General features: G+C 44.3%; 2 protein-coding genes and 1 long non-coding RNA gene across 16 annotated transcripts; 1 reads left to right on the forward strand and 2 right to left on the reverse strand.

Annotated features, from left to right (window-relative positions):
* Window positions 1–3166: 3166 nt before the first annotated feature.
* ASPRV1 (aspartic peptidase retroviral like 1) lies at window positions 3167–6046 on the reverse strand. The gene has a single exon (XM_030310772.1). The coding sequence runs from the start codon at window positions 5018–5020 to the stop codon at window positions 3863–3865; it is 1158 nt and encodes a 385-aa protein (XP_030166632.1). The 5' UTR covers window positions 5021–6046; the 3' UTR covers window positions 3167–3862.
* Window positions 6047–8892: 2846 nt separating this feature from the next.
* On the reverse strand, window positions 8893–112647 carry LOC115510684. 14 transcript variants are annotated; one of them, XR_003967797.2, is made up of 8 exons: window positions 112033–112647; window positions 111124–111212; window positions 108439–108589; window positions 93613–93830; window positions 83618–83755; window positions 80129–80324; window positions 15534–15689; window positions 8893–9597 (listed from the first exon to the last, which is right to left on the reverse strand). It is a non-coding gene; the product is annotated as an uncharacterized LOC115510684 (long non-coding RNA). The 14 variants fall into 14 exon arrangements; XR_003967802.1 differs by lacking the exons at window positions 8893–9597; window positions 15534–15689 and adding exons at window positions 54931–54966; window positions 70927–71037; XR_003967813.1 differs by lacking the exons at window positions 8893–9597; window positions 15534–15689; window positions 80129–80324 and adding exons at window positions 81746–81908; window positions 96944–96994; window positions 97990–98110 and having other exon boundaries at window positions 93613–93795; window positions 112033–112644.
* A 589-nt stretch (window positions 112648–113236) lies between these two features.
* On the forward strand, window positions 113237–114837 carry PCBP1 (poly(rC) binding protein 1). Its single transcript, XM_030310773.1, has one exon. It carries the CDS (start codon window positions 113380–113382, stop codon window positions 114448–114450), a length of 1071 nt encoding a protein of 356 aa, XP_030166633.1. The 5' UTR covers window positions 113237–113379; the 3' UTR covers window positions 114451–114837.
* The last annotated feature ends 7059 nt before the right edge of the window (window positions 114838–121896 follow it).

Raw genomic sequence — 121896 nt, forward strand, 5'->3', positions numbered from 1 at the left:
ATTTGTATAGTCTCACAGGATCAACCCAGAAAACATTAATTATACACAACAAAATAGTCTACAGTGGATAAACCTGGGCACTTTGACCAATGGATTTAAGTCATCACCAGTAATGAACCAACAGGCACCTCGAGGCTCCCGATGTGCACTGGGAAGGACACATCATCACTTTTCTGGGCATTCCCACCAAAAATGCATGACCCGAATCTAAGCCCAAGAAAGCATCAGTCCGCCAAAGGTAGATTCATGTTCTACAAAATAACTGACCTGGCCTCTTCATAAATGTCAAGGGCATGAAAGACAGACTGAGGACTCATTCAGGTTAAGGAGGCCAAAGAGGCATGGCAACAAATGCAGTGTGTGGCTGGACTGAGTCCTGGACCAGGAAACAGTGGTTTTCTTTTGCTAAAAAGGTCACTATTGGGATAATTGGAAAAATGTAATAAGGTCTGCAGATCAGGTAAAAACAGTGGTATACCAACGTTAGTTTCCTGATTTTGATCACTGTATTGTGGTTATGTAAGAGAATCCCTTGTTTTTTAGGAAATAGACACTAAAATCTTTAGAAGTAAATGCAGATCATATTTGCAATCTTCAAACAGTTTATACACATCGATACAGACACGGAGAGAATGAGAAGATAAGATTAATTGGTAAAATGTTACTATTTGGCGAAACTAGGTGAAATGGATGGAAATTTTTTGTACTGCTTTTGCAGCTTTTCTGAAAGTCTGAAATTATTTCAAAACCAAAGTTTAAAAGTAGAATAAATGTTTGCTGGATAAGGCATGAGGAATTATGTAGCATAGTGTGGGGAATTAGTAGCCATTTAGGATGTGGTGGTCATTATTTGAGAAGTGGGTACCTTGCAGGAGCCATGAGTTGCCCCTTAACTAGATTGTTCTTGGCCAGAGCTTTTCAAACATTCCTGTGCATGAGAATCACCTGGCAAGCTTGTTCAGTGGAGGCTCAGGTGCAGGTCTGGGGGGATGGGTAGAGATCCTGCATTTCTAACATGGTCCGGGGGCCACTGATGCTGCTTTTCTGCTGGCCCGGGTGTCACCCTTTGGGTCACAAGGGGGCATAGACAGGTGGGATGTAGACCACAAATTCTGCGGCCTGGCTGCCCGGTAGGACCCTGAAGAACCAGCTTTAACTGATCCTCCCAGGTGATCCTAATGTGCAGCCAGTATTAAACCTTTACAACCTTCCCTGTCTCCTTCCCATCATCTCAAATTCAGACCCTAAGTCTGAATAGTACCCTAGCTTCCAGAGCTACACTCGCCGCTGCTGCTGTACTCCCATCACACACTCAGAAGCTGGAAGGGTCTTTCTGATCCTCCACGGTTTAAATGTTTGTGTGCAGGTTACGCACAAACTCCTCACAGGCACAAAGCCCTCTGCGATGTGCCCACAACCTACTTTTCCTAGCTGCTCTCCAGGGCTCCCCCCTTGATGCTCTTCTCCCAGAGGCTCAAGTCACCGTCTTGCAGCTCAGGCTCCACCTTCACGTATTTGCATTTGTAACCACACACACAGCATTTGTCTCAGGTCTCTGGCCCCCAATCCCCGTCCCAGGTTAAGAGCCACCGCTTAGTTCCTTCCTCCATGGGAGCCTGTGCTTCAGAAGTCACCAATTTCCCCTCTGGCTGGACCTACCTTGGGGCTCATTTTTCTCCATGGGAGAGAGCTGGTGGCTCAGACCGGCTCCCCTCACTCAGAACAGGGGAGCAAGCATCTCTGCAGCTGAGATACAGGTTACCCTGTTCCTGTTCACATAGGACAGGGCTCAGCAGCTGCTATACCTGGGGAAGGGCAGAGCAGGGACAACCGGGGTGTTGGCCGGGAGTTCCAACCTGGCACCCAGCTCCCCATCCCCTGTCCACCTCCCTACCCTCCCACGGCTCACCCTCCCTCCAGCCCCGCATGTGCCTCGGATCTGAAGGACCTGAAGGAAAATAGGTCACAGGGAGGTGCCACCTGGGTTGTCCCCTGAGGGGAGGGCTTGGCCTAGGAGAGAAGCCACATTTGTTAGGAGCTGAAAACCAAACTTGAGAAAGGGACCTGGGAGGCACAAGGAGACCATCCCCTTCCCCAGTCCTCCTACCTCCTTCTGGAGTTCTCCCACCTCCACAGCCAGGCCTCTCACAGGGCACCCCCCCCTCCAGGCCTCACTTCACCGGAAAAAGACTTCCTTCTGATCCAGCACCGCCCACCGCCTCACGTGCCCTGAGCCTGGAGCCAATTCCTTTTAATACGCTTGGCTGCGCAGGGATGGGCTGCAGTAATCGTGAGGATTAGGGCTGCACCTGGGCCTCAGTTTCCAGGAGAATCACAGCTGGACTCTGAGAAGGAAGCAAGCACCCCTGGCTCAGAGCAGCTTCAGGAGGGCCAGGGTCAAGTCCCCAGGGGCTTCTGAGAAAAAAGACTCATCCCTGCCTCTGGCTCCTGCTTAGCTATTTGTCTCTCCCCTGGGGACGGATGTCTGGGTGGAAACTTCCAGGAGAGGCTCATCCCACCCTCATGAAGGGAAGATGGCCTTCATCTTCAACAGCTCTTGACGCTTTGCACCCTTGGTCTCCCTGCAGATCTTTTCGCCTGGGTGTTTCCAAATTTCCAACCCTACTGAGTTCCAAAGAGAGAGGCAGAAACCTGGGAGCAGATATGAGGTAGAGCCCTAAAAGAGATGAACACCCCATTCCCAGATCTAGGAATGTCCTCCCCACTTCATCCCATCTCTCTCGTTTCGGGCCCCAAGTCCCTCCAGGAAGGAGCTGTCCTCCTGATGCCAGAGCCCCCACTGCTACCTGCTTCTCTGTCCTCCAGACTCCCTTGGGCTGCCCCGTGCAGGTCAACACTTGTCCCCTCACCTTTCTGCCTCCAAGGCCGCCTCTGTTTCCCCGGTGGCTGTAAGAACTATTTGCCAGGCAGGTACTTGCCCACTTGTTTACAATAACCATAATCTTCCTATCTCCAATCAGCACCTCACAAATAACTTTAGGGTCACTCTTGGGGATAACAGGCAATTTGGATGCAAACATATTGGAGTTTGAAATAATTAGAGGAATTATGGAAGAAATAAGTAAAAATATTTGAAACTGAGGCTATCTTAGAAAATCCAAAACATATATACAGTCACGGTGTATATATTCTCTTACATCTCCAGGCTAGTCACTCACTGACTAGATCTTCCTTCTCTTTGACATTTTCTCCCTGTTGTACCCAGCCTCTCACATCCATTCCATTCATCCCCAGTCAACACATTATGTGGTTTTTCCATGAGTCAATTTTTATTGGTTTTTGAAGTAATGAATTATTGGCATAAGGCTCGATGGGTTTCAAAGCAATGACAGAAGGAAACTACATCATACAGGTAGGTGGGAAGACCCAACAGAGAAGAATCCCAGAGCAGCTGTGACCCTCATCCGCAAGCACTGGGTCTTGCCTGTGAGGATCTTGCAGCCAGGACCCAGCCCAGCTGAAATAAACTGCATGCACCTCAAGGTGACTGAGCCATAACTCAGGGGATCGATCTGACGGGGTGCCCCAGTTCTCTCTCCAAGACAATCACTTCTAGCCTTCTTGGAACCTTCTTCCAGCCTTAAATCTTTGGCAGCAATAACCGCTTGACCACCACGAGGACTCTCCCTCCCACTGAGATGGACAGCCTGTTCTCCCTCACCTGTGCCTTTTCAGATAGAAGCCTCCCCCACCAGCGGCAGCTTAAGGCCCCTGCAAAGAGGAGGAGGCAAAACCCAGAGGGCTGGCAAAACCCAGTGACCCCAGTGAGGATATCTGCCCCTCCCCTCCATTGTGGTGGGTCTTCCAACCAATGTTTGAGGGGTAAAGAAAAGGGGGCTTCTCAGTAGGAGAGCTGCTGTCCCCCCTCCCCTGAGGAGGGCTCCTCCTCTATGAGCTCCAGGTCGAACTCATCTTCCAGGGACCCTCCAACAGGCAGGAGCCGGAACTTCTTCCCCTTCAGGGTGCACGTGCGATGCTCGAAGTCCAGGACGGCATTGTGGTCCTGGAGCACATCGGTACCAATGATGGCTTCTTCAGCACTTGCATTGGCCACTAGGAACTCTGCCTTCAGCTTCAGCTTGCCCAGGGACACCACTGTATCCCAAATGCCCAGGATCTTCATTTCAGCCCCATTGGCCACTTTTACCACATTCTCAAAGGGCCGCAGAGTGTCCAAGTCACCATCTGTGACCTCCTCCCACAAGTTGGGGTGGACCACAGAGACCTGGGCCCCCGAGTCCACCAGGAACCTCACGGGCACTTTGCCAATTTTCCCCTTGAGGTAGTAGCCCTTACCCATGCTGTTGGCAAAGACGATCTCCTTGGGCAGCTGGCTGTGGGTGGCCTCGGGCCCCCCGAAGGCCTTCAGGAGGGTCTCTTTCACAGCCCCATAGTCTTCCTGGTCCTTGGGGCTGAGTCCACTGTAGACCTCCAGGGCATCTCCCCTGAGGGACTCTTTCAGGAACCTTAGTTTGGTGACATGGTCCCAATGGTTGAGGTCATTGATGGCCTCGAAGCGGTGCAGCCAGAGGTGTGGGGCTACGTTGGCTCCATCAAAGGGCTCCGGGATGAAGGCATGCTCCCGACGGCCCTCCCGGCTCCTGGCTCCACTCTCAGCCATCCCTCTGCCCTCCTCTGGAACTGCAGCAGCAACCCACACCAAGTAGAGAAAACCACAGAGCAGTGTCGGCGCAATCACGCTGGAGAACAAGGCCTTTCTAAGCAGAGTGTTGTTTGGTGCCCGTCTGGGGCAGGCAGAAGGGACCGGCGCAAGCTGGCTGACTGACTGCTGGACACAGAGGCAGGCAGCTGCGATAGCCTGCTCACTCTGCAGAGCCTTTTTGATGCCTAGCCTGGGCCCCCAGGGCTCCCCATTCTCCTTTGTTCTGGAAGCCCCGCCCTTGCTCATCCCCGCCCTCCTGCCAGCATCCTGCCCAACGAGCAGGATCAGTGCCTCACCCTTCTGCATCCATCCTGGGACTGGTACAGGGCAGCCCATGGTGCAAGAAAGTCCATCCTCAGTCAGAGGGGACCTACTCAGGTACCCTCCCCAGCCTGTGTCCCAGAATATACAGATGAGGACACGGAGTATGTTATGACATCCAGGTATCTGTCCTCAGCTGGAAAGGGAAGAAGGAGGGGAGGCAGGGACCAAAGGCCCATCAGCTTCTAGGCTGGGGAAGCCCCTTTTCCCTCAACCCCAAGTGACCACTTTGAATGGCTAAAGAAAAGGCACATGCATTCACTAGGCTCCTACTTTGTGCACAGCACGGGGTGGGTAGGTGTTTTTCCTACATTCTAAACCAAGCTTGCAATCCCATAAAATTCTCCAGAGAGGCAGAGAGAGGACAGTCCCAGAATCAACAATGCACAGAGATTGTTTTTTAAATGAGGGGACACACACACAAGCATTTGCCATGAACTCAATTGCTACAGTCATTTTCCCTCATTCATCACATCCGATCCAGAGTCAGCACTTTGTGGGGGACCAGACCTCAGCCGGAGCAACCTTGTTAAGGCCCTAAAGTGGGTTGGTGCCAACCCTGAACTTCTGGGAGGGTACACTGGGATCCAGATGGGCTCCAGCTCTGGGCAGACCCCATCCTCTATGCCACTAGTATTGTCTCTTCCCCTCCTGTTCCCTCTCACCTTCCAGGAACTTTCTAAGAGAGCCCCTTCCCCAAGTGCTACAGCCCTCCTTCTCCCCCCTCACCTGCTCACTCATGGAAAGAGCAGCCAGAGAATCTCACTCCCTTATGTTCTGAGAAGGGGAAATGTCCACCATGTTGGCAAAGCCAGTGGTGAGGTTCTGGAAGGCTTTGGATGGAGGAAGTTGGCTGTGTGATCTCTTGCTGAGGAGGACAGGCTGCCTTGGGCCACCCCAGGGATTCCCAGAAGGCAGATCTGTGAGTCCTAGGGTTGGGGCCAGTCTGTGCAGAGAGACTGGGGCTATGGAAGTGGGGGGGGGGACCCACTTTCATGACCCCACTCAAATGGTCAAGGGGTCAAATGACCCCTCCATGGAGTCTTCTACTCTGTCTCTCACATGTGTGCCCACTCCCGGCCAAGCATGTGTTGCCGTGCGGTGTGCTGGGTCATTCGTAACTCTGTCTCCTGCAATGACGTGGAGTGTGACGTTCACAGAAACCAGACACATGTGACCATCTCCATCCCCCATAGAAATTTACTCTCAGGTCAGCAGGTGTTCCCTGCTGGTCTCCAGGCCTGGCTGAGTGCTGTCACCAAACAGGAGGGATTAAGACAGGAAAGGAGCAGGAACAGCAGAACACCTGTAGCTCTGGGCTGTTTTTCCTGGCCCAGAGCCTGTTTCTCATCGGCTCCCTGTACCATTCATCACCCAGTGTCTGGCTGACTCCCAGAGGACCCTGGCCCCAGTCCTGCCTCTGGACAGTCCCAGGGTCCCTGGCCATACAGAAAGATATGGCCCTGCTGCTCTCTCAGCCCCTTCCACCTGACACAGTGAGCTAGCAGAGAGGCAGCTGGGTCAACACCTCTCATCACAGCTGCCTGGCTAAGTAAGGTGGGGCCCTTGTACCATTCCAGAAGCCCAGAGGAGGGAGAGATGGAGTCACTGGGAAGGAGTCAAGTACAGGTGGGTCTCTGAGAAGATTGCACAATGAAAAACCTGCACCCAGAGAAATGGCCTGGCCACAATACCAGGAAGCCCCTTCTACAAGTGGACTTTTGTGGATAGATTCCCAACCCCTGGGATGGGTGTTGTGTTGTTCTGTGGTTCAGGGAACTGACCTAGTGGCTTCCTGGTTACCTGGTGTTCATCACCCTGCACACCTGGTCTCCTGGAAGTGGGAGTGTGTGAGGCAGCTGCATGTGACTGAGGGAGGGGAGAGGCAGGGTGGCTTGTCAGATGGCAAACTACTAGATGCTCCAAACTAGGGCTTGTCAAACCATATTGTGGTTGGCATGGAGTCAGACTTCCCCACTGCTCCAGATTAGAAATAGGTAGTCCCTGGGCATTGGGCTGTGGCACTTCACTTGACTAGGTTTGCTGTTCACTTTGGCAAAGTCATTTCACATCCATCACCTCAGCAGCATCATGGTAAGCCGCAAGGCTGACCAGCCAGCCTTCCCCCAGGACTGAAGCACAAGGAGCATGAAGGGCTAAATGGCCTGTCTCAAGCCTGGGCTCATGCACTGTCCAGTGCGTACATAACATTTTGCAATACAGCCAGGGAAGTGGGAGTCTAGGCTCAGAGAGGCATGCGGATGGGTCCTGGGGGCTTGTGTTGTTGACGGCCTCTGGTGGGGACAGTGAGCTAATGGGAAGTGAGTGAGAGCTGGCTGTTCAATATTCAAGAATTCTATAAGTCAGTTGTTAAACCAGTGGCAGCTTGAAATTGGACTTGGTGGGAGTATTTACACCACAGACATTGGAAGATTCTTAACAAGGACTTTTTTTTTTTCCCTGGAAAGCCAGCTGGTCATCACACCCCTGCATGGGGGCCTTTGTCACTCCCTCTCTCTGGGGCAGGTCAAACCCCACGGCCAGTGATTAACAACTTTATCGAAATCTCTACTCCTGCTCAATCTCTTGGACCGGAATCCCCTTTCTTGCCTACCTTGCCCTGTACACTTGCCCAAACAACCTTTACACTCCTGGGTCCTTTGGCTTAAGGCCATTGGCCTTCCTCAGGGAGGCCCTCCAGGCATTCTGTTTACACAGTCCCATCTGGAATCCCCAGGACAGAAGACCACAGGAGTCTCATGGTTACTAGGGGAGCTGGAAGGGCTTGAGTTTAGGGACCGGTCTCTGGCTAGGATCAGGAACATGGTGAAGTAACTTCTCAAATTTCCTTAACCCTTGGGAGAAACCATACCTGGAAACCCCCAGGTATGAGTGGAATACCCCACTCAGGGACCTTGGAATTGCTATGCTAATGCTACAATGATGAGTTAAACCAGCTGGGGCAGGCTGGGTGCCATTGCCTCCTCCCAGAACCTAGGAAATCATCGCTAATTATTGACAAGTATAGGTATTGGGGCGGGAACACCCTCTTTATTATCCATTAGCATCTCCTGAGTGTGCTCTGAAGCAGGCACACCATACTTAACTGGAGAGGAGGTAAATCAGGGCAATAAACAGGAAGGACTTAAGGAGTCCCCACCCTCCACACCCCCTCACTGAGAATTCGGGGCTGTGAGCTCTGCTGCCCCAGCACTGCCCCAGCAGAAGCTGATCCCCTTTGCCATCTCTTCCCCACAGGTAGTTGTGCTATGTGGCACAAGATCAGTAGAGGGCCCATCAGGGCTCCCAGGAACTGAAGCCGTTGGTGGGCAGTGGGGGGTCTTGGAGGGGGCGTGTACATCCCCAGGAGACTATTTTTAGCGAGAAGCAGAGAGACACCTGATGGTACCCGTAATGAGGTCCAGACTGAAATGTAAGGAGGATCAGGAGATGCGCAGGCCACCTGCTATAGCTCCTCTCTGGGCTGCCTCTGGCTAGCACCACACACTCCCCAAATCACCCCAGGAACTAGATGGGGAAAGAGCAAAGGGATTCAAGGACTTACCAAAGTAGTAAAGGAAGGCTGAGGGGAGAAAGGAGGTGCACACTCTCCAGCCAGGGATCGTGGGCGTTCAACCTATAAAGTCACATGGGGCTCTGCGCTCAGAAAGGCCAAGCTCGGTTTGACGTGCTGCTGCAGCTGTCTTGAAATTCCCAGTAATTTTGAACAAGGGGCCCTATGCTTTCATTCTGCACCAGATCTTGTAAACTATGTAGCTGGTTTTTTCTCCAACTGATCTGACGGAGACTTCTTTTACATACACACACACTCACACACACACACACACACACACACACACGACACAAACATATACATACACACACATACCCCTTACCTCACACCACACATATATAGGCTATCCACAAAAAAACACTCCCTGCACCCTGTACACACATTCTGTAATCCAAAACCTATACCATCCATACACAGTCACACTACAGTTCTTATTTCAAAACAGCTAAGAAATTGTGCAACTTGCATATAGAATTCAGCTCCCACCTTTCATTTCACAGATGTATTTGCACACACATTTGCACTGAGTATTAAAATCATATTTATTAGAGGCATCTGCTGTTTATTAGCCTCTGGGCACACTTGTTAGCTCAGAGAACTAGACAGGTCCCCATCACCATGGCTTACAAGCTAATGAAAACAGGATACAGATGTTTAATAGCCCCTTTTGAAGAGTTTAAGACTGACATGTATATGCAGACTGACCATGTGAAGCAGTCCCAGTCACAGCCACGCCACTCTGAAAGTGGGTCATCCTGCCCTCTGCCTCCCCCTGACTGTGTAAGGCCAAGGACATGATGTCCTCCCTTCTTCCTCTCGCTGGGTACTCACCACCATGAGCTGGGCCCCGACTGCCTGCCCCACTCCTGCACAACCCCCCCAGCCTAGGCTGAGGCCTGGGCCCTGGGGTTGGTGTGGGTGTGTGCATGTGTAGGGTGGGTGGCACAGCTCCTAGGAGCAGGGGCCACAGCTGCTGCTGGCATTCTGCTTCAGTGGGGCATGGCATCAGGTCTTCAAGCTGAAAAGAAGGGCAAAGATGTGAATTCTGCACAAAAATCTAATTAGGGATTCAGATCAGAGACCAAGAGGGTCTGGTGGGCTCTGACCAAAGCAGGGCATATGGGGAAACCCAAGACACCAGCAGGTTCCTATTTCCAAACCACAAACCCTCAGACTACAAACACCACTGTTCGGAGCAGAAACTACCCAGCACTCACACCAGTCATGGCCAAAGGTACTTAGGAAAGATAGTTTTTCCTTGACTGGTCCCCCTTCTTGGTCCCACTGCCCTGACTAAACGGTACTTCTGCCTGTAGGGCCCTTCCCCAGTTCTCCACTGTTCCAGAACTTCTTTTTTTCCCATTTGAATTGCCCTCCACCCTCCTTTGCCATCCAGTTCAGAAGCCCTCTAAGAGGAAGTCACCCAGCTTAGCCCACCAGTTGAACCCACTCTGTCAACAGGCAGCAAGATGTCTGGTGCCAATCGTGGAGGGTCCCGAAGAGTTGTGGAGGTGTTTAGGGAACAGCCATCTCAGGCCCCAATGCTACTGCCAGTCCTCCAGGCCCAGGGTTGGGGCCAGGCCAACCAAGAGTTAGAACAAATTGCTGGCTAACTCCCTAGAAGTCCAACGTGCCAAAAGCGGTTCTTTCCCTGTTTTTATCTTTCAATCAAATATGAGTATCACTTAAGATGTTCTCAAGGCCTCCCTGTTCCCCTCCTCACAGCCTGGCCCTCCCAGTTGGGTTCCCACCTTCTTCCCAAGTCCTGATGTCCCCACCCTAAACCAAGCCCTCATCTCTTCCTGTTCTGATTTCTGCCACCCTCACTCTAGGCCTAGGGGTTCCACCTGGCCAGAGGGCCTGGCTCTAAGGAAAGACCCTCTGCAGACCCCTACCTCTTCTCCCATCTCCATGGTCCCCTTCACTTAATTGAGCGAGAGAGTAGGACTTGTAAGACAGTCTAAACAGCTCTGGGGGCATTGGCCCACTTGTGACAATCGCCCCTGAAATTTATGAAATGTTCGGGCAATCAAAATATACAGATTGGGTATTCTCCAAATACAAGTGGGCTTCTAATGACACCAGGAAACTTGGTTTAGAGCTAGATACATAGAGGACTTTGGTCCAACTTAAAATACCTCAAAGACAGCTTTGAACTGATCCTGAAATAGTTTTAATTACTGCTAATGATAATTGGTATTGTGAACAATGCAAAGCCTCAGAGCAAGGAACTGCTTCTTGTGAGGCCACTGCCAACTTAGATCTGCTCCCAACTTACAGAAGACAGGGGGACAAACAGGGGGCACCTTCCCTCTGGCATGTTGAAATGGTATCTTTTCTTTACCGTCTGGAAGAAGTAGGGGGATGCAGGAAAGGGAAGGAGGGAAAAACGGCAGAGCCCTAACATGTATAGAAATCCCCAGGTTATTGGTAGTGGCAGTAACATACATTTATTGGGCACCTATTGTATTCTAGACACCATGCTGGTGGGTGTAAATTAATAAAAGGCAAGAGTCTGCAGCATAGATGGGACTGGGCAATGCCAAATAAATGGGCTGATTCAGTTCCATACATATTTCTTGAGGCCAGCTGTGCCTTACGTTGAGATGAATCAGCGGAGCCCTACCCTCAGAGAGTGCTCAAGTGAGTTGGGGAGAGAGGCTCGGACACAGATGTCCCAAATCCAGAGATGAGTGTGGGAGGCAGGCAAGATGGTGGTTCAAGGAGCACTGGACAACTCATCCCACAGAAATCAACCAATATTACCCAAGAAAAACAAAAATGAGAGGAATGTTAAGAGGAAACCTGAATTAGCACTGAAACCAAGGAATGAGGGCACCCACAAACCACAAACTTGGATCAGTTGTTGCTCTCTGCAGTCTCTGTGGAGGGCTTCAGGGGTGAGGGTCCTGGGACTGAGCCAGTTCATATGGACACACCAATCAGGAAGGTTTTGAGGAATGGGGTTATTTTCTGGGTAAAAGAAGTCCAATTAAAAATATGTACATAAGGGGCACCTGGGTGGCTCAGTCAGTTAGGCATCTGACTTCAGCTGAGGTCATGATTTCGTGGCTTGTGAGTTCGAGCCCCACATTGGGCTCTGTGCTGACAGCTCGGAGCAGGGAGTCTGCTTCAGATTCTGTGTCTCCCTCTCCCTCTGCCCCTCACCAATTCACACACACTCTCTCTCTCAAAAATAAATAAATGTAAAAAAAAAAAACAGTTATCTTTTAAAAATATATGTACATAAAATCACAGAAAAAAAAAGACTGGAAGGAAATACACCAGAAGAGTGATAGTACTTACTTTGGGGTGGTAGGGTCATGAATGATCTTAATTTTCCTCTATATACATCCTGAGAATATATTCTCTAATAAGAAAAACATTATTTAAAAATAAAGAAACTTGTCCTTGCAATTTCTGTAAGCTTAAAATTATTTCCAAATAAAGTTTTCAACCAGGGATATATGGGAAATCTCTCTGTACCTTCTGCTCAATTTTGCTGTGAACCTAAAACTTCTCTAAAAAATCTATTAAACAATTTTTTTAAAGTTTTTAAAAAAGTACTTACAGAAGGGGGGGGTAATACAATAATACTGACAACCATTATAATCACTGAAGTCTAATGATAAGAGGGTTCGTTTGAGTTTCCCACAACTTTTGGGCGTGTTTGAAAATTTTCCACAGTAAAAGGTAAATTAAGTAAACTAAAGCTCTGTGCCAAGACCCTCTCCAGCCTGGTCTGCCCAGTTCTCGGCCCAGAGCCTGCATTCTAGATGTCACCCGGTCCTGGGCACCAGAACCACTGGTCCCCCGGGACTGGCAGTCTCAGCTGTGAGTGTCTCAGGATCCCTGCTCAGCTGCAGAGATTCTCAGCTGACTCTTGCCAGCAGGAGTGGCCTGCACACTGGGCCCCAGGCTGTGGGCTCAGCACACAGCCCTGTTCCTCCTCAGTCCCTTCCCTTTCCCCATGGCAACAACACCAGCCTTGCCCCTAGCACACCAGAGGCATGCCCCTTCCTGCCTGTCTGCCCACCTGCCCACCCAGCCTATTGCAGGTCTCTCTGTCTTGTCACGGGTTCCCCTCTCTCATCCAAGTCAACGTGCACCCGTGTCTCACATCCTAAAAAAATAAACCCCTCACGTGGTCTTGGTCTATGACCAAGCACTCTCCTTGGTCAATGACTCCTTCTCTCCTTCTTTCCTATTTCTGGAAAGGCTGGCCTACACTCAGGGCATTGGCATGTTGATGGTGGGGCACACAGGGCTGAAGCCCAGCCCGCATCCTCTGGCCAGGCCCACATGCTGGGATGAGGGGGTTAATCTCCCTGGAGGCAGGGGACCCCTTTCTGATTTGCACAAAGGTGCAGCCCTGCTTCCTCCCTGCCTCACTGTGTTACCCCACTCTCTCCCAAAGCCTCTGGCTCCTGCCCCACCACCCACCTCTGCACCCTTGCAGAGGATGCATCACTGGCCTCCCAAATGGCCACATCCCATGGTTCCTTCAGGGAATTTGGTTTTCTGAAGCATTTGCATGACTGGTTTTCCCCCTAAGTCTTTTCTGCCCCATTGGCTCCTGGGACCCAAGTTTCTGGATCTCGTGCCTCAAAGACCACTCCCCTCAGTCTCTCATGAGCTCCTTTCTCCCTGAGGCCCCCTTGATAGTGCTTTCTCCTCACTCTGCACTCTCCCCAGGCTGTATCCCTGGCCTAATCTCTCTGCTCTATTCCAGCTGTCCATTGTCATGCCCACCTATAGGTGCCATTTTCTTTTCTTTTCTTTTCTTTTCTTTTCTTTTCTTTTCTTTTCTTTTCTTTAGTAATCTCTACACCCAACATGGGGCTTGAACTCATGACCCTGAGATCAAGAGTCCCACACCCTACTGACTGAGCCAGTCAGGTGCCCCTTTCAACAGTGAACATGTTATCTTGTCCCTCGGACCCTCTCGGCCCCCTGTGTTCTTTTTCTGGGCAAAAGGTACCATCACCCAGCCAGTTTCCTGAGTCAGCCACAGTGGGGGTCACCCTTGCCTCCTCCCTTCTCTCAGTGCCCAATCCAATCACGGACGGGTGGCCAAGTTCTGCTGGCTCCTCCTGAGTCTCCCCCTGCACCCCCACTGCCTTCCTTCAGGCCCAACTATTGCAGTAATGGTCCTGCAGGTCTCCTCTCCATTAATCTACTCTCCTCAGGCTGCCAGAGTCCTGAGATGTAGGAACACTCATGTCATCCTTCTGCTCAAAATTCTCCCATGGCTCCTCATCCCAAAATAAAATCTCAACTTACAACACAGCACATGAAGTCCTCCTCCCTAATTCATGCTCCACCTATACCAAGTGGCTCATGGTTCCCCAAACATGATGGGCTTTCTTGTGCCTCTTTATAAGATCCTCACTTGACCAGGCTTTTTCCACATGCCTGTTGTTCTGGCAAACCCCAGCTCTCCTCATCTAAGGCACTGCCACCTCTGGGAAGTCTCCCTGATTTCCCCGGCAGACTTATGGGCTCTGTCCCCTAAGCTCCTATCACAGGTACTACAACTCTTATGCTATCTGCAAGTCCCCAGTGGCATGACCCAGGCCCTCTTGGAGTTGGACACACAATCTAGGCATGAAAGTCATGGTCTTTCTGACTTTGCTAATATTGTTCCCTCTGCTCATCCATAACCTGGACGTCCTCCAAACCCAGCTCACCTTTGCTCGTTTCCCAGGAAGCATTGCCTGCTCTTCCTCAGCAATCACTCTCCCCCTTACACTTGGAACACCAGGCCTGGCAATGTCAGCTTTATCTGCAGACCAGTGGCACTCAAACATTTTTATTTACCGTGATCATAGAAAGACAGACATTTTCCATCATACGCTAGTACAAACATGCATTATAATATATGAAATATATAACTAAATGAAACAAAAATGTATTTACTACATGTAATATAATCTGATATCTTCTATTTCACTTGACTTCTTTTTCTTTTTTTTTAACGCTGGTAATGACACATGTAATTAAGTTCCACAAACCAGTCCCCACCTACCATCTGAAACCTCTGCTGCAGCCAGCAGGGATCACTCAGGGTTTCTAGCAGAGGAGCAATGTGATTAGAAGGATGGGTTAGAACAGTGCTTCTCAAGTGTTCTAAGGGGAAGGACTGATTTTCTAAGTTCCCAGTCTGCATGTACTTTATGTTTTAAAAGTACAATAAGAATGAGTTATTAGAAAACAAAGTAATGAAGAAACTTACAAAATGCAAGCCAATTCATTATCATTAGCTTTCAGTAGACACTGTGGAGTGGTGGCAAGAATGTGCTGGCTGGCAAACACCAGACGGGCCACAGGCTGAGGAGGCTTCGCCAGTACTTTTGATGCCCTGAAACCCTTGCCAAGTGGCTGGCCACACCTACCCTGCCGATCTCTGTCCTGAAGAGATTCCTATTTGCATAGTCTAAGGGGCTTTGCCAAGGAGAGATGTGCCACTGTGCAAGCTCCTGCCTTGTCAACAGAGCCTAGCTGCCTCAGTTTGCATCCTGACTCAGCCGCTAACTGGCTCTGGGCCTTGGATAAAGGACTTAACCTCTCCCAGCGTTGATTTCCTCCAGGATTGTCCTGGGAGATAAAATAGCAATCCTCACTGCAGGGCTTGGCCTATGGCCAAAATCTAGGTCACTCCCCCACCTTGTAACCCACATGGTTACAGTTCTGCCACTATGGTCATCCCCTGGCTTCCTGAGTCAGCCTCATCCTCCCAGGTCCCTTCTCTGTGTCCCTCACTGATCACTTGGGCCAAACCTTCTCCGTTCCTCACTTGTCTGCCTCTCACTCTCAGGACACAGCTTGCATCCTACTTGGCAGAGGAAATAGTGAAGCCCAGCTGCCTCCCACCCCAGATTCTCCTCACCCCTGCATCCTTTCTCAGAACTCTCTACGCCTCCAGCCTAATTCCTGTACCTAAGCCTCACTTACCCATCTCTCCTCTCTCCATTGATGGAAGCGTCTTTCCATCGATGAGTCCCTCCCTCTTCTGGGAATCTTTCCAGAGTCCAATCTGGTCTCTGGTCTCTCCTCAGCCTAAGGCAATTTGCCCAGTGGTGTGCTGGTAAATATATAACAACAGGCCCTCTGGAGGAAAAAATGTAGGCACATATGAGTTTATTGTAAATTTTACTGACATAAAATATGTTTAGCAATTTACAAGTAGTAGTAAAATATACAGTAGTCTATACTGTAAATCACATATAGTAAATTGAATCTTACAGAATACTTTCATTGATTTTTACCAACCTGCTAAGTCCATAACTAACCTATAATTGTAATTGACAAATGAATATAGTTCTAACATGAATATTGGTTGATATTTTTGCTTGTGCCAACTTACTGGTTGAAACAATGAAAGTGAAACAATGAAAATACATGTTGCAACTTCACTCCTTTGTCAATGGTATAAGCAACTTCTTTACTGAATCAGGTAATATTTTTTGAATACTGGAAGAACATCTGCTCAATTTCTCTGTTCCATTCACAATGTAATAGCTACAGGCACAATATGTATATAAGTTCAATGTGCATATTAACATTTTCTCCATAATTTTAAGTCTAGACAGTCAACAAAACAATAAATCAAACCCTGATGTTTGGTGTTTATCAATTTCCATGGTGCAAATATTCCTACCATGGCTGATTTCAAACTACCAATGTGATGCTTCTGAATGCAGAGTTAGGAAGAAAAACACAGTAACACAACATCATATAGTATATTCATAGATATAACAGATGTAAATCATCTTAAAAGCATAAACAAAATACTCTGAAATCCTTAGAAGTGATGAGTTTCTGTTTTTAATATAATTTACTTAATTGTAATTTTATATAACTTAATTTTTTAAAAATAGCCAAATTTAACAATTGTCTCACAAAATTCCTGAATATTTAACTTCAGCTCTTAGGATCATCTGAGCACACTTGGATCTGACCCCATCCCTCCAGCTCTGCCTTGAACTCACAAAGCTCTCCAAACCTGATGGTCCCTTCCAATGTACATTTTTCATGTCTTTTTTTTCAATATATGAAATTTATTGTCAAATTGGTTTCCATACAACACCCAGTGCTCATCCCACAAGGTGCCCTCCTCAATACCCATCACCCACCCTCCCCTCCCTCCCACCCCCATCAACCCTCAGTTTGTTCTCAGTTTTTAAGAGTCACATTTTTCATGTCTTATAAGCAAAACTGAACTCATTCTCCTGCTCTCAAATCCGCTCCTCTCCAGGCTGCCATTTTGGTGAGGGGCTTCACCACCCACACAGGAACTCAAGCCAGAAACCATGGAATCACCATCCCACAGCCCTCAAACCTCCTCTGACTGCAGGTCATGGCCATCTAAGCCCCAATGGAGTCTGCCCCTGATCTTTGTCCCTTGGCCTGCTGCTCTGCTCACACCCCCATCACCTTCTTCCCAGTCCCCCACAGCGTGGCACTGCCCGCTCCTGTCCATCTTCCTCATGGCATCAAAAGCACTCACTATGTCCTGCTCTGTTCTGTACTCAGCAAAGTCAGGCTTCCCAGAGCCCAACAGTCATTGCCCCTTGTCCCATCTCTCCATATCCACCTCTGGCATATCCTGCATACTCAACTTCTGCCCTAGCTGCAGAACTAGCTGCAGTTGCCTTAATGCATACCACTCTCCCAAACCTCCATGCCTGGCACATACCATTCCCTGTCCCTGAAATTAAAATTCCTGCTTCACAAATTCTTAAGTCATTCTTTTGGACTCACCTCAAATATTATCTCCCTAGTGAGCACCCCTACTCCAAGAAGAATTCATTCATTTGTTCACTAATGCATTCCTTCATTACTAATTTTTATTTATCACTAACTATGCGCCAGATTCTACGCTAGGTACTAAGGATGCAGAAATGAGCCAGGCTCTTGGAAAACTCTAATAGGAGAAATACAACTAAGGCAATCAGCCCCCTGATAGAGCTCTGTGGAGGGTTCTGGGGAAGAGCAGAAGGGGGACACCTTTACAAAGTCTCCTGGGAGCTGTAGCCCTTGATCTGAGCTTTGTAGGCAGGAGTTAGCTAGGGGAGGAATGTGAGAGAGTGCTCCAGGAAGATGGTGCAAAGGCCCTGAGGCATGAGAACGCAGGCCACTATATGTGATTCAGTTTAGCTAGCCTTCAAGGGTCAAGAGAAGACCATGAAGGAAGGCAAGACCAGATCTAGAAGAGTTTTAACTGGCACATGGAGAAAGCTTGATAAATAGTGATTCTGACAGTGATAAAGGCAATGGGGAGCAATGGAAGTCTTCCCAGTCTAGAATTACAGGCCTTTCAGAAGGATCGATTTGAGAAATATAAGGGAGAGATACAGGGTAAGAATCAAGACGCTGGGTGATAGAATTGGCCACTGGGTTCTCAGAGCAGCTGTGGTGGCAGTTTTCCTTGGAAGCCAAGATGACTGGACTGAGATGTGAGGAAGAAAAGGGGTGTTCTAGGTGAACAGGGGGGATGGTGAAGTGGGATCATGAGTGAGGCACACAAAGAGATCCCACTTACCCATCAAGAGCCCAACCTGCAAACTTGCCTTTCCTTTCTTGTCACACTACCTTCCCTCAGTTTTTTTTAAATGTTTATTTATTTTGAGAGAGAGAGAGAGAGAGAGAGAGAGAGAGAGAGAGAGAGAGAGAGAAAGTGCACATGCATGAACGGGGAAGAGATAGAGAGAGAGATTCCAAGCAGGCTCCATGTTGTCAGAGCACAGCCCTGAAGTGTAGCTCAATCTCACAAACTGTGAGATCTTGACCTGAGCCTAGATCAAGAGTCCAGGGGCGCCTGGGTGGCGCAGTCGGTTAAGCGTCCGACTTCAGCCAGGTCACGATCTCGCGGTCCGTGAGTTCGAGCCCCGTGTCGGGCTCTGGGCTGACGGCTCAGAGCCTGGAGCCTGTTTCCGATTCTGTGTCTCCCTCTCTCTCTGCCCCTCCCCCGTTCATGCTCTGTCTCTCTCTGTCCCAAAAATAAATAAACGTTGAAAAAAAAAATTTAAAAAAAAAAAAAAAAAAAAAAAAAAGAGTCTGACACTTAACTGACTGAACCACCCGGTAGCCCCTTCCTTTAGGTTTTTAAAGGGGCCTTGCTCCCTTTAACAGAGGGCCTTTGACCATGCTGTTCCTCTCCCTGAAGAGCTTCCCAGCCTCCTCCCCCATTCTTTAGGAAATTGGTAAGTTTGGAAAGCACCCAGAATTACTTGAGGAAAAGGATCTGTTTGCAGCAGATACATTTGAATTTGCCAAGAGACTTTACTACCAGTTTCACTCACTTAGAGACAGAAGCCAAGTCATGGTTTTCTCCCTGTGGCCCATGTCTTCATAAATAAAATTTGGGCCTTGTCCTTCACTGTGCATCACACAAAGCAAATGCCCAAAAATTATTTGCTGAATGAACAGTCAGATGAATGTAAGAGCCCGGCCAAGGCTGCATATATAATGTACCCCTAACCTTTTCCCCATGGTCAGCGAACTTGTTTTTGATTAGAATTTCCAGATGTTCTTAGGGCCACAGGCATATATGTTGGAGACTGCACACCTCAGGACACAAAGGGTTATACCTGTTTTTGCTCAGAAAGTAGAGGAAGTTGCTAAATGGACCAAAAGAAGAACAGCATGCTTGCTGCTCTCCATCTCTCCTTTGGTCCCCAGCTGTTGCCTCATGGAGGGTCAAAACAGGCCAGATAAAACCTGTCCGACTCACAGCTCCAAAATAACAGGAGTTAGAAATGTGACCCAACCGAGGTTCTGTCCCACCCAGCCCTGTTTCTCCCCACTCTGCGGCCCAGGGAGGCTCTGACCCAGGACCGGCCACCTCAGGCCTGCCCCATTCCTGCACCAAGTTCCCCAGATTTCTGTTTTGAGACTCTATTCTGATCTCTCATGAGATCCAAATCTGTGTTCACTTTTGGGTAGTGGGTTTTCATCTTCTCTGACAAAAAGTCAGGTGTAAGTCAGGGAGGGATGGAAACCCATGATCCTCCCACCCCTGCTTCTCCACCCCCTAGCTTCTCAGAGGAGCTACAGTAGCAGCTGTCCTTAAAAGCCAGACTCAGCCCCACAGTACCTCCCTCTCTCCAATCTGATCTTGGTGATGTAGCAGTGTAGATGAGCAGTCTTCACCCTCATCCCAACCCCAGAAGGCAGAACCAGTCAGGACTCAACCCCAGAGCCAATGAGGTGGAGTTGGGAGCCCTCATGCAGGCCATGGGACCTGAAGGAGACTGATTCTCTCCCACAGAGCAGAGACCAAACAAGACCTATCCCTGGATATAGAACACATCCTTCCTGGAACCTGATACAGGGCCTTTGCCCAGAGGTGATTTTAGACCATTATGTATTGAATGTTCTCCAGAATTATTTGAGTGAATGAATGACTGATATTGACACTGAGTCAGGAAGCCATCAAAACCTGTATACTTCTGGGTTAAGAAAGGGGCAGTCATGCAGACCCCCTTCTCCCTCCAGGTTCAGAATGTCACAGTCAGTAAGATGGCATGACATCTCCTTCCCACATGGGCACAAGTTACCTCTTCCCCATACTTCATTCCCACTTTCCTCTTTGTCACTGTGCCCTGTGCAAAGCATACATGGAGAGCCCTAACCCAGATCAACCTATGTGAAACTGTCTGAGGACAGGAAGTCTAGAATACCTCCCATAAAACACACACACACACTCTCTCTCTCTCTCTCTCTCTCTCTGAGAAAGCACAAACTGGGCAAAAATCTGGGAATTCAATTTCAACAAATCATTTTTTTAAGTTATGGGATTTCCCAGTCTCTCAAAAGAAACTTACACCCCCAGACAAACATATATAAGTAAAAAACTTAAAGACACTGGCAGCAAGCCAGTGGGTGGGAAATCACCAGCAAGGGGATCTCTGTTCCCCTTAGAGTTCTATAATTGTTCCAAAGCCATTGTTCCTGCTCCTGCAACCAACCATACTGTAAGTTGTGTAAGACGCTGTCGAAAGAGCACAGGGCTGAAAGGCAGGAACCTCAAGTTCCAAACCCACAACTGCCCCAAGTAGCTGTGTGACCTTAAATGAGCTCCTTAGCATCTCTGGGTTGTCCTATTTCTATCTATAAAATTACGGATGTCCTTTAAATCTTCTGTCTTGGATTTCAACTATATTCACAGTTCCTGGCCCAGCGCCACCCAGGAAGCGATTAACAAGTACAAATGAGGAGAAATGGTCCAACACGATTTTTGCATCAATATAACCCCAATATGAATTAAGATACCATTTCCCAACAAGTTCATCAGGGAAGTTGCACAGAAGGCATCTTTGGAAGGTCACAATGTCTTGGGATTTTCTCCTTTTCCATAGCCAATTTTTAGCCCATGGCATGAAAAAGAGAGAAGTAGGAGTAACTCTGTGGGGACAGTGAAGGGATTAACTTTATAGAACCACTAAGGCAGAGGCTTACTTGTGTCAGTCTGAGCTGCACCACTCCAGGCCCTCTTGGACCTGTCTCTAGGTAATGAGCCCTAAATGTGGGTCCCTGCCGTTGAGTGGCGATGACAGTGTCATGTGTCTGCCCAGGGAGTGGATGTAAACCCAAACATCATCAACCCCACCCCAGCCCAGGCTAGGGTACTCTCAGACCACTTTTGCATGAACACAACTAGTGCCTGTCCCCAGTCACTGGAGAAAGGAAGACAGCCCTTTGCAGGGTTGGCATGCAGCCAGGGTCCTGGGCCTTAGTCCAGGTAGTGACCCCAAACTCAGAATATTTCCTCAGAATGCTTGCTCTCATCTCCAGAGAACCCTAGGGAGAGAGTCCTTGTGTTCCGCCCAACATTCTCTCTATCTCTTCAGCATCCAGGGAGACACAAGCACCTGGGAGTTGTTTGTTTCAGGGTGGGTTTTCCTAGGTTAGTTCTGAGGATGGTCACACAGTGTTCCCAGAACATTTGCCTTCTTGTCCCCTCTGCATCCCTGAGGGGACATAAGCCAGTGGGCTAGAAAGCTCGGCTTCAGAAGGACAGCTCTGCCCCTCACCTACCATGTGGCTGTGGGAAAGCTACTTGACCTCTGTTTCCTCTTTCATGAAATGAAAGTTATCTGGACTGAATGAGCACTCAGGCCAAGCCCAGAGCTAGCTCATATTTACTGTGATGATTACACAGAGCCACAAGAGAAACCCTCATAGATTAGACCAACAACAGGCCTCAGGGAAAATCCGTTAGCAATGCTGCTAAAGGGGTCCTGGTCAGGTCACACGATAGGGACTGGGAAAGGTCAAAAATGTCAAAATCAAAGAAAACCTTGCCCCCTCCCAGGAAGACTCTGGGATGGTGAGTGTCCAGGGCTGCTTTAGAGCTTATGGAACCCATCCCCTCACTGCACAGCTGAGGAAATAGCCTCAGAGACAATGTATGGCATGCCTGAGGACCCACCACAGGTTTGTGACAGTATTTGGACAAGAGGACATATCTTCCAATTTCTTCTCAGTGTGGCAGATTATTTTTTCAGACATTAATTTGTGTTTAGATGACTGCATTTTTTTCTTTTCCTTCTCATTGCAAGAAAGTCTTAGATCTGTCCTCTTTTGAGTTTCAGAACTAGACAGAAATCACCCTGGGCCCTTTTCTCCTTTGCATCTATTTTCCTGAGCCTGAGTTTCTTGCAGACTCAGAGGAGTGTCTTGAAGGCCACCCTGGGAGGGAGAAAATGAAAGTAGAGAGGGAAGTGGGACCCTGAGGAGTAGGAAGAGAATTCAGACCAGTGCCCTGCACCTTCAAGAAGTAGTGGGCCTCAGAGGTGGGGAGGTAGCGCTCAGGGCACAAAGCCTCAGGCATGGCCTGAGGGCAGAGTCTGAGCCTCCCAGGCTACCTGGGCCCGTGAGACAGAGCACAGCCTACAGAAGTACCTCTTTCCTGGGCACCATGAGCCTCCTAGATTCTGGGGTGACCCTTATCAGTAAGGGGCTTATAATGATAGCAATAGAATTTCCTCCCCCATCAATACAATTGGAGCTCAGGGTTAGAACTGAGTCAATCCCAAGAGCATTTCTTGTCCTTCTGGGATGGTGAATTGAGATTCATACTATCCACATAAGGCACTGCTCAGTCCCCTTCATGACATCATTCCCTATAACCGTATCACCCACCCGTACAGTGCTTTACAAAGTGCTTCACAACAGTCCATTCAGTCCCTGAGATCCTCACCATTAACCAGATGAAAAAGAGAGAGCCCAGAAAATGGACCAGATTTGCTCAAGTTCACATAGGTGGTAAAAGAACCAGGACAAAATCCCCATTCTCCTGACTACTGGACAGAGCTCTTTATGTCACTGCCTATCCAGTACTGCTCTTTGTACACAGCTGGCCTCGGGTTACTAGCAGAGCTTGCTCTCTCAGAGAACACACCTCACTGTCACCCAGGTTCCATAGCTCAGGGCAGGCCTCTTCAGGAGAAACAATGCCTGCAGGGAACATCCGGCAGTCCAACCCTTCCTGGGTGACACTGCCTTGGTGACTTTGCAGGATGCAGTGATGACTTTCTAGATGCTTACCTGACATTGGCTGTATGTCAGCTTGAATTGAAGCTAAAAGCTTAGACACTGACAAAACCCCCTATCAATGATTGGGAAATCAAAAACAAAAAGTATAAGTGATTACCAGACAGATGAAAAGAGTCTATAAACCCACTAGCCATTAAAAAATGCTCAACTTGGATGCCTGGGTGCCTCAGTCAGTTAAGCATCCAACTCTTGATTTTGGCTCAGGTCATGATCCCAGGGTTGTGGGATTGATCCCTATGTCAGTCTCTGTGATGAGCATGGAGCCTACTTGGGATTCATTCTCTCTCTCTCCCTCTCTCTCTCTCCCCCCACCTTGGCCCCTCTCTCTGGCTCACACTCTCTAAAAAAAATTTTTTTTTTAATTATTAAAAACAATGCTCACTGGATGCCTGGGTGGCTCATTTGGTTATGCATCCAACTTTGGCTCAGGTCATGATCTCATGGTTTGTGAGATCGAGCCTCACATCAAGCTCTGTGCAAAGAGCACAGAGCCTGCTTTGGATCCTCTGTCTCCCTCTCCCTCTGCCCCTACCCTGCTCACACATGCTCACTCCCTCTCTCTCTCAAAAATAAACATTTAAAAAATGCTACCTTAAAAAATGGGCAGAAGACATGAAAAGACACTTTGCCAAATAAGACATCCAGATGGCCAACAGACACATGAAAAGATGCTCGGTATCACTCAGCATCAGGGAAATACAAATCAAAACCACAGTGAGATATCACCTCACACTTGTCAGAACGGCTAAAATGAAAAACACAAAAAATAACAAGTGTTGGTGAGGATGTAAAGAAAAAGGAACTCTCATGCACTGTTGGTAGAATGCAAACTGGTACAGCCACTGTGGAGAACAGCATGGAGGTTCCTCAAAAAGTTAAAAATAGAACTGCCCTATGATCCACTAATTACACTACTGGGTATTTACCTGAAAAACACTAATTCAAAGGGATACATGCTGTTTATAAGCAGCATTATTTACAACAGCCAAATTATGGAAGTGGCCCAAGTGTCCATGGACAGATGAATGGATAAAGAAGATGAATGGATAAAGAATGGATAAAGAAGTGTAATATTATTCATCCATAAAAAAGAATGATATCTTGCCATTTTCCATAATGTGGATAAATCTAGAGGGTATAATTCTAAGTGAAATAAATCAGTCAGAGAAAAATAAATACCACAAGATTTCACTCATACGTGGAATTTAAGAAACAAATGAACAGGGGCACCTGCGTGGCTCAGCTGCTTGAGTGTCAACTCTTCATTTCAGCTCAGGTCATGATCTCGCAGTTAGGAGAGCAAACCTGCGTCCATCTGTGCTGGGCATGAAGCCTGCTTGAGATTCTCTATGTTTCCCTCTGCTCTTCCCTCTGCTCCTCCCCCACATGTGTGCTCTCTTTCTCTCTCTCTCTCTCAACAAACAAAGAAACAAATGACCAAAGAAAAAAAGACAAACCAAAAACCAGACTCTTAACTCTAGAGAACAAGCTAATGGTTACCAGAGGAGAGGCGTGGGAGGGGATGGGTGAAATAGGTAAAGGGGATTAAGAGTACAATTATCTTGATGAGCACTGACTAACATATGAAATTGTTGAATCACTGTATTGTACACCTGCAACTAATATAACACTGTATGTTAACTATACTGAAATTAAAATTAAAAAAATTTTTTTTCATTTTTTTTTAATGTTTATTTTTGAGAGAGAGAGACAGATCACGAGCAAGGGAGGGCAGAGAGAGAGGGAGACACAGAATCCAAAGCAGGCTTCAGGCTCTGAGTTGTCAGCACATAGCCTGATGCGGGGCTGGAACTCATGAACTGTGAGATCATGACCCGAGCTGAAGTTGCACACTTAACCGAATGAGCCACCTAAGCGCCCTGAAAAAAAATTTTAATTAAAAAAAGAAAGAAAAAATCCAGAAAGAACAATATTTAAAATTTTTAAAAAATGTTTATTCATTTTTTGAGAGAGAGAGTGTGCGCACAAGTGGCGGGGGCAGAGAGAGAGGGAGGGGCAGAGAGAGGGAGACACAGTATCTGAAGCAGGCAGCACAGAGCCTGACGCAGGGCTCAAACCCATAAATGGGGAGATCATGACCTGAGCTAAAGTCAGATGCTTAACCAACTGAGCCACCCAGGTGTCCCAGAAAAAAACAGTACTTGAAAAGTGACAGGGGCACCTGGCTGGCTCAGTGGGTAGAGCATGTGACTCTTGAACTCAAGAAAATAAATCTTTAAAAATGAATAAATTCATTAAAAATTAAAAAAATAAAATAAAAAGAGTGACAAAACATTGTTTCCAAAACTGTATGCTTATTTCTAGAGCTGGCATCATAGCATTTACATTACATTTATCATTTATGAAGTTTTTTAACTTCCTGCATATATGATCCAATAAAATATTCATATACTTCAAAAAAGAAAAAAGAAATGCCCACTAAATTCACACTATTATTGCTGCTGTAATACCTATTAGCTTGGCAAAGTCCTTCCCCTATACTACTGGTGGGAATATAAATTGACACAACCTTCCTACACAAACATCAAAAGCCTTGAAAGTATTCACATGATCAAATACAACATGGTATCCCAGACTGGATCCTGGAATGGATAAAGGACATCAGTAAGAAAACTAATAAAAGTCAAACTCAGGGGGCACCTGGGTGGCTCAGTCGGTTAAGCATCTGATTCTGGGTTTCGGCTCATGTCATGATCTCATGGTTTGTGAGGTCAGGCTCTGCACTGACAGCAAGGAGCCTGCTTGGGATTCTCTCTCTCCCTTCTCTCTGCCCCTCCCCCACTGAAGCTTAGTTAATAGTAATGTACCAATGTTAACTTACTAGTTTTGATGAATATACTCTGTCCGGTTAGATAAGATATTAACAGTAGAGGAAGCTGTGTGAAGGGTATGTAGGAACTCTGTACTATCTTTGCAACTTTTCCATAAATCTAAAATTATTTCAAAACAAAACGTTTATTTCTAAAATGTTTATAGATTCTTTTACCCGGAAATTGCAATTTCTAGGATTTTATCTCAAATCTTATGACAGATGTATGGAGCACCTGGCTGGCTCAGTCAGTAAAGCATGCAACTCTTGATCTTGAGGTCTAGGTTGGGGGCATAGAGCTTACCTAAAAAACAAACAAACAAACAAACAAACAAAACCCTTAAAAAAACCCCAACACCTAGCACATTAAAAAAAAAAACCTATTAAAAAAAACCCACAAAACTTATCAGAGATGTAGATGGACATTTACATACAAAGATACTGCACCACCTGTGATAATGGCAAAAATGTGGAAATTATCCACATGTCCAAGAATAGCAGGTTAATTAAATAAATTGTGATGCATCTAATGATGACAGAATGTGGTCAGAAACAATATTACAGTATTTGTTGACATGAAAAACGCTTACAATAGAAAGTAAAGTGAAAGAATTAAGACACAAAACTGTATCTATTTTAAGCTTAATACAATTTTTTAAATGATGTACATAAGCAAGATATGAAGAAATACACAATATATTAAAGGTAGTTATTAATGGGTTATATAGAGAATCTTATTTTCTTCTGAGTACATTTTTATCCCTTGTAAATGTTCTACAATGAACATATATGGGGTTTTTGTTTGGTTTTTTGTTTCTTTTTATTTTTAGAGAGAGAGAAAGTGCAAGTGGGGGAGATGGGCAGAGAGAGAGAGAGTCTTAAGCAGGCTCCACGCTCAGCACAGGGCTTGATTCCACAACCCTGGGATCATGACCTGAGCCGAAATCAAGAGTTGGACGCTCAACTGACTGAGCCACCCAGGTGCCCCATGAACATATGTTTATAATCCAGGAAAAAAAGGTATCAAAAATCCCTAACCCACAGCACTTCCTCAAAAATTTAAGCACAGAATTATCATATGACCCAGCAATTCCACTACAAGTATATATTCAAGAAAACTGAGAACATACATCCACAATAACACTTGTGCATAAATGTCCATAGCGATATTATTTATAATAGCCAAAAAGTAGAAACAATCTACACATCCATCAGGGTAAATAAAAGTGGTATATCCATACAATGAAAAATAATATTATTCAGCACTAACCAGAAATGAAGTATTGACACATGCTGCAACATGGATAAACCTTGAAAACATTATGTTAAGTGAAAGACACTAGACACAAAAGGCCATTTATTACAGGATTCCATTTATATGAAATGTTCAGAATAAGCAGATCCACAGAAACAGAAAGTAGACTAGTGGTTGCCAGGAGCTAGGGGATAGTCTGTAACTACTAAAGGGTCCAAGGTTTCTTTTTTGGGTCATGAAAATGTCCTGCAATTAGCGATGATGGTCACACAACCTTGAGAATATACTAAAAAACATTAAATTGTATACTTTAATGGGTGAATTTTGTGGTTTGTGATTATCTCTCAAAAAAGGAAGGAAGGAAGGAAGGAAGGAAGGAAGGAAGGAAGGAAGGAAGGAAGGAAGGAAGGAAGGAAGGAAGGAAGGAAGGAAGGAAGAAGGAAGGAAATTTCCCTATCCAAATGCTACATTTCACTGCTTCTCATAATTTTCTTTCAAAAAACTGTTTTCTTACCTTTAAATAATGCTCAGGCTGGTGGAGTCCAACTGGCCCACCCCCCAGGCCAGGCCTGTGTACGCAGAGCAGACAGCCATCCATTTATGTGGTGGATAGAATCCTCAGAAAGTGATTGTAATTGTGAATCTCCCCCCATCAGTTCCTTCCTTCCTCACTAGTTCATTCACCTGTCTGTCCATCCTTCCCTCCCTCCTTCCCTTAAGCACTACAGCTATACTACCCAGGGGGCCCCCACAAGGAGGAGCTAATCCTTATAGTTACCCTCTGAAACCGACACTCTGTCCTTTTATATCTCCCCTATAAAATACAAGTTTTCTGGGATTTTAAATTTACCACAACTGTGGAAATTAACTGATCTAACATACAGCAGTCTGAAAAGACAAGAGATACAGAAGAGAGAAGCTTTAACAGGGGAAACAGGAAGGGGAAGTCTTGCAGCAGGCAATACTGGAATACTTGGAACGGACAAGCCTTGGTGAGGTATGAGGGCACCGGCGCTAGGAATCTTCCAGGAGAGAGGGGAAGACAGGGCACAAAGGCAAATAACTAATCAATCCTGAGAAGATAGGCCTGCTTCTTTCCCTTATTGGGCCTGAGACTGTTTGCCATGAAATCTTACACCTCTGAAGTGTGTCCCTCACACCTAGAGGCCTTTTAGATACCCCGAGTAGATGGCATTGTTGTGGAAGAATACTGGGAGCAGAAAAGGGGAGAGGAGGAAAGCAGAAAATACTGGCAAAGCTAGGGTGTCAGTCCCTCCCTGGGGCCCTGTGGAGGGCTCAGTACTTAAGGACACTTGGCAATTCTCAGTATTTGTCTCTATTTGTCTCAGTTGAGCCTTCTCATCCTACTGGAAACCCAAGATCTCCCAGCAGCCTTCCTAAGAACACATTTCTTGCAGGTCTGGGACAAGAATAAAGTAAAAAGAAAAATCAACATTGAAAAAGTAAAAGTAGGAAAAAACAAATGAAAATTTCAAAACCGACCGGGGGCTCTTTTCTGTAGGGTGTATAGAACTTTGTAAACAGCAGGTGAGGATTTGGGTCTGGAACTCCTGAGAAGGATTGGGGAGGAGGCTGGAGCCTCCGGAGCAGGGCAGCCCTTTGGGTAAAGATGCCACCCTCCTGCTCAGGGTGGGGCTGGGCTGGGCCAGCAGACAGTGGGTTGAAATTAAAAATTGATGGAGGAGGGGCGCCTGGGTGGCGCAGTCGGTTAAGCGTCCGACTTCAGCCAGGTCACGATCTCGAGGTCCGTGAGTTCGAGCCCCGCGTCGGGCTCTGGGCTGATGGCTCGGAGCCTGGAGCCTGTTTCCGATTCTGTGTCTCCCTCTCTCTCTGACCCTCCCCCGTTCATGCTCTGTCTCTCTCTGTCCCAAAAAAAAAAAAAAAAAAAAAAAAAAAAACCGTGGAAAAATAAATAAATAAAAATTGATGGAGGAATTTGAACAAAGTCGGTGGGGGAAGCAGTAGTTTGGCACATGAGGGCTCACCTAGCAGGCCTACATACATAGACCACCAGGGTAGGGGTGGGTGCTGAGGATGCAAGGGGAGTCTCATGTATGATACTCAAAAGTTCTGCCTGTCTAGCAGTCTCCCCTCCTTTCTTCTGGATACAGCACCTCACTTTTTTCTTTTTTTTTAATGTTTATTTTTGAGAGAGCATGAATGGGGGAGGGACAGAAGGAGGGAGACAGGATCTGAAGCAGGCTCCACATTGACAGCAGAGCCCAATGTGGGGCTTGAACCCACGAGCCATGAAATCATGACCTGAGCCGAAGTCGGATGCTCAACCGACTGAGCCACCCAGGCACCCCAGCACCTCACTTTTCAGAAAGAGAACTCCATCTCCCTCAATCCCCCACGAGACTGTTAGCACAGGATCCAGACCTGCCAATGAGACTGTCTCAATCACACAAAGAGGCTGGCATTGCCTCTACCCAAATGCAGCCTTCCTTTTCCTGAAAATCCAGGCCCAAGTTTCCTGGCCTTCCTGAAGCCTCAGAGTCGACCCTTTCTTCAAGGCTATGAGCTAGGATTCTTCAAATAAATGATCTTTTTTGGCTTATGTTAGCTGGACCCTCACTGACACATGATACTATGATACACCCTAAGATACATGATGCTATGGTACTAATAACTCTCATTATTTACTGAGTGTCTACCATGTGCCAAGAATGGCATGGGGCCTATCACATGTATTAACCTAACTCTCATTCCACAGATGCAGAAACTAGGACTCAGAGAGATTAATACCATGTCTGGTAGTTCTAGATTTAAAGGAGATGAAAAGGCGATTCAGGTCCACTTTGATCTAGCTTCCAAGCCTAGGTCCGTCCTTCCTTCCTTCCTTCCTTCCTTCCTTCCTTCCTTCCTTTTTTCCTCCTTCTTTTAAATTTGGATATTGGGGGCAGAGAGCTTAGTTAACCAAATTCCTCAGTTCCTGGCCCTTGAGCACCAATGATCCTCTCCCTGTTTCACTACCTAAGTTTTTCCCACCTCACCACGCTACCTTTCGAATGCCCAGCATCACAGCTCACACGTGATAGGGTCTGACCCCTCCCTAGTAGGCACTCCAGATATTGGAATTTGGTATTTTTTTTCTCCTTGAGGATCAAAATCTAGTTGGACCTGAGAAACTTTTCCAGGTGACTCTCCAGCACTCCCACCCAATAGCCAACCTATTAGCCTTATTATTGGTTCAGCTCTGGGCTAGACTGAAATGTGGGATTGATAAGAAAGAGAAAGACTCAGTCTCTACCCTCAAGAAGTTTAAAATTCACACATTGGTCCACTCCACAAAAACATATGGAGACCTGACCTCATGTGCCAGGTCCAAAGATAGAAGGATGAATGCAACAGTCGCTGCCCTCTGAGAGCTAAGAGTCTACTAGGTGAGAAGACAATTAATTAGACTTTTGTCACAAGGCTATGGTAGGGGAGATGCAGCAAAGCGGGACAGACAGAATCCAGACCTGGGCATGGCTCAGATAGTAACATTAATCCAAGAAATCATTACGAAATATAAATCCGTAAGTACATTTATTTCTGCTCATTTGCCTCCGCATCTTGCAACAATGGTGGATAGAATTTTCATCACTTGGGGTGCCTGGGTGGCTCGGTAGGTTGAGCGTCTGACTTCAGCTCAGGTCATGATCTGGCGGTCCGTGCGTTCGAGCCCCGCGTCGGGCTCTGTGCTGACTGCTCAGAGCCTGGAGCCTGTTTCAGATTATGTGTCTCCCTCTCTCTCTGCCCCTCCCCTGTTCATGGTCTGTCTCTCTCTGTCTCAAAAATAAATAAACGTTAAAAAAAATTAAAAAAAAGAATTTTCATCACTTGGCGGGAAAGTGTGGGACGGCTAGAACTAAACTAAAGACAACATGGCATGCAGTAAATTAAGTGTGAGGAGTTCAGGGAGACACCTCAGAGAAGGAAGCAGTCATCCTAGACTAGACCTGTGAAGACTGGGACAAGGGAGTCCTGCCTATCGAATGGGACACAGATGTCCCCATACATAGATACCTTCACTGGAGAAAACAAACAGGGTATCTAATATAAATCCCAATCAAAAGGCACAGCATAGGGGCACCTGAGTATCTCAGTCAGTTGAACGTCCGACTTTAGCTCAGGTCATGATCTCACAGTTAATGAATTCAAGCCCTGTATCAGGCTCTGTGCTGACAGCTCACAGCCTGGACCCTGATTCAGATTCTGTGGTCTCCCTCTCTTCTCTGCCCCTCCCCCACTCTCATTCTGTCTCTCTCAAAGATAAACATTAAAAAAAAAAAAAGGCACAGCAGATGGGAGTCATGGTCGGGTTGCTGCCCACATGGGTAACTTTTTACACGGCCCAGGATAGGTGGCAGTGGGGGCAGATTAGCTAACAGTGGTGAATGGTCCTCCTACACAGCCCAGCTGCCCAGCAGGTAAGAAAGCAGCACTGAGAACTCCCACCACCACCTCCCCCATCAGGTTAGGCACAAGCATGCCCAGGACAGAGTCTGTTCACCAAAGGCTGCCCCCTGGGGAGTAGGTCAAGGCCACCCAGATCAGCAAGTGCATGTGGGGACTCTAAAAGGTTCTTTAACTTGGGCCGTGGTATCCCCAGCCCAGCTGTGTTGAACAGCAAAAATCCCACACTTGTTAGTGGGATGACAGTTTCCCAGACCTCAACCAAGCAGACCTCAGGAGGTGGTTCTGACATCAGTCCCCAGCCCCTCCTCACTCAGGGCCTGGGGACCACTTGACCCAGATGATGAGGGACATGAGGGCCATGAGAAGCCCCTCCGGGAGCCTCACAGCTGGCCTCATGCTGACTTGAACACACTGATTGGGGCCCTTGCCATGTGTGTCTCTCACTGGGAGCCAGGAAAGTAGGAGGGGATTGTGAGGTCACTCAGTGGGGAAGACTTTTGTCCTGTGCCAAACTGGAACTGAAGAGGGTTCCCATAGGTGCAGTGTCACAATACATGCCAGGAACACCATTCTTCCCACCCCTGCTGGTCACAGACAGTGCAGGGCTGGGCTTGGCAGGGATGGGAAGTCAGAAAGGTAGGGAAAGCCTCATAGTGAATATGGGCCTTCCTTTGGGCCTTGAGGGATGAGCCACCCTGGGTTAGGAAGAAAGAGAAAGGAGCAGGAATGATGTTCCAGGGAGGGCGAACAGCCTGGACAAAGATCTAGAGGTGGTCCAGTCTGAGTAAGAAGAAGAAACCAGGAAAAGGATTCCTGGTAAGACTCTCTTCCCCACTCCCAGCCCTCTGGCAAAAGACGCCAACGTTTCCCCAAGTGCCATATCCTCTAGGCATCTCCTGTTACTTCTATCTCCAACCTCAGGTCCAAACAGCCAAGCTCCAGGATCCATAGAAAACTAGGGTAGGTTTTCCACAGTCTGTCACTGCCTCCCTTCCTTCTGTTCCTCTAGACCTCCTGACTCTGATCTTTGCCCTGGATGTACTTTTCCTTTCATGTAAAAATAAATAATTTCTCTCAACCTGTCTCTCTCTCTCTCTCTCTCTCTCTCTCTCTCTCTCTCTCTCTCTCTCTCACACACACACACACACACACACACACACACACACCCCGCTATACCTGCTTAAACTCCGGTGGCTTCTCACTGCCCTTAGGATAAAATCCCAAATTCTTACTCTAGGCCTGTCCCACCTTGTTCCTGGGCCCTCCCTGAGCTGGCTCAGCCACACTCGCCTCCCCTTCTCAGCTGCCTCTTGTTCCAGGGTCTTCTGGGAGCCCATAGCCTTTGCTCATGCTGCCACCTCTGTGGAGAAGGCTCTTCACTTGCAGGTGGCAACTTAACCATTATTCCCTCACAGAAGCCTTCCCTCCTAGTCTAAACCAGGGTACCTTTCTCATAGGACTCTGTTATTTTCCATCACACTGCTCATGTCACTTTCTATAACCATTTGTCTCTGTGTGACTCTTACTTCATACCAGCTCCCCACACTGGGGTGATGGCTTCTCAGGTTTCATTCACCCTAATTCCCCAGAGCCTAGTACACATCCTGACAAGTATTTGTCTTCTAAATGTTCAAAAGACACCCCTCTGGCTGTAGGGTGAAAACCTAAGCTCTTGACACAAAGACCTTTTCATATCTGAGCTTTGCTTGCTCTTCTGCTCCATGCCCCTCAAACTGCCACCCCCACACACACCTCTGACCTCCTTAGGGACCCTGGACTCTGGCCAGACCAGGTTACTTGCCATTTTTTGAACATAATCTGCCCTTTCTCATCTCCATCCTTTCCCATAAGCTTTTCTTTTAGTGGAGAATAGCAAATTCCTATTCACCCTCCAAGGCTCATTCTGGCTCCTTCCTGGACTCCCCTGGGCAGCATTCCCATCCCTCCATTCCCACATCAGTCTATCCCTTTCTTCTTCACCTATCTTCTCCATTAACTCCTGTAGGCACCCTCTATTCCTCTTCATCTCAAGTGCCTATTACAGGTTCTAGCACACAGTGGGACCTCAAAGGAAAGATCTGTCAGCTGAATGGTCTCCACTCAATAAAGGAGGAATATTCCAATGTTTCAGCAAACCCCCAAGCAGCATAAGTTTACTTGTGAGGCAATAAACTCCCCACCACAAGGAATTCTTTAAGCAGAGGCTGCATACCCTATCCAACAGTCTTTTTCAAATTCCTTGTGATCCATTACAAACATACATAAATATCACATTAAAAACAAAGTTTCACAAAACGATATTTACTCTTTCTTCCATGTGGTATACCCTGATATTTTTTTTCTATTTCATTTTTCATAAATGCTGGTTTTAACCACTAAAAATGGGGTTTCAGGAGCCACAAATAAGTTGAGACCCACAGTCTGAAAGACTCCCATGCTGGCCAGCATGTTAGATTCACTGATCTCCAGTGAACCATTTCCTCTTTGACACCAGTGGGCATATTTAGGTAACTTACCTCATCAAAAGGGTGATCCTCCTAGAGCTGAGAAGGGACTAGAAGGAAGTCTGTGTTGACTGCTTAATAGGTAGGAGGGCTCCTGGTACAGCTGCCCAGAGACCAAGGCCTCCCACTCATTCAACTCAACAAATATTTTTAAGTCCCTACTACATGCTAGGCACTGTCCTAGTCTCTGGAGATACAGCCATAAACAAGATATTAAAAACTCCTGGGGCACCTGGGTAGATCAGTCAGTTAAGTGTCCAACTCTTGATTTCAGCTCAGGTCATGATCTCACAGTTCATGAGTTTGAGCCCCACGTTGGGCTCCATGCTAATAGTGCAGAGTCTGCTTCGGATTCTGTCTCCTTCTCTCTCTGCCCTTCCCCTGCTCATGTGCTCTCTCTCTCTCTCTCTCTCTCAAAATAAACAAACTTTTTTTAATGTTTGTTTTTTAATGTTTATTCATTTTTGAGAGAGAGAGAGCATGAGCAAGGGGGCAGGCGGGGGTGGGGAGGAACAGAGGATCCGAAGCAGGCTCTGACCTGATAGCAGCGAGCCTGACGCGGGGCTCGAATTCACGAAACATGAGATCATGACCCGAGCTGAAGTCAGACGCTCAACTGACTGAGCCACCTAGGTTCCCCAATAAATAAACTTAAAAGGGATTAAAAACTCCTGCCATGATGGCAAGGCCGTAGAGAAATTGGAACCCTTGTGCATTGCTAATAGGTATATAAAATGGTGCATCTTCATGGACAATGGTAAGATGGTTCTTCAAAAAGTTAAACATAGGATTATCATATGATCCAGCAATTCCACTTCTGGGTATATGCACAAAAGAATTAAAAGCAGACATCAGAACACATATTTGTACACCGATGATCAGAGCAGCGTTATTAACAACAGCCAAAAAATGGAAGCAACTCAAATGTCCATCAACAGATGAATGGATAAATAAATGTGGTATATACATACAATGGAATATTATTCAACCTTAAAAAGGAAGGAAATTCTGACACATACTACCATATGGATAAATCCTGAAGACATTATACTGTTTGATTCCACTTATGAGGTACCTAAAATAGGCAAATTCATAGAGACAGAGTAGAATGGTGGTTGCTAGGATCTGGAGGGAGAGAAGATAGGGCATTATTGTTTAAAGGGGTACAGAGTTTCAGTTTGGGATGATGAAAAAGGTCTGGAGATGAATGGCGGTAATGGTTGTAAAACAATATGAATATACATAATGCCACTAAACTGTACAGTCAAAAATGGTTAAAATGGTAAATTTTATGTTATGTGTATTTTACCTTTTTTTTTTAACCTGGCACTTGGAACTTAGGTTCTAGAGGCACACACTGGGAAAACAGCTCATTAATAGAGTAGCATTATTTCTCCCCACCTCAGAGCAGGAGCCATAAACTACATCTGGGTTTTGGAGAGTCTGCGTGCGGTAGTAGGACGGGGTCAGGAAATGGGAGGCATGCACAGGTTTCCCCACAATCTCTTGGCACAGAATACTTCTCTTTGTATCTGTTTTCGATTTTAAGCATATTAAGATGAAATTTTGTTTGGATAAAAGGGCCACAACACAGATTCATCAATTCTAACAAATGTATCAATCTGGTGGGGGGTGTTGATGACAGGGACAGCTATGCATGTTTGAGGGGCAGAGGGTATATGGGAAATCTTTGTACCATCCTCATAATTTGCTGTAAACCTAAAACTGTTCCCCCAAAAATAGTTTTTACAGGTGGGAAAGACCACTGCTGCCTAAAAACATGTTTCTAGACTACAACCTTCCTTTTCTAAAATGACCACTGGTTGAGAGATGTTTTCATGAAGAGTGGGCAAGGACCACTCTGCAGGAGGGGTCCCCTAAGCATTTCACAGGCAGGTGTTGGCTCTGTGGGGCGGGGGGAGGAGTGGGTCCCATGAATGGACAGTGATCTGAGGAGAAGACTGACCTGGAAGCGTAGGCCTCACAGAACCATTCTAGCCTTTCCCCTGGGCTGAGGTGGTCAGTTATTGGACCTCTGGCTCCATCTCCTCCCAAAGGCAGGTTTCTCAACTGAGTCACTTCCGGTCTTGCCCAGGGTGGGGTATGGAAACAGCACCCAATTTTGGCCTTGAAAACTTTGGCTCCAAGTCCTGGCTCTCCCCTTTATAAGACACTTAACATCCCAGCCTGTTTACTTAGTTATAAAATGGGGATGACCTGATACCAACCATCTCCCAGGATATGATGTGTCATGACACCACTGGAGAACGCCCAGCACAATGCTAGGCACAGAAGAGACACACACAGGAAGCTTTAGTGTTTGGGCCCTGAAGCTCAGGAATGGTGTTGTAGGCCCCATCTGTGGGGCGGGGCCCCACACCCTTAGACCTGCCAGGCCAGCCTGGCCAGTCCTAGCACTTGCTCTGGGTGCACCTTGTGCACAGCCACCCCCACAACAAATAGCCAGGGAGAGCACTGGACTGACAAAGACAGCAGACCTCATGCCTTCAGAGCCAAGTCATGGTTTCAGGAGCTGGTTTCCAAGGAAGGAAGCCTCTGCCTGCCGCCCCGACCCACCCCTTTCCTGAGGGACCACACCCTGCACTGCCGTGAACTCATCTCTACATATGACAGTTTCTATACTGGGCTGTGACTTCTTGAAGACAGGTGAACTTTGCCCCAGGCAGGGGTTAAGAATATTCCACTAACATCTCCTCTACTATTGGGTACTTCATTTCACTCCATACGATCTCTGTTGTTACTCCCCCCCACACACCCCACCCCCCACCATTCGACGACTATTTTCAAGGACAACAAAGTTTGAAACAAATGGAAATAGGGCACTTTTTCTTTCTCTCTTACATTAACACTCTGTGTCTCTCCCTGACAGAGGGCTTGTTTTTGCCTCTTTGCCTGTTCATCCTCTTGCTCATAACAGACTTCAATAAGGAAACAGACAAGCAACCTCTGTGCTAGACGGGCTTCCTTTACAATCACTGCTAATTCTGGACTTCGGTCCTTCTGGACATTCTGACATGGGTGTATCACACACAAGGAATCACATACATGTGAAAAATCAGTAGGAAAATCTAAGCTCATCTGTCTTTTGCTGCTGCTGCCCACCCTTCTCCCTGTTGAAATCATTTTAATTTCATCATAAGAATCTAATTTCCACTAGTTAGAATTGGGTGATTTTTCTCTACCCCTCACATTATATTCCTCCTGAAAAAAAAATAATTTTATTATGCAGTTTCTTAGAACCACCACTTGCCCAAACCCTACTCCACTTCTGGCCTTGGGGACACATCAATGAATGGCTCTGCAAACCTCTGAAATCTTTTCAAAGACTTTTGATATTGTTATTTTAGTTTACTATTATTATTATTCTCCCCCATTAGGAGAAATGTTTCATCATTTTGTAATCAAACAGCATTTGCAAATATCAACAAGAGAATGTGTAATGTATTACGCACACACACTATATAACCATCTATTGTTAAGACAGAAACCTCCTGGTGGTAGAACACATCTCTAACCCCACTAGCTTCTACTTAATGTTCGCTTTCTCAGATGGCGTGGAATAAATAAATAATCTTTGTCTCAGAAATACTTGGCTTTTCTCTGAGGTCCCCTCACTGATTGGAGCACCCTTGCAGTCATTCGGGGTAACTCACAGCAGCAGATCTGGGGACTGGGTGGCCAGGGAGCCTTGAGTGGACAGGCTACAGAAGAAACAGATACCTGGCCCTGCCTCAGCGAGTAGTCCATCTTCAGGCAAAGCAGTGAACAGGGTGGAATTGGTCTTCCAAGTCCATCCCCTGCTACTCTGTAAAAACTCATTCCAGACCAAATCCCAGTGGCTTTGTCCTGTCCTCTGGTCATTTAGGCCACTCCACCCAGGCCTGCCATCCCCAGGGAGTATCCATCTCAGAGTGTCCTCTCTATACCTATCTTCAGGGCATCAGGGAGCCACTATCAGCGAGCTTTCAGATGGGAAAGTATTTATGCACGATTTCACTCTGATGAACAAAGGAATCCAACAGTAACGGAGAGATTTTAGGGTGTGAAGCAGACTTAGAGCTGAGTGGGGAGGACGTGCTCTGTGAACCTGAGATCAAACCCATGAGGAGTATGGCTAGCCCTAATCAGGATCAGCTCGACAGCATTGAATTTATCCAGAATCACTTAGGTTCCAATAAAATACTTTTCCTAAAAAGTGAAGCTTCAATTGCCAAAACAGTATTTTAATCACTTGGAAGGGAAATGTTGCTAAAATATGGCTCACAGTCCCCCGGTGCCTTAAAAACTATCCTTTTCCCACTGAAGTTGTCATCATTACAAGCAGTCACTGTGAAACTAGACAATAACATGATTTTTGTTTCCTCACTCTTCCTCTGTCCTTTCCCATGGCTTTCACTTTCCTGTCATCTACATGTCTGTAGATGTACATGTACATCTACCACCACCACCCTTCCAGGCTGTTTCTTTTCTTTTGCAGGAGTCAGGAAATCAGATAGCCACTCTTGTCAGAATAGTGTGCTAAGTGTCAACAGACTTGAGGCCCTCAGAAGGTTAAAATACACCTGGTTTAGATGCAAGGATTTTGATGCAGTTATTTCTGCAGGTCCTATTTTCAATAACTTCCAGATCAGGGTGCGAGTCCAAAGAGAAATGAGGCTTCAAGACTTAATTCCACCCGGAATGTTCCTGCCATATATTTGCCATCCATCCTCTGGCTAGTAACATGTTTCTATGGTTGTGGCCTTGCATACAGAGCTCCACGTTTTGCTCTTACTCTAGTTGTTATTTCATAGCCCTACTAGGTGAGCACCACTGATGAGCCCCACTAGGCCTGGAAGCTTTGCCTCCCTGAGGAGCTTCACCAAGAGGAATGAGATGTACAGCCCTGTGATACCTGACACTGAGCTGGCATCTTTCTTCCAGGTTTCTGGAGCGCTTTACAGACTTCAGCCTCCTGCCACAGCACTGAGACAGCATCTATGACCATGGCCACTTTATGGTATGACCAACTGGGACCCTGGTCCACCACCAGGTAGACCACCACCACGGGCATGTGACTGCCAGTGCCATCATGTGTTGGCTCTTTAAGGAACCCAGTGGGTGATGTCTAGACAGGGTCACTTGGCCTGTGTTTGGAACAATGATCTCACTCTGCATTTTTTACCCTGTGGGTTGTGACCCACCACTGGGTTATGAAATCAGTTTAGTGGGTCACAACCAGCAATTTTCTTTAAAAAATAAATAGAACAGAAAATATCCAAGTGCATCACACACAGTGAGGGTGTTATTTTTAGAAAACTTATGCTTCGGTTTTATAGATCTGTATGTAGGTGTGTATGGTAGCTGGGACATGAAATATATTTCTCACAGGGAGTGGTGGTCAAGGAAGTTTGAAATGCAGTGATCTAACACACATCCATCCTGTACCTACATCTTCCTGACACCCACCCCTGCTACTTGCACCCCTAACGAAAAGCCAAAAAGAATCTGTTCAGGGTCCTAAAAATGGCCTCATCTGGAAGGCACCGGAGTCAGGAAAGCCTTCTTGGAGGAAGTGGGGCTTGCTGTGTCATGAGCAGGAATAGGGAGGGGGCAGCATGGCAGAAGGAAAGGCATGGGCAGTGTACTGTGGTAAGAAGGAATGAGGTGAACAAGGACCGGGGAAGGCCTACAGGGGATAGCTATAGATACCTGCCTTCTGAGGGAGGCAAAATGAGGGGCTGAAGCTAGAGGAGTGGAAGAAAGAAAGCTGATTTGATTCCAAATATCCATTTTCAAAGTTACCTTTGGGGGACATGTGATAGTGGGGAGTGAAGTGGCGTGTCAGGCCTAGTGCCCCTATCTCTCATTGATCCAGTGATAGTGCCTGCTTTCTTTTATCTTTGTAAATTTAACTTTTAATCAATTAAAATGAAAAACCTTCAGTTCCTCAGTCACAATAGCCACATTTCAAACACTCAATAGCCACATATGACTAGTGGCCATATTCTATAACACAGAACATTTCCATCAATGCAGAAAGGTCTACTGGACAGGGATGTTCTAGAATGAGCAAATGATTAATTCATTCCAGGACTTCCTTCCCTCAGGAATCCAACAACTTCCATTATTTCTATTACACCCATACTTCTAAATGCAAATATCTCTGAGAGAGGTACTGGGATGGCTTGAAAGAGTAACTGGTTGATATTAACAGCCTGAGGAAAGCCAGAGTCTAAGAAGCCATCCACCATAGGCTGAGTATATGTGACAGACAGAATACGGGATGAAGGGATGTCAGAAGATAAGACACTGCCGTAGCCAAATGTGCTGTCTGAGGATACTGAAGAGTAAGGATAAGCTCCTATATCAGGGGATGTGGAAAACTTAGAGAACTGTGAGGAAGTGACCCGCAGTTATTACTCATCTTCAAGTAAGAGTTTATGCCCCAATAGTCCTTGGCAAGGGGGTTATTGTATGGGAAACAAGCACTTCTCTACTTCTAAGGAAGGAGTAAGAAAAAGTGCATGCAGGCCTTCCCAGAGGTGGATGCCTATGAACTTGGCCCTCTTCTGCCCTCTGCATGTGCTCTGTGACCACGTCCATGGTTCTATCTCCTTTATACCAAGGACTCTCTGAAAAATATCACAGGCCCAGGCCTAGAGACCCAAATACTAACTTGTTATTTCTACCAGGAGCCTCCATTAGCAATCCCAATGTGAATTTTAACAATCTCTAGCCCACTGCCTTCCCTACCCCGCTTCCTGTATTCTGGCTTCTGGCTCACCCTCCACCTGCTCACTCCATCATCCAGGTCAGCACCCTATGAGTCACCCCAGACTCCTCCCCCTTTTTCTTTGCTCCCCACCCAAGGTCACATCTTGGCCACTTCTCCACTCTGCTGTGAATCTGCCCAGCTCTGATCCTCTCCAGCCCTCACTATCACAGGGACCACCCGCTGGTCTTCCTGCTTCCAGTCACAGCCACCTCTAGCCTAGTGTTTCTTAACCACAGATAAGCAACAGAATAACTTGGAGGCAGTTAAAATACAGATTCTGACTCAGTCTATCTGGCCAGGTTGAGCATGTGTATTTTGTGAAAGTGCTCCAGGTGATTCTGATGTGCACCCTTCATTAAGAACCACTGCCTCCTCCTCCTCGTTACTAATAACAACAAAAACAACAATTAACATTTTTTGTGTACTCACATGCACTGCCTCATGTAATCTTCATGACAACCTTGTGAGGTAGGAGCTATCGTCTACTCCCATTTTACAGTTGTTGAAACTGAGGCACAAAAGTGTCATAGTTAGAGGCAGGACCAGAACATGACCCACCACTTCTAACCATTCTGCTCTCTACACCACTGTATAGACATGACTTGATGTGTAGCTCCCTCCTTAGCTTGGGGACACACTCATGATACCCTTCTCCATCCAACCTCCCACAACAGCTCCTTCATGCAACAAGAAAAATCTTGGGGGGTGGCGGGGAGAGGGGAAAACGGGTGATGGGTATTGAGGAGGGCACTTGTTGGGAGGAGCACTGGGTGTTGTATGTAAGGGATGAACCACGGGAATCTACCCCAAAAAACAAGAGCACACTTTACACACTATGTTAGCCAATTTGACAATAAATTGTATTTTAAAAAAAAGAAATATCTTGATCATGGTGGTGGTTATAGAGTGTACACATTATAAAAATTCACTGAGATGTGTGCTTAGGATTTGTGAATTTACAGTACATTCACTACTCCTCAACAAAAAAGATCCTGAGGGGCGCCTGCAGTTAAGCATCTGACTCTTGATTTCGGTTCAGGTATAAGATGGAGCCCTACGTTCGGCTCCATGCTGATAGCATGGAGCTTGCTTGGGATTCTCTTTCTCCCTCCCTCTCTCTCAAAATATATTTTTAAAAATCCTGGAAAAGTCACTTAAGAAAGGACTACAAAAATAAAGGAATAAAATAAAGGGGCACTTGGGTGGCTCAGTTGGTTAAGCGTCCGATGCTTGATTTCAGCTCAGGTCATGATCTCATGGTTGGTAAGATTGAGCCCTGCATGGGGCTCCATGCTCAAAACGGAGCCTGCTTGAGAGTCTCTCTCTCCCTCTCTCAAAATAAATAAACATTAAAAAAAAAAAAAAAAGAAATAAAAAGAAAGACCCAAGCAAATGTGAAATCGGTAAAAACAGGCATGCACAGAAGAAACTAGGAAAAAGCCATCACAGTGCTGGTGATTATGAAGAATTCTTTCTGGAACAACACATTTAAGAACAGATTAAGAAAAGATTCCCAGAGCTAACCCACAAGAAATCCTTAGAGGAGACCAGGGTTGAAGACAGCACTACCTGGAGGCAGGATCCCTTGCAAGATGGACAGGAAAACCCCAGTATAGGATGGCTTGGCTACAGTGGGGAGCATGTGGCTAGCCACAGCAGCAGAGACACAGGAGCTCTGAAGGTCCACAGGACTGTCTTTGGGTCAGAGACTGGGGAATACCCCCAAGTAGAAGTCAATGGCAGTGAGGGGCTTCTTCCTTAAAGGACCATGTGATTTCTGCATCAAGAAGTCCAGCCCCATCAAATCCAGCTCCTGTTATGGTTGGATAAGGACTCCACTGGGATCACTCATGTTTCTAGCTCCCCTGTGCAGTCCAAGGGAGAAGGACTTGGCACATTGATTTTGAAGTCTATCCTAAAAGAACAAAGAAAAATCTGAGAAAAGAAGTGTGATGAAGTATACCTCACACTAGCACCTATTAAGATATATTTAAAGAAAATGTGATCAAAACAGACGGTAGGAACAGACAATTCATTGGAACAGACCAGAGAATCCCAGGTATACATGGAAATGTAAGATGCAGTCAGCATTTCAGACCAGGAGGCTAAGAATAGGTATTTTAATTATTAGTGACCAGGAAAAAGAAGTTAAATCCTTAACTCTCACAATTCACCAAAATATGACAAATTCCATCTAGACTAAGAATTAAATGTAAATTAAAAAAAAAAAGAAACCATTTAAGTATTGAGAATTTATGTGAATATATAACTCTGTAGCAGATAAAGCCTTTCTAAGCCTAACACAAAGACAGAAACACACACGAGGCCTAGAGATCCAAATACCAAATTCTCTCCACCAGGAGCTTCCATCAACAATCCCAAGGAGAATTATAATAATCTCTGCCCCTGTCCCCCACCCCTACTTTTTCATGCATTCCCAATTCTGGCTCATCCTCCACCTGCTCACTCTGCCATCCAGGTTAGCACCCTGTGAATCACCTTACACTCCTCCTGCTCCTTCCTCATTCTCCCCCTTCCCAAGGTTACCACTTCTTGGCCACCTCTCCATTCTGTCTTGAATCTGTCCAGCTTGATCTTCTCCAGACTGACCCCCACTGAGGGCCTCATCCTGCCACCCCTGTTACCAGCTCAAGGATTGCCCATGGGCCTCTCTGCTTCCAGTCACAGCTGCCACCTCCAGCCCAATGGTATGGAAAGCCTATAAAGACTACCTTGATTACATGGACATTTTAGATTTATGAATTCTTAAATAGTGAACAAAACTAAAGGGCAAATGACAATCTAGGATAAAGTATTTGTTATATAAGAAAGAAGAAGAGTTAATAGCCTGAATATGTATCAAGTTCTCTCATAAATCAAAAAGACAAAAAAATAACATACACTAAATAATAAAATACTGCACAAATGAAATGAAAAAAAGAAAATAATATACCAGTAGAAAACTGCACATAATCAATTCTTCAAAGAGAATTACCAATGACTAATTGGCCTGTAAAAAGAGTCCAAGTAATAAAATAATTTTTTAAAAAGAAAGCAAAATAAAGAAGCAACAATGAAATACTATTTTTGCTTATCAAATTTGCAATTTAAAAAAATAATAATGCCTAATATTGGAGAGGATGTAGTCAAAAAGATGCTCTCATAGGACTGGGGTAAGAGCCTAAGCTGATACATCTGGAAGGCAACTGGGTAATATGTATCAAAATCTTTGAAAATGTGCATATTCTTTGATCTAGCAATTCTACTTCAAGACTATATCCTAAGGATAAAAATAAAGATGTACACAAAGTCAGTATTATGTATAAGCCACAGCTGTTAGGAACTTAAGGGGCAATAATAAGGGATTAGTTAAATGTTGGTAGGTACACAATGAAATACTACAGATCTATAAGAAGTTTATTGCCAAGGAAAACCATTTACAATGTATTGTTAAGTATAAAAAGCAAGTCATAGAACAGTATGTACAATATGAACCCATTTACGTAATGAAATGTGTAAGGGTATATACATCCATATATATGCACACAAAAGAGATCTACAGGCATGTAACTAAAACAGTAATAATAATACAAACCTTTGTCTAGTATTTTACTATGATTTCTTATTTCCATCTTTGTTCTTTGTATTTCCCACTTTTATTTTTTTTTAATTGTATTTTTTTTTAATTTTTTTTCTAACTTTTTTTATTTTTGAGACAGAGAGAGACAGAGCATGAATGGGGGAGGGTTAGAAAGAGAGGGAGACACAGAATCTGAAATAGGCTCCAGGCTCTGAGCTGTCAGCACAGAGCCCAATGCGAGGCTCGAACTCACGGACTGCAAGATCATAACCTGAGCCGAAGTCGGACGCTCAACCGACTGAGCCACCCAGGTGCCCGTATTTCCCACTTTTAAAAGAAACCCGGTGGTATGATATAGACCTCCTTCTCTACCATCCACCTGGTATGGGGAATTCCTATCCAGCATTCCCACTTGACTCTGAGCATCTACATCCCTTACATGTGACATATATGGTATTTCTTGTGTTCCTGTTTAACTTTTCAAACTTTATCTTGTCTCTTCAATTCTCTAGACCATGGGTAAGAGACACCATGGGTGTCTTACAGTGCCTATACACAGCAAGCTCTTGGCAAATGGCCCAAGAAAGACACGTCACCTCTGTGCCCATGCCCCTGTGGACTGCCAGAGCATGGACTGGTTGGCTCCACAGGTGTGACATTCAAGCTCAGCTCCAGGCCAGGCTTGAGGCTGCATGTTGTGGGACACCTGTCAATCTGGTCCTGTTGAAGTTGCTTATTGTTGCTGCTAATTATTGTGGAGTGATGGGACTGTTTGTTTAAAGCATAGGCTGCTGCCCCCACACCCAGAGGCAAAGCCAATCCTATGGGCATCCTATAATTAATGAGCCAGTAAGTATTTCCTCTGGTGTGAAATTGGCTTTGATCCAACAGATCCCTTCCCACTTCTTCCGCCACCTTCACCCCATTTACAACTTCCCATCTTGGCTGCTAGAGGCCTTCATTGGAGAAGCACCCCCTTCATCAAAACTATGGGCCTAGTCAGAACAGTCCAGTGTCCCTGGTGTCCCAAGCTTGATTCACCAGCTCCTCCTTGTCCTCCTAGGTGACCAAGTTTGCTCTCATATCTAAGGAAATCTGTTACCCAAGCAGCCCAGCCTGTAGGCCAAGAAACCAAAAAAGCCCTGGGAGACTGCTGTAGGAAAGACACAGGATTTTTTCATGCATATTCAATAAGTCAACTTTCACAGTTGTCCACAATTTCTGTGATCAGTACTCACTTTGATCAAACTCTCTGGAGAAAAAAAATACAAAAGCCATCAGACATGGAAGAGTCAGGATCTGGGAGAAAAGGCCATCAACTGCTTTTTTTTTTTTCTCTCTCCCTGTATAGATCTAAACAATCTCTGGTGCTCCCAAGGCTCTAGAAGGAGCAAAAAGAGAGGTCCTGGATGGAGTGCTTGCCATGAACATGTGTAAGAGGCATATGGAGACCAAGCCTAGACTGCCACCATGGAAACCTTGGGCTAGGTATTTTACAGCTCCATGCTTCAGTTTCCTCATCTGCAAAATGGGATGATAATAGTGGAACCTGCCTCACAGACTTGTTGTGAAGATTAAATGAGTTAATGGATATAAAGCACTTAGAACAGTGGCAAGCTACAAGTGAACAAGACGTAAGTGTTTGCCACTGTTAACAGAAGCAGGAGGAGTCATACAGTGACAGCCATATGCTCGGCACTGTCTGCCCTTCTGTACCTGATGGTTTCTCAGCCTCAACGCTATTAACATTTTGGGCTGGATAAGTCTTTGTTGTGAACAGCTGTCCTGTGCACTGTAGGATGTTTAGCAATATCTCTAGCCTCTCTCTACCCAATATTCCAGTAGTATCTCCCAGCTCTCCAAATGAGGTGAAATTGCCCCATTTCAGAACCAGTGGTCTAGTCCTATAAAAGCCACTGTCATGCAGGCACCCAGCTGGCTCAGTCAGTGGAAAGTGTGACTCCTGATCTCAGGGTCATGAGTTCAAGCCCCACACTAGGCAAAGAATTTACTTAAAAAAAAAAAAAAAAAAAAAAAGCCACTGCCATGGAGAAACTATGTCTCACACTCTGAGCAGGTCTGGTGTGGATCCAGGCCTAGAGGTCCCACAATGGAGCCCCTTGTGGTTTGATGCAGGAGCTGCAGGTGGGGAAGTAGAGAGCAGTCAGTTCCGGATCTCTAGGTGGCTGCCATTTTCTCTCCTTGCAGATGGAATGGGAAACTGGGGCCTAGGCAGCATTCTATTTGGGAGGTACCTCACCCATGAGAGACTAAGAGGGTGCAGAGAGAAAAAGAGTCGAGGAGCTGACTTCTTTGGCAGGCTGTGTCTATAGCCTTAATTAGAGGGAGCCCTGCTGAGTCCAGAGGGGAGAAGGCCAGATAGGATTCAGAGCTAAAGCCTTGGCCATGGCAGAAAAAATTCCCCTAACCTAGTAAGGCCTCTGGGCATAGGAGCCTCTGCAGCCCCTCTCTTCTCAGGAAACAAGTGGGCTCTGCACTTGGTTATGAAAAGAAATACGCTGTTCCTTTGATAAAATAACCTCCTGACCATTTAGCACTATTAAAGCTTAACGTGCATTTATTTTGACCTAGGAGTTGCTACAAATGTATTCTATGGTTACATTAGCACAGATGCACAGCATCTCTGCAGGGACCTCACTGCCCGGTTCAAATCCCAGGGTTCAAATCCCAGATCTACCACCTAGCAGATACGTGACTATGGGAAAGTTATTGATCTCTTTGTGACTTAATTCCATCATTTCTGAAGCAGGGGCAATAACAGGACCTATGTCACTGGACTGTTACAAGGGTTATATGAGCTACTATACGCAAAGAACAATGTGGTCAACAAATGCTAGTTATTATTGTGTTCACTGTGTCCTTAGCTGGTAATAGCTAAAAATTTGGAAATTTATGCCAGTCAACTGGTTAAATGCATGTGGCACATCTATTCTATGAAATACTAAGCACCATTAAAAGAAATGAAGTTGAGGGCACCTGGGTGGCTCAGTCGGTTAAGCATCCAACTTCGGCTCAGGTCATGATCTCATGGTTTGTGAGTTCAAGCCCCGCATCGGGCTCTATGCTGTCAGCTCAGGGCCTGGAGCCTGCTTCGGATTCTGTGTCTCCTTTTCTCTCTGCCCCTCCCCCACTTGTGCCCTGTCTCTCTCTGTCTCTCAAAAATAAATAAATGTAAAAAAAAATTTTTTTAAAGAAATGAAGTTGAACTGTATCTAGTTACATAATAGAATTCATTTAATAAGATCAAATTGCTAAATAAAGAATTGAACATGTTACAGATAAGTATATACAGTTTGGGATTATTTGTATATAAAAAGAGCTATACAGAAATACATGTATGTCATTTTATCTACATAGAAAATTTCTAGAAGCACCATCAAGCTGTTAGCAATATTATATCTCGGGATTGGGAATGGAGGACTGGAGAACTTTTGCTTTCTCCTTTGGTACTGTTAAAATTTCCAACTATGATGGGGCAGGCACCTGAATGGCTCAGTCGGTGGAGCGTCTGACTTCGGCTCAGGTCATGATCTCAGGGCTCGTGGGTTCGAGGCCCATGTCAGGCTCTGTGCTGACCACTTGTTCAGAGCCTGGAGGCTGCTTCAGATTCTGTGTCTCCTTCTTTCTCTGCCCCTCCCCTGCTCACGCTGTCTCACTCTGTCTCTTAAAAATAAATAAATGTAAAAAACAGATTAAAAAAAATTTCCAGCTACAAGCATGTATTTTGTTTAAATAATATTGTTTAATTTTTTAATGTTTATTTATTTTGAGATAAAGAAAAAGGGAGAGAACAAGTGCGTACATGAGGAAGGGGTAGAGAGGGAGAGCGAGAATCCCAAGCAGGCTCCACGCTGTCAGTGCAGAGCCTAACCCAGGGCTCAATCTCACAAATGTGAGATCAAAACCTGAGCCGAAAACAAAAGTCAGATGCTTAACTGACTGAGCCACCAGGCAACCCGAAAATAATAATGTTTTTTAAAAGGAACAAGATAGGGGTGCCTGGGTGTGTCAGTTGAGTGTCCAACCCTTGATATTTGCTCAGGTCATGGTCCCAGGGTCATGGGGTCAAGGCTTAAGATTCTTTCTCTCTCTCCCTCTGCCCCTCTCTGCTATTTGCAGGTGATCTCTCTCTGATAGATAGATAGATAGATAGATAGATAGATAGATAGATAGATATCTACTGATGTGGAAACATTTTTAAGATACTGCAATTTTTTTTCAAAAGTAGAATATGAATAGCACAAGCCACAGGAATGAATCTCATTAATAAATTCAAGTATGCGGGAAACCAAACTTTAGTTTCTATAACTCAACTCAATGTTTATGGTAAGTTTCCATCGTGCCAACAGGAAAGTTAATTCTAGGTGTGTCTGAGTTTTCCAGAACACTGAGAAGTGCCAGTCATGGGACAGAGGAGGTGGCTGTGAGGCTGGCTGAGGCCAGATATAATAGCCTCCGCTACTCTGTGCCACCCATGGGCAGCCAGGAATCTTGCACTTGGCCCCACCATATGGGGCTCTCTGAGCTCCTACTCCTGCCTGCCCAGGTGATCTGCTAGAAGGCAAGGTGGGACTCTGGACACCACAAGATCTTTCTCTCCTGTCTCTCCTGCCCCCACCCCCCAGCCAGTCTGGGGAGGGGAAGTCTACAAAGAGTTAGGGGTCTTTCCACTCCAGGTGAAATCCTTCCTCCATCTTGTCTCTTGCCAAGGTATTGAGTCTGTGTAAGAGAATCCTGTTTCTTTCTTTCTTTCTTTCTTTCTTTCTTTCTTTCTTTCTTTCTATTTATTCTTGAAAGAGAGAGACAGAGAATGAGTGGGGAGGGTCAGAGAGAGAGGGAGACACAGAATCTGAAGCAGGCTCCAGGCTCTGAGCTGTCAGCACAGAGCCTGATGTGGGGCTTGAACCCACAAGCTGTGAGATCAGGACCTGAGCCAAAGTCGGATGCCCAACCAACTGAGCCACCCAGGTGCCCCAAGAGAATCCTGTTTCTTCACTGAGCTATTCAGCAAACCCTAAAGTTTTCCTCAGTGTGTAAACTTTTGGCATACAAGTGCCAGAGATACCTGAAACTTGATTCCATTTTCTAATCTGGGGAGCTAGCTCAGGAGGAAATGAGCTCCAAGAATGTGACAGTGGGAAAGGGGAAAATCCAAAGGGAGGAAAGAGATTTATTTCTCAAATATTATGCCAGCCACACATATGTGTAAATGCAGAGCAAAAAGTCTGAATATTCCCGTCAAAGAATTAATAGTGTCTACCAGTAGAGTAAGTTTCAAGACAGGGGAAGGGCTAGAAGGAGAGCTTTACCTTTTTATTTTATGTATTTCTAAACTGCTTTTTATGCTTTAAAGATGAAGTTCTACTGAGTATTGCTTATATAATCTACTATTTTAAATGTATAAATACGCATATATCTTTTGCCTCCAGGCTCACACCTATCTGGCCCACTGATGGGCAGAACCTTGGGGGGTGTATTTGCATGAAGAGTTGAGAGACTAATGTTAGGAAAAAACTCTTTCTAAGGGAAGAAGGCAACAAGCACAATAAGCTGACCCAAAGCCAAAACTTTGCTCAGTGGAAAGGAGGAAATAATTCTGAGCTAAAGTGATAGTTGTGATGTGCACGTATCAGTGGAACCAAACCTCAAGGCTCTCTCTGTAAGGCAATGGGGGTGCCAGCAGCCTCACAGCCCTGCTCCTACAGTAGAGCCAGCTGACCTCATGCCAAGAGGAGTGTCAGTGGCTCCCAGCAGGCGTCGAGTGTCTGATGGGTGTGGCAATGTCCAGCAGAACTGATAGCTCCATAGGGTGTGGCAGGGGCAAAGGGAGGTTGCAGAGCTGGAGGAGGGGAAAAGATAGCTGGGAGTGGGAGGGTGTAGCTGTCTAACCTTATCCACCAGCACATGGGAGACATACACCCTGGGGACGCCCAGAATGCTCTCAGGGTGAGGTGTGGGAAGTAGGCAAGACCTGGAATTCTACACTGGCAGGGAGGTAGGGGTAAGAGTCAGAGATACACGTGGACTAGCTATAATGATGTAATGAGTGCACAGGTGTTCAGGTGCGTGCACAGGCGGGGAGCACAGAAGAGGGAGCCACAAAGTCTACATGGCGGGGGGGGGGGGTCAGGGAAGGTCTCCTAAGTCAACTGACGTTGGTAATTCAGAGTGGGTGGAAAGGGTGGAGGGCATGAGGAACTGTGTGTGCAAAGGCCTGGAATACAAGGGAGCTAGCCAGAGTTTGGGGGAACTAACTGAAAGCAGCTCAGACTAAATACAGGGGAGTGGTCAATGAGGCCACAGATTATGTTCCTTGGTAAGGAATTTGGACTTTATCCTGCTGGCAACAGTGAAACTCAGAAGAGGGCTTTATGCAGGGAAATTAGATGAACAAATTAGCAAGAAAGCTTTTCACCGCTACGCTCCCACCACTCCTAGCTAACTCCCCCTGGTCTCAGAGGGCTGCTTCCTCCAGTTAAGTGTTCCCTGACCACCTCTTGGACTCAGGCAGCCCTCAGCTCAGGCTTCTAGAGGTTCCCAAGCACCTCCTCTTTCCCTTTCCATCACACTGTGTCTTGATTACCTATGCCCTGTACGTTTTTCTTTCCCCTCATACACTGTGAGGGCTGGAAACAAAGAACTATGTCTATTGAGTTCTACATTGTATCCCCAGCACCCCACACAGTGCTTGGCATAAGTATTCCATATGTATTTACTTAATAGGGAAAAAGAAAAAAAAAAAAGCCTATGAGAAAATAATCCTGTGGTTTCCAGCCAGGGCTGCAGATTACAGGTTGGAAAGGGGAGACAAGGGGACCAGGGAGAAGGTTTTTGCAGTAGTTTAGTTAAGGAGTGATGAAGGCCTGACCTCAGGCGGTGGTGGTAGAACTGGAGAGCAGAGAGAGATTGAGAAAATATTTAGGAGGCGGCACTGGTAGGCTTGAGTGACTACATGAGGGAAGTGAGGGGATCAGATAAGGAGAGGAGGGCTCCTGGGCTTCTGATTTAAGCACTGGGTAGATGCCAGATTAACCAACAGTGGCTATTCTGGAAGAAGAGGCAATGTGTTGAGGAAGATGATGAAATCACAGTTTAGACATGTTGACTTTGACATGCCTGTAGGGCACACAGGTGGAGGGGTCCCAGGGGCAGCTGGAATCATAGCACTGGAGCCCAGGATAGACATCAGGACTAAAGACAGAGATTTGGGAGCTGTCAGCCTACAGCTGATTAAAGATCAAGGAGGGGACAAGATACCCCAGGGAGCAACAGAGAAGGGAAACAACAAGGAGGATCCCCACCTATAAGAGGTAGGTTCAGGGGGAGCTATGGAGGGAAAAGGAGACATGAGAGAGGGAGGGAGAAAAGAAAGCAGTATCACAGGGGAGAAGTGACTTTAAGGACTAGTAAACAGGGTCCAACAGTGTGTAGAAACTTAGAGCCAGCCCCAGCTCTGGTCTCCCTTAACAGTTGAGAAAACTGAGGTCCAGGGACACTGAGGTGTTCAAAGCCACAAGCTATTATTGCCCATAGTCACATACATCAGTGGCTCTCAATTATGATCCCTGGAGTCCGGGGAGGGGGGGGGGGGTCCCAAAGACCCTTTCAGTGTGGTCCAAGAGGTAAAGAACATTTTTATAAGAATACCAATACTTTTTTTTGCAGTATTCAGTTTGTTGACATTTGAACTGATAATGCAAAAGCAAAAGTGGGTAAAACTGCTGGGGACCTAACACAAACCAGTGAAGTTATATTCTTCACCGCAGGACTCTGGTTTAACAAAAAGGCTAGCTTCACATAAGAATGCCCATGATAGAATAATAATTACTGATTTTTTAAAAACATGACCCTTGGGACACCTGGCTGGCTCAGTCAGTGGAGACTGTGACTCTTGATTTCAGGGTTGTGAGTTCAAGCCCCACGTTGGGTGTAGAGATTACTTAAAAAAAATCTTAAAAAAAGAAAAAAAACCATGACTCCTGAGTACATCTTGTTAATGGTCTATGCATAAAGCACTTCTGTTACATATCAGGACATACCAAAGTACTACATACATGTATTTGATTGTTTGCATTGAGAAGTGAACCACCTTTTTTCATGAAACATCATTTTATTAGAAAAGCGACAAAAAGAAAAAAGGAAAGAGCGCTGACAAACTGTGATTACTCAGACTTGGGTATCTGCAGCCATTTTCTCAAAAATGAATGAAGTGAGTTTATCATGTCAAGGAAAACTGATAGTATTTTTTTGCCAATGATAAAATTTGAGCTGACAAGTGAAAATCAGAATTATAGAAAACTTGTCCCCACACCATGAGCTTCACAGCTTCCTGGTACTTAAAGACTTTGCTGAGGAAATAAGTGGTAATATTAATGAATGTAATACTATGGATTGAAATGTGTCTACATTTGGAAGATCTGCATAAATCACTGATCCATTATTTTCCAAATGACTAATGCATGATGTCACAAAGAATGAACAAAAGACCCATTCAAACTACAAGACAGATCAATGGAGTTGAATACAGCTGAGGATGAGAAGTTCATTGATATACTTTCAGATCTCACATGGTGATTAACCTTTCAGAAACTGCCATTAGTCCTATTTTGGTGAAATATCAAAGAAGATATCCACAATTATCTGAAAAGTCTATAAAAAATACCAACTACAGGGGTGCCTGGGTGGCTCAGTTGGTTAGGCGTCCAACTTTGGCTCAGGTCATGACCTCATGGTTCATGAGTTTGAGCCTCGTGTTGGAGCCTGGAGCCTGCCTCGGGTTCCCTGTGTGTGTGTGTGTGTGTGTGTGTGTGTGTGTGTGTGTCTTTCTGCCCCTCCCCTGCTCATGGTCTGTCTCTCTCTCCCTCAAAAAAAATAAACATTAAAAAATTTAAAAAAAAATACCAACTACAAATCTGTATGAAGCAGGTTTTTAGCAATGTATCATAAAAGACTGGTAAAGAAGCAGATATGAGAATCCAACTGTCTTCTTTTAAGCCAGTCATTAAAGAAATTTCCAAAACTGTAAAATAATGACTCACTGAGTTTAAAGTTTTTTTTTTTTAAGTTTTATTTATTTAAGTAATCTCTACACCCAAAGTGGGGCTCAAACTCATGACCTCGAGATCAAGAGTTGCATGCTCCTCAGACTGAGCCAGCCAGGTGCCACTGAATTTTTTTATTTTAGACGATATATTTTTATAAAAGGTATGTTGGGGCACCTGGATGGCTCAGTTGGTTAAGCATCTGACTTCAGCTCAGGTCATGATCTCTGGCTTGTGGGTTCAAGCCCTGATCTCATGACTTGTGGGTTTGAGCCCTGTGTTGGGCTCTGTGCTGACAGCTCAGAGCCTGGAGTCTGCTTTGGATTCTGTGTCTCCCTCTCTCTATCTACCCCTCCCCACTCATGCTTTCTCTCTCTCTCAAAAATAAATAAACATTAAAAAACATACATATATATATATATATGTGTGTGTGTGTGTGTGTTTTAATATATAAAGGATTTATTACTGTTATTTTTATATAATTAATAAGTACTTCTAAAGCCTGTTTCTAATGTATGTTTCCATATTTGTATTATGGTAAATATCTATAGCTACAGAACACATAAATAAAGGCATCTGAAGTCTTCATTAATTTTTAAGAGTGTAAAAGGGTCCCGAGACCAAAACATTTGAGAATGCTGATACAGACCACCCTTTCCTGCCTCCCAGTTCTTGGATCTTATTTCTAGTACACCCACCCCTCCCATCCATTTCTCCACAAAATACAGAATTATAAAAACTAAAAAAAAAACAAACCAAAAACGAAACTTAGCTGAGGAACTAAACTGTGAACTAAACAGACAATAAGACCCTTTCCTTCCCTTCAAAATAATGTTCCTTTAAGGGCCAGGTCCTGTTAAATAGCCCTGCCAGGCTAGGCTGGGTTCCTCCAAAAACCCTTCCTACTGCCACCTGTGGGAGAAGAAAGACTGGGGGCGGAGGGCTCAATGGGAGTTCAGGTGTCATCTCTTTCATGTTCAGTATCTGAACATGATGCCTCTCTTCCCCACTCAAGCCTAGAGGTCCATCAATCATTAAAGATGCATTATTTTACTTGCAACTAAGGTCTTCTCTTTAGTTTATAAGCCACATAGGTTTCTTTTTTATCCTCTGTTCATTCTTATGGGTAACTGGTCTTTTTATAATAATTTGTAAGAAAAAGTGACTCTATTACTTTTCAATTGCAAAATTAGTTTTAAAATGATTAAAAGTTGGGGCACCTAGGTGGCTCAGTCAGTTAAGCATCTGACTTCAGCTCAGGTCATGATCTCACCGTTTGTGCATTCGAGCCCCACGTCAGGCCCTGTGCTGACAGCTCAAAGCCTGGAGCCTGCTTCAGATTCTGTGTCTCCCTCTCTCTTGGCTCCTCCCCTGCTCACACTCTGTCTCTATCAAAAATAAATACACATTAACAAATTTTTAAAAATAAAATTTAAAGAATGATTAATAAAAAGTAAAATTAATGAAATAGAAGACAAAGAAACAATAGACATAATGCAAAAGTCGGTTCTTACAAAATAGACCTCTAACAAAATTATCATGAAAAAAGCATGAAGCATTAAATATGCAATATTAGGAATGAAAAAGAGAAGATAGAGTACAATATAGGAAAACAAGACTAGGAAAACTTTATGCTAATAATTTTTTTTTAAGAAAAATTTTAAATTACCAAATGACTAGAGGAGGAAGTAATAGCTTTACTAAGATTTATATAGTAGTAGTAGTAGCAGTAATATCCTGGGGTCTCCTCTTAAATGCAAACCCCTCAGGGAAGTAAGTGCTAGTGAGTTCCTTCTTAGGTTGCCTTTTGTGACACAAAAGATGGGTCTTTGGAACCTAGGCCTATCTGGATGGAAGGAAAGAGGGTGCTGAGAATACAGAGAAGGTGCTGGCACTTACTCTTGTTTGACATCCCTGGTTGGCCTGAAGTCAGATTACCAGGTTATACCACACTGCCAAGACATCCCCTGCTTGCTTCCACAAGACTCAGCACCTCAAACATGAGATTTTGCCTGCCCTGTCAGCCTACAATCCCCTCTTCCTTACCTGCTTCCTCCTTCCCTCCCCTCCTCACTCCTTCCTTTCTCCTTCTCTTCTTCTTCCGTCTCCCAACCTCCTCTCCCCCATCTTCTGTTGGAAGACAGAGTAGCTTCAGGTGTGGTTGGAGTCCTGTCAGGTTCTGTACCACCTCTCCCCACATCCAGTCCTCTACCTATGCCCATCGCCTGGTACTTCTGGCCACAGGAGTTGCAGCAAATATGTGGAGGCCTGAAGCCTAACCCTCAGCCTGTCTTCGCCCATTCCCCAAACTCATTTCTGAGTCTGATGTCAGAATGGGATAGAGAAGGTATCCAAGGAGTGTGATGGTATGTGCAGTAAAGAGAAGTAGTTGTCTAGCTCTGAGCCCTGGTATTGAAGTTAATGCAAGAGATCTATCATTTATATCTTATACTGTCTGTAGCTCAAATGAATGTCTGAAACATATAAGCACTACTGTGTCTCTAATTTGTCAGCTGGATGAATAAAAGTTAAATCTATTTAAATGTGTTTCTCTGTCAGGGCACCTGGGTTGATCAGTTGGTTAAGCGTCCAACTCTGAGTTCAGGTCATAATCTCACAATTTGTGGGATCAAGCTTCGTGTTGGGCTCTGCACTGTCAGCATGGAGCCTGCTTGGGATTCTCTCTCTCCCTCTCTCTTTGCCCCTCCTCCACACACACTATCTCTAAATAAATGAACATTAAAAAAATAAAATAAAAATGTGTTACTCTGTCTATACCAGCTTGTGACCACTAGCACTATCTTAAGCAACAGACTCTAGAAGCACCACCACTACTGTGTGTGTGTGTATGTGTGCGCGCACACGCGCATGTGCATGAGCACATGCATGCCCTCACATTGGCAGTGGAAATCCATTAAATATTTTAATGATAGAAAAGATGACCTCCTTCAGAATGGGGATGACCAATATATACAACATTGCTGTGGTCAAGTTGTGAGGTCATGGCGAGTAGGAGTGGGAAGGAGGCCACAACAGAGAATTTAGGTTAGCTAGAAAAGGTTCCTTGGTGAACTTTGCAGTGATTTAGTGTTGGATTGACCCTAGCCCCTAGCAGCCCCTAGGGCAGGTACTTCAATGGACTCTTAAACATTGCTCAAAGCCTCAGGGGTGGGATAGGATGTGGAGGACAGATACTCACTGAGACCTACAACTTCTGCTGACTACCTGGGTCTTGAGTAGCCAGCCGGTCCAGATAACAGAAAACTGATGCTGTAGTGACACTGACCACACCCAAGGGCAAGACACTTGACCTCGCATGTTCAAGTGCATTAACAGACACAGTGAGTTGGAACAATTTAAAATCTGGACCATACCAGATGTTCAGTGGTCCTTACCAAAGTCAGCCTCTGGTGAGACTGTAGATAGGAACCCAACAACAGAGAACTAAAAACCTACAGGAATAAGGAAAATAAGTGCCACAACATGAGCACTTCCTAGTCCAGATTGGTATTATGATTTGAAAGGCCCTAAGGAAGGTCCCCAAACCCTCCACCTATTTAGTAAAATGATGCCTAAAATCCCCAAATTAGAGTGCTCTTCCTTTCACTGCACTTCCACTACTTGGGGCAGTGCTGGGTGAAGCTGGGACCAGTGTTACTCTGAGCTGTTGGCACTCTTCCACCCCAGATCAGATGAAGATTCTGAGAAAGAAGTGTGATGGAAGTAACAATCAGGACACAACTTTCTAACATTGCCTGCAACTGATTCTATTGCCAATCTAGACTTTCAGGTCTCTCTCCCTAATTCCACCAAACCTATCTGAGTTCAATATTCACCAACATCAAGGTGCTTCTTCAAAGTACCCAGCACTCCCTGCCACCTGAGACCTACTAAGTAGAGTGCTCTCAGCATGGGCTCTATGTGGGTCCAAGGGCTAGAAGTGAGTAACTCCAGACCTCCCTCTGCAGCTGCCTCTCTATCCAGTATGAGGTAGGGACTTTGGAGGTGACACAGTAGGAAGCCTGGTATATTTTGGTGTGATCTGTCAGGTCCTTAGAATAAGTCCCCCTTCCAAAAATATCCCTCCTTCTCCAGACCCACCTGGCACCTAATATTTCACCATTAGAGGGCCCTTAAAGTTACTCAATAAGTCTCCAGAGAAACACAGAGATCTCTTAACTTGGAGTGGGGGTGGAAGATTAGTGAGAAGTCACATAAAAACAAATCAATGATAGCCCTGGAATTCCTAGATGAGGGGTTTAGAGGTGGCAATCCAGTGGGAAGAGGAGTGAGGGTGGGGAAGTCAGAGGGTCGGGAGTATCTATAATAAAAGCATGTTTTCATAACAAATACAGTTTTTAATTACATCAAAACCAGTCACTTCCCCCCTGGATCATTTTGCCTGTCAGAGGCAGGCAGACACTCACGGCTGAGCTGAGGAATATTATAATTCTCTGCAAAGTCTCCTCCCTGGAGGAGGTTGAGGAAGGGAGTGCAGCCCCTTGGGCCAAGAATGGCAGGAAAAGAGCAAAATTGTAGGCTGGACTGCCTAGTCACATGATGAGATCTCACTGCTTCTTGTCACGTAATCTCTTTTTCCCTCCTCCTCTGGTCTCTCCCTCTCCTCCTTTCCCCTCCCTCTGCTCTGTTTTGATTTGGTTAAAATAGATGCAAACGCTGGTCTTTTCTATTTTTAATACCTAGCCATTACATAATCCACAACGTAATTGCTGACTTGAAAAACTACTGGCAAGAGTAGAAAATCCCCAGAGTTTTAAAACAGGAAAAGGATTATTACAGCACAAAAGCCTCTGGCAGTTTTACTGACTGGTAAACTGTCTGTAATCGTCACTGCCAGTGGAAGTCACATGGGCCCTGGGAAACACTCTTCCCACCCCAGGAAAAGCAGGCTGGGGGAAGGGATGAGCCACAACCTTAGCTAGAGGGAGGCTGCTTTTTTTTTTGGGGGGGGGGGGGGGCGCGGAGGGGGGGTGGATCCTGGAGCTCCTACCAGCCCAGACACCAGGGCTGATGGAGTGAGCTTTAGGTTATCTGCCCTCCCCAGGACTCCATTTAACTGCTTTTGTTTCTTCCTAGAGAGTGAAGTCTCCAGCAGTGGACATACCTCATTAACTTCCTGGGCCTTCTACAGCCTCCAACATCCAGCCCCTGAGTGAGGGTGGACTATCCCAGTTAAATATATCAGTTTTTAAAGACAGAGGAGCAAGGAAGACTGCTTGTTAACCACTGAGACCTGACCCATTCCTCTGCTTTCCACACATTAGGCCAACCCCTATACTATTTAATTATTCAATTAAATGAACCAATAAAAGTATAATAACTAGAGACTTGGTAAAGGGTTGGAAGGGAAGAAGATTTTGCCGCCCCAAAATATGTCTCTGGCATAAGGATTTTTCTGAGCTAAAAGTAATCAAAATGTGGGGCACCTGGGTGGCTTGGTCAGTTAAGCCTCCAACTTTGGCTCCGGTCATGATCTCATGGTTCTGAATTCGAACCCCATATAGGGTTCTCCACTGTCAGCCATATCAAAATTATCTCATTAAGACAAAACTGTCTAGGGGCACCTGGGTGGCTCAGTCGGTTAAGTGTCTGACTCTTGGTTTCTGCTAAGATCATATCTCACAGTTCGTGGGTTTGAGCCCCACATCAGGCTCTGTGCTGTCAGCTTGGGGCCTGCTTGGGATTTCTCTCCTCCCTCTCTCTCTGCCCCTCCCCCACTCACACTCTCATACTCTCTCTCAAAATAAATAAACTTAAAAAAAAAAAAGATAAAATTGTCTATGTGTGTTAGGGGTATGGCTATTGCAAAAGATACAAAGGGGACACGGATAGCTTTCCCTGATTTTGGCAATTCTGCCACAATCCCAACCCCAATAATCAAGGTCAGTCCAATTTAGGTACTTACAAGTGACAATTCCTTCAAAAAATGTTTGCTGAATGCCACACACTTGGACTAGTTGCTGTGGACATAACAGTGAGCAAAATCACTGCCCTCATAGAACTGCCAATTCAGGGGCACCTGCGTGGCTCAGTTGGTTAAGAGTCTGACCCTTGATTTCAGCTCAGGTCATGATCTCAGGGTCATGAGTTTGAGCCCTGTGTCGGGCTCTGCACTGACATGAAGCCAGCTTGGGATTCTCTCTCTCCTTCTTTCTCTGCCCCCCCCCCCCCCCCACCCCCGGACGCACATGTGCTCTTTCTCTCTCTAAAAATAAACTTAAAAAAAAAAAAAAACCTGCCAGTTCAGTGAGAGAGATAGGCATTAATCAAAATATTACATAAACATATCATTACAAACCATGATAAAGGCTTATGAGGCTAAAGTATAGAGTACTAGGGGCATTTAGAACAGGGGGGCCTGATAGGGCTTGAGGGTTCCTAAAAGATTACCTTAGGGACCTCAGGGTCCTTTTAATTCAGCACCTGATCTTCCTTCCCTTCCCCCTCCACTCCCTCCTTCCTTGCTTCCTGTAGTCAGTATTTACTGGTTTTTTTTTCCTATGTACAAAAGATAATGCTAAGTTATTTATTTTTCAAAATGTTTATTATTTTGAGAGAGCGTGCACATGCGCACAAGTGGGGGAGGGGCAGAGAGAGAGAGAGAGGGAGAGAGAGACTCCCAAGCAGGCTCCATGTTCAGTGTGGAGCCCAATGTGGAGCTCAATCTCATGATCACTTTGCTAAGTGATCTAATGCTAAGTTCTTCTTCATATGCATGGTCTCATTTGATTCCTACAACGAACTTACAAGTTAGCACTTTTTAAAAAAAATTTTTTTTACATTGATTTATTTGTGAGAGACAGAGAGAGACAGCATGAGCAGGGGAGGGGCAGAGAGAGAGGGAAGAGACAGAATCAGAAGCAGGGTCCAGGCTCCAAGCTCCAAGCTGTCAGCACAGAGCCTGATGTGGGGCTCGAACCCACGAACCGCGAGATCGTGACCTGAGCCGAAGTCGGACGCTTAACCGACTGAGCCACCCAGGCGCCCCATAAGTTAGCACTTTAAAAGGGTCTGATGAGAAAGGCCAAATCATACTTTGTAATGACAGCTATATACAATTCATAATATGAATTAAGACTCTACTGGCTGCAGGTGACAAAAATCCAAATCACACTTTCAAAAATAAAAAAGGAGAGCCTGGATCCATATAAATGAAATGTCCAGAGTGAGACTAACATAGAGTACGGTTAGATCCTGGTACTCAAAAGAAGGCTTTCAGGCTCCATCTCCATCTCATAACTCAGCTCTCATCTGTGTTGGCTTCAGCATTCCCCTTGGGGTGGCAAGATGACCACTTAGGAACCTCAGAGTTATTCACATTCTACAGGCTTGGCAACCCAGTTGGAAAAAAAAAAAAAGAGACAGAATTCACTTAATGGTTCCAACAAAAGTCCAGAATCGTAACTGGCCTGAATTTGAGATCATGCCCATACCAGCTGCTGTTCTCTGATTGGCATAGTCATGTGTCCTCCCTCTGGAACCAAGGGATGGACTCGACTCCACCAAAACCCAGTCTGAGAATGGAAAAGGACATGGTCCCCCAAAGGAAAATCAGTATGTTCTAACCTAAGAAGGGAGAAATCATGCTGAGCAGTCAAAGTCCACTAAGCACTATTGTCCTCAAAGTTTGGAATAAGAGTGGATTTTAAAACTATACTGTGAGTTCTTCCATCAACTGGGTCTTCCTCCCTAAGACATGAACATGAGTCCTCATTTAGTGTGACAGTGGCTGGATTTGCCATGGTCCTACTCCAGCTGTTCAGAGAACTTGGCTTCTTGCTCTAAGGCACTTACTGGAGTCTTAATAGATGCTTAAATACTTACTCAGAGCAGTCTCTAAGTCCCAATACTTTGTGGAAGACTTTTCTGCCTCCCTTCAATTCCCAAATGAAGTGCCCTACTCAGTGCCGCTGTGGCCAGCGAAGCTGCAGCTCTCTAGCCCTTTGACCAGCATCGCAGGGTCTATGTAAATTATGAGGAAGAAAGGGAATAACAAGTCCTTTGTTGGGAAGTTCTCCTCCCCTTTTGGAGTCTGAACTGAAAATGGCTTCCATTGAGCAGAAAGAGGAATATCAGCGTAGTTCCTGAACTATCTAACAAATAGATCTCCATAAGAAGGATCTTGGGGGAGGATTAAGACTAAACATTCTGTGAGTTGTACAGCAAGTACTACAGCAGCAATCAGATGTCAGCTGCAACCACTTTGTGAGCATGTTTTATTTTTTTTTAATATTTACTTATTTTGAGAGAGAGAGCACACAAGCGTGGGAGGGGCAGAAAAAGGGAGAGAGAGAATCCCAAGCAGGCTCCACACCATCACCACAGAGCCCGACGTGGGTCTTAATCTCATGAACCGTGAGATTGTGACCTGAGCCGAAATCAAGAGTCAGATCCTTAACCAACTAAGCCACCAGCATCCCCAGGCATGTTTTAAAATCAGCCTGGATCCCCCCATCCAGTGACCCTCCCACAATTTCTGTGAATTCCCAGCAGCTAATGCTTTTGGCTATGATTCCAGCTCCTGTTGGAGTCCTTTTTGGCTATGACTCCAGCTCCTGCTGGATTTTTTATCTCACTCACATCACACTTCCTGAGGCTGATCTCTTTCTTCTGCTCTGAGCTGTCCCCCCAGAGGTGGGACTCAGCTCCCTTCTTCCATACTTTATTGAAAAGAAAAAAATATGCATACACAGACTTAAAACACTGTGTGTTCATCAGACTTTCCTAAATTTATGAAGAGACAGAGGTGTTTATTGTTATCATGCTTCTTGGCTCCTTTACCCTCTCCAAACATTGCCTATATTTAGGGGGGGGGGGGTCTTCCCTTCCCTCAGGAACTAAATTCCCCTTATATTATTCAAAGAGACTTAGCTCTCTATCCCCCTTCCTCTGACATCCAATGACCCACACCTGGAGTCAGCCCCACTGGGAACCATCCACTCCAGGTTCCACTCCTGACCAGCACTGAGGAACAAAAAGAAAATTTGAACTTCACTTTCTCACCACCACCATTCTGTACGGGTGAAGAGAATGGAATGACTTTTTTCCCCTATGAATATGAATTGGCCCACCTTCAGAACAGAACTGGCTGGAGTCAGTTTTGGTTTTAAATAGGTTTCTATTAAACGACTCTATGTAAACTCTCCAGCTCACAGAAAAACCTATGTTACATGTCAGAAACAATTCCCATACACCCATACTGGGGTCTACTGACACTGGTAATGTTATTATGGAAGGCAGTGTTTCTGTCCCAAAATGTTGCCTGTCTTTGAAAGACAAAGAGGGGTTTTTGTTTTTGTTTTTGGCCTTGTGCCACCCTCTGATGGCATTCCTGATGCTTCCAAGCTAGAGTTCTAGAGCCTCAAATTCCAGGGAAATAGGTAAAACTATGGTGTCCACTTCAAGGTCTCCTTTCACCTAGGTTGGCAGGAGCCTGAGACAAAGATTAAAACTGGCTGAGAGGCTTCCCCAAAGGAGAGGCAAGGACAAATGCAAAGAGCAGGTTTTCTCCCAAAATTCAGGCTGGCTCTAACTAAGTCTTGCCTACCTGGGCCAAAAAAGGTAATTTTCTGTTTTCTTCCAAGGTAATGAGCAAGCAAAGCCTCTCAAGCAGAGGAGGCCCCAGCCCTTTCCACTGCATCAGAGGCAACAGGCAGAGAGATTCTACAAGGCCATGAATACTAAAATGTAGCCAATCCTGGGAAAAAAAAGAATTCTGAGCTTTGAATTCCTTTGTTCCTCACACCAAGAGGTACAACTGCAGACACCATGGCCCAGTAGCCTCATTTTAGTTTCTGGGAAGGGAAAGGTAGTGAGGAGTCTCTAAATTCTTCTCAGAGGCTAAGATTTATAATACTAGATCAATCTTTTACATAAGAGGAAGACAAAAGTGGACATTTCATTCATTAATGTTGTAATTAGCAAAATATAGCCTTGGAGTGCCTGGGTGGCTCGGTCAGTTAAGTTCCCAACTCGTGATTTTGGCTCAGGTCATGATCTCATGGTTCATGAGATGGAGCCCCACATTGGGATCTGCTCTGCACTGACAGCGAGGAGCCTGCTTGGGATTCTTTCTCTCCCTCTGTCTCTCTGCCCCTACCACTCCTCCATGCACTCATGAGCTCTCTCTCAAAATAAATAAATAAACATTTAAAAAAATTAAAAAAAAAATACATCCTTAAATATTTTTTAATTCCAAGGAATCTTTTAATAAAATTTAAAATAGCATAAATACATTCCAAATCAAATAGGAATGTTTTTTAAAAATAAATGGGAACACTGTATTCATATTGCTCTGCACCTGCTCCTTTTGCTGATAAAGTTACTTCAAAGTTTGCACAGCCACACAGTATTACATAGCACCATATTAATGGATATTTACCAACACAGTGAACATTCCTATCCAGAGGATTCTGTGCTCGTTTCTTAAATGAAATTCCAGTTTCATCTGGAATAGATGAAATAGATAAGCTTTTTTGGATGAAATTACAGTTTGCCCTGCTGTGTCTCACCTATTGTATTCTTCACCCATTTTCTATTGGGTTTGTTTTTTTCCTTACTGATTTATAGAAACCTTTTATAGATTGTAGACATTAATCCATCATCTATTACATATGTTGCAAAAATTTTCTCCCACTCTGTTGGTTGTCTTCTAACTTTGTTTATAATGACTTTTTTTGCCAGACAGAAGTTTCTCATTTTTGTGTGGCAAAACCAGTTAAAAACAATTTAGAAAGTACTGCCATGGGAACAGTGCACCCTGAGCTCTGAGCCACACAGCCTCTTCTGCTGGGGGCCACACAATCTTGTTTGGGTTCCTGTGCTGAAATGGTGGATTGGGCAATCATTTTCTGAGCTGTTCACTTCTGGCCAGGGTGGTGGTGTAAATGAATCAAGTCAAGAAGGAGCAAAAAGAATTGCTAAGATTTGGTTTGTTTCCAGCTATTTGGAGGCCCTTTCTTAAATGTTTGGAATCATATACTAACAATGTCAAAAGAATCCTGAAACATCAAAAACCCAAAAACATCTTTATAAACAATAATCTGAGTGTTTCCAGACTCTTTTCAAACTGTGTGGGCTTTAGGGCATTGTTTGCTGTCACTGTGCAGGGAAAAATAAATTCCAGACCCCACAGGAACAAAAAGGCTCAAGAGTCTACTGACCTAGAGTTTTAAGCAAGAAACCATTAGTTTCCTTTCAGCCTCTCATAGATAGCACTGACTCAATCTGATCCTGAACAGTTCAAAAACCCCTCGTGGCCAAATAGGATTTTCCCTGCAAGCTTTCTTAGTCTGCAAACTCTGCCTAAAGGCCCAGTACTTTGTGGAGATTGTCCCACTTGGCCAGAATCTCTCTCCTCCCACAATTCCACGGTATTGAGGCACATAGTGCAGGCCTAATAGATGGTTCTGGCCTCCTTCCCCTATCTGGGACCTGGCATTCCTTGAGGAACTTGGTTCCAGGCAGTGAAGGTTCTGCCATAAAATCATTTTTCAGTACCCAGTAGTACCAAGAGGAGAAACAGATGGTCTGTCTCAATGTGGCTTCAAAGCCATTACACCTACAACCTTACCAAAAAAAATCCTTTCTTTGCCAAAGTCTGTACCAAACAACCACACTCTTCCTCACTGCTGTCAGCTCCTGACCTCTTGGTCATCAAGACCTTTGGCTCCTTGATCACAGTCTGCCTTTACACTCCAAGTCAGACCTTTTGCCTGGTAATGATCTCCTATATCTTTCTACATTTCTACCTCTCCTTGTCTTTACTTCTACAGCTTCATTCTTCAACTTCATTGAGATTTCCAGCCCCTTGACACCCAACCCCATCATTTAGTTGCCTATCAGTCCTTCCCTAAATTCAGTCCGTTCTCTAACCAACTGGACAACAACCACTTTATTACCAATATCCTAGACCCCCATTATTCCAAGTCTTCCACTTGCCCCACAAAACACAGCTCCCAGTTGAATACAAATGTCCTCTGCTTTAACCCTGCTGAATACGGCTAAAACCACAATTAAGTCATGAAGGCTGCTTCCTCTAAGAAGTCATTGTCTGCAACATTACCTAGTCCTTCAGTGCTACTCAGCTATCCACCTACATGTCTTCAGATCACTGTCATTGGCTCAACAGCTTTTAAAAACTAAGTCATTGTCCCCACTATACCACCTGCTCCTATCAGATGACTTTAATTTCTTCTGTCCAGAGAAAACAAAGCCAAACAGAAGGAAACTCCAACTTTCTGTCTCTCCCAAATCTCAACAAATCCCTCTGCCCCATCACATCCTTTGCCCCTATTAAATGAGGCTAGAAAATGCTCAACGGAGTGCTAGCAAAAGGTAAGAAAGTTATAAATGGTGGTGATGGTGGTGATGGAGTTAAATTCAGTGGTAGCCTTTGTCCTTTCTTCAGTTCAAGTTTAATCTCTCCACCAGTGTTCAGGATATAGTAGACCCTTTACCCCAGGGGCCTTGCTCAATTTTTTTTTTCTCTTTTCTACCTTCAACTTCTCCCTCTCAACTGGCTCTTTCCCCGACAGCACAGGGACATGCTTGGATCTCAAAAAATAAATAACCCTCCATAGACCCTGTATTCCCCCTTCACTTTTCTCATTTCATAAACAAGCTTCATGTAAGACTGGCCTCCCTGACTGGGTCCATACCCTTGCCTCCATTTGCTAGCTGCAGAGGTACAGTCTAGTAAAAGAAAATGGACTGCTCTTATTTGCCAAAGGTCTGCTCTTTGGGAAACTGCTTTAGAGATTAGCAAAGAAGTACAGAAAATACATTATGTTGCTATTAATTCAAAGTTTTAATAATATGAATAAAAATAAATTTTAATAATATAAATGAGAATAGACTTACCTTTGTATCAATACTACCTCCAACCAGAGTATAAGCTAGATTATTTAAAATGTTCTTTAAAACAAAGAAATCCAGGGGCGCCTGGGTGGCGCAGTCGGTTAAGCGTCCGACTTCAGCCAGGTCACGATCTCACGGTCCGTGAGTTCGAGCCCCGCGTCAGGCTCTGGGCTGATGGCTCGGAGCCTGGAGCCTGTTTCCGATTCTGGGTCTCCCTCTCTCTCTGCCCCTCCCCCGTTCATGCTCTGTCTCTCTCTGTCCCAGAAATAAATAAAAACGTTGAAAAAAAAAAAATTAAAACAAAGAAATCCTGGGATGCCTAGCTGACTCAGTCAATAGAGCATGCAACTCTTGATCTCAGGGTACTGAGTTCAATCCCCACATTGGGCATGGAGTCTACTTAAAAACAGGATAGGATAGGATAGGATAGGATAGGATAGGATAGGATAGGATAGAATAGAATAGAATAGAATAGAATGGAAAAAAATAAAATAAAATAAAATAACCTGTTTTCACAAAAGCACACTGATTCTCTAAATCTAAAAACTAGAAACAATCTCTCCTCTGAGTTCCCACAGCACTGTCTGTAGCTGTAATACACTACCACTTCATCTTCAGTTATTATAGAACTCTCTGCCGTTAATACATATTTGATAAATTAATATATTTTACAAGTACCTATTATAGATCAGATAATTCTAATCAAATAAATTCAGGTCAATCTAATCAAATCAATCTAATATTGCCTAATTAAATCAGCCCCCCTGAAGAATCTCTATTGACATTTTGCTAACTTAATATAAGGCTTTTTTTTTTTTTTTAACACATTGAATTTAATAAAGTTGCATTCAATCACTCACATCCTTCAATTTTTCACTTACTTAAATGTGCCTTGCAAAGTCTCAAATACTGAGGTCATTATCACTTTGGGTCCAGTCTGAGAGGACAAAGGTAAAAGTTAGTGAGGTAGGAATTACCCAATCCAAAGGCTGTGAGTGGGGCATTCAGGGGGAAGGAATGCATTTTTCCTCTCCCTTACCTAAAAAATACCCAAGAAATGCTCCTCCTGGAGGGACTGAGACTTCCTTTCACACAATGTCTACTCCCTTCTGCTTCAATTACTTTCACATAATCTGAATGTCAGCTCAACAAAGACACAGCTTTGCCCTGCTGGACCTCCCAAAGTTTGCTCATATCTGAAATAAGGAAGTTTGCCTAGAAAATCTACAAAGTTTTTTATGTAAATAACTGCACATTACTTACAGTGTGAAAATCAAATTTTATTTTGAAAAGCAAGTTCAATTCTTAAAGAAACCCAGTTGTAAATTCTTTTGTGATACGGAAGAATCTTCACATCCACAACCACCCCCAACATAACTGTTAGATTATCTACATGAGACCAATAATTCTCCTAAAGCAGGACACTGAGATGGGTATTAGGAGCTTCTTCCAAAGCACTGACATTCCCGCCCACACAGTCCCTCTGTAGAAGCCAGTCCTTAATCCTTACCAAGGCAGAATTATGGGCTTAAAAGACTGTGCTAAGGGTAAAAAAGGTAGCCAGGAATACATGCCAGGAAGCACAGGGCAGGGCCAGGTGACAGGCTCCAGTCCCTATGGAGCCAGAGCCAGAACCTCCCAGTTTGCTTTACCCTTGCAGAGGGTGTAATTTCCAGCAGGGCTAAAAATCGCCAATGGCATACAGCCAGAGGGCAGGGCCAGGCTGGGTAAGCAAAAGTCAGCGATGAGCCAGAGAGACTCCAGATTTAGAATGTAAGCATTAAAGAAGGGTAGTAGAGAGCCTCCTACAGAGGACTTATAAAGTAGCTGCCCTCTTTGGGTAAGATCCAGGTTGCCAATAGGAAATCTCCTACCTCTATGGGCCTCATCACTTGCTCCACAGACTTTCTCAGCAGCCTCATGTTTTTTAGAAAGAGATCAGCCTACTGATTTTAGAAACATCCCTCCCCTGTGGAGTCAACAGCTCAAGAGCAGAAACTTCCCATGGTACCTCTGTTTCCTCCCTCCCCAATACAAAATCCATGTGATAAGATTAGTCCCAAAACCACCCAAGCCAACCTATAGTATCAAGCTGTCGGAAGATTGTTTTACACAGTTCAACATGCCTCAGGGATAAAGATTCCTTCAGTCCTTGACTTGCTCACTCACTCATTCAGCCAGAGTTGTCTGACTGCCCACTATGCTCCAAGCACAGGGCTGCAAAGACACCTTACAGGATTCTTAGCAGATACCAGTCTAGCAATTACCCAAGAACCTCTCTAAAGTGGACCCTGTTGGTTCAGAATTTCTGACAGGAGATAACTTCTTTTTGTGTTTGTGCTATCAGGAAGGGGTTAGCAAAAATATTTAATTGCATAAATACGATTATCAGTTGGAAAACTGAAGTAACTTAAGAGAATTCTGATTTTCTACTCATTAAAGCACGTCGTCTTAGGATCTCTACTAGTTAGTACATATATACATAAGTGAATTAACATGTGACTCCAAAAGTAAACAAACTTAATGCCTTCACAAAAAAAATTTTTTTTCCACATAATTAAAGCAGACAAGACCTTCCCTCATAGGTCTAATTCAATATGCTTCTACTATATTTCTTTCAAAAGAATGAAGCCAGAATTCAATAAACTACTAAGTCACCACACCAACTTGGCTGTAACCAAATTGGCCAACCTTACATCCAAAACACCTCCAGCTATTTGAAAAGATCAGGACTTCTTTTTCCCCCTTAAGTTCAATAGAACACCCGACATTCTCTGGTTTAGAGGAATGTCAGGACCTACAAGGGCCAAGAGGATAGGACAATGACCATGAGTAGCATGGTATCTTCCCTGGCTGTCTTCTTCCTCCCAACTCTTCACTGTGGCTATCCCTAGCTCTAGGCTGCCACTTTTGCTCCAGTCTTTCCCTCCTTGGAAAATTCATCTCTAAAATGGAAAGTGGAGAATGAGAAACGGAATCTGAGGCCTCAATACCTGAGTTTGAGTCCTAATTCTACTCTCTGAGATTCAGTGTCCACATAAAGGAAGAAAAAAAATAATGCATAGCATACAAGACTGTGTTAGCCAAGTCACTATACAATGGCCTTTGTAAATTGCAGAGTGATCTCTAAACAATGTTGTGGCTGCTGTTTTACTATGGTGATTACTGCTCACTCCTACCTCCTCTCAAGCTCTACTCTCAGGTTCCAGTTGACACCAGTACCACACACTCCTCTCCAGAGTCTGTTAAGACTACCAACAAGAAAGGGAGAACCAACACAATACCACCCTCACCCAAACATCTCAAAAGGTCAAATCTAGAGTCCCACTCATACTTTTTACCTCTGCTTTAGAAGTACCTTTTTCTCTAAATGGGAATTCTTGGCCTACAGAATACTTCCTATTGGCCCTTGAAATTCAACTCCAAGAAACAAATTTGTCTCCCCCTTCTAGAAGAGTGGTTCGCCTTTCCAGCTACCCCCTTTCTGTCATGTCGAGTAATTTTCCAACTTCGAAGGGTAGACACACACTTTGACATAATATAACTAACTGTCTGGTTTCAACCAACCCACCACCTCAAGTCAGAATCTGTTTCCTTTTTCTTTTTTAAAATTTTATTTTATTATTTTAAATTTCTTAAAAATGTTTATTTTTGAGAGAAAGAGTGCAAACAGGGGAGGGGCAGAGAGGGGGGAGACACAGAATCTGAAGCGGGCTCCAGGCTCTGAGCTGTCAGCACAGAGCCCGACGTGGGGCTCAAACTCACAGAGTGTGAGATCATGACCTGAGCTGAAGTTGGACACTCAACCAACTGAGCCACCCAGGCGCCCCTAAGATTTTATTTTTTAAGTAATCTCTACACTCAATGTGGGGTTTGAATTTACAACCCTGAGATCAAGAGTCACATGCTCTACCAACTGAAAAAGCAGGCACCCCTATTTTTTAAGTGCCTTTTTTTTTCTGAATCAGAAAATTTCTGTTAATAATGTGTTGTATGATTTTTTAAATATATACACATAGGTACAGCTGTATTTATTTCAATCAAAACAGGTTCATTTGCTACATATTTTTTCCTGTATATACTGTAGGCACCTTTCTATGTCAATAATTATAGATTGGGGAGCCTCAGTAGCTCAGTTGGTTGAGCATCCAACTCGTGATTTTGGTTCAGGCGATGATCTCTGGGTTGTGCTGAGCGTGGAGCCTGCTTGGGATTCTGGATTCTGTCTCTCTCCTTCTGCCCGTCTCTCCTGCTCATGTTCTCTCTCAGAAAAAAAAAAAAAAAAAAAAAAAATATATATATATACACACACAACTTATATATATTATATATTAATATATATTTATTATAAATATATTATAATATATATTTTATATATTATATAATATATATTATATATAACATAAAAAATACATATTATATATATGTATATGTATGTATTTACTTAATTTATCATTGTATGGACTTACCACAGTTTATTTGGCCAATCTTCTGACGGCCATTTTGACTGCTTTATAAATTCTGTAGTGACAAATATCCTCATAAACATATCTCTGTACACTTGCCATGGGGATAAATACCTAGAAGTCAAATTGCTAGTTTAAGAGTGTGTATTTCGGGGTGCCTGGGTGGCGCAGTCGGTTAAAGCGTCCGACTTCAGCCAGGTCACGATCTCGCGGTCCGTGAGTTCGAGCCCCGCTTCGGGCTCTGGGCTGATGGCTCGGAGCCTGGAGCCTGTTTCCGATTCTGTGTCTCCCTCTCTCTCTGCCCCTCCCCTGTTCATGCTCTGTCTCTCTCTGTCCCAAAAATAAATAAAAAAAACGTTGAAAAAAAAAATTAAAAAAAAAAAAGAGTGTGTATTTCAAATTCGATACATACTGCCAAACTGAACTTCAGAGACTACATGAGTTCCAAACTGTAGTCAGTAATAAGTATTTTTTTTCTTTTTAATATGTGTCAATCTAACAGCTGGAAAGTGAAGTCTCATTTCTATTTGTATTTTCTATATTGTAAGTGAAACAGCCTTTTTCTATAAGGTTTTACAAGTCATTTATTCATCTATGACTTTGGCCCATTTCCTTTTTGTTTTTACTTTTTTCCTATTGATTTATAAGAGCTTTGTGCACACAGATATGTTGAAAACTCTTTTTAACCAGTTTGTCAACTACTTTTTATTTTGCTTATGGTGTTTGTTTTAATTTTTTTTTTAAGCTAATACCCCACACTTTTTCCTTTATCATTTCTGCCTTGGGTGCCACACTAAAATAACTCTTTTCAAGGGGCGCCTGGGTGGCTCAGTTGGTTGAGCATCTGACTTCAGCTCAGGTCATGATCTCACAGTCTGTTGAGTTTGAGCCCTGCGTCGGGCTCTGTGCTGACAGCGTGGAGCCTGGAGCCTGCTTCAGATTCTGTGTCTCCGTCTCTCTCTGCCCCTCCCCAGCTCACGCCCTGTCTCTGTCTCAAAAATAAATAGAAACATTAAAAATAAATTAAAAATAAAATAAAATAACTCTTTTCTGCTATACTTGTTACTTTAGTTTTTGTTAAGAACCTTTAACTGGGGTGCCTGGGTGGCTCAGTCGGTTAAGCGTCCGATTTCAGCTCAGGTCATGATCTCGGAGATTCACAGTTCGAGTCCCATGTCAGGGTCTGTGCTGACAGCTCAGAGCCTGGAGTCTGCTTCAGATTCTGTTTCCCCCTCTCTCTGCCCCTCCCCCCACTCACACTCTGTCTTTCTCTCTCTCAAAAATAAACAAACATTTTAAAAATTAAAAAAAAAAACACCTTTAATCTATCTAGAATTTATTTTGCTAGAAAGTGACAGGGTTTTTTTTTTCCCCACCCAATGGTTAGACATTTATCCTAAACACTATCTTTTCCCACTAAAACCTAGATCTGGACTTTCTAATCTACTTTGAGCTCTGCTCACCAAGAAAAATTCTTGTCTCCAGTTGGAATACTTTTGTCATCGCCCACAACAGGTTTTACGTAGGCTGCTGCCTATACACACATTATTGCCCTTGCCTGGAACATCCTCTTACCCTCCCTACACAGTTCCTTCAAAACAAAACCATTTCTGAGATAAGAAGTAAATGCTGGGGTGCCTAGGTGGCTCAGTCAGTAGAGCATGTGACTCCTAATCTCAGGGTCCTGAGTTCAAGCCCCAAATTGGGCATAGAGCTAGAAGAAGAAGAAAGGAGGAGGAGGAGGAGGAGGAGGAGGAGGAGGAGGAGGAGGAGGAGGAGGAGAAAAAGAAGTAGTAGTAGTAGTAAATGCTATTTAAAACAAGAAATGCTTTCAAAGGAGAGATATAATGTAAAAGAACACATCAGATACTTTGTGTGGCTAAAGAAGTAGATGAACTTTTTACTCAGCTGAGCCATTCAGTGGGCTTTGGACATACAGATGTGAGTTTGGGAGAAAGAGTAGAATTCATTTATTTTGCATAATAGAGTAAGAAATATCTGGAATGTTTAGTGGCAACAGAAAAAGAGAAGATTTTAAGGGATCAAAACCATATACATGGGTGATATGAATAGTAGTGAATCCCTAATGGAGAGGTAGACAAAAAAAGGACTTTAAGGGACAGGGACAGCCAATATTAGAATTCAAGTTGCTTGCTTTGCTGCAACATAAAGTCTGCTACACACATAAAGGCTTTAGCTGGGAGATATTTGAGTTCTACATCTGGGTCAATATGGATGGAAACAGGTACAGCATGCTTGAGATGGTAAGACCATCTATAATCTGAACTAATTTGGTGGAAGAAAGAGCTCAAAATTAAAATGACCATCATACATGAGCTCCCAGGAATTTGAGGAATCTGGGTAAAGGAATCAGACCCTACATCTAGACTCCAGATGTAGAATGGCACTTTCAGCCAAATTTTTAAAGGAAAAGATAGCTCCTGCTAACTAATGGGTTACATAAGGATACTCAATCCTTAGAAGCTTTTAAAAAGAACCGAGTGAGGTTCAGTGCTGATTTGCAGAAGAAATCAGTGGGGGAGGAGCCAATTACTCTGCTTGCACAAGTAGTAAACTAAGGATTATACCCCATCCCTTCCTCACTCCACATGTTCCCATAGGGGTATTTTGGTCCCTACACCACTTAGGGTGTCCTTGGTCAACTCTCCCCTCTTCCATGAAAGTTTCTCCTAAGGTTTTAGCTCTCAGATGATTCCTTTCCAAAATGTCCATTTACTTAGAATCTGAACCTCAGTGTAACCTTTGTGGGTTTTTTTTTCTATTTGTTAACTTCTCTGTTGAATTCAGCTATAGATGCCTTGTAGACAAGAACTCCAACAAGAAAGAAAGAAAGAAAGAAAGAAAGAAAGAAAGAAAGAAGAAAGAAAGAAGAAGAGAAGGAGAGAAAGGGAGGGAGAGAATGAGAGGGAAAGACAGAGGGAAGGATGGACATCTAAACATCTTCCATTATACTCAGAGCTTCCTTAATTCCTGGTGGAGAAATAGTGGAAGATAGTGATGTAGAAGTAAGTTTACTAATGACCATGGATGGTGATGCTCTAAGTCAAGAACAAAGGAGGAATAGGAATAGGAAGAAATAGGGGAATGGGGAAAGAGGATGGCATAATGAAAATATAATTTGGCTTGGGACATGCTAAGTTTAAAGTACCTAAGGGAAGTCTGAGTGGCTCAGTTGGTTATGCATCCAACTCTTGATTTCAGCTCAGGTCATGATCTAAAGGTCATGAGATTGAGCCCTTGTCAGGCTCATGCTGGGTGTGGAGCCTGCTTAAGATTCTCTCTCTCCTTCTCCCCTTCCCTTGCACATGCTCTCTCTCTCAAAAAACAAAAACAAAAAAACAAAACGATAATAAAATACCTTAAGAACCAGGTTATGATGGCAACTGTGTTTGGTCATCACGAGTCAGGAACTCAGAAGAGAGATTTAAGAGTTTTTAACATATCAGTGGTAGCTAAAACCATAAGCACAGGTGACATCACCCAGGGATAGTATATAAAGGGAGAGGAAAGGGGGTTAAGGATAGATTCTTAGGAAATGTCTTCATGTAGGAAGCCTGTAGGAGAAAATAAGCCTTTGCAGTTATAGGAAGTTATGGTTATCATGTCTGTAAACAGTCATGTGCTAATACTTATAAATACCTACAGATGGACCAAATAACTGGCTCTACAGAACACCTCTAAAGGCCCATTTCAAGCCTTCTTTCAACCTTGCTGTGAGCCCACTCCCTGATCTTCACAGTTAAAACCAGAGTATTTCAGAGGAAGTGGCAGAATGGACAAGGGCCATGGACGAAGGCCTCCAGAGTGGGGCTTGTGGGTGGAAGATGCTATGTTGGATGTTCAAAGAACATCATACCTAAGGGCAGGATCAAAGCTAAGCCTTTGTGTACAGTTTGTTTCATGATTAGCTCATCTAACCGAGTTAAGATTGGTCACAGATCTCACTCATGACAGTAAAGACACATACATCAGGGTCTCAAAGAAATTTTTTTAATCAGGAGTCTTAGTTGGAGATTTCTGTTTCAAGCGGTCTTTTCCTGGTTGTCCTGATTGACAATAGCATACAGAGGAAGTGGCTAGCTTCCTCTTTGGTTACCAGCTCTGCAGGCTGGAGCTCCTGGCACTTGGTCACCTACCTGCCAGATTTAAATGCTCTCCACCTGAAAGACTGCCCTGCCCACAGTGCATGGGTTTATCTCCACTGGGGAGATAAGGATTGGGGGAAAAAAAATAGTCTGGCATGCCGATGAGCTATAGAGGGATTTCACAGGAAAAGCAGAAAATTTACAATGTCATAATCATTCTATCCCACTTGGCACTGATCCTATATGTGAAGTCAAAGTCCTGAACTAGCAGTGAGACTTGAGACTGACGCTAAGATGAATATTGCCAGAGAGGGAGCGAAGGGGTGTTCAGGAGTGCTAGAAAAATCCTTGAAGACCTCAAACCTGCGGAAAAAAGCCTTAGAGAAGCCTCCTTCCTTGGATCTAGAAGCTGATGATGGTATCACCCCATTCACTACTTCCTGTATCTGAAGGAAAAAGGAAGAAGATCCGAACATCCAAACTTGTTCTCTAAACAAGGAGAAAGAATGTAGAATTCTTACTCTTCCCCACCTTAGAGCTCCGCTCCAGATCAGAGCTGTCTTTATGCAGACACACAGTTAAGTAGTCAAATACATTGATTTGACTAGTGATTCCATCAGAAAGACTGGTAAATAGTAGGTGCTCAGTGGGCATTTGTTGAATGAAAAGCACCAGGAGAGATTTACTACTCCCAAATAATGTTTTTTCACTGACTGTTCACATTACCTTCACCAGGAAGTCCTCCCATTTGATGTCCATTCCTTTAGTATAAAGCCTCATACTTTCCAAAACTGTGTTCCACCAAACACCATATCCTGTGAGATTTTAATATTCCTTCAAAAAAATGGTTCTCTGGTTAAATAAGTTCGGAAAATGTTATATTCTCTATTTCCCTTTTGAAGCCTTTTTTTTTTTTTTAACGTTTATTTATTTTTGAGACAGAGCATGAACGGGGGAGGGTCAGAGAGAGAGAGGGAGACACAGAATCCGACACAGGCTCCAGGCTCTGAGCGGTCAGCACAGAGCCCGACGCGGGGCTCGAACTCACGGACCACGAGATCGTGACCTGAGCCGAAGTCAGCCGCTTAACCGACTGAGCCACCCAGGCGCCCCTGAAGCTTTATAAATACATATTAAAAGCTGTTTTTGAGGCAGAGGCAGTAGGAGAACTTGAATGAAATTCAGGACAGGGCCTGACTAAGCTAAGAAGCTTGTTCCAGAAGTGCAGCTGAGCAGACCAGCATGACATCCAATTAGCCCAAAGAGCAGTAGGCAAAGTTCAGGGTGGTCAACAACTGGGAGATCTGTGCATGGGCAAGACTCTACCTACCAAAGCCTAGATACAAGAAAAGTCTCGGGGTGCCTGGGTGGCTCAGTAGGTTAAGCGTCCGACTTCGGCTCAGGTCATGATCTCGCGGTCCGTGAGTTCGAGCCCCGCGTCGGGCTCCGTGCTGACTGCTCAGAGCCTGGAGCCTGTTTCAGATTCTGTGTCTCCCTCTCTCTCTGACACTCCCCCGTTCATGCTCTGTCTCTCTCTGTCTCAAAAATAAATAAACATTACAAAAAAAAAAAAAAGAAAAAAAAAAAAAAGAAAAGTCTCTAGTATCAGAGAAGTGACCTGACCTTAGAGAGGCTGGAAAGCAAAAGCCCCAGCCCCTGTTGAGGGGTTGACAGCAGAGTTCTAGTCCAAGATAAGACTAGGGGGTCAAGGCAGGACAACTGGACAGATCTTTGTCTTCTTAGGGAAAAGACAAAATAAAGGTGAGATGGAAGAGAGGCAGAGAGTATTGGACATAGGTGTCGTTCACAGTATAGTAAACCTATCCAGGAGTCCCTCCCTGCTGGGGGCACTGGCTACAAAGTCCTGGTGATCAGCAGATCCTAGCTACATCACTAGATCTTCTGTATGGGTGTGGTGGTTGGGGAGACAGAAGGGGTGTGATATGTCCAGACACTTCCACAGAGTTGCACTAATTTCACAAAGAAGAGAGGTCCAGACCCTGTCAAATTTCAGGAGGTGAGGGGTGGAGACCATTCCTAGAACAGCCTTCTGGGAAATGTGTTGGAAGGACCCCAGAGGCCTGAATGAAGCCAAAAGTCTGATCCAAAACAAAATGCTCTACACTTAGGGTAGGAACATGGATAGAGTAGAAGTTGAAGCAAGTGGGTGAAGGGCATCCATGAACCCAACTGTGAGGAGCTGGGAAAGGTATGAAGATTTAAGTTGCTTCTGTCGAAGACTCCCTGGGGGAGAAAAGATGTGAGAATTAGATTACTAAGGCAGTTTGAGAGCAGTGCTAGAAGAAAGATGATGAACAGTCAACTAGAAAAGCTCTCTTTGGAGGAATTCAAGCCAAAAAAGCTGTAGATCTGAATCAAAGGCTCTATGCTGGCAGCCTCTGGATTAGTTATTCTGGCTCCACCAAAGTTAGTGGACAAGGGGGAACTGCACCTTTGCATGGACACCCCAAATGCTTTGTCATTCCTTTTTACGTGGCTTATTTTGCTTTCTGGTAAAGCCCTATCTCAGCACAACATATTGGGAAATCAAGACCAGAAGTTGTCTGCGACCAGCAGCCTCTGAGGAAGTGCCCTGCCCATGTTGTCATCAGCAGCCTCTTTTGCGCCACCATTTTACATCACTTCTGGGAAGCTGCCTCCTACTTCCTAAGATCTATGCCAGTCTTGTCTGAGGACATCACAGCAAACCACAGACCATCACACTCCTTGTTACATTCTGCCTGTCAGCTATTCTCCAGACAACATCATGCCTAAATTCTTCATATCTTCGTTTTTAATAGGGTCTCAAAGACTTAAATTAAGGGAAATAAATTTCACTTGCTGAATTCCAAGCACTAGCAAAGAGCTGAAGTAAGTCTTAGAGGGGCAGGACACATTCTTGGTGCCCCTGAAATTATACCACTTGACAATCCAGGCTTGTTTCTTCTTATTCCATCACCTGACACACTCAAGCTGTCTCCTCTGCCAGCCCAGAGGCCAGGCTCCCCTGGACCTAAGCCAGCAACCACTGCCATCTGGTCTCCCTTAGAAAGGCAAAAGAGACACCTCTTGTTTACTCAGTAATAATTCACCATAATAGTCACATAACAGGTGCCACCAGCTCCAGTACATACAGTAAGGGCACACCACACCCTCACCTCTGCCCCCATCATAGCTTACTCCTTGGGACACATCAATAAATGTTATCTGGAGAATAGGATAAGTGCCTCTTAAGCAGTAAACCAGAGTTACCAGTGGTGTTTTGACACTTGTGGATTACACTGCAATGAAGACCTAGAGGTAAAGAACAAAGACTTTTTTAAAATCCTCCCCTAGAGCCAATTGGTATCTTTCCCACATATGTTGTTGCAGCATCTCTATATATAGAACCTAGCATTCTATAAACAAGATGCTCTGGCTAAACACGTCTCAACAAGTAAAACTGTGAGGCAGAGAAAGATGGCATCTCTCCCATCTTCTCTGCCTTCCCTACCCTCTTTCCTTAAATCTTGTCAGAGACAGACAAGCTCTGTGAAAACAGCATGGGCTTTGGAACTGGACAGACCTGAGGAGAAGTAAATCCTAGCTCAGCCTTTTATTAGCTGTCTGACATTGGGCAAGTTACATAACTTCTTTGACTATCAGCTTGCCCATGTGAAAAAAATGAAGATGATACTTCATTGGTTTCCATTATGATAATTAAGTAAGAAGACATATGAAAAAGAAAAAGAAGAAAAAAAAAAGAAAACATATGAAAAGCGTCTGACACATGCCTGGCTCTCCAGGAATAAAGAGTTTGTTCTCTCCCATCTAGTTCATCATGTACCTGGTGCCCTAATGTTATTCTCTAGCTGTCCAAGGCCAAGGTGTGTGCCCCACACAAACCTACCTTCTTTTCCTAAGCCTTATCAGTTTCCATCCCTTAGAACTGATCTAATCACACTATTAAAAGGAAAGCAATTCTGATGAAATGAATTCAAGTAAAATGTGGATGTTGCTGGGTTCCTATATTAATTCTGTGCGTGTAGGATTTCTACATTTTAAAAAAAAAGAGTTACAGAGGTGCTTGACAGGCTCAGTTGGTGGAGAGTGCGACTCTTGATCTCGGGGTTGTGAGTTCAAGCCCCACATTGGGTACAGAGATTACTTAAAATAACAAAAATCTTTAAAAACTAAAAAAATAGGGGCGCCTGGGTGGCGCAGTCGGTTAAGCGTCCGACTTCAGCCAGGTCACGGTCTCGCGGTCCGTGAGTTCGAGCCCCGCGTCGGGCTCTGGGCTGATGGCTCAGAGCCTGGAGCCTGTTTCCGGTTCTGTGTCTCCCTCTCTCTCTGCCCCTCCCCCATTCATGCTCTGTCTCTCTCTGTCCCAAAAATAAATAAACGTTGGAAAAAAAAAATTAAAAAAAAATAAATAAATAAAAACTAAAAAAATAATAATAAAATAAAAATAGAACTAGAAATTCAAATGAAAGGAAGGACACCTAATGATGAGCTTTTCTAGATCACAATGTCAGCCTCTCTCTCTACAAGCATGGCCCACCCACATCACTCTGTGTTGAAGATGAGAAACCATGAGAGCTAAAGGACATCATCTCCGATTGTCAAATGTCTCACCTCAAATCAACAGGTCCAGAAAAGAACTCGGGAGCCTTTGCTACCACATCTTCTCTGGCCACCATACACCACTTCCTTAGCCAAGAAGCTACAGTGGTGCTTTAATCCTATGATGTTTCCAACACTATTCTAAGTTCTTTTAAATGAAGCAGCAACAGATTTGATCACAGTTACAGCCTTAGAATAGCCTGTAGGAGGCCTGGGCTCTACTTCCAGAAACATACCTTGCTTCTCTGAATGGTTTCAACAGTCAGATTAATACAGGTGGCAGAGTGGGACTGTGTCTTGACTTCTTAGTGATCCAGAAAGGAGGACCACAGAGACACTTCTGGGCTTTCCACATACAGGATCACAGAAGCAGATTATTACAACTAAAAAAGGCCTAAGTGTAATCACTTGGCACAATGTACTATGCTGCCTATAAATCACAATTCAGTATGGGAGTTCTCTGAGGTACTCTTTAGCAACGTGCATGTTCTACTTACTTGACTTTCTTGGCAAGCCCCCAGGAAGCATGAGGCACTAGCATAGGCTGGGATTTCAGGAGCCGGATCCCCCTCTGGGGTGAAAGAGGCTGGCTGGCAACTTTAGCAGATAGAATAAAGAGGAAAAGAAGGTGAAGTCCAAGGTGTGGAAAGGACTGATCCAGGCAGGATTATCCAATAGCATGTGCTTAGAGAACTGGAAAAGCAGAGACAAAAACAGATATTTCAAATTATATTGATCTAATTAGTCATCATGGTAAAAATCAGAATTTCGCTGGATTTTCCTTATACTTATTTTGTGTTTAATATTGTTTCATTTCTTCATTCAATATACATTTCTTGAGGGCTAGTAAGTACCAGGTTTTTCCTCATTCCTAGGATATAGCAGCAAACAAAACAAATATGGTTCCTGAGTTCCTGGAGCTCAGCCTAGTGAGAGTTGTTAAGAGTAAGAGCAGGACCCAAAGCAAAAGGTCCAAATTGGAAAATAGGCAAAATTCTGCAGCCAGCAATGAGATGCTGAGGAAGGAGATCCCTTCTGGGATGCCAGCAAAAGAGACCATGGGCAAATAAGGAGCTGTTTAGGTAGCTGGGCTGGGTCAGAGAACATCCTTATCCCCCACTCACTTTGGCAAAGGACAGAGCCACTGTGGTATGTTCGGTTTATCAAAAACAGGTGACCAGGGCCCTCAGAGCCAATGTGGCCATGATGCTGCTCCTTCTCTGCTCACAGCCATGAACTGTGGTATCTGCCATCTGAGCTGTGTGTGATATCCTGAAGCTCAAAAACGAAAACAAAAATCCACACCAAGACTTGAGTCATCTACTGACAGGAGTTCTACGAAGTATAGCAGTCCAGAAATGGGAAACATAAAAACTGTTAGAAACTGAGTGACACTCCCCCCAAATGTCACCCACATTTCTCTAACACTGCATGGAAATGAAAAATAGAAACCCAGGGGCACCTGGGTGGTTCAGCTGGTTAAGTGTCCAACTTCGGCTCAAGTCATGATCTCATGGTTCATGAGCTCGAGCCCTGTGTTGGGCTCCATGCTGACAGCACAGAGTCTGCTTCAGATCCTCTGTCTCCTCTCTCTGCCCCCTCCCCTGCTCATGCTCTCTCAAAATAAACATTTAAAAAAAATTTTTTTAATTAAAAAATAATAAAAGCCTGGTATCACCTGGAGGAGTGGGGCTGGGAAGCAACCTGCGGAAATGATCAGGCTACAGTCAGAAGCCTCCTGAGAGGAGTTTCTGCTTTAGGGTGTGAAGAAGGCAAGAATGGGGAAGGGCTGTGGCCTGCTGTGTTAGAGGAGGAGCCATTCCTTCAGCTCAGCCCCAGCACTACCAAAAGGTGTAATGGTCGTGGTGCAGAGCTGACAACAGCAACATGAGGAGCTTCAGAGTAAGTGCCCAGCCAGCAGAGCAGTGGCCTACAGAGATCTCAAAGTATCTAACCTCTCTGGGCCTGTTTCCTTATTCGAAAAAGAAGATGATAAAAGAGCATGTTTGGTTTCTCAGGGCTGCTGTAACAAACACTACAAACTGGGTGACTTCAAACAAAAGATATTTATTCTCTCATTGTTCTGGAGGCTAGAAGTCCAAAATCAAGGTTTCAGCAGGGTCATGCTCCTCCCTCTGAAGGCTCCAGAGGAGAATCTTTGTCTCTTCCAGCTTCTGGTGGTTGCCAGTAATCCTTGCCATCCCTTGGTTCGTGGCAGCACAACTCCAATCTCTGCTTCCATCTTCATACAGACATCTTCTCTCTCTGTGTCTCCCTCTTCATATAAGAACACCAGTCACTAGATTAGGGCCCATCCTAATCCAGTATGACTTCATCTTAACTTGATTACATCTACAAGGATCCTACTTCCAAATAAGATCACATTTATAGGTTCTGGGTGGACATGAACTGTTGGGAAGACACTATTCAACCCAGTACAGAACACCTATCTCATAAAAACTTTATATATGTAAAGTGCTTGGAACAGCTGCTGGCACATACATATGCCCTGTAAGAATTAGCTACCCTTCTTCATCATCTTTAGCAGATGACAGCTGCCATGGGATATGTGAACACTCTGTTATATAAGACCCACTCTCCCTCCATCTTGAGTCAGAGGCAAGAAACTAGATGGAACAAGAGTTCCAAAAAGACCTGCTCTACCTGAGGACACAGGTAGAAGACAATGGGTTCATTACCATTCAATACCCCCTATAAATACCCTACCAATACTCTGGGCTGGAGTGAGGAAACATCCACTACAATTACTTCATTTGTTTTTTGAAAGACACAGAATTTGCCATTCCAAATTAACAATAGCCCCTTCAAAGCAGTCCTCAAAGTAGGACCTATTTAGAAGGAGCCTCCAAAGAAGAGCCAGCAGAGAAGCCTACACTAGTGAATGCAGCAGTCTCATCACTTAGAGTCAAGCTGTGAGTTCTGATCCCAAACTGCTTTACACAGCATATTCATCCCACAGCTTGGCAACTGAATGACTACTGAGTCCAAACATGAAATTCATTCTCTGAAATGGAGATTTGCTATCTCTAGGATATCTTACTTTCAAATTAGGGGAAGGAAGATTAAAGATTAAAGGCTGCTGCTCTTTCTTTTTTAATAAACAGGTTTGGGACAGTACACAACTGAAAAGAAATAGAGCCAGATATCTACTGCTATCTTCATATCAAAATAAATTCCAGATGGATCAAAGACTTAAAGATTAAGTTTAAACACACACACACACGCGCGCACACGCGCACACACACACACCCCAAGTATTCAAAGAGAATGAATAACTATTTTTTATAATTTTCAGGTAGGGAAGCATGCCTTTTCTAAATATTGGCCTAGCAGTAGGAAAAACTATAAGAAAAGATTATTTTGACCACCTAAAAATGCAGAATTTCCCAACAACAACAAAAAACTGCATAAACACAGTCAAAAGACAAATGACAAACCGGGGACAATTCTGCACCATATATAATGGTCAACACTTTAGCTCTTACGAATTATTAAGAAAATAATACCGGAAAAATGTGCAAAGGACATGGATCAATGACTCAAAAAATATAAACGTCAAAAATACATTTGAAAAGATATTCAATCTTTAATATACAAAGAAACATTAAAACATACTTAGTGAGGGGCGCCTGGGTGGCTCAGTCAGTTAGGCATCTGACTTCAGCTCAGGTCATGATCTCGCAGTTCGTGGGTTTGAGCTCTGTGCTGACAGCTTGGAGCCTGGAGCCTGCTTCAGATTATGTGTCTCCCTCGCTCTCTGCCCCTTACCCACTCATGCTCTCTCTCCATCTCTCAAAAATGAATAGATGTTAAAAAAAATTTTTTTTTAAATACTTGAGTGACATATCTCCATGACTATTTGAAACATTTTAGATTAACTGATTTATTCTTCACGAAATATGAGCTATTATTATACCTACCTTATCAAAGATGAAACTGAGGGATAGAGAAGTTAAATGACTTACCCAAGGTCACACAGTAAGTGGTTATGTCCGAATTCAGGCCCCAGCAGGCTGGCTCCAGAATCATATACCATATCACATCACATCATATCAGAGTCACATTCTCAACCACCATATTAGAGTGACAAGACCACTTTTCACCTGTCAAATGGGGAAGATGAAAAACATACAACCCAGTATTACTAATAATGTGGGGAAATAGACAATCTCATGTTCTGTTGGAAGAAGTTAACATTTTTAAAAAAATATTTATTTTGAGAGAGACAGAGAGACAGGGAGAAAGAGTGAACACACGTGCACAAGTGTGAGAAGGAGAGGGAGAGAGTGACAGGGAGAGAGAATCCCAAGCAGTCTCTGCACTGTCAGCGTAGAGCCTGAAGTGGGGCTTGACCTCACCAACCAAACTGTGAGATCATGACCTGAGCCTAAATCAAGGGTCAATCACATAACCAACCAAGCCACCCAGGTGCCCCTAGAAGTTAACATTCTTAAGGGCAGTTTGGTTCCATGAACCAACATTTTAAATGTGTATATCCTTGGGGCACCTAGGTGGCTCAGTTAGTTAAGTGCCCAACTTCGGCTCAGGTCATGATCTCATGGTTGGTGGGTTCAAGCCCTGTGTCGAGCTCTGTGGTAACAGCTCAGAGCCTGAAACCTTCTTTGGATTCTGTGTCTCCCTCTCTCTTTGCCCCTATGCTCTGTCTCTCTCTCTCTCTTAAAAATAAATAAACATTTTTCAAAAATTTGGGGTGCCTGGGTGGCTCAGTCGGTTAAGCGTCCGACTTCAGCTCAGGTCACGATCTCGCGGTCCGTGAGTTCGAGCCCCGCATCAGGCTCTGGGCTGATGGCTCGGAGCCTGGAGCCTGCTTTGATTCTGTGTCTCCCTCTCTCTCTGCCCCTCCCCCATTCATGCTCTGTCTCTCTCTGTCCCCAAAATAAATAAACATTAAAAAATAATAAAAAAAAATTTAATAAATGTGTATATCTTTTAAATCAGCCATTCTATTTCTTAGAATTCATCCTAAGAAGGTAAGTAGACAAGTGTACAAAGATTATGTACAGGGTGTTTATCACAGAATGCACATAATGACATAAATGCTGCAAAGAAGGCTCCTGGCTGGCTCAGTCGAGAGCGACACATGATCTTGAGGTCGTGAGTTGAAGCCCCATGCTGGATGCAGAGATTACTAAAAAACTGCAAATAAAAAGCCAAACAGGGGTGCCTAGGTGGCTCAGTCAGTTAACTGTCTGACTTTGGCTCAGGTCGTGATCTGGCAGTTTGTGAGTTTGAGCCCCACGCTGGGCTCTGTGCTAATAGCTCAGAGCCTGAAGCCTGCTTCAGATTCTGTGTTGCCCCCTCTCTGCCCCTCCCCTGTTCACATTCTGTCTCTCTCTCTCTCAAAAATAAATAAACATTAAAACAATTTTAAAAAAGCCCAGGGGCGCCTGGGTGGCTCAGTCGGTTAAGCGTCCGACTTCAGCCAGGTCACGGTCTCGCGGTCCGTGAGTTCGAGCCCCGCGTCGGGCTCTGGGCTGATGGCTCAGAGCCTGGAGCCTGTTTCCGATTCTGTGTCTCCCCCCTCTCTGCCCCTCCCCTGTTCATGCTCTGTCTCTCTCTGTCCCAAAAATAAATAAAAAAGGTTGAAAAAAAATAAAAAAAATAAATAAAAAAGCCCAACAAAGGGGAGCTTGGGTGGCTCAGTCAGCTCAGTGTCTGACTCGTTTTTTTATTTTTTAAATTTTTTTTTTTTCAACGTTTATTTATTTTTGGGACAGAGAGAGACAGAGCATGAACGGGGGAGGGGCAGAGAGAGAGGGAGACACAGAATCGGAAACAGGCTCCAGGCTCCGAGCTATCAGCCCAGAGCCTGACGCGGGGCTCGAACTCCCGGACCGCGAGATCGTGACCTGGCTGAAGTCGGACGCTTAACCGACTGCGCCACCCAGGCGCCCCTCTGACTCTTGATATTGGCTCAGATCACCTCACCACTTGTGAGATTGAGCCCGCCAAAGATCTCTGCATGACAGCATGGAACCTGTTGGGATTTTCTCTCTCCTCTCTCTCTGCCCCTTCCTTGCTCGCACATGCATGTGTGCTCTCTCTCAAAATAAAATAAACTTAAAAAAAAAAAAAAAGCCCAACAAGTACACCAAAAGTCCAACAAATTCATTCATTCAACAAATATTTATCAAGTACCAATTGTGTACCAGGAACTGTTTCAAGCAACAGCTACAGAGCAGTGAATAAAAAAAGAAAAAAAAAAAAAATCTGTCTTCATGGAGCTTACATTCTAATGGAGGGTGGTGGGCAATAATAAATAAGAAAAGTATGTACCAAATGGTGCTGAATGCTATAGACAAAAATAAAGGAGAGAAGGGAGAAAGGAAAGAAAGGGGGTTTGCTACAATTTTAAGTAAGGGGGTCAGGGAAGGGCCCATTGATAACAAATGAGATAAACATATTCAATACTGAAGAATAAAATGCATTATAGTACATCCATACAACAAAATATAATTTAGCGGGGCACTTGGGTGACTCAGTTGGTTAAGCGTCCAACTTCGCTCAGGCCATCATCTCAAGATTCATGAATTCGTGCCCCATATCAGGCTCTCCACTGTCAGCACAGAGCCCACTTCGGATCCTCTGTTCCCCCTGCCATGCCCCTCCCACACATGGGCCTGCCTGCCCTCCCTCTCTCTCTCTCTCTCTCACAAAAATAAACTTAATTTAAAAAATAGAAATATAATTTAGCCATTTATTCTATATTTATTTACATGATAAAGTGTCTATAACAAATTATAAAATGACTCTTACCACACACACACAAAAATAGGTAACTACGTCAGGCGATAACCATATTGTGATAATCATTTGTCAATTATATCTCAATAAAGCTGGAGAAAAAATGAAAGAAAATTACAAAACAGTATAAGAAAAACAGTATTAAGGTATGATTCCACTGACATGAAATTACATGTGCATACACACTTATGCTTTAAAAAGGAGAAGAAAAACAACACAGAAAGAACATGATAATACTAAGCAGGGGTCCAGGCTGAGTGCCAGACAAGTGGTACCAGTAGCCTTTATTTATTCTCCCCACTCACTCACTTCCTCCTCACACCTACACTTCGTTCCAGAAAAGATTTAAGGACCACAAATCCACCTACCCCCCACAAGTTATTTAACTCTCCCCTTCCTTCCTCATCCTTTTCCCTCTCCTTTCCAGAAGCCAGGTCAGTGACAGGGGGAAAAGGATAAAAGCTTAAGATCAAGGCAAGTTGATGGAGCCTAAGAAGGATGAAGGGACACCCCCATACATCTGGATGGAATTCCTTATTTCAGCATGTAGGTGGTGATTCAGAGGACTGAGAGATCCTGGGAGGCACACTTCCTTCCTACAGATCTATAAGATCTGAAGCAAAGCTATCGGGGATTCAGATTTCCTATTTCATCTCCTACTAAATCCCAAATGCCTTGCAGGGCAGCCAGGAGTAAACCTGACTCTCACAGCAGGCCAGAGCTCTGCCCCTGGCACACAAGTGCGTACACCTTCCTACCAGCAGAAAATTACAAAGAGTTGAGCCCATTTTGCTCCCTATTTTATCCCTTCCTCCATGTCTGCACCCAATAAGCTATCCTGGCTAAGTTAAACTCATGTTCAACCCCCATACATTCACCACCTTGCATGACCATCCTAGAGATTCGCAGTCTTCCCCACTAAGATTCTCAAGCCTAAGGTACCTACCAAGAAAGTTGCCCAAGGTAACATTTTCAGTCTGGGGTAAGATTTTGAGTAATCTGGTGGACAGGGTCCAGATATATATGCTCTCAGATATGTGGAAATCAATTACACTTCTTGCCTAAGCATAAAGCCACCAACAAGGAATCAGCAAGTTCCCAAAGGTGGAATCCATGTTGCTATCTCCTATTTAGCCTGAGGGTAGGAGGCACAGGAGTAGAGTTAAGGGACCTGGGGAAAGACTTAACGGTTTCAAAATATTTCTCACATACTCTCTGTCACCTGTTGGAAACCTACAGTGTGCAAAAGGCCCTGTGTTAAATGCTTTCATATACTATCACCAAAAATGACAAATCACTGTAATCAAACATTCCTACCATATGCTACTAAATTTAGGAAGCCAATGATACATACAGGTCCAAGTGGCCCTGCGGACAGTTGAATACCCAGGCTTGAAATTAGGAAGAGGTCAGAAATCTGAGATTCTCCTCAGGCCTGCAACACAGAAGCCTCATTACACACCATGGGGCCACAGCCTTTCATGCCCCATCTAGCTTCTGCTCTTTCCTGGGCTTTCAACAGGGAACATCCCTCCCACACATGCATGCACACATGCACACACATGCATGCACGCACACACACACACACAAACACACACTTTCATTACCTAATTAAAAACAAAATCTCTTTCACTTCAATGTCTCTAGGTCTCTTTGGTTTCTTTTAGAGCAAGCAAGGTGGATTGAGTGAGGGCTCTACAGATACATAGGGGTTTGAATCTCAGTTCTAACCACTTCCAAGTTAATCCACCTCTCAGAGCTTTTGGTAAACCAAGGGCAATACCATCTATCTCTTACACAGATAAAATCACCACACAGGGCAAAAAGTCCATTTGAGAGGACCAAAGTGCTAACTCTATTGAACTAGCACTGCCTGGGGAAGTCAAAGACTTGCTGAGAGAAGTGGGAAAGGACAAGAAAAAGTCTGACCAGCTGATGAGAGTAAGGGTGCTTCTGGCAGAGGCAACAACACATACAAAGGATGAGAGTTTGTGCAGAGCCACAAAGAACCCACATGGGTACTGACAAGAAGGTAAGGAGTAATTTAGTCATCAAATACTTCCTGAATGCCTCTAAGCACTGAAAATACAACCTCTAGCAAGAAGGTCCCTACCTTAATGAAATTTATAATCTGGTAGGTGAGAAAGACAAACTATTAAAAAAGCAGTAAGGGGTCTAATGAAAGCAAATGAGGTACTAAGAGAGTAACATGGGGTTACTTTGTATTGAGTGGCTGTACATTTTGTATAAAGGGGGAGGGGAGAGGGGAACGGAAGGGGCAGAGAGAATCGCAAGCAGGTTCCACACTGTCAGCGCAGAACCCCTTTCAGGGCTGAGATTGTGACCTGAGCTGAAACCAAGAGTCAGATACTTAACCAACTGAGCCACAAAGGTACCCCTATTTATTTTTTATATTTTTAAAATGTTTATTTTTATTTATTTTGAGAGAGAGAGACAGAAAACAAGCAGGGGAGAAACAGAGAGAGAGAGAAAGAGACAGAATCCCAAGCAGGCTCCACACTGTTAGCACAGAGCCTGATGTGGAGCATGAACCCACAAACTGCAATATCATGACCTGAGCTGAAATCAAAAGTCAGATGCCACTGAACCATGCAGGCACCCTTATTTTTTATAAGTAATCTCTACACCCATTGTGGGGCTCAAACTCATGACCCCGAGATCAAGAATCACATGCTCTTCCAACTCAGCCAGCCAGGTGCCCCCAGGAATTTGCATTTTTTTTAGTAGGCTTCACACCCAGAGCTGAGATCAAGACCTGAGCTGAGATTAAGTGTCAGACGCTTAACTGAATGAGCCACCCAGGTGCCCCAGAAATTTGCATTTTATTTATTTATTTTTAATGGTTATTTATTTTTGAGAGACAGAGACAGAGTGCAAGAAGGGGAGGGGCAGAGAGAGAGGGAGACACACAATCCGAAGCAGACTCCAGGCTCTGAGCTGTCAGCACAGAGCCTGACATGGGGCTTGGACCCATGAGCCATGAGATCATGACCTGAGCCAAAGTCGGATGCCCAACCAAGCCACCCAGGCACCCCGGAATTTGCATTTTAAGTAAGTATACAGCAACCTCCTCCTTTGCCTGCATGGGTAATTCTGATGCATTAAAGCTTCAAAATCATAGCTCTACGAACAGGGCTCATGGAGGGAGGCCCACACTTGAAGCTGACTGGCAATGTCAAAATTAGAGGACTATGTAGAACCAAGAATCAAGCTGGGCATGGAGTAATCTAGAAAGAAAAGTCAGAACGGATTATGAAATTTGAAGGTACCAAAGCAGAAAACAGAAGGCAGGCCATCAGAGCATGGGGCTTAAACAACAGAGGAGTCAAAGATGGGGAGCATTCCTGTGCGAATCACTAAGAGTGGCCATGATCTCTGGCCCTCTTAGGTTGGTTTTCCCAGCAGAGCCCTAGGAGGGGAATACAGATACCTTGCCTCACACAGGCAAGGTGACTGGGCCTTAGACTGCCCAGGATGTGCACATAATCACTCCATCCAACCTTCAAAAGAGAATATATCCCTCTTTAGTAAGTACTGCTCCTATCCCCGTGATTCTCCCCAGGTACCCACCGTGATGCCAGCTACTGGTCAGTCTGTAGAAGACTTCCAGGCCACACAGAAAAACATACAGAATGCCTCTAAGGGCTAATGACTGGCACCAATCACCAAGATTCTCTATTTGGCATATATTAGACCACACTAACACTGCCATACATTCAAAGACCATTCCAGGTCAGAAACTTTGAAGCCCACTGCCTATACAGCTTCAAACCTCACATCTATGCACACCCAGCCAGTCTTCCACTACTACTATGCCTCACCAACAGAATCTACACTCCCATGTCCTTCCCCACAATTCAGACAGAAATTCCACAGATTCAGGCTAGGCAGAGTCCTGAATTCCCGAGACTGCTGAAGCCAGTTCCTATGCATGGTTTGGTAGGAGGAGAAACAGACTGAAAGAGTGATCATTCTATGTAAAGGGAATATCCTCAGCCTACCTAAAGAGAGCACCAGGATTGCTACAGGCTTCTGTACAGGAAACTTTTTTTGAAAATTAGCTAGTTAAACTTAGTGTATTTAAAAGGAGGGAGGAGCTCCTGGGTGGCTCAGTCAGTTAAGCATCTGACTCGATTTCAGCTCAGGTCACGTTTTCACAGTTCGTAAGTTTCAGCCCTGCACCGGGCTCCATACTGACAGTGTGGAGCCTGCTTGGGATTCTCTCTCTCCCCCTCTCTCTCTGCCCCTCCCCCACTCATGCTTGCCTTCTCTCGCTCTCTCTCAAAATAAACTTAAAAAAATAAAAAAATAAAAGGAGGGGAAGTCAGCTCTTCGGAGCAGAAACTGAAGTGTGGAGAAAGGTACATGGTTGGATTTCTGAGGATTTCACATTCAGGTAATTAACTTATAAAATACAAACTAATGTGAAATCTAGCTCAAACCTTTATATGTCAACTACCTGATTCTTCTTTTAATCCAAAAGCTGGTTCCACACTAAAGAGGTGAGAATGCCAAAAGATGATTTACGTAATCCCCAAGATTATTTATGGCCTTAATCTTGAATTGCTTGCCCTGTCCTTTCTTACACTCCACCCACCATCCTGATTCTCTAAGTTTCTGACTTAATGATTCAGCTTCCTGTTTCATCTTTGCCTCACCTTATCCCTAAGGCCTTTTGTTTCTTTCCTTGCTGAGGATTGCATTCCACTCTCAGTTATTCTGCCATCAGCCACTCAAGAGTAAATAATCTACCTACCCAGATCCCCAACTTTTATCCTCAGCACTCATGCTCCCTTCCATGGGCAAGTTCTCTGCCAGACCTACCCTGATTTTGTGAATATATCTGAGAGAGAGACAAGTGTATTAGATGATTCATCTCAAGCATGTTAAATGGCTCATTCAAGAAAATACTGGAATCACCGAAGATGGAATAAGGAGAATGACAATGAGCTAGGGCCAAATGACTAGACCTTACTCTGACATTCTAAGGCACACTTCTTAGCCCTCAAGTACTACTCTGGGTACTCCTACCCAGCACCTCATCTCAAGAGACGCTTCCAGCCCACAGCTGTAGCACTTAGAATACACAGTAAGCAAGACCTAGGCCTTTGCCCAACAAAACTTACCATCTAGTAAGGGAGACAAATAATTACAGTATGTATAATTAAAGGTAATGCACGTAGAGCTGGAAGACTAAGGACAGTCATGGGGCACCGGGGTGGCTCAGTTAAGTGTACAAATCTTGATTTCAACTTAGGTCATGATTTCATGGTTCATGGGATCAAGCCCTGCATCAGGCTCTGCACTGACACACAGTAGAGCCTGCTTGAGATTCTCTATCCCTCTCTTTCAAAATAAACAAACATTTAAAAAAAAAAAAAAAGACAGTCAGGTGAAGTTACACCTAAGCTGAAACTTGAAGGATGAATAGGAGATACCCAGGCAGTGGCAGAGCACTTGAGGAAAAGTGATCCTTTTTTCTTTTTTAAAGTTTATTTACTTTGAGAAGAAGCAACTGTGAGCAGGTGAGGGGCAGAGAGAGAATCAGAAGCAAGCTCTGAGCACTGTCAGCGTGGAGCCCAACATGAGCTTGATTTCACAAACCAAGAGATCATGACCTGAGCTGAAATCAAAACTGTCACTTAACCTGAGCCACTTGGGCACCCTGAGGAAAAGCGTTCTAAGTAAAGGGAACATAATATAAAAAATTCTTGCAGCAAGAAAACACATCTGAAGAGATGGGGGGGGGGGGGGGTAGGGAAGCCAAAGTAGAAGGTGTTCTGAAGCAAATGATGCTGGGGAGACCAAAAAGGGACTCCTGAGACATGCGAAGTTGTTTTGTAATTCACTTAACAAGTATTCACTGAGTGCCTACAATGTGCCAGGCATTGTTCTAGGCATTAGGAAGAGAATAGCGAATAAAACAAACAATACCCTCATTCTCAGAAAATTCTTTTTTTTTTTTAATATAAATTTATTGTCAAGTTAGCTAACATACAGTGTATACAGTGTATTCTTGGCTTCAGGAGTAGATTCCCATGATCCATCACTTACATACAACACCCAGTTCTTATCCCAACAAGTGTCCTCCTCAATGCCCATCACCCATTTTCCCTGTTCCACCAACCCCACACCCCCATCAACCCTCAGTTTGTTCTCTGTATTGAAGAGTCGCTTATGAAATGCCTTCCTCTCTGTTTGTAACTGTTTTTTTTTCTTCCCTTCTCCCATAGTCTTCTGTTAAATTTCTCAAATTCCACATATGAGTGAAAACATGTATCTGTCTTTCTCAGAGAATTTAATTCTAATTGAAGGAGACTAGGGATGCCTGGCTGGCTCAGTTGGTAGAACATGCAACTCTTGATCTCAGGGTCATGAGCTCAAGTCCCATACTGGGTGTGGAGCCTAGTTTAAAAAAAAAATTAAATAAAAAAAATTAATTGAAGGAGATTATAAACAAATACGTGAATAAGACAGAAAAATAACGTATTAATAAGTGTTATGCAAAGATTAAAAAAGGTGATGTGATAGAAAGAATAGGTATGGCTACTTTGGAATAATTAGGTGGTCAGGGGAAGGCCTCTCTGAGAAGATGACATTTAGAAACAGGTATATCAAAACAACAAACAAACAAAAAAACAAACAACCATGCAAAGACCAAGGAAAAAGCATTCCAGATGGGGGTGACAGTACATGTAAAAGCCCAATGTGAAATCACCGAAGTTGTTTTAAGCAGGAAAGTTAGACCATGATCATTTGTATATATTATAAAGATCACTCTGGCTACAATGTGCAGAATGGAACAGAGGTAGGGAAGGATAAAATCAAGACTGGAGGTAGATATGAGAATGGATTATGTACACTAAGATGAGAAGACCCCAACAACAACGGTGACGATGATGATGACAATAATCAATATTCACATAGCACTTACTGGGTGCCAATCTATTGTTCTAAGCATTTTATGTGTGTTAATTTATTTAGTACTCACAAATACTCTATTTTATAAATCAGAAAACTAAGGGACAAAGTACCCGCAATGAAGAAGGAAAGAAAGCAACTGGATCCAAGAAATAATGGGGAGGAAAAGTCCTAGTGACAGGCTGGTTGCTGGCTGTACGAGGGGAAGGGAATGACTACCAGGCTTTGGGCCTATCAAGAGTGTGCTACTTACATGTGATGAGGACAATGGATGACGAGCAAGTGGGGAAGAGCAGGAGGCTGCATTTTGCCGAGTATGCAAAACATCCTTGCGATGTTGTCTACATGAGCAGTTGGATACTGTGGTCCATAGAAAGATCTGGGCATCATCCATGTGTAGATGGTTAAGTGGAGCTGTCAGAGAAGTTGAGATCACCTAGGAAGAGTATGAGGAAAAAGAAAAAAGAAGCCCTAGGAAAGAATGCTAACATTTAAAACACAACAAGAATCATTTATAGCATCAAAATGGAAATACCTTAATGTCTCTCAATAGGAAAGTAGCTATACACAGTGTATCTATTATACAAAAAACTACACAGTAGCCAAAATAAAGGAGAAGTTATCTTTATGTATCAACATGAAATATTATCCAGGTACATTACTGAATCAAAGAAATACTGAAATAATACGTAAAATGTGACCCCATTTGTATAAACACAAAAATAACTCTTTTTCTGGGTTCATACACATGTATGTAAACACAAAGAAAAAAGTCTGGAAGCTACATTTCAAACACTAACAAGGTTACCACCTTTGAGGAATACAAAAATAAGTGAAATGAGAATGGGAGGAGAACAAGAGAATTCAAAATGTCTACCGATTTTCATTTTTTTTAGATTATATTACTATATTCCCTATGAAATTAAAGATCAATTTTTCAAAAATAATGGGGATCTCAGGGTGCCTGTCTGGCTCAGTCAGTAGAGCAGGTGACTCTTTTTTTGTTTTGTTTTGTTTTAAAGAGAGAAAGGGACAGCGTGCACAGCAGGGGAGAGGAGCAGAGAGAGAGCACGTGACTCTTGATCTCAGGGTTGTGAGTTTGAGCCCCACATAGAGCTTACTTAAAAATAATAATCATGGGAATCTGTTATCTTCCCCTCAATTTTTCTGTGAACCTAAAACTGTTATAAAAAAACTTAATTTGTAAAAATTTTTTTATTTTTATTTATTTTGAGAGGGCACAGGTGTGCAGAAGTGGGAGAGGGGAAGAAAGAGAGGGAGACAAGGAGACAGAGAATCCCAAGCAGGCTCTGCACTGTCAGCATGAAGCCTGACGCAGGGCTCAGATCAACAAACTGCGAGCTCATGACCCAAGCTGAAATCAAGAGTCCGACATCCAACTGACTGAGCCACCCAGGCACCCCTTAATTTTTTTTCAAATGAGCAGAAGAGGGAACCTACAAAGGACGTCCTTTGCTTCAGATGCTAAATTTTCTCTGTCCCTTCCACCCCAGATGGCTCTGGTGTTCAGATCTTACAGTTTCCCATCTGCCCACATCTGAGATGTTGACACCAAGCTCCCTAATTCCACCGTCTACCCTGAGTCACTAGACCCAGGCCAAACCTGACCACCAATCCCCTAGCCTGGGCCAGAGTCCCAGGAGGAGAGGTCAAACACTAAAATTTTAAACAAACATGGGAGAATGAGGGGCACCTGACTGGCTCAGTCAGTAGAGCATATAACTCTTGATTTGGGGGTTGTGAGTTTGAGCCCCATGTTGAGTACAGATGCTAACTGTACTCAAGGACAAGGATCAGGTAACCTTGCTGGCCAGCAGAAGTCTCAAAGGGGGAAAAGTATTTGAAAGTCTGGAAGCAGTTTTGCAGTGCTGAGGGATGTGGCTGGGGGACAGTCAGGTAAAATCAGGGGGAAGTGGTATGGGGTGAGTTACAGAAAGAGCCAGTACCACTTATAAAGATTCCAAGCAAAGTGCTATAGCATCATGGAAACTAGTTTCACAACAAAGGGAAAAGGGGAAGCTAAATTCTGTGAAGGGGTTGGGGCAGGGCATGTGTGTCTAGGGGTATCTAGAGGAGACACTTCACATCAAAGCAGCAATTCCAGGAGGCACAGTATAAACATTTAGAAGCTGGAGCAGCAGAAAGAGGCCAAGGACTTGGCTCCTTCCTGAAAAGAATGGAGGTTCTAAAAATGAGGAGAAAAGACACTGAAATAAAACAATGTCTTTCCTTCTGTAGTAACCCAAGGCAGAGAGATCATGGCAGATCTCTGGTGACTGTACTCTTAAGTTTCAAGTGCCTGAGGATGAAAGACTACATATTTGGTCTACATGTTTTCCTGGTTACCCAAAGAAATGGCACTACCTGGGCCCTACCCAACAGGTGATTCACCATCAATTAGTCTATATCACAGCCTGCTGAGCCTTACACTTCACACAGTCACATACCAGACTCTAGAAAAAAAACAACCTGGTATGAGCTGTCAAAGTTCTCTCAGTACCTGACCTCACCCGGTGGGGTAGGTTTCATTTCAAAACTGAAAGGGACTGAGGGCTGGGGAAATCCAAAGATCAACAGAGCCAGGGACAGGTGGTTCCCAGCAGAAAAGGGTCCCAGGCTGGAACTCAAAACAGAAACCAGACCACTGATAAGACACAATTTATGATGTCTGTCTCCAAGCCGTCAGATACTCATATGTTTTCCAATATTTACAATAGGGCATGACCATACTTACCCAACTCCTGACAACTAAGTATCTAGTTATCCAAGTGTTCAATAAACTTCCTGGCTTTATCAAGTCTTTCTCCCTTGCAAAACTAGCTTTATTAAGTTTTAGAGCTCTGGGTTAACTCCAGTAACTGGGATACCTTGTGAATTTTATAGTTCTTCAAATGCGTCACATTTTTATTTATTTATTTTGAGAAAGTCTCAGAGAGAGAGAGCTTGCAAGCATGAGTGCGGAGGGGAAGAAAGAAGGAGAAAAAGGAAGAATCCCAAGCAGGCTCCACACCATCATTGCAAAGCCAGAAACATGGCTCAAACCCACAAAACGTGAGATCATGACCTAAATTGAGATCAAGAGTCAGATACTTAACCAACTGAACCACCCAGGAGCCCCCAAATGGGCCACATTTTAATCATAATTAATTTTATCATCTCTTTGTCCTTCTTCATGTCCCCACGGACCCTCAGCAAAATTCGTGTCTCACTAAAAAATTTCCCAAGTTTTTCATGTTGGCCCTCTCAACAGAGCAATATTCAGTACAATGAAAATATAGGTCATCAAAGAAGTCAAGTTATTTGCTTGAAGTTCATTTTTAACTAGCTGAGTGACCTTGAGTAAGTCATCTTTCTGGACAGTTTCTTCTTCTGTGAAGGTTGGAAACAGATGGAAACTTCCTTGAATTAAGAAAAGACTTAAGTTTTTAGATCTAAAAAAGGTTAACAAGGGGCAAGCAGAGTTACTTTAAAAAGAAACACACCCAAAGCATATCATGATGAAATCTAAGCATGAAGAAAAAAATTTACAAACTTCCAAAGAGAAAGGACAGGTAATTACTTACAAGGAAAAATAATCCTATTGGCACTGGACTTCCCATCTGTATCACTTGAAACTGAAGACAGAAGAAAGCTGCATGTAGACTTTGTAGTGGCTAGAACTACTATTTGAGAATCCTAAACCAAGCCAAGACATCATTCCTACATTATGGTAAAATACAGGAGCACCTGGCTGGCTCAGTTGGTAGAACATGAGACTTTTGATCTCAGGGCTATAAGTTTGAGCCCCACGTTGGGTAGAGATTACTTAAAAATAAAACCTTTGAAATATACATATACATAATTGGGCACAAAAGAACCTTGAAAGTACCACCCAGGCCCCTTTTCTAAGATCACTCAGAGAAAGAAGTACCCTATTCAAATTAATATTTAAAATTGGAATAAAGCTGGGAAAGACAAAGTATACACAAGACATGTTTCCCCTCCCCCCATCCCCAAAAGACCTTTTAATAAGGTTGTACCAAATGACTTCTGATAGCCTTTCCAACTACAATCTAAAACTGTCCTGTATACAACTGCCCCTGGAAGTCTGGGTTTGTGAGTTGTTCATCACCTAGTGGCCTGATGAAGTAAATGCAATGTTGTCAAATGCCCGGATAAACTTCCAGCCATTTTGTGAGCTCTAACAGTGTGTACAGGGCAACAGTCTAATGGACATTAGATTACAAGAGTAGGAAACTGCAAACCCTTCAGACTCATATACTATAGTAGAGACTCAGCTCACCATTTATTCGTTCTCCAAAGATGTGGAAAGAGCCCATACTTTGTGCCTAACCATAAGAAGTGAAGCACAGATCTGTTGCAAGGCTGCACTTGCAAAGCAATAAAAAATAGAGACTGCTTTGTGCAGACCAATCCAAACTGAAAGCAAGTTTAGATGCTATGAGAAAACTACAAATGACTTATAAATAGGAAAAGGGTCTTCAAACATTAACAAGATTGGCATATGGAAGATGGATCATAATTATCCTAAACGGTTCCAGAAGACAGGCCTAAAACTGGTAAGTCATCTCAATTAGATTTAATTTCAAAACAAGAAATAATCTCTTACCCAAGAGAACAAGTCACATATAATGGGATTCCTCAAGAAGTAATGAGCTAGCTCCCCAGCAATGGAAGTATTCAAAAAGAACTTGGGTGATCATCTGTCAGGGGTATGATGGAAAGCGTTCCTGTAACCAGATGGCAGACAGTAGGCAAGGAGATTGACTATGGTAAAGGCTCTTTCCAACTCCAAGAGTCTACTATTCTAAAGAAAACAAAAACAGGGGCACTTGGGTAGCTCAGCTGGTTAAGTGTCCAATTTGATTTCGGCTCAGGTCATGATCTCACAGTTCATGAGTTCAAGCCCCACAATGGGATTCTCTCTCTACCCTCTCACTCTACCCCTACCCTGCTCACACTCTACCAAAATAAATAAACTTAAAAAAAACTTTTTAAAGAAAAAACAAAACAAAACACCACCAATAAATAAAGAATCCTCCCTTTGCTTTTTTTTTTTTTTAAGTTCCTACCAGGCAGTACAACATAGTGGGTTGAATACCACTTTCCACTTGAGTAACTATGGACAAATTATTTAACTCTATTTGCCTCACTTTCATTAACTGTAAATTTAGAATAGTACTTACCTCATAAGATTACAATAAAAATTTAAATAACAAACTCCTGTTAAATACTAATATATAGAAGTGTATCAAACTGGGAGCATGAAAAGGAAAGGTATCTTGGGGGGGGGGGAGGGTGGAAAGTGAAACCTAAATGTGCTGCTTGTTTTAGTTATCTGTAGCCAACTCTTAACCAAAGCATTCCTGACTGTTGCTGGCCAGAGGCTAGGTTCCCTAGGCAACCACCCTCAAAAAAGAGCCCAGACCTACCTTCTTCAGGAAAGCAATGTTCTCTGTCCTAAAATCTGGCATCTTCCCTTACACAAAGCAGACTCCCTAAAACCTCACAAATACCACCACTCCAAAATCAAGGAGTTGAGCAGGTGTTATTCTCCTCACTTCATATGGTCAATCAGAACATTAAGAGTTAGAAGGGATCTCAGAGACCATCTAGAGTGACCCTTTTGTTTAATGAATGAGGACAATGAGGCTAAGAAAAGTGAAGTCCTGGATGTGGCAAGTTGGTGACAAGGTTAGGACAAGATCACAGGCCTCCTTATTTCTAGCCCACTAGTCAAAATCTTCCCATTTTTCAGATGGGAAAAATAGGACTGGACCTACTAAGCCACCTACCATATACTATATACTTTACACAGGAAAGAATAGAAACAATAGAGTGTAGAGATCAAGAATGTGGACTCTAGAGTCAGACTGTGTATTCAAATCCCAGCTCCACCACACACACTATGTGAGTTTAAGCAAGTTTCCTAATCTCTCTGTTTCTATAAAATAGGGTTAGGAGTGACTACCTCATACGGTTACATTAAGGACTAGATGAGATAATCTATGTCAAATGCATGGCACATAAAGTGCTCAATGTAGGGGCTCCTGGCTGGCCTAGTTGGGAGGGGATGCAACTTTTGATCTCGGGGTTGTGAGTTCGAGCTCCATGTTGGGTGCAGAGATTACTTAAAAATAAAATATTTACTGGGTGCCTGGGTGGCTCAGTCAGTTGAGCACCCAACTCTTGGTTTTGGCTCCGGTCATGATCCCAGGGTTATGGGACTGAGCCCCGAGTTGGGCTGTGTACTGAGCGTGGAGTCTCTGAGATTCTCTCTCTCTGTCTGCTCCCTTCCCTGACTCGCACAAAAGAAAGAAAGAGAGAGAGAGAGAGAGAGAGCGAGAGAAAGAATTTTAAAAATAAATGAATAAAATAAAAAATAAAGTGCTTGATATATACACTGCTCAGCTTCTCATCATTACCAGTTGTATAAGGAGTAACAATCATAATGACAAAAGACACTAGACAAGCTCCTACTTAGGTCCAAGAGCAGTGGGTAAGATACAGGTGTTTATTCAGCTCCATTTCCTGGCCCCAGCCAGGGAACACTCAACCCCTCAGCAGACCATAAATAACCCATCACTCATTCATTTGTTTGGATCTAGGGAACAATCACTTGAGAGAATAACCAGTACATGCTACAGTGTTAAGAACACAGATAAAGGGGTCCCTGGGTGGCTCAGTTGGTTAAGTGTCTGACTTCAGTTCAGGTCATGATCTCATAGTTCATGAGTTCAAGCCCTGCTTCAGGCTCTGTGCAGAGCCTGAAGCTGCTTCAGATTCTGTGTCTCCCTCTCTCTCTTCCCCTCCCCTGCCCTCGCTCTCTCAAAAAATAAATTTAAAATGTTAAAAAAAAAAAAAAGAGCACAAATAAAGCTTCCATAGGTCTGAACCCAAGTGTGACCTTTAGATCTATGCTCACCTCAAGTTGGACAAAATGTGGTTCTTGTCCAGGCTCTCACCCTCAATCCATAATGGCGGTACAATGTAATGGTTAAGAAACAAGAGCGCTGAATGGGGTGCCTGGCTGGATCAGTCAGTGGCATGCAACTCCTGATCTCAAAGTTTTAAGTTCAAGCCCCATGTGGAGCCTATTTAAGGAAGGAAAGAAGGAAGGAAGGAAGGAAGGAAGGAAGGAAGGAAGGAAGGAAGGAAGGAAGGAAGGGCAATGGAGTTTGACTTCCCAGGCACAAATTACTGTTCTGTCATTTATATTTGCTGTGTCACTAAGGCAAATTAACTTCCCTCTTTCTAAGCCTCTGTTTCTCCATCTACTTTTATTACAATAAAATTTGGTGAGCACTTTCTATATGCCAAGTACTGTGCTTTACAGGGCTTACATCATTTAATCGTTACAACCTCATGAAGCAGTTACTATTATTATCTTCATCTTACAGAAGAGGAAGAAGAGGCAGTTTTCTCACTCAAGACCACACAGCTAGTTACTGGCAAAGCTGTGAAGTGAGTATAGAAAGTTTGACCCCAGAGTCTATGCTCTTTACTCCTACACTGCTGTACTTCTCAAGGCACCAGACTTCATGTGGTTGCTATGCTGTTAAAATAAGACAATCTACATAAAGTGCCTGGTTCATCAGTTAGACACTACTATTATTGCTGTTGTTATCATCATCAATCCCTTTGAGCCTCTTCAAATAGTACTTCCTGAACTCCAACTTCACCTAAAAGGAAATGGTTGTTTGCCTACGTAGACACCAGCTCACCACGCAGCCTGGGGTGGGGTTCTAGTATTTCACTGCCCTTCTGTAATACAAAAGTAATAACCTGAGTAGAAACACAAGGAAATATTTTCTAAAAACCTGTTACTCTGTAAAAAACAATATATTAATGTATTTTTTTAAATAATCTTTTTTTTTTTTTACGTTTAACCCTAAAGCCCAAACCCAGGACCCTAACATCTTTGTTTTTAAAAATAAAATCTTTATGGGGCTCCTGGGTGATTCAGTTAAGCAACCAACTCTTGGTTTCGGCTCAGGTCACGATCCCACGATTTGTGAGATAAAGCCCCACGTCGAGCCCTGTGCTGACAGCGTGGAGCCTGCTTGGGATTTTCTTGTCTCCCTCTCTACTCTTCCCCTGCTCACACTCTCTCTCTCTCAAAATAAACAAACATTTAAAAACATATATTAAAAAAAATCTTCACTACTCTCGGTAGAAATGAAACATAAGCGTATTAAAAAGTTTTTTGGGGGTTCCTGAGTAGCTCAGCTGGTTAAGCATCTGACTTTGGCTAAGGTCATGATCTCACAGTTTGTGAGTTCGAGCCCCACATTGGGCTCACTGCTGTCAACGCAGAGGCCTCTTCGGATCCTCTGTCCCCCTCTCTCTCTCGGCTCTCTGCCCCTCCCAAGCTCACACTCTCTAAATAAATAAACATAAAGAAAAAAAAATTTTTTTTTCAGTGGCACCTGGGTGGCTCAGTTGGTTAAGCATCTGACTCTTGATTTCGGCTCAGGTCATATTCTCACAGTTTGTGAGTTCAAACCCTGTATCGAGCTCTGTGATGATAGTATAGAGCCTGCTTCGGATTCTCTCTCTCCCTCTCTCTCTGCCCCTCCTCCACTAGCACACACTCTCTCTCTCTCTCTCTCAAAATAAATAAATAAACTTTAGGGACACCTGGGTGGCTCAGTCAGTTAAGTGTCTAACTTCAGCTCAGGTCATGATCTCACCATTCACGGGTTCAAGCCCCACATCAGGCTCTGTGCTGACAACTCAGGGCCTGGAGCCTGCTTCAGATTCTGTCTTCCTCTCTCTGTTCCTCCCCTGCTCTCTCAAAAATAAATAAAAGATTTAAAAAAATTAAATAAACTTTTTAAAAATACTTTATAAAAAAAAAGGAAATTCTTCTCTCTTTCCCTTCTCTACTGCCCCACTCTCAAAATCAGTATTTACTCATTTCATCCTCATAAGAAGACAGACTGACGTCGGGGTGCCTGGGTGGTTCAGTCGGTTGGGCGTCTGACTTTAGCTCAGGTCATGATCTCGCGGTTTGTGAGTTCGAGCCCCACATTGGGTTCTGTGCTGGCAGCTCAGAGCCTGAAGCCTGCTTCGGATTTTGTGTCTCCCTCTCTGTTCCTCCCCCACTCGCATGCTGTCTCTCTGTCTCTCAAAAATAAAGATTAAAAAAAATTTTTTTTTTAAAAAGAAGAAAGACTGATGTCATTTATCGTTATCTCCATTTGACAAGTGCAGAAACTGAGGTTCTGAGAGGTTCAAGACCAAACAGTTAGTACATCGATGACCACAGTTTCTGGAAAAGAACTTTCAGATATGGAGGAAGGTAAAGATAGTAAACTCCTTCACTTATCTTGAAAAAAGTGGCTGTGGGGCGCCTGGGTGGCGCAGTCGGTTAAGCGTCCGACTTCAGCCAGGTCACGATCTCGCGGTCTGTGAGTTCGAGCCCCGCGTCAGGCTCTGGGCTGATGGCTCAGAGCCTGGAGCCTGTTTCCGATTCTGTGTCTCCTTCTCTCTCTGCCCCTCCCCCATTCATGCTCTGTCTCTCTCTGTCCCAAAAATAAATAAACGTTGAAAAAAAAAAATTAAAAAAAAAAAAAAAAGAAAAAAGTGGCTGTGACAGAGGTTCCTAGAAGATATCTAAAAAGAACCAAGACTGATAGCAGGATTTTAAAGAAGCTCCTGCCCCAAAAAGACAAAACTAAACAGAAATTATAATCCAAAAAGCCAGTAATGCAGTGAGCTATCAGCAATCCTGCCCTCCCAGAACCAGTACAAATTATTGATAAGCCTGATAAAGCAAGACTTCACCTCTGAAGAGATCCATACCCTTGCACACTAGTCCCTACCTCCACCTCCCCAATTACAAAATGATGTAACACTTTATCCTGTTAGAGAACACAGTACTGTTCAGGTCAAAATAAGCATATTTTAGACTGAGCAACTTGAGGGCAGGAACAATATATTATTTATACATATCTTTCCCTCATTATCTGGTACACAATCCCCCATACATTCAATACGTTTTTGTTTAAAATCTGAATAAATGTATTCATTCAACTGCAATGTGCTAGACAGTATTCTAGGAGATGGCAATATAGCAACAAGCAAAACAAAGTCCTAGTCATCAGGAAATTTACATTCCAGTGGCAGGTGACAAATAATAAACATACTATAGTAGAGAGAGTCCCCAGTACAGTGCTTGGCACATAGTAGGCATCCCTCAATAAATATGTGAAGAATGAATGAATGAATAGTACCTCAAACAGTGATAAGTTCTGTGGAGAAAAATACAGCAGGAAAAGGGAAGAAGGAATGAAGAGGGCAGGAGATGGCTTTTACTTTAAATAGGATGGTCAAGGAATGTTTCACAAACTAGGTGACAAGAGCAGAAACCTGAAGGAGGTAAGGGAGGAGAACATACTGGTAACTGGAAGAAGTATTCCAGGCAAAGAACACCACTAAGAAGTTCAAGGCTTGGCATGCTGGAGCAACTGCAAGGAGACCAATGTGTCCAGAGCACAAGGAGAAAGTGATAAAAGATGAGGTCAGAGCAGCTGGGGGAGCACTGAATATGCTATGTGGCCTCTTAGATCACTGTAAGGACTTTAATTTTTAACATGGGTGGGACCCAGTGAATAGTTTTCAGCAGAGGAGTGGAATGATTTGATGTAAACTTAACAAAACGACTCTGGTCACTGTTCAGATTAGACTGAGGGAAGACAATTTAGAAGGCTATTCTAAAAGTAGCAGGGGAAGTGGTGAGAAGTGTTCAAATCCGGGATGTTTTTTAAGGTAGAGCTCATAGGACCTACTAGTAGATTAGATGAAGAGAGCAAGAAAAGGAAGAGAGTCAAGGGAGAGTCCTCCATATGTTCAATACAACTGAAACTAAAATGGGGAAGAATTGGCAGAGGTACATGTTTGAGAAGAGAAGTTCCAGAATTAATTTGCTGAATACATTAAGCTCAAGAAGCTATTAAATAACCAAGTGGAGATGATATCTTGTAGGCAGTTGGATATGAGTCTTGAGTTCAAGGGAAGACATCCAAGCTAGTACTATACACTTGAGAGCTCTCAGGGTATAAATGGTATTTGAGGTCTTGAAAGAGAGCACCTAGGGAATGAGTATAAACAGAGAAGGGATGCAAGGACTAATCTGAGTACTCCTTCATTAGAGGCTGAGGAGATAAGGAGGAATCAGCCAAAAGGTGGGGGGGTGAGAAGGAGGGGCTGGTGAGGAGGGGGGAAACCAACAGAGTGGCATCCTGGAAGTCAAACAAAACTAATGTGCAAGGAGGGAGTTTCAGGTGCTACAGGGTCAAGAAGATGACTGAGAAGTGACCACTGAATCTGTGTGCTATTTTCCAAGCATGTTCTTCCCTACTCTACATATAGTACTTTTTTTCTTTTACTCCAGGTAAAACCCCAGTATTGTCCAATGAATACACATAAGGTTTTTATTTAATGCAGCTATATCCATGCCCACAACAGATTTTACATAGGGAATAATGTTAAATGCTTTGTCTGGTTGAATTAACTAACAATGTTCCCTAAGTCTTGTTTGTGCTCAGTAGGTGAGATCAGAAAAATGAGCTTTAGGGGCACCTGGGTGGCTCAGTTGGTTAAGCATCTGACTTTGGATCAGGTCATGATCTTGCGGTTCGTGAGTTCAAGTCCTGTATCCAGCTCTGTGCTAACAGCTCGGAGCCTGGAGCCTGCTTCAGATTCTATGTCTCCCTGTCTCTCTTCTGCCCCTCCCCTGCTCCTGTTCTGTCTCTCTCTGTCTCAAAAATAAATAAACATTAAAAAAAAAAAAAAGAGCTTTTTAAATGTATTTCTTTTGTTCTGCCATAAAGTAGCAATTATTCTTGAAATCCTTTCCCTCCCCCCTAACTCAAAGATCCTAACCAACTAAACAAAGACCCTAAACTTCCACACATACACCTCCTTAAAAACAAAGCAGAATACAATCAAATCCAAAAGTTGGATAAGAAAGGGATATGCTGGGGCGCTTGGCTGGCTCAGTGAATGGTGCATGCGACTCTTGATCTCAGGGGTTGTAAGTCTGAGCTCCACATTGGGTACAGAGATTAGTTAAAAATAAAATCCTAAAGAAAAAAAAAATGGCGGGGCGGGGGGATATGCTATGCCTTGCACCTTCTTTCCTTTATTGCACAGAAGTTTAATAACCATTTGCTAATTCAAAGACTGTGCTTTATTTACATTTTCTTCTTACAATCTATAGACCAGAAGTACAATTTGCGATAGCTTCATCTTTTACAAAAAAAATTTTTTTAATATTTGAAAGAGAGCGAGCAAGCAGGGGACAGACAGAGAGACAGGGAGACATAGAATCTGAAGTAGGCTCCAGGCTCTGAGCTGTCGGCACGGAGCATGACACGGGGCTTGAACCCACAGACTGTGAGATCATGACCTGAGCAGGAAGTCAGACGCTTAACTAAGCCATCCAGATGTCCCTCTGATACCTTCATCTTTTTTTTTTTTTTTAATTTTTTTTAATGTTTATTTATTTTTGAGACAGAGAGAGACAGAGATGAACGGGGGAGGGGTAGAGAGAGAGGGAGACACAGAATCGGAAACAGGCTCCAGGCTCTGAGCCATCGGCCCAGAGCCTGATGCGGGGCTCGAACTCGCGGACCGCGAGATCGTGACCTGGCTGAAGTCGGACGCTTAACCGACTGCGCCACCCAGGCGCCCCTCTGATACCTTCATCTTAAAAGAGAATCCTGCTACAAAATAAGGATTTAGACTTTTTGTGCTCTAGTAAGCATAATCAAGTCTCAATAATGTACACTTCTAAAGCAGTACAACAATCACAAAAAACTGGATCATGCAAACATCCTTCATACCTTCCTGAAGTGGCTTCAACTTCTGAATGGACTGCATACTCTCTGCCTTTGGGCTTTTGCTTCCCTGCCTGGAGTTACTCTTTCCTGCCCTCCACCTTGTAATCTGCCAACTTGGGACTCAGCCTAAATGTCACCTTCACTAGGCAGTCATTCTGGATCCCCTCCAAGGCTGAATCAAGGGCCTTCTTCTAAGCCCGTAGCATCCTCTGCTTACTTATATCCTAATACCTTAACATATTGTACTGCAAATCTGTTTACTTGTCAGTGTCCCTTTCCAGATCATAAACATCTTGAAGGCAAGAACAGGATCTCATTCATTTTTATATCCTTAGTGTCTGGGACATATCAAGCAATCCATAAGTATTTGCTGACTGGGGTGCCTGGCTGGCTCAGTTGGTAGAGCATGCAACTCTTGATCTTGGGGTAGTGAGTTCAAGCCCCACACTGAGAGTAAAATTAAACTTAAAAATAGTAATAATTGAAAAAAAAATTGCTGACTGAATGAATAGGATAAAATTTGACCTGGAATACTTTAATGTGATTTTTATAGCACATTTTCCTTGATAAACCAATAGGACTAAGGCTAATATTGAAACTATTGGTGTCTAATCACATCCCCAGCTGATAGTAGAAACAAATTTTCCCTACTTGATATTAGAAAAAGAAGATTAAAAAAGAGACATGGTGCTTCAGATCAGTTCATGAGTTCTCATACCAGGTGCTCTTTCTTGGTGCAAGCCTATGCTTCCCACATCACATAAGGAGCAAATGAACCTCGGAATTGTTCTCTTCATATCCGTTCCACTGATCTTGTTTTCTTCTCTTTTCTCTGCCCTTGTCTTTTTCCTTTTCTTATCTTTTTTCCTTCCTCATTTTCTATACTTTACATTTGTACTCTGTTCTCATTTTTCCTTTAATTTTTCTCTGCACTCCATTCTCCATGACTTATTTCAGTCAGAGTAACCCTTGGGAATCCATAGGCATTACTTTCCCCAACCGGGAGAACTTAGACCAAGGATGCTGCTGTATTTCCTGGGCACTTTTGTAAGGCACACCAATATATTTCTTAAGTTTCTGAGAAAACTCAGTATTAACCCCATAACGGCAGCACAGGGTCACCAGTATATGAGATTATTATTATAAATATTGTTCCTATCTACAAAGTGGGTAAGAAATATTTCGTAGGTTATACTTTGTAGTATCCCAGAAAGTGATAGGGTAAATATCCTCTCAGTTTACTATAATTTCAAATAAAAGAAATATGAGAAGCTAAATCTGAAAGAGTAAGAGAAGAAGAAACCATGTTGGTTTTTTGTTTGTTTATTTTTTGCAAAACTGCATGTTGGTAGGGCAAATTTAAAAAGCTGTAATGGGGCGCCTAGGTGGCGCAGTCGGTTAAGCGTCCGACTTCAGCCAGGTCACGATCTCGCGGTCCGTGAGTTCGAGCCCCGCGTCGGGCTCTGGGCTGATGGCTCGGAGTCTGGAGCCTGTTTCCGATTCTGTGTCTCCCTCTCTCTCTGCCCCTCCCCCATTCATGCTCTGTCTCTCTCTGTCCCAAAATAAATAAACGTTGAAAAAAAAAAAATTTTAAAAAGCTGTAGTACATTTGCTGGAAAAGGTAGATTGGGGGGCGGGGGGGGGGCAGGGATGTGGTCCCTGCCTCCACGGCCTCATCAAGGAATAATTCCCACCACTTCCCAAACCCATAAATGTAAACATTAGACAAAAAGAGGAAAGAGCTTTTCTTAAACCAAAAGAATCAGGAACCTAACATAAGTGGACTAGATGCTCTGGGACAGAAAAATAAAGGCTGGATTGAAAGCTTTCTGAGTTAAAGATAAAACTATTCCATGTGTCAAAGTCAGTGCAACTAGCATCAAAAGCCAAGGAGAGGAACAATCCACAACTAGAAGTCAAGAGACCCAGCTCAGGTCCTGACAAGCTGTGTAACCTTAGGCAAGTCACTTCATTCCTCTGATCTATAGATAGCTCTTCCATAAAACAGGCATATTTATACTTTTATGGCAAGGGTGTCTGTGATGATTAGTAAATAATGTGAAATCACTTTAAAACATTTCATAAACATGCCAATGTGAGGTAAAAGGAAGCAAAAATCCCTCCTCTGAATGGAATATAAATCCTGTGGTTCAATTTCCAAAGTCTAAGCCTGACTCACCTTCCCAAACTCATTAAACCCCTTAACTAACCTGCAGTCATTCAAATGGGAGGAGAAGAGTCATGTGTGAGGCTCCAGGGGTGGGGCAGTGACTATTTAGTCAATTGTTCCATATCTCAGTGGCTTCATCTGTAAAATGGGTGGTGTGGAATTCAATCACGTATACACAAGATACTGCAGGTCTGAGGAAGGGAGGGGGAAATTTACCGTAAGTAAAATATTTACATAATCCTCCTCCCTCCCAGAGATACCCAAGATCATCAAGTATCATCACTCCCTGGATAGAATTAGAAAAGATCATTTAATCTGTTGTTTTACACGTGGGAAAACCAAAGCCCAGTTTTGAACTGGGTTGTAGACTTCTCAAAGTTAGACAGTGGGAGAGCTGGAGCTAGGGGCCAGAGCCACAGATTCCCAAGTCCAATGTCCTCTTTACCAGATCTCTGGGTCACCCATGACACCAATGCCCTGTACAACACACTATCAACACCAATGCAGATTACAATTTAATTAACAGCCAAACGTAGCCTACAGGGGGGGTGTGGGGGCTATAGGACTCTGGGGGAAACAGAGAGGCTGGGAAGGGGAAGTCTTTATTGAAGGAAGAGGTGAGTAGAATCAGGGAGGTACTCAGATAAGAAGGAATTAATGGAAAATTTCAGGCAAAAAGGCTTTAAATAGACAGGAAGAAAGACCCAACATACACATTTTTCTTCAGGGGAAATAAATATGTGACAGATTTAGAGACCAAAATATTTTGTTTTGTTTTAACTTTTTTTCACATTTACTTATTGTTGAGAGAGAGAGAGAGAGAGAGAGAGACAGAGTGTGAGCAGGGGAGGGGCAGAAAAAGAGGGAGACACAGAATCCAAAGCAAGTTCCAGGCTCTGAGCTGTTAGCACAGAGCCCTATGCAGGGCTTGAACTCATCAACTGTGAGGTCATGACCTGAGATGAAGTCAGATGCTTAACCGACTGAGCCACCCAAGCACCTCATACAGACCAGAGTATTTTGAATAAGGATATAACTCTTCATTACATAGAATTTCTCTTGTTGCCTCTTCAGTTTGTTTGTAACATTTACTAATAATTTTAATTCCCTAAACAACTCTGTCTCCCTTAAAGACAAGGCCATCTGCAGAGACCACATCTAGCTCAGTGGTAAATATACAGGCTCTGGGCTCAGACTGCCCAAATTCAAATCCATATTTTACTATTTAATAACTGTGTGTTAGACAAAATCCTTCACCTTTCTGTATCTCTGTAAAATATAAATTGCATCACTTTCATCTAAGGAGTTTTGTGAGGATTAAATGTGTATATTAATCATTTTGGTCACAACCTTATAACAGTTTGTCACTTCAGTTGTGATACACCTTTTTATTTCATGTAAATGAACAGAAATTACCAGAGTACACCGCATACAGTAAAAATAAATACTGTTTTACAAAGATTTGGTTTCTGTTACATATGCCTATGTATATATGAATTATTTTGTAAAAATGTTATCTCTTGACGGCTTACTTTTAAAACTGTTGGGGTGCCTGGCTGGTTCAGTCAGTGGAGCACGTGACTCTGATCTTGGGGTTGTGAATTCGAGCCCCACAATGGGTATATAGATTACTTAAAAATAAAATCTTAAAAAAAAGGAGGGGAGGACTTGGGTGGCTCAGTGAGTTAAGCAACCAACCCTTGATTTTGGTTCACGTCATGATCTCATGGTTGGGTTCATGAGATCAAGTCCAGCTCCATGCTAACAGTACAAAGCCTGCTTAGGATTCTCTCCCTCCCTCTCTCTCTCTCTCTCTCTGCCCCCCGCCCCCACCCACACACACACATACCCCTACCCCACTCAGGGGCTCACTTGCACACTTGCACACTCTTTCTCTCTCAAAATAAATAAACTTAAAAAAAAAATGTGAGAGCCACTGAAATAACATACAGAATAAAGCTTCAAACAGTGCCAGTCACAAAGTTAGCACTTAATGCTAGTACTGCCATTGTTGCTATAACGTACCCACCAATTAAAGTTGGTTATAGAATTACACAAAGTAACGCAAAGGCACTTTGAAAACTATGATATAAGACATTAATGTAAGTTAAAAGAAGCAAAAAGCCCTTCTCTCCATCTCTAACATCCACACAAGTAGAGCCCTGTTCAGGCACATATTCCTTGCTTGACCTACAAGTTATTCGTTACACTGAACTGAAGAGTTCATAGACCATGATTTCCTTAACACTGTCATGCTCTGTCAATATTTGCGGAGAAATGGAGGCTTGGCGCCAAAGTGAAATTATTTATTTTTACTTGGTTGGGACACTGGGGTGAGGAAGGCGGAAGTCGTGCCCATGGGTAGCTAAAGGAAGCAAGTGAGTCAGAAACTGCTTGCTCCCACAGAGCCAGGGAGACTTGAATGTGCCACAGACAAGGCTGGACTGACACATACTTCAGCCTTTGGGTAGGGCTGAATCATTTCCCACTCCCAATTCTCACCCAGACACCAATTTTTTAATTAAAAAAATTTTTTTAAATAGCATTTGAGCCAAGGTATAGTTCACACCAGGAAAAGCTGGGAATCCCCAAAAGATACAAACGGGGTGACTATGCACCAAAAGGTTACCTGAGAGGTTCTTTTAAATGACAAGCTCACCTAAACTTCAAATAGCACTTAAATTTTAAAACACTGACTTACAGAAAAATTTGAGAAAGTGCTCACCAATTAGGAAATCAGAAGGTCTGGAATCCATCCTCCACTGTGTGACTTTGAATTAGTCACTTCATCTCTCTGGGCCTAAGTGAATTCATCTGTTAGAGAAAGAGAGAGAAAAAGATAACACCTACCTCAGATCACTGTAAAAATTAAAGATAGTATGCAGTAAAATGCTAGCACAGGATCTTGCGCTGGTAAATGCACAATAACATCTGTCCCTCCATACTGAAAGTTAATACCACTTGTGGTAAACTTAGGTTCACCGTCAGCTAGCCTCTGAAAATGGTCACAGGTATCCAAACTGCTTCATGAAAATTCTAAGAAATTTTATAAGACCATTTCTCAGTCTCTCCAGCACACCAGCCTGGGCTAGAGGTCTAGGTAATCAGTAACTTCCCATCTTATTTCTTAAAGCAGTGATTCCTAAATGCTTTGGTAACTGGGGGCCCAAATCATCCACTGGCACTGCCCCCCCCCCCACCATTACCCATTATTAAACTTAAGACTATGAGAGACTCGGCATCACACCTACATTTTACAGTTATAAACATTCCCATTTCAAATTAATGGGGGAAATGCATTCAAATTCGGCAGCTTAGGTTTGGACCAGAGTGGTTAGAGCACTGGCTGCGAGGGAAAGGCGCTGGCCAACACGCACGGGGTGGGGAGGTGGGGGCATTTTGGAGCTTTCGGGTCGACCCCAATTTCTCGTTGGCAACGAATCCAGGCCACGTGTCGCCATTTTGTGTTCTGGAAACATGGCGGCCACCCCGTGGGGAAGGAAAGGGGCGGAGGGACCGCCACGTTAGCTGCTTTCCCTGAGGGATCCTGAAGCACGTTGTGCAGACGTCTGTCTGTGTGCCTTTTCTGTCTGGCTTAGCCGAAGGAAAGAGAAAGGGCTAGAAATAAACGTACAGGAGCCTCCCGAGCGACCTTTCTTTGGCGAGAGGGACGTGCGGTGGCGAACCGGCAAGAAAGGCCTTCCAAGATGGCGGGCCCGACAGGGGCCGCCCCCAAGGGGAGCGGGGCGAGGCGATCGAACCAAAAGGGGAAACGGGGGAAAGGCCGAAACGCAGAAGCGGGAAAGTGAAGAGTGTGGGGGGAAATCGCAAGAATTCTCCAAGCACTAAGTCAGCAACCCTGACTAAATGCGGTCCCAAAAGGAGCACACCATTGTCCTAAATGCCTGTCGAGACTGCCACGACTAAAACGACACTGTGGGATTTCTGTAGGTTCAACCGAAAGAAACTTGCAAAATGCAAACAAAGCATTATGTAAATGGACGCCATTCTTTTTTTAAGGCCCTGTTTCCAACACTTCCCACAAGTCATCAACAGAGCCGCGACTCTAGCGGTGGCAGGGGTGGGTTTCGGTCTTTCTCCTCACCAGCTGCCGTGGGGAGACCAGGACAGGGGTGGGGGGCCTGGTACGGGGCGCCCGGACGCCTGGGGCGAAGGGGCCCCACGTGCCCACGCGCGCGCGCGCGCGAGCACGCGCCCACCACACAAGCCTCGCCTCGCCGCCCCTCCCCCCCGGAAGACCGCGGCTGCCCCTCCCGTCTCCCCACACCCTCGCGCACGCGCTCTAGCCGCCTCACGCGCACGTTTTAAACCGGCGGCGTCCCAGCTGCCGCCTGCAGTTACCGCCGGGGCTGCCCGTGTCGCTCCGCATCCAAGCCCTTTTTGTAAGGCGGGAAAATAATGTGTCGCCCCCACTCACAACATTAACATTCCCAAACATCTGCCGGTGCCGCTGGAGTTAATAAAATGTACGTTGGTTTTAAAACCTTGCCGGACTCACAGATTCTGCCCATCGTGGCTTTATCTTCAATGCTAAGCTGTTAAAAGAGTTTTTTTTAAACCACCATGCGAAGGTTGGCGCAATCTTGTGACCTAAAAAATACGGGTCCTCAGTTTTTTTCAAGGGGTCCTGCGCGGCAAGCACTTCCGGGGTCAGAGGGTACGCGGGGTTGAAAGCGGGCTTCCCGCCCCGCCCAGACCGCCGAGGCTGCCGCCGGAGTCGCCACCGCCGCGCCCTCGCCCACCCGCCCGCCCGCCGCTCCCGGCCCCGCTCGCCCCCTCCGCCGCCGCCGCCCGCCCCTGCGACGACGCCGCGGCCTCCCGCCCGCGCCCGCTCGCTCCCGCGGCCCTCGCTCGCCTCGCGCCGGCAGTTTTGGGCCTACACCTCCCCTCCCCCCGCCAGCCACCAAAGACTTGACCACGTAACGAGCCCAACTCCCCCGAACGCCGCCCGCCGCTCGCCATGGATGCCGGTGTGACTGAAAGTGGACTAAATGTGACTCTCACCATTCGGCTGCTTATGCACGGAAAGGAAGTAGGAAGCATCATTGGGAAGAAAGGGGAGTCGGTTAAGAGGATCCGCGAGGAGAGTGGCGCGCGGATCAACATCTCGGAGGGGAATTGTCCGGAGAGAATCATCACTCTGACCGGCCCCACCAATGCCATCTTTAAGGCCTTCGCTATGATCATCGACAAGCTGGAAGAAGATATTAACAGCTCCATGACCAACAGCACGGCGGCCAGCAGGCCCCCGGTCACCCTGAGGCTGGTGGTGCCGGCCACCCAATGCGGCTCCCTGATTGGGAAAGGCGGGTGTAAGATCAAAGAGATCCGCGAGAGTACGGGGGCCCAGGTCCAGGTGGCGGGGGATATGCTGCCCAACTCCACCGAGCGAGCCATCACCATTGCTGGCGTGCCGCAGTCTGTCACCGAGTGTGTCAAGCAGATCTGCCTGGTCATGCTGGAGACGCTCTCCCAGTCTCCGCAAGGGAGAGTCATGACCATTCCGTACCAGCCCATGCCGGCCAGCTCTCCAGTCATCTGTGCGGGCGGCCAAGATCGGTGCAGCGACGCTGCGGGCTACCCCCATGCCACCCATGACCTGGAGGGACCACCTCTAGATGCCTACTCGATTCAAGGACAACACACCATTTCTCCGCTCGATCTGGCCAAGCTGAACCAGGTGGCAAGACAACAGTCTCACTTTGCCATGATGCACGGCGGGACCGGATTCGCCGGAATTGACTCCAGCTCTCCAGAGGTGAAAGGCTATTGGGCAAGTTTGGATGCATCTACTCAAACGACCCATGAACTCACCATTCCAAATAACTTAATTGGCTGCATAATCGGGCGCCAAGGCGCCAACATTAATGAGATCCGCCAGATGTCCGGGGCCCAGATCAAAATTGCCAATCCAGTGGAAGGCTCTTCTGGTAGGCAGGTTACTATCACTGGTTCTGCTGCCAGTATTAGTCTGGCCCAATATCTAATCAATGCCAGGCTTTCCTCTGAGAAGGGCATGGGGTGCAGCTAGAACAGTGTAGGTTCACGTATAACCCCTTTCTGCTGTTTTCCCATGATCCAACTGTGTAATTTCTGGTCAGTGATTCCAGGTTTTAAATAATTTGTAAGTGTTCAGTTTCTACACAACTTTATCATCCGCTAAGAATTTAAAAATCACATTCTCTGTTCAGCTGTTAATGCTGGGATCCATATTTAGTTTTATAAGCTTTTCCCTGTTTTTAGTTTTGTTTTGGGTTTTTGGCTCATGAATTTTATTTCTGTTTGTCGATAAGAAATGTAAGAGTGGAATGTTAATAAATTTCAGTTTAGTTCTGTAATGTCAAGAATTTAAAAATTAAAAAATGGATTGGTTAAAAAATGCTTCATATTTGAAAAAGCTGGGAACTACTATCTTAAACTCTTTGTTGGTGCTTTTTTTTCCCTTCCCTGTTAGCGTTAGGCCTTTGTAGGGAGAAGGTTGGGCCCATCCTTGGTGTTCTGTCCAGCCCTTTTCACCTATTGGTAAGATTCCATTCCCTTTCTGTCCCAACAAAGGAACATGGCAGGCTGGGCCTGCTTTGGGATATTTGCAGAGACAGAGGGGCTCTCCCGGAGAGTGACATCCCTCCAGCCAAGTTCCAGAGAGAGGTCTCTGCCCATTTCTCTGGTAGAAAACCTGGGTTTTCTCTGAAAAAGTATGGCCATCCGTATAAATTCTGATGAATGGCAGTGTGTCCTCCCCTCTTGCCAGCCCCACCCCCCACCCCCCACCCCAATCTCACTGGGAAAACTCTTAGCCAGGAACAAAAAAATGTTCTGAGGTGGGAGGAGCCTGGGGGGAACCCAGAGAAGAGGTGGGGGAGGGAAAAGGGCTGGGCTGGAGCTGGGATGGGAGGGAAAGGGGCAAGGGTGGGTTTGAGGATTTGGAAGAGGGCAGGGGTGGTGGTAGGGATGGAGGGGTCTTGGGCACCAGGACAAAATGGGGGATGGTACCAGCGGGGCGCATGTGTCGAGCATGCACCTGTGGCAAGCAGCCTGTCAGAGGATGTTATTACACCTGCCAAGTGGTGAATCCAGAAACAAAAGAGGCCCAGCTTCTAACTCTTCAGCTGTGTGCAATGTTAGAGAAACCATACCAGGAAATAATCCTGCCTAAATGGGGCAGGCCTCACAGACAGGATTGTAGACAGATCCGTTGACTATAGTCTGAAATGGTGTTAAAAATGCAGATACCTGGGTCCCACCCCCCAAATCTAAAAGGAAGACCATTTTTAACAAGACCCCGAATCGTTCTTAGATTTGAGTGCCACTGATTTCACCGGTGGATTAGGAAGATCTTGCTGTGAAGGCCTAGTTGCCTTATGTCCACACCAGCCAGTAGGATTAGGCTAGACTTCATGAGAAGAAAAATTCTCTACCATTAGGCAAAGACACGCTAGAAACAGCAATATAAGACAGTGAACGATTAGGTGCCAAAGTGATTAGTTCAAACCCCAGGCACTGTGGGAGATCACTAACAGCAAAGAGAAATTCCTGTGGGAGGGGAGTATTCCACAATATTTGTTGAGGCTTATTCTCTACAGGATATCTGTTCTTTTTTTCTAAACTACAGACCTGGTTTTGAGAGTCCCTGGAGGTAAGATTGGGGCCTACCATACATTTTATACACAACTGTGGAGTTAGGCAGGCAGTCACTGAAGGGAACCCACATTCTGGAGTTAAACCTGAGTTCAAATTTGAGCTCTGCCTGTTGTGGCCTTGGGCAAATGAGTTAACCTCTATATAAAATAGAGGTGTTAAAAGTACACATCTCTTGGGCTTGTGGGAAAAAATGAGAGCGTGTATGTAAAGCACAACACTGCTTACAACACAGTAAACTTCAATATACTTAAGACTAAAAAAACCAAAGGCCCATTTCTGTCCACAGTGTCTCTGGACAGAAAGGACAAATATTTAAAAGTTAGAGAACAAACCAGTGTGTACTAAATGACAAGCCAAAGTGGTTTAAATGCCAGATCAAAATTAGGCCTCAAATTTCCCTCAATGTCTTTCCCCTCCCATCCATTCAAAGGCAAATCTGGCAATAATTTGTAAAATAATGAGTTAGGCTGCAAGGCACAGAATGAATGGCAACTTGGATGGACTAAAGTTGGGAACAGCAGTTAGAAAACTACCTCTGGATTCTAATACAGGTTGGGAAGTGGCATCACTAGGAATGCCTGTAGAAAGGAGCCAATGCAAGGGAGATTGAAACCGAATGTGGAGGCCAGGAGAGATCTAAGGAGGGGAGCAATGAATTGAGACCTGAGGATGGAAGTATTTGCAGGGAGGAATACTCAACAAGTAGCTAGAAATAGACAAACTGAAAGAGTGAGCTACATGGAGACAGGTAAAGGAGGAAGATTAAGCTTTGGGGTAAGGGACCTAGTCTACTTGTTCACCATGGTATTTCTGGTGCCTGTCACCATAACATATTAGTATTTGTAGAATGAATATAGAAGTAGCCAATGAAGAAGTAGTCAAAGCAGCAGGAGAAAAACCAGGGTAGTGCCCTTGAGAGGAGTCAAGAAGGAAATTTTCAATAATGTTACAGAGAGATTTAATAGATTTGATTGAACATTTACTTTGTACAAAATACTTTGACCTAAAATGATGTTTTGGTAAAATTGGAAGATGTGTAGTAGCTAATTAAAAGCATGGTATGTGATAAAGAGAGGGAAAAGGAGTAGAGGAAGCCACAAAATCATTTGAGGCTAAAATAGCCTTGAATGCCAGAATAAAGGGTTTGAGCTTTATCCTGAAAAGTCGTGAGCCCCAAATAGTCTTTAAGTGTACCCCTTCAGTAAAAAGTCTTTAGCATATACACTATTACATGTTTATTTCTAAATTACTATATGTATATTAGTCATGCTTACTTATAAACTTAATGCAAGCATAATCCTAAATATTATATAGTTAGAAAACAAAAATTTTATAACAGTTCAGGTAAACAAATTGAAATCTAATTTCTAATCATTTTTTGTGGGTTTTTTTTTTTTTAATTCCTTCCACTCATTTGTAGAGACCACTTCAAGGTGATACTGAGGAAGACACTTCCAATGTCATGGATATCCTTGGGAAGCAGAATGTCAGAAAAGTGATGGGAAGAAGGCAGATTACACCAGGAGAGGAGGGCCTGGGAGTAAGGAATTGGAGACAGGAGTATAGATCACTCAAATGCTGAGGATGCAAGAGAGAAAGAGAAATAGTACAATAACTTGAGTCAGGGAGGATTGGGGAAAAGATTTGGGGTTGGCGGGGGGAGTGGTTTGTTGTTTTTGAAAGGAGCTTCACTAAAGGCAGATAATAAGGAACCAATAGGAAGCTGAAAATAAAAGCTAGGTAAGAAAGGACTATGGAGGGGCACTTGGCTGGCTTGGTCAGAGGAGTGTATAGCTCTTGAGCTCGGGGTCATGAGTTCAAGCCCCACATTGAGTGTAGAGATTACTCAAATAAATAAAACTTAAAAAAAAAAAAAAAAGGACTATGGATAGAAGAGGATCTTGGAGCAATGAATATCAGGTGCCAGGCCAGTCTATTAGAATTTAATCCACTTTGTCCCCTTTCCTATCAGGACTTGCATTTCAGCACTCTTCTCTTGTCTCTTTGGGGCAGTCTGAGCATGTCCCATCCTCTTCTGGAATGAGGACTGGAAATCAATAAGCCCCCTCTGCAGTTGCTGTGTTTCTTGCTGCAGCCCTATCCTACCACCAGCTGTTAGGCCACAAACACTGCCACAGTCGAGAAGACTGAACAGGTCAACAAGCACCTGTTGGGTCATAGCCATAGGAGTTGTCCCATGTGTTTAGAAGACTGGTTTTCCCCAATCCCCAGGCCCCTCTCTTGCCCCACTCAACATACACACGTGTGCACTACCACTATGTACGCCACCCCAGCCAGCAGTTTGGGCAATGAATCACCACTCAGGTTCACCCCCAGAGCAGCTACTTACTCTGTCACCTGGAGAGTAACATTGTTGGCTAAGGGCTTGAGGTTTGTGAGTTGAACACACCTCACTCCTGCTTCTCATGGCTACCCTTAGTAGTGAACCACGCACTGTCCAGCATCGCTAGGGTTGTCACCTCCTGCCAATGAGGCAGCACCTAGCCAGACATATAAATAGGCAGTCACCACCAGAGAAGCCTTCCATTGCCAAGTCCTCTGGCCACCTTGCCTGGCCTGGCCACTGGAGGGGCCTTCCTAAAATTCCAATCTGACCACATCACTCCCCTACTTAAAGGCCATCAAGTCCCTCCTCCACCCATGGTCTACAAAAAAAAAAAAAAAAATCCAAACTCCTCAGCATAGCTTATAGATCCTTCTGGATCTGTTCCCCCCCAGCCTCACCAGTGCAAAGCCTGCCAGTCTCTTATCTCTGTCTTCATTCTCCCATAGAGAATGACCTGTCATTCCCCAAAGTCACTCTGTTTGGGCATCCCTGCACCTGGGAAATAATGGTTTCTCTATAATTCTAACCCTGGCTGTCCTCTTTGTTACCTGCCTGGGGTTCTGGGACACCTAACTGGGGCTCCTGCTCTTGAGCATCAACATTCTAAAAGGAAAATTACACTCTGGTAAGGATCAGGAGAGCTGAGTTCTAGTCTTGGCTTCGGCATCAACTCCCTGGGTGATCTTGGACAAGTTTTATGGGTCTTTCTGGGTCTTAGTCTTCCATCTGGGAAGAATGAATAAGATAATATCCACAATTCTCTGGCTGCCTTGGGAAATAATACTGCCTTTGTGGGCACCCATCCCTGCCTTTGCCTCTTGCCACAGGGCTGACTTCTGACACACAGACCTTCTATAAACACTCTAAAAGAGAAAAACAGAAGTTAAAAAAAAAAAAAAAAAAAAACTGGCTGCAACAAGCCCCAGCTTGGCATTTTGGGTAATTTTCATGGGAAATTGGTTAAAGAGGAAGGAGGAAGGAAGGAACTACCAGGAAGATTTGCTTTGAATCTCCCAGAAGGTGCTGTCACCTTTAGATGTTACCGGGAAGAGGAAAGGACAGTAGAGGGGAAGGCAAAGGGCACAGACAAGAGAAGGCTAGTCCCCCAGGCAAAACCCAAACTCCCTTCTCCTCTTGTCCTCTGCTCTCCTGCCCTAAATATAAGGGCTCTGTGAGGGGGCTCTGGCTCCCGAGTGCCCCCGGGACCCAAGTTCACTAAAGTAGGGAGACAGTGGCTTAGCTGTTCCCCTTCTCCCAGCAGGATTAGCACTCGAGACATCTGCCACCAGGCTAAGTACACCTTGGTGGGGAGCTAAGGCAACAGTACTTTAGCAACAGCAAACATACTAACTACACCATTCACTCCTGGGTGGTGGAAGACATCAAATTAGTTATTCCCTGAGAAGTTCAACCACAGTGAGGGGACACACTTTCTTAAATCTTACCTCTACATAGATGAAAAGCTGTGCCTGCATTTGTTAGTTCACCTCTACTTCAAAAAGCATTTTCTAGGGACACTGGCTGACTCTCAGAAGAGCATGGGACTCTTGATCTCAGGGTCATAAGTTTGAGCCCCATGTTGGCTGTAGATATTACTAAAAAATAGATAAACTAAAAAAAGAGCATTTTCTATTGTGTATCAGCTATATTTAAAGTAAAAGATAAAATAAATATCAGGGGCACCTGGGTGGCTCAGTCAGTTGAGCGTCTGACTCTTGATTTTGGCTCAGGTCATGATCCCCCGGTTGTGGGATTGAGCCCCATATCCAGCTCTGCACAGAGCTTGCTTGGGATTCTCTCTCTCTCCCCCCTCACTCTCTGCCCCTCCACAACTTGCACTCTCTCACACACATACTCTCTCTCTCTTTCAAAATAAATAAAGATTTAAAAATAAAATAATAAAAAATAATTTAAAAATAGAAACGATAAAAACAAAATTCCCTTCTTAATTAATTAATTAATTAAACATTTTAAAGCATTTTCAGAGTTTGTTCAGTATGCCCATAAAAGAACCTTCTCTCACTGGCTCCTGACTTTAGTGCGGTTAAATGTAGTCATTCCCCATCCTGGAATCTGAGCCACACCAAGCAACATCTCCAGGACTGGCTAACATGTATGAAAAGCTTACTATATGCAAAGTGCTGCTCTAAACACTTTAAATGAATTAACTCTGATTCCACCAGGCCCTGTACAGTAGATATTTTGATGCCATTTTACAGGTGAGGAGACAGTCACACAGCAATTAGGTGATATGTCCAATGTTACAGAGCTAGTCAGTAGCACAGCCAGTATTTCAACACAGGCAATGTGGCTCCCAAGCTGCTTTCTAATTTTTTTATTCCCCAAGCTGCTTTTTTAATCACTATTCTGGACTGTCCCACCAGGCCAGAAAAACTGCCCCTGGGAGAGTCTAAATGGACAGATAGTGTGCACATTATTTTGTCTTTGATAACTTCTATTACCCAATTTTCCAATTAAGATGGCAAAACATATTTTTATAGAACGTACATGAATATGTAATGCATATGAAAATCCATGCTGTTGGGGCGCCTGGGTGGCGCAGTCGGTTAAGCGTCCGACTTCAGCCAGGTCACGATCTCGCGGTCCGGGAGTTCGAGCCCCGCGTCAGGCCCTGGGCTGATGGCTCAGAGCCTGGAGCCTGTTTCCGATTCTGTGTCTCCCTCTCTCTCTGCCCCTCCCCCGTTCATGCTCTGTCTCTCTCTGTCCCAAAAATAAACAAACGTTGAAAAAAAAAAAATGAAAATCCATGCTGTTAACAACCTCTATTTGTTTTATATACTCATCTTTTATTTATTTTTATTTATTTACTTTTTTAGAGAGAGAGCAAGTGCAGGGAAGGGACACAGAGAGAGAAAGAGAATCCAAAGAAGGTTCTGCACTGTCAGCACAGAGCCCAACTCGGGGCTCCATCTCATGACACTGAGATCATGATCTGAGTGAAAATCAAGAGTCAGATGTTTCACCAACTGAGCCACCCAGGCTCTATATTACTTTTTAAAGTAACATATATATGCTACTTTTTTTTTTTTTATAATGGGATAATACTCTACACACTAATTTGTATAGTGGTTTGCTTTTAATTGAGATATCATTCAGATACCATAAAATCCACCATTTTAAAGTGTGAATTTAGTGGTTTTAGTATATTCACAAAGTTGTGCAATCATCACCACAGTCTTACGCCAGACATTATTATCTCCTCAAAAAGAAACCCATATCCATTACCAGTCACTCCTCATTCCTCATCCCCTCCATCCAACCCCATCCCTGGCAACCAATAATCTACTTCCTGACTCTATGGATTTACTTGTTGAGATATCATATAAATAGAACAATACGATATGTGACCTTTTGCATCTAGCTTCTTTCATTTAGCATGTTTTCATGGTTCCTCCATGTTGTAACATGTATCAGTACTTCGTTCCTTTTTTTGGCTGAATATAGTCCATTGTATAACTATACCACATT

This window comes from Lynx canadensis, chromosome A3 (assembly GCF_007474595.2).
Source record: "Lynx canadensis isolate LIC74 chromosome A3, mLynCan4.pri.v2, whole genome shotgun sequence".
NCBI classification, from domain to species: Eukaryota; Metazoa; Chordata; class Mammalia; order Carnivora; family Felidae; genus Lynx; species Lynx canadensis.

Excerpts from the sequence above, each read along its gene's own strand:
- ASPRV1 (XM_030310772.1), bottom strand. The coding sequence starts at position 5,020 with ATGGGCTGCCCTGTACCAGTCCCAGGATGGATGCAGAAGGGTGAGGCA.
- PCBP1 (XM_030310773.1), top strand. The coding sequence starts at position 113,380 with ATGGATGCCGGTGTGACTGAAAGTGGACTAAATGTGACTCTCACCATT.